The sequence below is a fragment of the Caretta caretta genome, chromosome 4 (genome assembly GCF_965140235.1).
Source record: "Caretta caretta isolate rCarCar2 chromosome 4, rCarCar1.hap1, whole genome shotgun sequence".
Taxonomy (NCBI): Eukaryota; Metazoa; Chordata; order Testudines; family Cheloniidae; genus Caretta; species Caretta caretta.
This window is the reverse complement of record NC_134209.1, coordinates 99681165-99825343: the sequence shown is the minus strand read 5'-3', so window position 1 is coordinate 99825343 and position 144179 is coordinate 99681165. Positions and strand designations below refer to the sequence as shown.

General features: G+C 41.5%; 1 protein-coding gene across 4 annotated transcripts; it reads right to left on the bottom strand.

Moving 5' to 3' along the window:
• Positions 1–60981: 60981 nt before the first annotated feature.
• On the bottom strand, positions 60982–143090 carry LOC125635899 (cyclic nucleotide-binding domain-containing protein 2). 4 transcript variants are annotated; one of them, XM_075127912.1, is made up of 16 exons: positions 142739–143090; positions 139495–139606; positions 138322–138396; positions 131299–131387; positions 124647–124809; positions 123405–123488; positions 107740–107804; positions 81774–81851; positions 81068–81128; positions 77491–77638; positions 75742–75806; positions 74125–74188; positions 73432–73481; positions 67754–67813; positions 66418–66465; positions 60982–61369 (listed from the first exon to the last, which is right to left on the bottom strand). In XM_075127912.1, the coding sequence occupies exons 1-16, from the start codon at positions 142900–142902 to the stop codon at positions 61142–61144; spliced, it is 1554 nt and encodes a 517-aa protein (XP_074984013.1). In that variant the 5' UTR covers positions 142903–143090; the 3' UTR covers positions 60982–61141. The 4 variants fall into 4 exon arrangements, with proteins under 4 accessions (XP_074984013.1, XP_074984014.1, XP_048704203.2 ...); XM_075127913.1 differs by lacking the exon at positions 66418–66465; XM_048848245.2 differs by lacking the exon at positions 73432–73481 and having other exon boundaries at positions 61285–61369.
• Positions 143091–144179: the final 1089 nt, after the last annotated feature.

The window sequence follows — 144179 nt, the reverse complement described above, 5'->3', positions numbered from 1 at the left end:
GGTGAAACAAGACAAATCATAACACTCTTGAATGAACTCATCCAGAAAAAATTATAAAAGAAAAATGCACCATATCACCCATGGGTGAACACCTTTCTCAAAGCGATCACTCCATATCTGACCTCTTCATCCTCAAAGGTAACCTGTACAACACCTTCAGAAGATGAGCCTGGGAGCTTTGTAACTTTGCTAGACACTAAAAATCATGGACTTAATAAAGACACTGGATTTATAGTTTATTACAACAATCTGTAGCCTACTATCCCACCTTTTTTGTCCTTTGACTACAGAGATGTTAAGCTGCCACTTCACCTTGAATGGTGTCTTACAATATGTGCTGACTACTTATGCTAATCAATCTGTTCCAGTAGTTTTCAACAGAGGTCTACCAGGGGGTACATCAACTCATCTAGATATTTGTCTAGCTGTACAAAAGGCTACATAAAAAGCACTAACAAAGTCAGTACAAACTAAAATTTCATACAATGACTTGTTTATACTGCTCAAATACACTGAAATGTAAGTACAATATTTATATTCCAATTGATTCATTTTATAATTATATGGTAAAAATGAGAAAGTAAGCAATGTGCTGAGACACTTTTGTATTTTTATGTCTGATTTTGTAAGTAAGTAGATTTTAAGTGAGGTGAAACTTAGGGGTACACAAGACAAATCACACTCCTGAATGGGTACAGTGGTCTGGAAAGGTTGAGAGCCACTGATCTGTTCCACCTTGTATTTAGCTGTGACACTCAGGTTACGTCTACACTGCGATAAAAAAAACCCTATGGCACCAAGTCTCAGAGCCCAGGTCAATTGATTTGGGTTTGTGGGGCTTGGGCGGAGGGGCTAAAAATTGCAGTGCAGACACTGGGGCTCAGGCTGTAGCTTGGACTTTGAGACCCAGCCCCCCATTGGGTTTCAGACCCTGGGCTCCAGCCAAAACCCAAATGTCTATACTACAGTTTTTAGCACCAAAGCCTGAGCTCCATGAGCCCAAGTCAGCTGACCTGGGCCAGCCATCACCATGCCATGGGACTTTTGTTGTAGTGTAGATGTACCCTCTGTGTACCTTTTCCAGACTTGAAGAAGAGTTCTGTGTAAGCTTCAAAACTTGTCTCTTTCACCAACAGATGTTGGTCCATTAAACTATATTATTTCACCACCTTATCTTGCTTAGAGTATAAGCTTTTGGGGTACGGACCATCTTTTCATTAGATATGTGCACAGTGTCTAGCACAATGGAATCTGAATCCTTGCGGATTCAAGGTGTAACATTGACAGACCCCGGTCGTCGGTGGACGGGCGGGATTGAACCTGGGTCCTCTGTTGCTTAGTGCATGAGCCTCTACTGCATGAGCTAAAAGCCAACTGGCTGTTAGCTAAGGCTGTAGAGCAGACTTATTTAACTCTCTCTCTCTCTGTGTTCTCGGTGCCACTAGATAGGACCGAACACCACACCCAAGAGGTGTGTGGGTTACAAAGGCACCACTACAATACAAATAAATAAATAATATTTCATCAGGAAACTATGACAATATTGTACATAAATAATAAATATTCCCATTCTTCTCTATGTGTCTAAATCCATTCCCTTCCTGCTTAAAAAAAGGAAACAACCAACTCCAACCATCCAAAGATTCCTCACTGCTCTGAAATCATAACAATATATTGGAGCTACTCAACAGTTTATGAGGTCTACTACTGGCTGAACTAAAAACTACAGGCTTAACTCACTGTGGTAGGGGTACTTACGGTTTTGAAGGCGAAGGTCATAAATTCTACTCCCCATGCCACATATGCAATTAGCTGACACTCTGGTGTCTGTGTATGTAGCCAGTTACAATATATGTTCAATTAAAATGACAGCTCAGAACAAACTGTCAGGATGAATGCCGCATGAACCACTATCTTCTTTCTCCTTAGCAAAAATCTGTGTCTGTCTCATAGTATTTAGTTTGGACGTGTGGGTTCCTTTAAAAAAAAAAACAGGTAAAGCAGAAGACTGTGATCAAGTAGTATTTTCTTTAAGAAAGAAAAAAAAAAAGCGTTTATAAAGTCCACATAAGTAGAGCTATCACTACTGTCATTTCAAAAGATAACTTTTCCCACAAGAGCCAGCAAAAACAGGTACCCCCTGTCACAGGTCCAGTCCACATCTTAAGTGATGGCACTGGAGCTATGATTATCATTTGTTGTTCTTATTGTGGTAGTGTTCCAATAAGGACGAGGATGCAATCAGAATGAGCTCCTCGGGATGTTAGGTGCTGTATAAATCCATAGCAGGAAACACTGCCTGCCCTGAAGAGCTTACAGTTTAATTTGAGTTAGGACCAAAATAATTATATTTTTATGGAGATCATCATTTGGGTCTAATAATGTAACTAGTTTTCCTTTAATTGGCCATTCCATTGCTGAGAATGTTATTTTAAAGTGATAGGTTTCAGAGTAGCAGCCGTTTTAGTCTGTATCCGCAAAAAGAAAAGGAGGACTTGTGGCACCTTAGAGACTAACACATTTATTTGAGCATAAGCTTTTGTGAGCTACAGCTCACTTCATCGGATGCATTCAGTGGATGAAGTGAGCTGTAGCTCACGAAAGCTTATGCTCAAATAAATGCGTTAGTCTCTAAGGTGCCACAAGTCCTCCTTTTCATTTTAAAGTGACCGATGCTTTTGTGGAACACACAAAAAACGTGTTCTACACATTTGACTGGTATTGCAGTATCTGTTAAAACTGTGTTTGCCACTATTCCTAGAGGTGTGATTACATTGATTATTCTAGTGTGCAAACAATTATATTTTGACATGAGAAATGCAATGAAAGTCAAAGGTGTTGTTAAAGGAAAGCTGCTATTGTTAATGTCAACGCCTGCTGGAACACAGTGAAGCAAAAATCAGTAGTTGCCAAAAGGAAAAAAGACAAAATCCGTGGGAAAGAAAATTTTATTTTCAGACTTCTAGGGAAGTTTTACAAAAACAACTGAGAGTAGGGGAAAATGAAAAATATAAAATAATTACTTGATAGCTTATTTTTAAATAAAGAAAAACCTCCAGGGCAGAAATAGTACTTTTAAATGACTTTTAGTGCTATATTCTTTTCTACCCAGTAAATAGCATAAATGTTGATATTACCTAGGTAGTTTTAATATATTCTAAATAAAGTGCAAAAGTTTTCATTTTCTTTTCATGAAAGCAAGCATAGATAATGACAACAGTGCATAAATCTCTTATAGAAACTGAGAACTGTCTACACATCAGATACCACACAGGAGCTGAATTATAAAAGAGAAACAATCTTAATAATACATCATTCAGAGGTTTACTTTTTTTTAACCTTAAATTTTCTACACACATGAGTTGTAGTAAAATAATTTGCATTAGAATGCACTCTCAGTCAGTCCACAGTATTGTAGTGTCATACCTCCCAACCTTTTCAGTCAGCTGTACCAGTTTGCCAGGCTATGGGCCTAATTTTCCAATTTGCTGACTTCCATTTAGGGTCCTCAACACCCCCACAGGATCAGGCCCTACTACCTCTACTATACTGGCTAATGGTTGCCACCTCCCATTCAATTAGACCAGATCCTGCACCATTTAAGTCAACGGGTGTTTTTCTTATTAACGTCAATGGGAGAAAGATCAGGGTTTTACTGTGTTCCTAACCACAATAGATCATTGGTATCATAACAGACAAGTTTGGAGCGGCTTAAGCTGCACTGCTGGTTAGGATGTGGAAAACTGAATACTAGGTGGGAAGAAGCAGTATTCAGAGACTCAGCATTAGGGGCGCAAAGCTGCAGGCTTTACTCAGGTAGCTACCAACAGACTTTCCATGGAAGCCATGCTTGAGTAAAGATATCAGATTCAAGGTTAGGGAGGAACTGAGAGTAGCAGTCCCAAATGGTACTATGAGCCATATATCAGTGGCTAAAAACCAGTGGTGGTATAATTGGACTTTTATAAATCTTGTCTCTTTCACTAGAGTGAGAGGGTACCAACTGATTATTTGCTGTAAACCCAATGAGCAGCCATTTTCTTGCTGAAGAACAGTAAAGGTGACATCACTGAGTTGCTGCAGTCAGATAAAACTGAAAAATAAATAACCAGTAAAGAGGAAGAGAAATATTTTATATGTGGATAAAAGATTCAAGAACAGGACAGCCATGAAAATCATGACAGATTCTTTTCTCTGTTTCTCAGATGCAATTAAAAATTTAAGACATGTCAACAAAATTTCATTTTTTATGTCAGGTACAGCATAATAATATCACATCTTATGGGGGAAAAAATCACTCTGACCTTCACCAATACAAATATCCTGCCTAAGTTATTTTCTATTTGCAATGTCTTTTTGATTTAACATTGCTTTCGTCTCACACAAGATGACTGTACAGAAAGTTAAATAATCTGTTTAAGAAAACAGATTTACTTACAATTTCAGTTATAATTAAAGTTGCTAGAGTTTGTTTCTCTTAGTGACTAACAACAACTAAGGAGGACTGCAAAAAAAGACAGGATGAATGAATGATATATTCATATTAGCTAGTAGGATAGATGAAATGCAGGATAGCGCATATTCAGAAATACAGTGTAAATTACTTTGTAAATGAGCTCAGAACTGAAAGGATCTCCCAAAGAAAAGAACTAAATGGCATTGTTTATCATACAACAACGATGTCTGCACAAAGCATAGCAGCAGTTACAAAGCAAACAGAATTATTGGATGCATTACATAAGGGATAGAATATATTATGGGGTCAAATTGTTTCTCTTATGCTTGAAAAGCCACAGGAGGGTATTTTCCCATGAAATTGTCTACAAAGATTCCCTGGCAGAGGGTACTCTAGCAGCATACTATTAGAGGAGGTCAGATTTTGCCTCCCCATGAGAAAGGCCATCTGGCCTGCGCCACACACTGATACCAAGGCCAGGCTTAATTTTAGAATTGCAAACTAGACCTAGGCTTAGTATCTGACTTTTTCAACATATTTTTACAAAGTAGCATGTTGCAGTCTTCACCTCTGTCTGCCCCTTATGCAGTAATTTGCAAAGTGAGCGTAAGATACTACACACTCAGAATGGAAGCATTTTATACCTTCTTTTTACTGAGGTAAATGTCCATACAAAATGCAGAGCAACTTTGAATCAGACCCATATACTTTAAATTATCATGCAACACATTTTTCTTTCTACAGATGATGTGCATGAATGATGTGTACATGAAGTTGATTAAAATGGGGGAGTCATTGCATTGGGACAGTCCCATTCTCTCGGCTGCTGAAGCTTGGCCCAGTGGCACAAAGACTTTTACAGCTGGAGGCTTCTTTAGCTGCAGTGGATAGCCATGACTTCTGGAGTGCCTATCATGCCTTTTGCCTTCCACAATACGTTGCTGCACTGCTTTTCAAGCCATTGGACCAATATATGGTCTCTTCCACCTTGTCTACCAGAACAGTCTTCGTATGCTTGGGAAGGCAATCCCTAAATCACCGTCAGTTTCCACACTTCCGGTTACCCTCACCTACTTTAGCCCACCTGCCGAGGCAGTTTACTGGGATGTAGCTGCTGTCACATACTTTCAGCTACTTGGAGCCACTGGGTGCACAGTGAGGACCAGAGAGGAAAAGAACCACTCAAGGAGTGCAGGAGTTCAAATCACTCAAAGGTACTACCTCTCCCATACACCCCCTTTCTATAGATACCACCAGTGGAATCTAGCCACCTCTCGGGTGAAAGTCATTGTTCTTTTTCTGAGCCATATACATCCAAAAGAATGACCTGAAAATTTCAGTCAGGAAAAGTTCCAACTAATACATACAACAAGAATCTATTTCCAATCACTAAAGGGCTGAAAAATAACACCACACTTTCTAGGGCTATTAGGAAGCAAAGTTTCCTTCAGTTTGAATCACCGTGTAACATTAACACAGAGGTTGAAAACACTATAGAGGTTAAAAGAATAACACTAGGTGACACATGGTCATGTTTTTATGTCCCCTTGGGCGATTTTGCAATAATGTTCAGAAAGTGAATAGCCATTACACTGTCATAAGCTACTGATGGTAGATGCTTTTTTGCTTTGCTTTTGTTGTATTTCTTTTCCACTCCTTGCATATTGTCACTGACAGATCAGCTGCATCTCATTACCTCAAGGATTCAGGATTCATAACAGTACTAAAGAAAGTGAACACCCTGAAATGTTATGACCTTTTCCAAGCAAGAAAAAATGCCACAGAAAAAAAGAAAGGACAAAGAATTGAAGAAAACAAAAAGAAAGCAAAACACAGGATTACAATGATTTAAAATAAGTTTTCTTTTACAATATATGCTAACATAACATTTATATAGACGTTAATAAGCCTACATAAAATTCAATGCATAAATGGCTACCTGAATATGTACAGATGTATACCAGAAAAGTTTACAAGTCAGTTCACAGAAAAATATAAAACACAACCTAATTGTTAACACATACTTGAGAACTTGAATATACCAAGGAAAAGAAATGTGCATCCCATTCCAAGTACTAAAATCCTACAGACTATATACAATGTAGCCAGATAGAAGGAAAAACAGAAACACAGGGGTTTTTTCAATACCTTTAGCACAAAGACTTTTCTAAAGCATATTTTAAAACATTTAGTTAGATCGGCATCAGCCCCGTAAGACATTTTTACAAATACATATTAGTTGCAGTACCACAAGCCTCATTTTCTGCTCTGTTACTGCTGAAATCCACAAAATTAATGAATCTACACTGGCATAAAACTGGTATAACAGAGTGGAAGATCAGTCTTCATTATGTACTGTCTCTGTTTTAGAAGCTTTTAATAATATGTAAAAATATAAAGATTAGAAAGTTTTTCTATTTTCATAGCTCATGTACAGTATGACAACTCCTAAAAGGTAAGGGTTAGGCAGGAAAGGGTTCAGAGCATTGTGGGAACAAGGCTGGTGGACTATTGAACTTGTGACATTGTACAAGTCACTTACCCCTGTCCACACTACAAACTAGCATAGGTACAGGGCCATGCCACAGCCCAAGGCATTTTCATCCCCACACCTCTCAGGCATGCAAGCATTCTTGACCCATATATATTTTGAAACCTGTGTTTCTGGGGTTTAGAAGTGGACAATAGCGGGGAGTCTGGCACAATCACGAGAATGGACCTGTATCCAATCGCCAGTGTAGACATAGCCTGTGACACTCACGTACAATATTACCTAGTCATAGTCAAAAAATCTCCCTCACATTCATCTAATTGGTCACCCAGTGACATTCTTGTCATCTGTGGCAGACGAAACATAAACAAACAAAGCTAGTTCCATTTTCTGGGACAAGTCATTTTCACCTCTCACTAAATAGAGCAAGCTTGCATAGTAAAGAAGAACCAAGTAAATTCTACTTTAAAACTTGATGTCTTTTTGCCATATCTGAGTGGTCTGACTATCAGCACTTGAGGAAGGCCTGTGTGATGGGGCAAGGCCAGATGGCTATAGAAAAGTAGTGGGAGATAGATATATTAGCTCCAGGCTAAACAAATCCCTGGTACCAGGTTAAGTGAAATGGAAGCTGCTCCAGGTCAATTAAGACACCTGGGGCCAATTAAGAACTTTCCAGAAAGCAGGGAGAATCCTAGGTTGATTGGGACACCTGAAGCCAATCAGGGGCTGGCTGAAACTAGTTAAAAGCCTCCCAGTTAGTCAGGTGGGTGTGCATGTCAGGAGTTGTGGGAGGAAGTTGTTCTGTTGGAGAGGCTGAGTAGTACACACCATATCAGGCACAAGGAAGGAGGCCCTGAGGTAAGGGTGAAGTGGAGCTTGAGGAAATGAGGGCTGTGGGGGAAGTAGCCCAGGGAATTGTACATGTCATGTTTCTAAAAGATCAGCTACCATAGCTGATACTATTAGGGTCCCTGGCCTGGAGCCCGGAGTAGAGGCTGAGCCCGGGCTTCCCCTGCCCCCTTTGCCCCCTGATTAATCACTGAGACTGGGAGACAACAGAGACTGTGCAAGGAAGGATAACTTCTCCTCACCTCCCTCACTGGCTTATGATGAAAATGGCTCAGTAGACTGTGACCCTTGTCTCTAGAGAGAGAAGGGTTACATGGAGAGTCACAGTGAGCCTCTGAGACTAGCGAAATCTGCCAGGAAACGCAGGACCCACGGAGGCAAGGACAGAGCTTTGTCACAACTGGTGTCAGGAGTGGGACTTTGTTCACAGCATGGCGGAAGAAAGAGGTTTTAAAAAAAAAAAGTGCACTGGGGTTTTGGATTTTTTTTGTTTTGGTTTGTTTGTTTGCTTTGCACCACAATGGAGGAGGTGGTAAGAGCTCTGGTACAAGCCACAGCAGCCCAGCAGGAGGCCACCCGGGTTCAGGCAATGGCACAACAGGAGTCTATGCGGCTACAGCAGGAAACCAATCAATTATTGATGAGCCAGGCGACCCAAGATCGTGCCCTCTTGAGAGAGGTGGTGGACCAGCTGAAGATCCTCACCATCCAGGCCCGGGAGTCCGACGGGATGTGAACCCTGAGGGCCACGGGTTGTCTGCCAAAGATGACGTCAGCAGATGACGTAGAGGCATATCTCCTCTCATTTGAAAGGACTGCTCAGCATGAGGCGTGGCCCCAGGAGCAGTGGGCCAGCATTCTCACCCCTTTTTTGTGTGGAGAGGCCCAGAAGGCCTACTTTGACTTGCCTGCCACGGATGCCACTGACTACACCCGTCTGAAGGCAGAGATCCTAGCATGATCAGGGGTAATGGCAGCGGTAAGGGCCCAGAGGTTCCATGAGTGGAAATACCAGGAGAACAAACCCTCGAGGTCCCAGCTATTTGACCTCATACACCTCGCGCGGAAGTGGTTACAGCCCGAGGTGTGCAGGCCGGAGGAGATTTTGGAGACCCTGGTCATAGCCCATTACATGAGGGGACTGCCACCAGATCTCCGCAAAAGGGTAGGCCAGAACGATCTGTCCACGTACGACGAGCTGATCACGCTGGTAGAAAGACAGGTGACAGCCAGGGAACTGATCCGACTACTCAAGGCCCCTTTCGAAGCAAGCACCTGACCCCAACCCTGGAAGGTTGGGCAGCCAAACCCCCAGGGAGTCCCAGGTGGAAGAAGGGGAGGGGGGCCCGAAAACCAGCAGGGACCCCAAAAGGAAGGGATTGGCCTGAGTGGGGGGAACCCCAGGACTAAACCCCCTAACCCCCAGGATAGGGGAGTGATGAAAAGCAATCATAGATGTTATGCATGTGGGGAGTGGGGACACATAGCAGCACAGTGTCCCAGCACCGAGGAGCCTATACAATGTAACTTGCGGGATTGGGAGGTCCCATGCTCCCTTATCCACCTCGTGGGGGTCACATTAGCCCCGCATAATTACACCAGGCCAGTGAGGATAAATGGAGCAGAGACTACAGCGCTTGTGGACTCTGGGAGTGCTATCCCCCTCATATTGGTTAAGCTGGTAAAAAGTAGTCAGCTGCTACAAGCCAAACGCGTAGCAGTGACGTGCATGCATGGGGCTGTGAGCCATTACCCCACCATCCCAGTGGAGACAGAGGTTCAGGGAAACCCCACTGAGGTGACCTTGGGCGTAGTTCCTAAACTCCCATATCCTATAGTCATTGGGAGGGACTATCCAGGGTTTGATAATTTACTCCCCCCGGAGAGGCTGGAGGGAGGTGGGGACCCTGAGGACAGCGACTCATCACCAGGGGAATGTCAACCCCCGATGTTCGCTGAGATTTCTCAGGATCTGTTCTCAGCCCCCGGAAAGACCCGGAAGACAAAAAAAGAGAGGAAGGCCGCAAAGGCCTTGGGAACCCGGATCCTGACCCAGGGCCAGAAGACCTCCCTAGTAGGTAGATGGATGCGAGCCCCCAACAAAGAAACTTCCACCACAGAAGGTGAGCCAGAGGCTGCCCCCAGCCATGATGGCGGCGAGCCATTGGAAGAAGCAGAAGCCGGCCCCTGGGAGCTTGGGCAGGTTAGTCCTGGGAGAGAGGCTTTTGTGTGGGTCCAGGCAGCAGACCCCAGATATGATAACGCCAGGAAAGAGGTGGCTGAGATCGATGCGATATCCATGGATGGGAAGGTCCAGGGTCCCAGGCCTTACTTTATAGTAAAGAAAGTTCTCCTGTACCGTGTGGTGCGAATGCAGGAGCAAGAGATACAACAACTTCTGGTGCCACGAAAACATCAAAAAAAAAATCATACATTTGAGATGTAGGAGCGTGCTCCAGGCTGGGACCAATGGGTTTGGAGGGCAGGAGGGGAATCAGGGCTGGGTCACAGGTGGGGAGGTGAGAGCTCTGGTATGGGGCTGGGGATGAGGGATTTGGGGTCAGGAGGGGGCACCAGGCTGGGGCAGGGAGTTAGGGTGCAGGGGGTTAGGGTGCAGGTTGCTGTGAGGGCTCCAGCTGGGGATGCAGACTCTGGGGTAGGGCTAAGGGGTTTGGGGTGTAGGAGAGTGCTCCGGGCTGGGATCGAGGGGTTTGGAGGGTTGGAAGGGGTTCAGGGCTGGGGCAGGGGTGCAGGAGGGGGGCAGGGTGCAGGCTCTGGGTGCTGCTTACCTCAGCCAGCTCCCAGAGGCAGTGGCATGTCCCCCCTCTGGCTCCTACACGGAGATGCGGCCAGGCAGCTCTACACCCTCCTCAGGCACCGCCCTCGCAGCTCCCACTGGCTGTGGTTCCTGGCCAATGGGAGCTGTGAAGCCAGCGCTTGGGGCAGGGGTAGCATGTGGAGTCCTCTGGCTGCCCCTACACCTCGGAGCCAGAGAGGGGACATGCTGCTACTTCAAGGAGCTGCATGGAGCCAGGGCAGGCAGGGAGACTGCGGCAGCCCCGCTGCGCCGCCAACCAGACTTTTGACGGCTCAGTCAGCGGCGCTGACCAGAGCCGCCAGGGTCCCTATTTGGCCAGAAGGTTTGGTCGAAAACCGGACACCTGCCAGCCCTATGACTGAAGCATCATAGCATGAACTACCAAGCCTTCAGTGATCCAGTGACCTCAATGGCAGTAGAACTGGGTCCTAAATGAAACATAAGCATGGAATAATTGTAAATGGACAAGTGTAGAGGTTATGTTGCTTGTTCAGCGTTTTTATTTCTTTACGGTTGCTATGCAATAGTTACTTTTGCATAGTAAAAGGGTTTGTTTTCATTTTAAATGTTATTCTTAATAATGTACTACTTAGATAGTGAAACCATATTAGTCTAAAGACCCCATAACTGAAAATCTCTCTCTCACCACACACATCTGCTCACCCCTCTGAAGGTTTTGGATGTCCTCCAAACCTTCAGGTAAATGGGGTTGTACAATACTATTTTCATAGTAATAATAATTGCAATACGTTACAATATTAACTAATTATCCCTTACATAATCCTGTGAGGAAGGTAGGCAAGTATATATTATCCCCATTTTACAAATGGGGAAAACAGGCCAAAAGGTTAAGTGACTTGCCAAAGGCCACAGAAGGAGCCAATGTCACAACTAGGTTTAGAACTCAGGAAGTCCTGTCTCCTAGTCCTCTGTTGAGAGCATGTCCTTCCCCACGTTCAGATATCGCTGTTTATGCTCTCAGAGATGGTATGTTAAACAAATGTAAGGGTAGCTGTTAAAAAAAATAAAAACACCATATTCTTGAAAGCAAGAAAATCACCAGGATTGTCAGAGAACAGTGTAGTTCGGTGGCAAACAAAAAGGGACATGAAGAGATAAAAGTGTTTTGTTTTCATTGTGGACAGGGTACAATAGCAAATTCAGGAGGCAACATACTAGGTAGGTGGAGCCAGCCACCCTCTCTATTGCTTCCAAATAGATTTCAGTGGCACACAGCAATTGTAGCAAACGTCTCAGAAAATCAAAAGTGGATAATGCCCTCATCTTGTTCTCCCAGGTTGATTGATCACTGTAGTTTGCAATTTCCCCTTTCGGAGGGCATAATTTCATGACAGTGAATCTTACTTTTTATGCCTGTTTTAGGGTTGAAGTGCTACTTTTTTAATGTTAATTTTTAAATTAGATCATATCCTGAGTGTCACTTCTGAAACTTCCACAAAATTGACACACTCCAGTCATTTTGAATTGATTTGCATTCCACTGGGCATGCCCAGAGTCAAACACTCCCAGATTGAAGTACTGCTAAAATTTAAGTACTTCTGTAAATGGAAATTGCTCAGGAAAGTCCCACAATCCTGATCTCTTCCCAGTTGAAGGGCCCTTAGACATTATAAGTGCTTGAACAAGTTTAATTATGCCTGTTATGAATGACTAGAAGTCGTATTCATTGTTATTTCTAATTACATATACTAATGTCAGTGCAAAATGACCATTACAAAGTTACTGTATGTTTATTTGATAACTAATTTTAATTCCCAGCTGTAGGGATATCATTTCCGCAGTATAATTTTGATGACTCTTGTATTTTTTCTTCAAATTTATTTAGTTTCTTAGTTGATAGAAAATTCTGCTTTAGGACAAATTCTCCTTTAGACATACATCTGAGTATACAGGACTTACAAACAGCTGCTCAAGAAACATTCAGATGTATCTGCATGCTTGCAAACTTCTCACAAAGTGATATTAAACTGGGAAAAAATAAACAGAGAAGAATCCATTTGGCTCAGTGATGCAGTTACTTGCCCGTGCATGGCACAATGAAAGCATCAAACAAGTGATCTGAATGAGCTCTCCCCTGACATCTCTGATGAGCTGTGGAAAAGGACTTCAGGAGCTGATCTTGTTTGCATGGGCACACCCACCCTGCCTAGGTGCTCAGCATGATGGGATTGCTTGCCCAAATGATCACTTGTGGCTGGTGTTGGATCCCCAGTCTCCTTATTAATGGGTCAGGAGTAATAAGGGGTTGTTATCCTTGTTGTGTGAATCAAGAGCAGGAGAACTGTACCTGGCATACGCAGGTGGAGGGACTCACCCTCAACTGAATGGCATGCACTAGGCAGGTGGCGTGGGTTCCAAAGCCCAATGAGTGGAGAGAGGGTTTGGGCAGGTATATGTACCTGGTGGTGTAGGCCCTGTTTAAGGGTTCTGGACACCATGTCATCCTTCTTCTCTCCACTGTATAATAGAAGTGCTAATTTAGACTCAATTGAAAGTCTTGTTACACACTGAAGAGCTGAAATCACTGATACTTTTGGGACATTGTGTCTGGTACCAGAGACTGCCCAGTGTACAGTAGCAGTGAGGCTCTTTCACTAACAGCTGAAATCACTGACAGCTGTGTTAAGTGATAGGCCCTGCAGACATCCTGGTGAGGCAGCGCAGCGAGCGAGTGCCCAAGTAGTGGAGCATGTAAGGTGCCTTCTTATCTCTCCCCCTTTTCACCCAGGGTGGGAGGTGAACTCTTTAGATGACTCTCTGAACTCTGGGGTTGTACTGACCAAGGACAGCAACTGGAGTGGGGTGCAGAGAAGGGATGGATACGTTAAAGGGACTTTTAGGGTTGCTGGACTTAAGAATCTGAGGGGAAAAGGACACTACTCAACTTGCTCGGGGGGGAGCGTGTCTTTTGCTCATGGTTTATGTCTATGAACCCTAGTTGCAGTGTTTTACCCAATTAATGCTGGGTTACTCCCCTCCTTTTATTAAAAGTTTTTGCTACACTCAGACTCTGTGCTTGTGAGAGGGGAAGTATTGCCTTTTAGAGGCACCCAGCGGGTGGTGTGTAATTGGCCCAGGTCACGAAGTGGGGGCTTGAGCTGGTTCTGTGTTGTATTGTTGAAAAGGAACCCCTAGATATTGAACCCATCCCTTGTTGTTGTCAGCTCTGACTGCTAGAAGGGTTACACAAGGAAGAAAAGTACTTCCTCCCCCCTCCGCCTCCACAGGTAGATAAGCAAACTATATCCCTGCTAGCTGGTGGCTGCTGAGGTAGTTGTTTGCCACCTTTCTTAAGGAGGCTGCCCAGAGGCAGTGAACTGTGGGCTGAATAGAAAAACAAATAATTACATTATGTCTAGTTATTTCAGTGCCTTCACAGATAGAGTTTGTTACTGTGAGCTTGATGTACCATGTGTGTTGTTGCATTGTTCATCCACAGTAATGTATTTTTGTAGATTGCATCAGTCCATGGAGAAAGTGTAGTGGAATCTCTCTCAGCATTTTCTGGCAGTTTCTCAAAGAAACAATATTAAAGGTGTGACTGCAAATCATCATGATGTGAAGGAACAATAGGAAGAATAAATAGTAAGAGGCCAATACGACTCCTTCAGGAACTCTTTAATGACCTGAAAATCAAAAAGGAATCTTACAAAAAGTGGAAACAAAGCTATGCATGAGTACAAAAAGAGTAGCACAAGGATGAAGGGACAAAATCAGAAAGGCTAAAGCACACAATATCTCCCCCCAGCAAGATACATTAAAGGCAATAAAAAGAGGTTCTTTAAATACATTAGGAGCAAGGGAAACACAAAGTAAAGTGTAGATCCTCTACACCGAGGGAAAGGAGAGCTAATAACAGATGACATCAGGAAGGCGGTGGTGTTTAATGCCTATTTTGCTTCAGTTTTCACTAAAAAGGCTAATGGTAACCAGATATTCAACACAATTGCTATTTATCCTTCTCATAAATTTTATCGTGTTAATTTAATTTATATTGAGTCCAGTTAGTTTAAAGTGGACAATTAAATAATTCAGTCTTGTCTGCAAATTGAGACACATTATCCAGCATATAACTTGGAGATACAGGGAAAGCAGAAATGTATAGAGTAGTGGAAGAGCTAGAAGAGACATCCCATTTTAAAGGGTGAAACTGGACAAGATATTGGCAATGAACTTACAGCTAGGAATGGGTGAGCTTGAGTAGTTTGGATTTGTGTACTGATGTTGACTATGAAGTTCAGTATCTAGATACCTTCACTTCACATCATGAAGCTGCAGACTTGAAGTAAAAGGTTCTTCTGAGTCAGCCATGAAACAAGATAAATCTCTTCTCTGCCTTCCATATATGGGCTTCTAAGATCAGAGGGTGGAATACTTTTTGTATCCTCCCTCATAACTACAGGGGAGGATTCACTAATTGGAGGAGCAGTGTAATCTTTCCTTACCCTGGGATTTGAGGCAACATAGGTGGATGTGACTCATGTCACCACAAACCACAGGAAACAAAAAACAAAAAAATCCCTTGAGCATAGGAAAAGTGATAATGTAAAGGATTTAACAGATTCACAACCAGGACTGCACCCAAACTCCCTCCCAGAGCCTGCACCCTGTCCCACACCCGAACCCCCTGCCCCTGCCTGGGGGAAGTGAGTGATGGTGGGGGAGAGCGAGCAAGCAGAGGGAGGGGGGAAATGGAGTTAGCAGGGGCAGGGCCTCAGAGAGGGGGCGGGGCAAGAGTCTTTGGGTTTGCGCAATTAGACAGTCGGAAACCCTACTGGGCAGGCATGTAAAAGCTCTGACTGTCCCAGAAGAGCTCACCCAACAGCGCAGCTGGCAGCTCGCGGGGCACCAGCCAGCACAGGTGCAGCACCACCCAAATGTCAGGCAGACTGCACTCACAGGGGCACAGCTTGTGTGTGTGTGTGAGGGTTCATTGACCGTTCTGCTCTGGGGCCTGGAATTGCCGTTAGTGGGCCTGTTCACAACCTTCTCCCATTAAAAATATATATATATATATATTTCAGTAAGCAATCAAATGAAAAATTTAGAGACTCAGTGAGATTTTTCCTGTGATGGTGGGAGAAGTGAGTGTTCAGCACCTCACAGGATGAGGCCCAAGAATGGTATTTTAAAAAAATCATTTACTCAAAACAATTGGGACTAAACCTAGTCTTCACTGAGCTTATTATTCACTTAGAACTTCCACTTAAGTGTATTATTAGGCTAAATCCTGACGGGCACCAAGCATCTGAACTTCCCAAATAAGTCACTGGGTCAAATAATGAAGTCTTAACAGATTTATAAAAGCAGTGGGATTTTGCTTAACTAAGGACTACATAAAAGCTAAGTATCAGAGGCTCTGGCTCTAGTACACACACTCTTTTCAACCCTCCAGATACAAGTGAGCATTCACACCATACAAAAAGTCTTGTAGGTTTCTAAGTTTAGAAAAACATTGAGCAGGGCTCTGTGCCAGTTCAGCAAATACTGCACTACGATGGGTGTGCTGCAGTGCTCACATCCCAGTCTCTAACTTTCTTCTAGGCTTCTAACAGCCTGGCTTTTATTTGCCATAAGGGCCTTTTGCACTCCTCTGGCGCTGCAAAGTGGCCTCAAAGTGAGCATAAAGTGAATATGAATGTAATTTAAGGGCCTTTTGCTCTAGTAGCATAAAGTGGCCTCAATCAATGCAAACAAGAATCAAGCCCAAAGTCATACTTGCTTATTTTAGTAACAGCTCTCATTTACACAAGTGTAAATCCAGGTTAAATCTGTTGAATTCAAAATGGAGAACAGAATCTAGCCTTAGATTACTAATTGTGCATGATTCTTCCACTGTTAGCCCGGGTTTTCAGAACCCAAAGCAGTCGTAACTTAACTGTTTCACTCCAGGTGGTGTCAGGAATAAATCAGTGGGAACACAGTGCCTCTGGCTGATGACAGACTGATACAAGTAAGCATGCTCTCAGGGCCAGATTAAGACCTTTAGAGGCCCTAAGCACTGAAAAGATTATGGTGCCCCTCCCATATGTAATTCCAAATAAAAACAATACTATACCGTAAAATAAAATTTTATTTTTCAAAAATGACACAAAAAACTTACATGTATGCTGAAATTATAATAGCTTCTTTTTAGATTTTCTGATTGCAAAATTCTGGATAAGTTCTTTGAAGCTGACTTGACGAAGCATGTGTGCTTTTATACACAATAGGGAAAGTGAATCAAGTCTATCCTGGCACATTGTTGTTCCAAAGGTTTTTTATTCTTTTCAGCTGAGAAAAAGAGCATTCTGCGGAGTAGTTAGTAATCAATGTTAGAAAATACGTAGTGCAATCTCTACATTTGGAAATACAATATTGAAAGACGGAATACAATGTGTGTCATGAAGATCAATGTGACTGAATTTCATTTTTTCTGTTTCATTAAACTTTACGTGCATATAACTGTGGAACTGCCATACTTCTCCACAGAGATTCATGTTCAAGTCAACAGGATACGAGTCAACTAGCTTTTGGGAACCTTGTGAATATTATTCATCAGATAAGTCCATATTGTTTAGAAAAGAAAAATTACTTGATATTTCTTTGTACACTTCACCTCTCCTCTTCATATGAGCTTCAAGTGTATCAGTTATAGCATGGTAAGTAGATACGTGAAATGTGTCTTTAGGATTCAATGCTGTTTTGGTTGCACTGCTATCATTTGCTTGTTTTTTCCTGATTTGCTTGTGGGACTGGGCTTCTTTGTAGTTAGTATCAGGCAAGATATCTTTTGATATGTCTTCAAATCTTTGAAATCATTCCTCAAAGTGTGTAAGAGGTCTGCTAATCATTGACAGAGGTCTGCACATGTTTTCAAATCCAATTTTTTCTTAGAGAGCTTGACTTGTGTGGTAAAAGTGTTGTAAAATTTCATTCCACATGGTCAACATGAATACAAACTCTAGTGCTTGTGTCTTGTTTGCAATGTTTTCTGCCTCTCGTATAGTTTCTCCATTTTGTGATTGGTCTTCAGCTATACTTTCTAATGCATCTTTGCATCCGATGAAGTGAGCTGTAGCTCACGAAAGCTTATGCTCAAATAAATTTGTTAGTGTAAGGTGCCACAAGTACTCCTTTTCTTTTTGCGAATACAGACTAACATGGCTGCTACTCTGAAACCAATCTTTGAGTAGGACTCCAGAATTGCACTTGTTGCCACTGCATGTGCCTCCCAGCAAGTATTAGAAAGAGATTTCAACACACAATCATTGCCCAAATAGGTTTTAAGAACTGCCCATCGGTGTGTTGAGGCAGAGAAAAATGTATAAAGTAACTGGACTGTTGAGAAAAAAAAAAAACAACTTACTGCCACCGGACATCAATCAACAGCACTGCGGATAACAAGACAGAGAGTGTGCAGCACATGGTAAGAATATGGCATATTTGTTCTGTTCTAAAAGCTTCGTCTGCGTTCCTTGATAACGCCCTGACATGTTGGCAGCGTTGTCATAAGATTGACCTCTGCACTTTGAGACATCTATTTTGCAAACTTGGCACAGATAATGCAGTACTTGATTTGCCATTTCTTCACCAGTGTGGCTTTTCAAATTGAGGAATGTTATAAATCATTCAACTGGTTTTCCATCTGTGGGAGGCACATATCTTAGTACAATACTCAACTGATCAATATGTGAAAGATCAAGTGTAGCGTCGACAGATAAACTGAAGTACCCAGCAGTACTTATTTCATCCACAATAGCCGAATGAACTTTGTCACTCATTAGACCAATGAGTTCATCACATATTGTCTTGGATAAGTGTGATGTGTTACCTTTGCCAGCATTCCCATATTTTGAGATATGACCTGCTAAAAATGGGTCAAACTGAGCCACAAGCTCCAACAATCCCAAGAAATTTCCATTCTGCAATGATCCAAATGTGTCATTTGATCCCCGGAAAGGCAGACCACGTTCAGCTAATGTTTGAACAGCTATAACACACTGCAAGACATGTTGCCAGTATTCATGCTCCCCTTTAATTTGTTTTTCCAATTTGTGTGTCAATCCAAAGCCCTGTCTTCGATTTAAATATGTCAACACTGAATCTCTGAGTCGTGCTATTTTCATGTTGTACAATTAAAACAGTATTCTGCCAGTCCCTAAATTCATCTGCAGCAAACCAGCATGTTGAAGGTTTATATGCAAAAAATTTGCAAACAAAACAGTACACAGACCCTGTTGATGGTGAACACAGTAGCTATTCTCGAGTGTATTTCTCACCATTCGCTTTCATGCAGAAAAATATTTTTTGTGGACAATATCTTGTTTCTTTGCCATTGGTAAAAGTCCGATGTGATTTCTCAAAGGGCCCAGTGTGGTGCTGACAGTCATTGGGTCCATGATCTAGCCAAGTAAGCGACATCATCAGTACTGAAATCAACCCACATACCAGGATCTTTTCTCCTATTATTTACAGCAGGAGCAGGTTCAGTCTGACACATCCACACCTTCTAGAACAATGTCTGTTTTACCACCAGGAGTAGGATGTTCAGTTACAGTCTCTGACACATCCACATGTTCTTCTATTGGTGAAACATACACAATTCCAGAAGGGTCAGTCTCTGAAACACCTGCAGGTTTTGGAACAATGTCTGTGCTACTGAGAGAAGATGTTCTTTCTGATGGATTCGCTTTGAAAAAATGATGTCAGCTTTGGAAGATTTTGGAAAATTTCACTAGTTTTTGTTTCTTTTCTTCCGCCAGTTTACATTTCTGTGCTCCACTCAGTTGGTTACGTTTCATCCTGCCCCTTATCTCAGTTATCTGAACTTACATAAAAATAGTGTACATTGTGTTATTTGGTTTTTTTATGTGTGTGTATATATATATATATATATATATGAAAGAAAAAATGAATCAAGTACGTATAACTCAGAAGAATATATCAATAATAAATGTATTGAAATACATGACAGGATCTGATTTCCTCGCATTATTTCAATCTACATTAGTAGGATGCCCTCCTGGTTTAGGTGGGGATAAGTAATAAAAAAAGAACAGAAAAATGGGGGTAGACTGTGTAGTGGAGTGTAAGGAAGTCTAACAAAGTTCCAATTTTTCCCCATGATGACTACTTCGGTGCTTTTCGTGAAACATCAAATATCAATTAAAAAAACAACCTCTTTTTTTGGTGCCCCCTGCTTTGCTGGTGCCCTAAGTCTGCCTATTGGGTAATCCAGCCCTGCATGATGCTCTTATCTAAAACTACCATTTTTTAGATTTAAGCACACAGAGACATAAGCAATAGGTTTAGAACATCCCAAATAATTACCAGGAATCTGAGATATTGAATAATTAGCAGCAGGTTGGTGATGGCTAGTCACTTCCCCTCTGGGGATGAGGGGTCAGGAAAAAGTCTCTCACGACAGCTTCAGAGAACTGCTCCAAAATACACTCTATTATCTAGTCTTTTTATAATTAACTTTTACAAAACACATAGCTCATAGGGACACCCCATTGGATTATCACTTCTCTTGACTTCAATAAGCTACTTAAAACATTCCTAGCAATCTTAGTCATAATAAACTTCTATATCAAAATGTGCCCAAACTCAAGGTCTCCATCCACTTATTTTCTTCCAGTCTCAATTTATTGACTTTCCTCCCTCCTCCCATGCTGATTAGCAGAAACTGCAAGCCTGCAGCTAGCATTTGACTTTGCCTCCAGAAGCCCTACTTGTTCAAATTAACCCTTAACTAGGTGGTATTCTATGAATTCATGGTAGCCGAATGCACACACAACATATGGTTGCAATTTGCTTAATCAAATTCTGGGGTAACACCAGTTACTATCATTGTTCCCTGGGAAGGAAAAAGCTGGAATTACACTGATAATTGAAAGTTCTCTAACCTATTAGAAGCTGGCCTCCAGAATTCTTGGACAGGTGCCAGGTCTTGTACTGTTGCACATGCAACCCTTTACTCTGTCATTTTAATTACACAGCTCTCAGTCAGTGATTGCTGTTATCCAGTGTAGCTGTCTCACACTACAGAGTTTCAAGTATTAGTTACACTGATGACAGCCGTACACTTCTTGCCTAGTCTTTTACCAATAAGACAATTAAAAATACTTGTTTTTGCAAGATCTTTATCTACTGGTAATGACTTAGTAAAGGTGTAGCAGGTAAAATGACTCAGTCACAAAAAGCTTAGGTTTTATGTAACTCAGGTAACACATCTTTCTACCCACATTAATTATGTCTACCAGTGTTCTCCCCTCCCCCCAATACCCTGATAAGTTCTCTGTCTCAGAGAAAACAAGTCACATACATCCAAACTGTCAGGGCTAGGCCATGGGTGGACTGTGTGCAATGGTCAGTTACCAAGTTGAAGTCAAGAGACAAGTAGCAGGATTAGGGAGAAGATGGGTAAGGACACCAGGAAATTAGAGTCAGGCACAGAGCAGCAGGTGGGAGGCAAGTTGCAGAGTTCGTGTCAAGCCAGGTTAGGATACCAGGAAGTCAGGGTCAGGTACCAGGTTACAGACAACAGGAAAGTAGTGGAGTCAGGAATGAACTGGGGTCAGAAGTGGAGTCTAGAGTTCACAGCAAGGCAAGGTCTTGGGCAGAAGTAAACAAACGGTCTACATCATTGTTCAGACAGCTAACCATGCTAACTTCTTGGTTTATATACTTACATGAGCCAACCAATCAGCGGGGGTGGGAGGGGGGGCTGCCACTCAGGCTTCACTGGGTGGTACTTCCTGTAATGTCTAGCATCACAGGCTTCTTCAGGAGAAAGCTGACTTGAGCCTTCAGTAGTGATATAGAAGTGTGGGTAGCCCCACACCCTCGTAGTCCCCGGTTCTAGTCCTGCAGTTTCCTACAACTCACACCACAACAGCTTTCTGTTGTTGCAAACTATTTTCATAAGTAACTTTGAATGGATTTGTGATGGGTTCCTGCCATAAAAACTACTAATTCTTCTATATCGGTTTAAACACATTGGTCCAAATTCATCCCTGGTGTATTGCCACTCACTGCAAAGGTATTATATAAGAGATTAATTTTGCCTACTGAGAACAAGCTTTCTAAAAGAACAGATAACCTTAGAAATAAGTGTGCCCAGTAATCTGAAATACAAGGCTCAGGTTTTCCATCAACTTTATCACTCAGTCAGTATCTTAGATTTCTCATGGGCATTTCTTGATCAAGGGTAGACAAGACAAGGTTTAAGTTTCTTGTTCTACCTCTGAAGGCACATATAGTGATCTAATTATTTGTGCACCACTTAAGTCAGACAAACAAAGAAGCTTTTTTTTTTTTAAAAAAAGGCCACAACAACATAATGCCCCTGGACTCAGCTGATCCCAAAAGTCAAATGTTAGTTTGACATCTCTTCTCCTGGCAGGTCTGAGCTTTTGAACTGCTTTATATAAGAAAACAACTTGAAGCTTTGATGCTTAGCCTGCAGCTGTTACTTTAGTGCAACACTCAAACATTTCTTAAATCTCTTAGCCTGACTTGAGTAGAAAGGTGTGGCATTAAAAGTCTATATACAAGGAGAGGGAACATTACAAAATGTTGTGTTCGCTATTTAAAAGATTAGATCCTGAGGCTTGTGATGTGAAGTAGGGCTCTAAATTGACCTTTACTATCTCAGCATTAAGAGCAAATTTCAGATTAGTGACTAGGATACTTGCATCTGGATACAGGAGTGATGCTGTTATGAGCCAATATCTTAAATATGTGTGATCTCTCTTTGATTTCTATCCCAAAGAACTGCTTTTCTTTTGAGGGTGAGCAAAATCCACATGTAAAATCCTACACTCAACCAAAGAAGGAAGGGGTTAAGAGTCTGGTTTGCAGACAGGACCTACCCTCAGCACCTCCCTCTGGTATTCAGAAATCACCCTGGGCCCAAGAGATTCTCTTTATTCACTACCAACTACCCCTGCATAACAAAACATGGACTTCTGCATGCCCCTCCCTCACACTTGCTGTCTGGGAAGCTATACCCTGTAAAGATTCAGTTCCCAATACCACATCTTCCTTTCCCAGCCAAAGCTTAATAAGAATAACATTTAATCATCATTTATATAACACACAATTCTAAATACTTATAACCAGCCTGTTAACTAAACTTACTAACAGTGTTTGTTTAATCTCTGAAGAGTCTTGCATTGTTACTTGGACTTGTAGGTCTCCTTTGAAATATCAGGGGCCAGTGAGTCCATTTGCTCTGGCAGTGTTATGTCCTGGGGCTCGGTTGTCTTGACCTGCTGTGATTGTTCCCCGAGCCCTCCACAGGCAAAATGGCAAACACAGTGCTGCATGTCTCCCATCCGTCTTGGCACTCGAGAAGGTGCTGCATATTCCTCCTCAGTATATATCTGTTGCAGTGACAACTTCATGAAATTGTGGTGCACCCCCATGCGACACCACTGCTTTTTGCAACCACCAATTTCCACCATAGATGTGCACTGCATACTGTTAATGAAACGGGGGCAGCTCCCAGGATCCCAAATCACATTGCTACTTTTGTTTAGCTGTATCTGTTTCTTTACACTTCTGCAAATCCTCATTTCCTCTGACATCAGCTTCTACCATTATAGGCATTCTAGTTTTCAGTTTAAATAAGACATCTGCAGGGGGCAAACTATGTTTCATAAATGACAGGATAGCATCAAACAGAGTATGGGTCAGAGTCTGACTCCACAATCTTTTTCAGTTGCTGCTTTATCATCATTTTCCACCAACTCATTTGATTGGGAATAATATGGACTAGTGGTTACAAGTCTAAACCCACATTTCAATGCAGTTTCTTAGTTAACATCCTCTGCGTGAGTTAACTAAACACTGTCAAACATGTCAAGTGTGTCAGAATCAGCTTGTCACAGGGTTCACTCACCACTAGCAGTGCCACCTGCTGGCTGTCCTGAGAATTAGCTCCACCAGGCTTGCTCTCTTCCTCCGCTTGTGTCTTCCCCACTCCAGTCTTGCTCTGCAGCCCTGTTCACTCTCAGATCTGCAGTCTCCTCTTCATGGCTTGGCCCTCCAGCCAGGTCACTAAGATCATCCCTGTCCAGAGAATTCAAAGTCCTTCCAGACCCACTGTCTGGCCAGCATCTTCAACACCCTTGCTACTTCCCTAAGGTTTCAGCCCAGGGACCCTATAACAAGCCGACAAGGTCTCTGCATGGTCCTATCCCTTGCTGCTGTTTCACTAGTCTTCCTCCTTCTCATCTGGCTTCCCCGCTCTCTGGGGTTGCTAACCTCCCACATCCCTCCACTCAGGGATAACTACAACCTAATTCCCTGCCTTCTTGCAGCCCTCTTATAGCTCACTGCTCCTGGGCTTTATATAGGCCCCGCCTGTTCCTGCCCAGCTGAGCCTACTTCTAATTAGTGGCATGCTCCCTGGCTCCCCCTCCAGGTGCACTCCAGGTGAAGCTAACTGGCCTGCCTGGCCACCTTAACGCACTTCAACAGCCCATTACACAGCTATTGTCAGAGATAAGACTGCCTTCTGATTATCTTTCTTGTCACTGGCACCCATTGCTTGCAGACACAGTTGTCTTCCCCATCTCCAGAGTGTCTCAGTTGTGGTGTAGCTTACAGCTGGACTGTTCTTCCACTCAGGTTATTTTCTTTGATTTCTACTTATTCCAGGCAATACATGGTGTTCAGGAATCACTTTGGTATTATAAGAGATCCTCTTTATTCAGTAACACAGTTCTAACTGCTTTTACAGCATCTCTTCCCCACACTTCCTGACTGGGAAGCTAAAACTCTTAAGGGTACAGGTCTTAATCCCACATACCCAACAACTCCTGCCCAGGTGTCAAGACTGGAAGGAGGGTCTTCCAGCTGGAGGAAATAAGAAAGAAAGGTACAAGAAATAAAAGGAAGGAAGAAGGATACTGGGGCTGGATGCTTTAGAAGAAGAAGTAGTTCTCTTGTAGGTCTGGAAGGAACTGGGTCCCAGAGGCCTGAGAACTACAGCTTGCCCAGAAGAGCAGCCAATAGAGACACCAAGTTTCCTCTTAGTTCCTCCATACAGCCTTGAATTCCTTTGATTGTCCTGTTCTAGACCATCTTTTTACAAGTTGGGGAAAGAGAAAGCTCTCTCCAGATTATTGGCCTGCTAAAAGTGTTTCTCTGGGTATGGAAGACACATGAGATCTTGACGGATCACGTAAATAATTTTGTGCCCAGATTTATGAAGGAAGTGTCTGAGCTCCCCAAGATAAATACTGAAAAAATCTTAAAGTACATTCCAGACAAAATGGCCTAACATAATGGTAGGGGCTGTGCTCCTCTTGACCTGCTGCTCACAAACAGGGAAGAATTGGTAAGGCAAGTAGTGGGAGGCAACTTGGGCAGCAGTGATCATGAGAGGGTCGAGTTCAGGATCCTGACACAGGGAAGAAAGGAGAGTAGCAGAATAGGGACCCTGGACTTCAGAAAAGCAGACTTTGACTCCTTCAGGGAACTGATGGGCAGGATCCCCTTGGAGGCTAATATGAGGGGGAAGGGAATCCAGGAGAGCTGGCTGTATTTTAAAGAAGTCTTATTGAGGGCGCAGGAACAAACCATCTCCATATGCAGAAAGAATAGCAAATATGGCAGGCGATCAGCTTGGCTTAACAGAGAAATCTTCCATGAGCTTAAACACAAAAAGGAAGCTTACAAGAAGTGGAAACTTGGACAGATGACCAGGGAGGAGTATAAAAATATTGCTCAAGCACGCCAGGGTGTAATCAGAAAGGCCAAAGCACAATTGGAGTTGCAGCTAGCAACTGATGTGAAGGGTAACAAGAAGGGTTTTTACAGGTATGTTAGCAACAAGAAGATGATCAGGGAAAGTGTGGGACCCTTCCTGAATGGGGGAGGCAACCGAGTGACAGATGATGTGGAAAAAGCTGAAGTACCCAATGCTTTTTTTGCCTCCATCTTCACAGACAAGGTCAGCTCCCAGACTGCCGCACTGGGCAGCACAGCATGGGGAGGAGGTGAGCAGCCCTCAGTGGTGAAAGAATAGGTTAAGGACTACATAGAAAAGCTGGATGTGCACAAGTCCATGGGTCCGGATGCAATGCATCCAAGGGTGCTGAGGGAGTTGGCTGATGTGATTGCAGGGCCATTGGCCATTATTTTTGAAAACTCGTGGTGATCGGGGAGGTCCCAGACAATTGGAAAAAAGGCAAATATAGTGCCCATCTTTAAAAAAGGGAAGAAGGAGAATCCGGGGAACTACAGCTTCACCTCAGTCCCTGGAAAAATCATAGAGCAGGTCCTCAAGGAATCCATTTTGAAGCACTTGGAGGAGAGGAAGGTGATCAGGAACAGTCAACATGAGTTCACCAAGGACAAGTCATGCCTGACCAACCTGATTGCCTTCTATGATGAGATAACTGGCTCTGTGGATATGGGGAAAGCAGTGGACATGATATACCTTGACTTTAGCAAAGCTTTTGATACAGTCTCCCACAGTATTGCCAGCAAGTTAAAAAAGTATGGATTGGATGAATGGACTATAAGGTGGATAGAAAGCTGGCTAGATCGTCAGGCTTAACAGGTAGTGATCAATGGCTCGATGTCTAGTTGGCAGCCGGTATCAAGTGGAGTGTCCCAGGGGTCGGTCCTGAGGCCAGTTTTGTTCAACATCTTCATTAATGATCTGGATGATGGGATGGATTGCACCCTCAGCAAGTTCGTGTATGACACTAAGCTGAGGGGAGAGGTAGATATGCTGGAGGGTAGGGATAGGGTCCAGAGTGACTTAGACAAATTAGAGGATTGGGCCAAAAGAAATCTGATGAGGTTCAACAAGGTCACGTGCAGAGTTCTGCACTTAGGACGGAAGAATCCCATGCACTGCTACAGGCTGGGGACCGACTGGCTAAGCGGCAGTTCTGCAGAAAAGGATCTGGGAATTACAGTGAATGAGAAGTTGGATATGAGTCAATAGTGCGGCCTCGTTGCCAAGAAGGCTAATGGCATATGGGCTGCATTAGTAGGAGCATTGCCAGCAGATAGAGGGAAGTGATTATTCCCCTCTATTCGGCACGGGTGAGGCCACATCTTGGGTATTGCGCCCAGTTTTGGGATCCCACTACAGAAAGGATGTTGGAGAGAGTCCAACAGAGAGCAACAAAAATTATTAGGGGGCTGGGGCACATGATTTACGAGGACAGGCTGAGAGAACTGGGTTTATTTAGTCTACAGAAGAGAAGAGTGAGGGGGAATTTGATAGCAGCCTGAAGGGGGGGTTCCAAAGAGGCTGGAGCTCGGCTGTTCTTAGCGGTGGCAGTGACAGAACAAGGAGCAACAGTCTCAAGTTGCAGTGTGGGAGGCTTAGATTGGATATTAGGAAAAACAATTTCACCAGGAGAGTGGTGAAGCACTTGAATGGGTTACCTAAGGAGGTGGTGGAATCTCCATCCTTAGAGGTTTTTAAGGCCTGGCTTGACAAAGCCCTGTCTGGGATGATTTAGTTGGGGTTGCTCTTGCTCTGAGCAGGGGGTTGGACTAGATGACCTGCTGAGGTCTCTTCCAACCCTAGTCTTCTATGATTCTATGGTTCAATAAGACCCTGGAAAATATGCTCTAACTCTTCAGTACCATTGCTCCACCACAGGAACCAGCTTGTTCAGCCCTCCTTTTTGATGTCCAGAATGTTCCTCAGCCATCGACTAGCTTCTTTCCTTTAGCTCCCAAATAATGCCATGGCATGTACCCTAACAATACTCTTCCCAAGTGAAGCTCAACATAGATGTGGAATAGATGTGGCTCACCACAATGTGGAATTCCTCTTCTAGGAAGGAAGTCATATAGCATTTACCAGATGGGCCCATGGCTTGCTGGGATGGGGTGAAATCTCCTCTACCTCCAGTAATGATCAAGAAAGGGTTAAAAAGGCCCAGTTAGTCACATTCACTTCACCTGGAAGCAGACAGGAAGGCTGGCTCCTGTGAAGGGCTGAAGTGCTAGAGATTGTTGGAGCGTAGAGGCCTCAGCAGGACTTACGTTGGGCAGGACAGTGCTCAGAACCAGAGCTGGGGAAATGTAGTGAAACCCCAGGAAAGGGTTGAACAGATAACCCAGAAGATTAAATTGATTCTTTAGGACTACACCTAGACATTTGGTTACCCCTGAAGGTGTTTGAACTAAACACTTCTCAGACAGAGGGCTGAGTGGTATGCAAAGACAGCCACCCTGCAGGGTGCACCAGAGATGAAAGCCTCTGTAATATTGCACTGTGAGACAGGTGGGTGGACTTGCAGTGAGCAGAGGTCATTACACTTGCTCATGAGGATGACTGTGTGTGATGGGATATTCAAATCACACACTGGACCAGGGTCAGAAAGGGTTATTAGTCTTCTCTGCAGAGTGTTGCTGCAGTTGGCGCTGCTGTGCAACATCTGTCATAAGTGTCCGGTCTGAAGGAATGAAATAAGCAGAAGTGGAAGAAGGGAGAAAGCGGATTTCATGGGGCTATTTTCCATGGTAGAAGTAGGAGGTCTCTTGTAGTCCTAGGAAGGATTGGATCCTAGAGCCCTGAGAACTACAGTAGAACTAGAAGAGAGTGAAGGAGCAATAGAGCTTCCTGAGGGGAAGAAGAATAGTCTGTAGCCTTAGTTTATTTCTACAGTAGATGGAATAACTGGCCAAGTTTCCTGCAACAGCTGGGAAAGTCTGAGGACCAGATGTACATGCTGTTTTTCCGGAGATACGTTCACACATTTGAAAGCCCAGTGAATGGGAGAGACTTTCCCTTTCCCCAAGGAAAGCCTGGGAATGGATGAGAGGGATCATACTGATTCTTGTGTGTCTGCAGCTAGCCCCAGTCTATACCCAGCCCCAGGAGCTGACCTTCTGTTGAATACTCAGATTATCATTTTGATAAAATAGGTTTCTCCTTTAAACCTCCCCTGTGGCAAAAACTTTCCTTTTGGCTTCTGCTGTGGCTTTTCTTGTCCTAAATTTCAAACACCACATTTACCATTGGGCTGGAGGGATCAGTGTGCAGCTGCTAACAAATGGTCCATCAAAGTATTATATGGAATCACTGAGGCTGAGGCTATTTGTGGGGTAGTGGAAGAGGATATAAACTAATATCCATATCTAATTTTGGGAGATGGACTGAGACAGTAAAAAGTAGAAGTTATCTGAACTGGATTCAAGCTTTTCTTGCCATTCTCTTCCATGTATCCTACTGCCTCAATAATGAATACAAGGACTTTATAGGGAACACATTGCTTCATCTTCCCCAAAAATTTAAAAGGAGCTCTGGTCACTCACATTCACTCTCTTTTTCTCTTTCTTTCTCTCTTCCTTCCTGGAGATACAAAACCCATTCAGGTGAGGGAGACATTCTACAACTTGACACAGAGATAACCAGCTTTTAGTTTCAGAGCCAGGTTTGATCTTCCCATGTGCGATTGCTCAGGTATCTAAACTATACTGTGAAAGAGAGGTTAAGAACCTACTTACCAGGGCTGTCTATGCTGTCAAGGCAAGTGAATATTTTGCTTATCTTTTATTTCAGGATTTCTTCTCTCCTACTGTAATTTGCCAAGAAGTAGGATCTGAATTATGACAATGTGACCAAGGGCTTGGCCACTGTTAGTGAGGGACAGTGAGTAACTGACACACTCTGGGCCTGATCAACTCTCGATGAATTGCAATTTCGATCCAATAGTAACGTAGCAAGCAAGAGGGTATGCACCACCCGGGGCATTGAGAACTGACTGGCCAAAGGGAAGAAGCCTGGTGCTCTTGTTATTTGTGCCCTTTATAGTTAATAGTCAGCAATATAGCTAAAACATGTGAGTTTTCCCTGTACGTTCTCAGTGTAGTCTTGAGGAAACAGTTCCATAAAGTTCCCCAAGATCATGTGGCTGATGAGGTCTTTTATTGAGAATACTTAGCTCAAGCTTTTGTTTAGCTAGAAAAACTCATTAATTTATAAAATGTGAATTGTGGTAGGGGAAGAGGAGGAAGGAACACTGCTGTGAACTATATTTTGCAAAGATTTGTGAACTCAGATTTATTCCGCAAACCCAACAGAACAGACAGAGGGTTGGAAAATCTTTAGGTGTTGCCCATCTTTAGCCTGCTTATATTAATTACTGAAGGCAATCTCAACTCACGAACAAGCTGAGTTAACTGCTAAGTGATTTAGGACACTGGGATAATTGTACCTTCATATCTAAGAGTTTAAGTAACAATATTTGAGTTCTTATTGGGCTGTGAAAGCCCACTGACTTCAGTGAAGTTGCACTGTCCTTACTAAGAGAATTCAATCATTGGTTTAAATTCACACATGGTTTAAGAGGGTGCATCCTCAATTACTTCTGCTAAGTCACACCCACTTGCATCAGATCTGAATTGAGCTCATTGTCTTTAAGAACAGACAACCCTGTGAACAAGGAGTTGAGAGCTTTGGCATCCTATTAAATGATATCTGTTCATATTGTATTGTCATGTCAGATAGAACCTATCCTGATTGAAGTCCTAGGAACCTAAACCACATGATCAGACGCATGCCAAGGATAGGGAAAACAGCACTTGCTCTGTTTGAAGAGACAGTTAAAATAAACTGGAATTGAACAACACTGATTCTTGCAATTTTATTTTTGTGTTGGCTGAGAACACTGGCAGTTTGTACTAAGAGTTGCAGTATCTTTGTGAATAAATTAGGGTATTTACTATTTATGATCCATCCATGGCCAATGTTATATATACACAGGAGCAACTGTAGGTATATATTTGTACATAAAATAGAGTAGTATAATTTTGTGGACTCACACATCTCTGCTAACAGGTATATTGCTTAGAGATTACTAATAAAAGATCACTATCAGCTCTGCTATTCTGTGGTATCTTAGGTATCTCAGTGATTTCCTGATACTTCAGTGTGGTAGCAGTTGCCAGTTGTTCACTTGTTTTAAATTGGTGGTTCCTGAGTTGTGTGAAGTCATGACAGTAACATCTGTGCTGACAAAATAAGCAGACCTGAACAGAGAAAGCAATTCTGCATTACTAGAATGAGCTTTCCACTACATCTACAAACCCGTTTCTTTCTCTGTTTTCCACTCAAAGTCTCTAAAGAGATTATTAGTGATAAACAGATATGAATTTCCACAGGGTTTCATGTTATTTCCAATAAGCTTTAGTGAAAGCAAAAGTACAGGGGGAAAATGCCTCTCTTTTTTGTCAGGTTTCAGAGTAACAGCCTTGTTAGTCCGTATTCACAAAAAGAAAAGGAGTATTTGTGGCACCTTAGAGACTAACCAATTTATTTGAGCATAAGCTTTCGTGAGCTACAGCATCTGATGAAGTGAGCTGTAGCTCACGAAAGCTTATGCTCAAATAAATTGGTTAGTCTCTAAGGTGCCACAAGTACTCCTTTTCTCTTTTTTGTGTGAAGAGATTTCCAAAATAGCCATAGAAGTACAAACATTTGTATCACTGTCACACTTTGGCTTTTTGTGGAATTTAGTTAGTAATACCCATTGTGGACCTAAATGGAATAATCATTTTAAGCATGGTTTGAATGCCTTTCCTTTATAATATTAATAACCCATTTACATTTTTAACAATTTCAGTTGTTCTGTTTGGCATGGTAGGACACTAAAGAATATCTCAGATTTATAGTCTTGACTCCACAGACTAATATTCATCCCTTTTTTGATACTTTGCTTTCTTGGCACAACTGGTAAATATTTAACAATATACTGGCTACGGGACTATATTGTATGATGCAAATTAATTTCTCTTCACACTGCTTATATGGCTTTTTTGTTGTACTCTGAGGAGATACTACATACACAAATGTACAGTATTAATTTGTCAAAGTTCCTGATGTCTGGCAAGAGCTGGTGGAGCAGATGTACATAAATAACTTGGGAACATCCAAATTGGACAGCTATAACAAAGCAGACCTCATTAGTCTTTAAATAATATTTACTGACCCTCAGTGAAAGGCCTGGAAAACCTACAACAAGTTTTCTCAGTGCCAGAAGCATTACAAGGAAAACACATCAATGATTTGTCCCTATTACACCCAGTCCTACCCAGAGTGGCCTTTTCTGACAGCAAGCGCAGAGATGTATTTCAGACAGCATTAAAAAACCTCAAGCCCCTCTCTTTAATTGATACCATTTGTTTTTAACCCTATGGCTCTTCTGAAATGTGGACTATCAAAATCCACCAGGCTTGTGTTGCATCCAGGACTGTCCAGCCCCATCACTTTCTCTCCATACTACATGCCCTTTTAAGAGATAAAGTTAAAAACCCCAAGTCTGTCCTGTTTGAAGTCTTTACCCTCTCTTAACAAACAAAATAAGTTGAGGTGTCTCTTACACTTCCTTTCCTGGTCTCCCCTGCCTTATTTCCCCTCACATCAATCCCTTTTATGGCCCCTTTCCCTTTCCTTATCTTTCTGTTTAGTGAATCCCCCTCCTAACTAAACCCCACTCAAAGAATTAAAAATAATTGTGGAACTAACATAATATTTCCAAACCATCCACCTATTTGTAAGTTCTTTCCCTTTCCCCTACCCTTTGTCTGTCTTGTCTATTTTAACTGTAAAGTCTTAGGGGCAGAGACGGTCTATTGCTCGATATTAGTAAATGCATACCGCAATGGAGTCTCATTCTCAATATGCCCTTTGGCACTAGCTATAAATAAGGCCCTACCAATTTCACAGCCCTAAAAAACATGTCATGGACCATGAAATTAGCCCTTCCTCATTAAATCTAATCTCCCCCTTGCTGCTTGGAGTACCCCAGCTGGGGGGCTCCAAGCTGCAAGTTGCTGCCGGGCTGGGGAGGGGAGGGGCACGACTTGTTCTTCCCCTGAAAGGCTAGGGGGAAGGGAGATCAGACCCATCTCTGAGTACCTTTTAAGTTGGAACCATCTGAGTTAGACCACCATGAAATTTCAGATATAAACATCTGAAAATGTGAAATTGACCAATTCTAAAACCCTCTGGCTGCGAAATTGATCAAAATGGACCATGAGTTTGGTAGGACCCTACCTATAAATAGATAATAATACAATTGAGAGTAGCAGATTCAATAAGATCTCAAGGAAAATAGTGATTTTTTTCAATCTTCATCCTCCTTATATTGCTAGAACACATGTAAGCCCTGTGACCTAACGCTCTCTGGGTAAGGAGCTGTCTGCTCCCACCTGTCGGTGAACAGGGAGAATGACCACAGAACCGCTTCATCTGCATAAGTTATTTTACCCAGAATGCTAGATGAGCAGAACTTCCACAGGGGAAGGAGCTCTCTTCACCCCATCTATAAGTGAACAGCAGATGAGGAAGAGGGAAGTGATGCTGTAAAGGGATATTTGCCTATCGGACATTCACACTGGCAGGTGGGGAACAAAATTAACCAACTGCCAGAGTTAGAGTGTGTGTGTGGGTGGTGACAACTCCCTGTCATTTGCAGGCTCCGAACTAGAGGCAACTGCAGTCTCTAGGCTTGGGAGCATACATCTACTGCTCCCTTTGTGTGCTTTCATGGCTTCTCCTTGCCTTGGCCTTCAGGGTAGGTCAGGCATACGGGGGAAGCAGGCTGCACTATCCGACAATGTGGTGCAAACTCTAAACTCCCCTTGCACCTTAGAAGGGATTGTTCTTCCCCACATTCCCCTGGGACAGTGTATCTTCATACTACCCCTTACTCAAGACAGTACCTAAGTGACAATCTAGTGCTTACTGTCTAAGCGTTGTTATTTATATAAGAAATAAATGCTAGTGTAGAAATTACTGCAATTTCTAGGCTATTAGGAGAAGATATACAGGACCAGTGGCATTTCTAATCTGCATAGTTCCATGTGGAGGCCCCATGCTTCACATCTGACCAGCAAGCCATAGTATTATCTGTCCATGTGTCTGCCCGAGGGGCTTCTGGGAGAAGGTGGAATATAACTAGCATTGCTGACTCTATCTAGCCAGGGGTACTCTCCCACTAGGTGAATCCCCACCTGTGAAAGCAATACAAAGAACTTTTATCACAGGCCAATTTGGTCTTGAGAGCTGGGGCACTTCCACAGATCCATTATTTTGAAGTTTGTTATAAATACTGTACAGATACATTTCCACATGAGAGAATAAATACACACTTTGCTTTGAAACTTTAACCTACACATTTGTCAGATGCAACATTACACATCTCCACATGGCAGCAGTTAGAACCTGTAGGGCTGGAATCTGCAACCATAGGCTTCGGAGCCACTGAAGTCTGCATCACCACAAGAGGCTGAGGCTGGACTCCTGTGGCAGGATGCTTTGGAGCTGGGCTCAGCAGGAAGTACCACCCAGCAGGACCGGAGTGGCAGCCTCAGACAGGTCCCTGACTGGCCAATAAACCAGTAAGTCATGAAGGGGAGCTGTCAGAGGAACAATCTAACTGCCTGCCGCTGCTGCCGACCTTGCTTGCGAGACACCCTAGATTCTGGTTTCTGACCCTGCCTGCCTCCTGATGCCTGACTCTTGGTTTTCCCTCTGGCCTACCTGGACTCTGACCTCCTGCTACCTGACTCCTAACTCTTGTTCCGACCACTAGGTCTTACCACCCACACCCTGGTTGTGACAGCAGCAGTCTATTTGATTCCCCAAGTCTACAAAAGATTTAGCCACACCTGAGAAGTTTCACACTGTAACAAATTCTTAACTTGAGTTCTTATGGACTCCTTATCCATATTTCATCTCAGAGTTCTCTCTGGATAGGACAAGTAATTAAAATGGAACAGAAATTAGAAAATTTTATTATAAAAATGTACAGGATTTGCCATCTTACAAATACGATCCCACACTGGAGATTGTAAATAACCTATGCTCATTCAGACTTTTTTTTTAATATTGTAGAAATCTTCTAAAATTTTGATGATGAAATGAATTGAGACTTACATGTAGAATAATGTGTAATAAAATCTCCTCCCCCGTGGACTCAGGGAAGACTTGATGTACTGTATGAGAGGGCATTTCAGAGATAGAGCACCTTCTGGACAGCCTGGGATGTTTTATGAGATCTTACCATTTTCCCTCATCTTACTCTTACTGTGATGGACGAGTCTAATAAATCATTCTTACTAAAATATGGGAAGTCGAGTGCTTTTGGTGCTAAATCACTGACATCAGAGCGTGAAAGCAATTCTCATGTTGCAATGACATTGGTCTGACCAACAGGCCAGTGGTGTTCTGTTATTTTCCTTGTTGGGCCTGTCCTGTAGTAAGTGATTTCTCGGTACCTGTCTCACTCTGTCAATCTTCTTCCTCACTTCCTCAGGTGGGTATTGTAGTTTTAAGAATGCTTGATAAAGATCTTGTAGGTGTTTGTCTACATCTGAGGGATTGGAACAAATTCAGTTGTATCTTAGGGCTTGGCTGTAGACAATGGATCGTGTGATGTGTCCTGGATGGAAGCCGGAGGCATGTAGATAAGTATAGTGGTCAGTAGGTTTTCCGTATAGGGTGGTGTTCATGTGACCATCTCTTATTTGCACTGTAGTGTCCAGGAAGTGGATGTCTTGTGTGGACTGGTCCAGGCTGAGGTTGATGGTGGGGTGGAAATTGTTGAAATCCAGGTGGAATTCTTCAAGGGCCTCCTTCCCATGGGTCCATATGAAGAAGATTTCATTAATGTAACGCAAGTAGAGGAGGGGCGCTAGGGGACGAGAGCTGAGGAAGCGTTGTTCTAAGTCAGGCATAAAAATGTTGGCATACTGTGGGGCCATGCATGTACCCATAGCAGAGCTATTGACTTGAAGGTATAAGTTGTCCCCAAATCTGAAATGGTTGTGGGTGAGGACAAAGTCACAAAGCTCAGCCGCCAGGTGTGCCGTGCCCTCATTGGAGATACTGTTCTTGACAGCTTGTAGTCCATCCTCATGTGGAATATTGGTATAAAGAGCTGTCAAGAACACTGTGTGCAGTATTGAGTAAGTCATTTGGTCCTTCCATCTATACTTTTTTGAATTAATCAGATACCAAAACTTAGGTGCAAGCTACATCATTACAGCAATTGTCCTCACTATGTATGTACATTTTTTTTCCCTTGAGTCTTTAGTGACCCAGATAGATACAAAGTTCTGTGCTAGGTACCTCTGCTAATTATTGACCTTCATAGCTCTAAGATTCAATCAGATACAATGTACCAAAAAAGTACACACAGGTACACGGCATAAAACTATAAAGAAATCATAACATCAGCATTTCACTTTTTGTTATGTTTCGTTTTGGGTATTTTCAGGCAATCCCACAGAACGAAGGACATATGGAAAAAGCAAAGGTCGCTGGGTTTCCTGGTTTTTCAGGTTCTGGAAGGCTTCAAGCCAAGTCACCCGCCTATGTGGTGAGGTAATGCAGTCTCTCACACTGTGCCCAAGAGTGCACCGTTATTGTAGAGTTTCCTCACAAATCCTTTCTTTTGGGGAGGGAAGTGAATGCAATGTGGCAGTTGTGGGTACTGATGTAAAGGAGGCTTGCTATCAATCAGAAGTTTCTAATGTTCCCATCTCCTTTGGCGCAACCAAACAATCCTATTCATTCCCTTTAACTTCAGTTTCACTATCAAGGTTCTTTTGCCCTCTGATTTTCTCTTGGTGTTGCAATCTCTGCTGGGGTGTGTAGAAGGGCTCCTGCAATATTGGATTTTCCTTGCATTTGTCACCATAGTTAATGTGCTAAGCACCAGTGAGTGACAGCTAAATAGCCCAATTTCAGTAAGGTCAATGGATATTGAATAACAGCCATTTACCTTTAGATTTGATATCCAAATCTAGTCTTTTAGCTTCTTTAATTTCCCACATGAAATAAAAATATATATTTTGTTAAAAGTGGTCAGTGTAATTTAAATATTTAAAGCTTATTATAAAACTGGCCCTTGAGCAAGCAGAATGAGTGTGGTTCATCTGTATACAAGTATATATACAACTCAATAGAATATATATATATATATATATATATATATATGAAATCTACTGAGTACATGGTTCATCTGTGTAGGCATATTATACATATAGAGTAGAACTTCAGAGTTACGAACTGACCAGTCAACAACACACCTCATTTGGAACCGGAAGTACGCACTCAGACAGCAGCGGAGACCCTCTCCTCCTCCCACACTGCGTTAACTGTAAATTACTAAAAAGAAAAAGAGGGGGGGAGTTTTTAAAAAATTGACAAGGTAAGGAAACTGTTTCTGTACTTGTTTCATTTAAATTAAGATGGGTAAAAGCTGCATTTTTCTTTTGCACAGTAAAGTTTCAAAGCTGTATTAAGTCAATGTTGAGCTGTAAACTTTTGAAAGAACCATAATATTTTGTTCAGAGTAACGAACATTTCAAAGTTACCATTCCAGAGATGCTCATAACTCTGAGGTTCTACTGTATAAGTATGATACAATACTCATGTTACTGTGAGTAACATGAGCTGAATATATTCAATATGTATATTGAATAGATATATACTGTATATACTCAGTCCGTTCTTGGGGTTTGACTTCATTGGCAACATAGAAAATAAAGTTAAGCTTTCTCCCTGAATATGACTGTTCTTAGGGTGTCTCCACAGTGCCTCTGACCATACGCAGCAGATATGTTCCACCCCTCTTCTACAGCTAGTCTGGTGCGGTGCTAAATGGACACACCTGATTAAACCTCAGAGTCACTCAGCAAAATTACATCTATATGTTGGTCAAGCATGTGACATCCGATGAAGTGAGCTGTAGCTCACGAAAGCTTACGTTCAAATAAATTGGTTAGTCCCTAAGGTGCCACAAGTACTCCTTTTCTTTTTGTGAATACAGACTAACATGGCTGCTACTCTGAAACCAGGTTACCTTTGTATACATGTATGTTTATGCAACCCTTCACTTAGCTCTACAGAAATATAGTATAAAGTAGAAGTATCTTATGAAAAAATAAAGTTATTTGGGAAAAAAATTGATCTAGTGTTAAACACCTGGGATGCAGTACACATTTCAGACCATATATCAATTCATGTATAAATCTTAGCTGTCACAGGCTTCAATTTTATGTAATGTGTGGGTGATTTATATCACTGAAATGGAAAATAAAAATCTGTGAACTATTAAAGGCACAGAGAAGTTCCTTCCCCCTCCCCAATAATAGGTCAATTACTCACCACTAATTAATGTATAAATGGGAAATGTCCACGGCTGATAAGTCATCTAATTTCTTTTTGCTTTGAAGTTTTTCAAAGGGTTTATCAAAAGATTTAAATTTTAGTCCCTAATATTAAAATCAGAGAGTGTATGAATGGTGCAATTTAGTATCAATGACCTTTCCTCCTCCACATTAACAGTTATCCTTTCTTTGGACCCCATTTGTGAGTGGTGGCTTTAGTTCTATGACAAAGTACCTAAATAAGAGTTCTGTCCCCCTCTACATTCCTTCACTGGTTTGGATACACACAAGCTATCCCCCAATCTCTAGGAATTAAGTTATTCTACAAATTCTGCCCTTTCAGGGCCTTACAATTTCATAGTTACTGCATAATTATCTGTTCTTTCACATTAGGTAAGTGGTTAGTAAAGTTCTCCCCATCCACCCTCAGAAGCTATTCTTGAGTCCTTAAAGGCCTTCCATCAATATTTCTTTCAGAGACAGGGTTCTAGCTAGCGGCTTCTCCTTTGAACAATTCAGTGGAATTAAATATAAACATTAGGCCTGTGATCTACACCAAGTGGCGATGTCTGTCTCCTTGAATTCTTTACTTACATTATATTATTATTTAGTGAAATAGCAGAGTGAAGGAAAGCAGCTGCATTACAGAGTTCTTGTCAACTTTTTTTTCTTAAATGTATATACCGATAGTGAATGAAGTAGGTTTCAAAGGAGGATTAGAGATGATAGAATTCAATTAGCCTCTAAAGCCTGAGGGGAAGTTGAAATGCAAATATACAAGAAAAATTATAGAAAGATTAAAAGGTTTCTGAAAGCCTCAAAATCAGCAGTTCTGCTAGTTGGATAAGAACCTGTGTGCCTAGGATAAGAAGCCTGATTTAGGCAGGAGCCATGCTCCTGATGCAGGGAGATTGAGCTGGCAGAATTTCCTGCTGAGACTGGAAGCCTGAGCTAAACAAAAACTGTGCTCCCAGGGCAGGAATCTGGGTTAAGCAGAAAGTAAGTTCCTAGGGTAGAGAGCCTAAAGGGGGGTTCTGGAAACAGAGAGGTTCTTGGGGAACCTACCAGGCTAGGGAGCCTGGAAAAAATACTTCAGGACAGGGGAGGACTCAGGAGGGAGAGTCACAGTGGGCAGACAGCCCAGAGGCCCCTGCCTAGTATTTGGGATGGCCCCTTTGAGAGACCTCCATAAATCCCCATGTCAGAGGGAGACTCCACCCAGGCAGCATCAGGAGACTTGAGGTGAGAACAACCAGATGAAGTACCTGGCTGGAAGGGACTACAAAACTCAAGACAGGTGACAGACAGACTGGGACTCACTGAGTCCCTCAGCCAGGAAGCTGAGATAAAACATGTCCTGTATGCCTGTGGGGGACACTGTTAAATAAAGAGAGATCCTCCAGGAAGGTTGCCCTTTAATACCAAAAGCTGGTCTGCACTTGTTCATGTTCCACATGAAGAGAAATCAAGGCAGGACTCACCTGCACTGCCATGCCTGAATGTATGGGGATGTGCTGGTGTATGCTGTCATGTTTGAAATTTCATCCATAGCTACAGTACTCAAAGTAGACTTATCTTATTCCAGTCATGATTCTGTAGGGTTTTCTGAGTAGTGAGACTAATTTTAAAAATTATATCAAGTCTCAAGAGGCATCTTCTACTTCTAGAGCCACATTGTAAAAGAATTAGACTCCTTAAGCCTGTTTCTTCAAGTAGCTCTTTAAAGCGTTCAGTGGAAAAAAATAATTTGGCTTTATTTAGTTCTCTCTTCTTGAGTTGTGCTGTTCTATATAGAGCTACATTAGAGTATCTTGAACGTGACTTTTCTTTTTGGCCTGGCTCTTAAAATGGCTTTGCATAAAAATTGAATCTGTTTCTCAATGCTCTGACTGTGAAACACTTGGAAAAATAAATTTGACATTCTAACCCCAATAGGGCATGTTTCATTATATCAAATGTGACTGTAGAGTAGCTTCTGGTGGCTATACATTGTAAAGAGTCTGTTTCACTTGCCTTATTCATGGGGAAAAGGCATATTATAGATTCATTGTGAAGAAAATTGAATTTCACTCTTCCCTTGGTCTGTCCTTCTTTACATAGGAGTCTGTTTTGCACTATTCTTGTTTCCAGGGTGGCAATTGCTCTTCATTTTAAAGACAGGAGAAAACCAGAAGTTTCATGTATTTCTTAATCAATGAAGTGTCTGTCTGTCTCCAGCTCATAGCCCTGGGGCTACTTGTCGCCTTTGAGGCTCAAAACTAGTCTTGAGGGGCAACTGTGTTTAGAAGAAGACTTTAATGCATTATTGCCAACTCCCAGCATTCAAAATTATGAGCTGGGGCCCCCAGAAGTCATGGTACTGGCTTAAAAGTCCCAGGGTAGAGTGTTGTAATAAGCCATAAATCCAGTGTCTCTATTCAATCCAAAACTTTTAGTGTCTAACAAAGTTGTGACTTTACGCTCCCAGACTTGTCTTTTGAAGGTGTTGTGCAAGTTTCCTTTGAGGATGAGCACCGAGAGATCAGATATAGAGTGATCACTTTGTGAAAAGTGTTCACTCACCGGTGATATGGTGTTTTTATCTTTTAGCATTTTTCTGTGAATTCGAGAGTGTTGCGAGTGTCTGGTTTTCCCCCACATAGTTATTGGAGCATTTAGTGCACTGGATGAGGTACAACACATGTTGATAGGTATGTGTAGGACTCGTGGATCTTGGAAAGGTGTGTTGTGAGGGGTGTTGATTGTTAGGGGAGATTTTGGCAGCCCAGCAAAATGCCTAGGCCATTGCCAGTGCTGGAATATTGATTATTATGCTTATTTCCAAAAGCAGCTGTAAGACCTTTGTAGCAGCCTTAGCATAACTCAGCAGGCCAGGAGGGGAGGAGGAGTGACCACGAGAACTGAGCATGATCCTGTGCCATCCTGTCTTGCTACTTTCAAACCAGTGAAGTATGTGGTTTTGGAAAGACTGGAAATCTGTCTGTATTTGGCTTTTGTTGTGTGTGTGTTGGGGCCCATGAGACCGTGGACTCTGCAAAAACACATCTATATAACTAATAGCTTGAAACTTCTTGCTTAACAAACTGCTTGCTCAGTGGTTATTGGTGATTGACAAGCTATGTGACTTTTTGAACATAAAAAGGGAAAGATCTGAGTGATTTGGATTTGACCTTCAGAATATCTCCTGGAATCTCCAGTGACAGGTGGATAGCTGGCCACTTAAACTTTGTCATTTGACCACCAAAGGCCCCTCCAGACCCTGGATAACTATTGTTTGGGGGTGCTCTAACACTTTTGCATATCTCTGTGTGCTGGAGATCTAATAAAATAGTAATTTTGGAAAAAAGCACTTTAGGTTTATGCCAATCTTAAATCAGTGGAGACATTGCCCATCCATCTGATTGATTTCCTGATACCACCTCGCAAACAGTAAAGTTACCAAGAGCTTTGGGTTGAGAGAACCCCGGATAACATTGAGCAGTGCTGATATGTCTATAGGTTTTGCATCTGTTCTGGCAGGGTGTGGTGCTGCTTGGAGTTGGTGGGTCCTGGTCTGTGGGTATCTTGCTTCTGATGGTGTTTGGGGATTGTTTGAAGGCCAGAAGAGGGGATTCAGAAAAGGATTCCTTTCAGGATGTGGTCCTCATTGAGTTTGGGTTGTAATATTTGGTCATAAACTGTATGGATTCCACTGTGGGGTGGTAGGTGACAACTAGAGGTGCGTGGTCAGAGGGGGTTTTATTTCTGTATTTTCTTGGGGTATTTGGGTGGACCATTCCACGATGCAATCTACCTCTCTGAAGGAATGTCCTTATCTAGTGAAAGCAGGTTTACATGTGTTAAGGTGTATATCCCAGACTTTCTCCTCAGCGTATATTGTCTGGTATCTGAGTGCCTGGCTGTAGAGAAGAGATTTCTCGATGTGGTTGGGGTGGTTACTGGGTCTGTGAAGGTAGGTGAGGTGATCTGTGGGTTTCTTGTATATAGTTGTCTGTAGTGTTCCAGTGCTGAAGCTGATTGTGGTGTCCAGGAAGCTAATGCTAGCATGGGATTGATCTAATGAGAGTTATATTAATGGTGTCAGTGGTTGAAGTTGTGATGGAAATCTGAGGGAGTTTAGGTCATCTGTCCAGAGGATGAAAATTCAGGAAGTTGATGCTAGTGTGAGGATGAAAAAACTCATCCTCTAGGCAGATGACCTAAACTCTCTTTTAGATTTCTACCACAACTTCAACCCCTGCCACCTATCCATTAAACTCTCCCTGGAACCATCCTACTCCCACTAGGCAGGCCACTGGCTTTATACCAGACAGTCCTCTTCTTGGCTGGTTTGTTTCCCCCATCCAGTACTAAGACAAAATTAGATATGGTTTTGTCCAGTATCAGATGGGGGGACACCATTTTGAATAGTAAGCCACTCTGCCCCCACTGGTGTGACAGCATATGCACACTGCATTCGAGATCATACTGGTAAGGACAGGCACTTACGGGAATGGCACTTCTGGGAATGGCATGGGCCACTCCACCAGTGTCACCTTGTATACACAGTGTGTGCAACATCATGGGGGATGCTATTTTATATATATAAAATATAGCACACTGATAAAATTTGCAGATGACACAAAGCTGGGGTGGGGTTGCCAATACTTTGGAGGATAAAGCTAAAAATGCAGAGGGAACTTGAAAAATTGGAGAACTGGACTACAGACAACAAAATGAAATTCACGGAAGACAAATGTAAGAACCTGCACTTAGGAAAGAAAAAACAAATGCACAAATACAGAATGGGGGAAAACTGGCTTGACAGCAGCACTGCTGAGAAGGATCTGGGAGTTGTGGTGAATCATAACCTCTGCATGAGTCAGCAATGCGATGCTGCTGCAGAAAAAGCAAGTCACAGGCGGTGATAGTACCACTCTACTCAGTGCTGGTTAGGCCTCAGTTGGAGGTCCAACTATATATTGGTCCAAATTTGGTCACCAATATATAGAAAGGATGTAGCAAAACTGGAAAGGATGCAGAGGCGAGCAACAAAGATGATCAAAGGGATGGAATGCAAGCCATATGAGCAAAGGTTGAAGGAACTGGGTATGTTTTGTTCGGAAAAGAGGAGATTAGGTGGGATATGATAGTGGCCTTCAGATACAGAAAGGCTGCCGTAAAAAAATGAGGAAAAAAATGTTCTCTCTTGCCACAGAGGGTAGGACAAGAGGCAATGAGTTCAAACTACAGCATAGCAGATTTAGATTAAATTTCAGGAAAAAAATCCTAACTGTAAGAATAGTAGGACAATGGAACAGTCTGCCTCGGGAAGTTGTGGAAGCTCCTTCACTGGAGGTTTTCAAAAGGAGGCTGGATAGCCACCTGTCTTGAATTGTTGAGACACAACAAATCTTGTATCTTGGCAGGGGGTTAGACTAGATGACCCTTGTGGTCCCTTCTGGCCCCCTCCGTTCATGGCTCAAATGTTTGTGATGGGCAAGTCTGCAGCTGGGCTCGCTGGGTAAAAGGTTTGCAGTGCAATAACGTCCTGCAGAGCTGTGAGAGTTTGATTTAAAATATTCCTGATAAGAATAGGGAGGGTTTTAGTGTGAATGGAGCTTCCCCAACTGCAGTGAAGCTATTGAAGGAATTGTTTTTTTGCAAGCCCCTACTCACAAAAGGCAAATAGCTTGAAAGGCAACAACTGCATGAAATGAAAGCCCTAATGGATTACAGAGCCCAGCTCCTGGACAGTTGCATCAACTTCCCTGAAAAAGCACATGACAGAGATTTTCAAGAGCTCTGACTTGTACGAGAAGGAACAGAAAGGGAAACTTTTTTCTTCTTTCCCTACACAACATAGTTACTAACAGACGACCCATGAGGAATGGGAGTGATGGTGAGGGTAAGCGTTGGAGGTGGTGAGGATGGGAACAGGAGTGGGAACATGAGACAGTGTCATTACAGAAAGATTGGGATTCAGAAGAAAGAAGAGGTGGAAGATGGTAGGAGGCAACTGGTGGAGGCAGTGTTAGTTCGTGTTTAATGGTTGTACAACTAAAATTGTTGAGAGAAAAACTCTTAACAAGGAAGCAAATGCCCCACTTTCCAGTTCACAGTTGAGAAAGCTCCTAATATTATAGAGGAACAAACAGCAAGATATGCCCTGGGATTGAATGTGTGGGAGTTGAGAGGAGTTGTGCTGCTGGACAAGGAAAATAGCAGAGTGGAAGTAGGAGAGAGCTGACTTGTAGTGGACATAGTCTCGATAGTCATGGGACTGTCTCCATAGTGTCAGCAGCAAGAGTGAAACAAACAGAAGTTGGGGGTAAGGCAGGGTTGGTGAGATGGTCCTTTCAGGGAGAGAAGTGAAAGAGTCAGGTTTATGAAGAACGTTATCTCCCCTCTGTAACAGGGGTGATAGGAGGTTGAATTCATTGACTGTCAGTCATTCAGCTACTACAGAGATGGGGCCAAAGAAAAGCCAATAAGTAAATTCTGTCCCCTTCTCCCCCTCAAATAAGTCCTCCAGTAATACCAAAGAACATCAGACTTGACACTGCTTGGGGAGTGAACACAGATTTCAGGCTTTGCGTGTAAGACAGTAGCAAAAAAGTGCACAAGTCCAGGCTGATTTTCTCTATTAACATCACAACACAGGCTGAGAGTTAAGTGCCAGAACTCTGTTTCTGCTGGGTCTCTTTAAACCCTGCTTTCAAGGTAATGAGCTCCAGCTAATAAGACTTAACTGACTATTGGATTTCTTCAACATGCACTTCAGGAAAACAGCAAATGCCTCGTGGGGGGGGGGGCACTGTAGAAATAAACAGCTTATTATGCATCAGTCAAAGCTAAACTGCTTTGTTTCAAGGCTTAACTCTGAAGAGACTTGGGACTCCTGTCAAATTCATGGGGAGCATGCAAGGAGCAAGGTTCCATGTCTGTCAGAAACTCATTGTTCAGTGCCATGTTCTGACACTTTTCAAACCAATTACACAGCCTAACTTCTGGAATACATGACATGCTGAAACTGTTAATCCCATTTTCATTGCCTCTGACTACCCTTTGGCTTATTTGTCATGTGTCCTAATCACAAATTAATCATGTGGAAAAGCACAAGACAAAGCAGCCTGGATGAGCTGGAAAATGTTTTAATGGAGCCTCATTTGGTGGCCTCGCTGTTGGCATTCTAGAGAAATGGAAATTTGCTCTCTTCCCCCTGAGATGCTTACACAACTCATCAATCTGGACAACATGAATGCTTGTTATTTTCCTAAGGATTTGTGAGATGTCCTTCAAATATTTTTTTAAACTTTCTTTCTCTTGAACTCCCTTTTAACTTTAGACCCAGTGACCATGAAAGCTTAATTTATACTCAGGCTGGTATCTATTATATCATTACTATCATCAGATGTGTTTGACTACAATGGAAAGCTCTAATGGCACTGAAGTGTTGTATATAAGTTCTTTGGGGATAGACATCTTCTCTGTAAAGTTGCTAGGTGGTGGTCACTTCCATGGCTGTTGGTACTGGCTAACATTGCACCAGCAACTATCCGATGAGATGTTGGACAATTAGTGAGTACATAAAGATCATGGCAAATACCACACGACCGCTCCTCCGTGACCTAGAACACTCCCCTCATTGCTGACTTCTGGTCTCATGACACAGCCCTCTTTGCGGGAGATAAGGATGTTCTCAGAAGATCGTCTGAAGCCTGGTCAGCTGCTAACATACCAATACAAAGAAATCTGCAAGTGCCAGGCTTCTTCTCCAAATGGCATATATGGACAGCTCTTAACTCGTATCTGCACTCAACATGGAAGATGCATATACTTACTCCATAGATGGAAAGTGAGGGAATTACTGAACTGCAACTGTTGTGTGGTGCTCTGGGCTGGATAAGAGACCTTAAGATCCACCTTTAGTCACACCACTGCGTTCACTGTTCCGCTATTGCCATACATAAAAAGAAGGTGGCACTGGTTGCATCTATGGCTCAGCACAAATAAGAAATAAGTAAATGCAGTTTTCTAATTAAAGCAAGATCACAGAAGGGTCCACACATGAGTCCAATGTCTCTACAAGTGTACGCTCAAAGCTCTCAAGGAGCTCCCCAGTGGATCGTGTCATGGTTCACATTTATCCCTGGTAAAAAAACTCCATTGACTTAGTTGGAGTTACACAAGGCATCCATGTAGCACAATGTATTTAAATAATACCGCTTCATAATGTCAATACGATGAACAATAAAGTTAGCTTAGAGTGTAAGTGTTGATGGTTCTCTCATTGTTCTACTTCTTGGTTACTCAAATTAGGAAGCATTTAAATCCATCTGTTGCAAGAGCTCCACCGTGTACAAATACAAATCTGCAAAACCTGCCAAAGTCCTTCAATACACAGTTCAGCCAGAGACAGAGCTACCTCTTCCACTTTCCAGCTCTAAGACGGTCTTCTCAGAAGAAGTGACTGAGAGTTTGGCCTGTTTTCATTTGTTGTAACTTCTTTTCTTGTGTGACTGCCAGTTCCAATCACTTTCCGCTTTCTTCCCATGTGAAATGCTTGTTTCTGGTCCCCCTCCCCCCTCTCCCCTGCACACACTTTTGCTCCATATTCACCAGAAAAGTAATAGTAACGTTTCCCAGCAATGTGCACTTGTTTTGTTGCAAGAACACTCTGCCATTAGTAAGGTATTTTAACAATATCTTTACAGTAATGCAGAGATGCTGGGATGAAATTCACCATTTCTGCTCTTGAATAACCCACAGAAAATTTCTACTAATTTCAGCACAACATTTCTGATCAAAATTCTTGTTAGAGAGCTTATTCCTTCACTCTCCCACTTCCCTGGTTCTTCTCGCATGAACAGAGAGCAACAATACCCGAAGTCCGAAGGTGCAAACAATTCGATGTTTATTGGGGTGAACTTCCAGCAAGCTAAATACAAGTTCCTTTTTCCTTATTTTCGAATCCCAACTTACTTCCTGTTTGCCCCTAATTTATATAGTAATATTCTTAGCTATACATTAACCAATCATTCTACTAAAATTTAACTAACCAATCCTAACATGGATTAGCTAACCAATTATATCCCACCACCTTAATTAGTTTACACCCAGCAAAATTAATTATACAGCAGACAGAAGCAATCACAGAACCAGACAGAGACCATGCCAATAAACAATAGCAAAGTGGGAACTATAATGACAAAACAATACAGAAGTGAGGATTTCACAACTACATCTGTAAAGACATAAGAGTTTCCCAGCTGTGTCTATTGATAAGTGAGTTCTTACCAGACAGAAAACTATCAACCTCAATTTCCTTTTACAGCTTCTAGGCACTTCCCTTTCTCTGGAGGTGATAGGCACTATAAGGACAGGATTAAATTCCTAACAGCCCAATAGCACCTTATTTCAATGTGACTAGTTTGGAATGTGAGGATGTGACCGTTCACTTCCCAGCTTATGGCTGCCTCTGTCGCTTAGCCAAAGGCCTTAGCCTAAGAACAGGGCCTCAGACTGTCACAGTAAGAGAAGGCCCTTACACTGGCAGACAGTGATTTTGATTCTTTCTTTTATACCTCTAACTAGCCAAGTGATAGGAATACACCTAAATTCTTAGAGTATAGGCCTTTACAGACAGGCCTGAATATCTATATCCTAACACTTCTGATTCATCTGAAATGCACCACACACTTCAGTGAGCAAGACTCACCTCAGATTGTGATAGCAATCGAGCTGAGCCCCAGCTTTGGTAGGAATGCTCCACTGAGCTCATGAAGCTGAAACACAGATTGTCGTACAATTCTCTGTGAGGTGACACCTCAGCATGGAAAGTCAGAGCCCAGAAGAAGAATGTTTGAGTGAGTGAAGACAGGGGGGTATAATACCCTTCAGTTACAGGCTTAAAAAGAAGCAAATCAATAGAACAATTGTAAATTGCCTTGCAGCTGGTAAACAGCAAATATGCAGAGATACCCCCTATGTAGTTCACAACTACACAGAACATCAGCTGGGCATATTAGAAATTATACATTTTAAAAAAACCTATACAATAAAACTAAAATTGTGTTACATTGCTTAAGTGCACACATTTTGATGAGGAAAGTTACACAGCCTTCTATCACATTAGGCAAAACTAGTACCAGTAAAAAGGTAATTTCACAAGTTTCTAGTTCTCATGGTTTTCCTTCCATTAAAAATGTCCACTGAACTGAGAAAATAAAAGGATTTTTTACAACCAAGTTCCTAAGTCATGTACAAGGATAATAAACCCTTTATATTGGGCACTCTTATATTGACTTCTACTGGGACAGGTCACAGTAATTTACAAACATTAGTGACCTAAGCCTGACAAAGCTCTTGGAAAGTAGGTAAGTGATGGTTTCCCCATTTTACAGATGAGGAAACAGTCTTAAAGAAGGTGACATACCCAATGCACACAGTAAATTGTAGAGTCATGACTAGGACCTAGAACTCATGACTCTCAATCCTGCTTTTTAGCTGCTAGGCAGTGTCCTGTCAAAAAAGTACAGTATAGTCAGCTTGAATGTTCTAAACAGAGGGACAGGAATACACTCAAGATCCCAAGTTCACCTCATAACATCCAAACACTCTCCTGTCCCTATTTTTGGCACAATGCCTCCAGTGCTCCTTTTTATACTTTAACACTTAGCTACGTGTCCTAAGGGTTATAAGGGTGGCCTCTCACACAAAGTAAAGTAAAAAGCAACTAGCATGTGCTGGCTTTATCTTATTTGCTTCAGACCGTCCACTGGGCAATTACTCATTGAAGAGAATTAGTCTTCACTTATCACTGAGTACATTTTCGCTGGTTCTATTTGCAAATCTCTGGAACTTGTTACTTGTTCAATTTTGGCCCATCCTTCCTCAGATGGTATCTACTAGGAAGTTAACACTTCTTTTGCCAAGGGTTCTGCTTGTGAATGACCACCAGCAAAAGTACATCTATTCCATACACACCCCACAGAGACTATTAATAGCCCTCAACAGGCATATCACACTTCATATCTTTGAAGCAGTGTACAAAGGCTACATAATCACCTCCCAACCTTGTGAGGTGATTAAGTACGATTATACTTTCCTGTACAGATGGGGAAGCTGAGGCAAAGGAGCAAAGAAACTTGCCCACAGGATCATTAGAAGACCCAGGATTAGAACTTGTGTTCTCCAGATTCTTAACCCTATGCTCATGCCGTCATACCATGCTGCCTCCCTAAAGTACTAAATACACTGTTATACTTCCTTGTCTGGGATGGTTGTTTCTTGCAGTGGGGGTACATACACAATGCTACAAGCCCTTAAAAGTACAAGGCATGTGTATAGTCAATCATCTCTTTCTGCTATGTTTTACTGCCCATAAAATCTTTATAATTTAACTTGTGATAATTCATTAATGATTTCATTTATGTATAATTTATTCTTAATTTAATAGCTCTCTAGACAAAATCCATATTAAAACTTTTCATGTATTAAACTTGTATTTTAAAACTGTCATGTGCTAATTTGTTGAGAAGATCTGCTATACTTCATAATGCATGAAATTAGTTTTTAATCCAAATAAACCTACTCTGAGGTCATGATACACATTTAGTTTTATCTTGACTATAGGGCATGCAAGCACACACTTTTAAACAAACCCTGGTCCATATGGACATGTTCTTTTATTTTGTATGTATAATGTCATTAAAATTTGAGATGCAGCATCTTAATCCAATCTCATCCTACTGCAATGATAGATCACTAAAGCACACGAAAAAATCAAGTTGTTTGCCTCTGATTATGGAGAACTTGGGGTTTCTCTGCCATCTCTCACAAAAAATAGCCCTCTCGAGTGGTTTGATGTAATGTATTAACTTTGTTTTACCACAGCTGTCTTCATTTCCAAAAGCAATTATGTATTGTGCTTACACACATCAACAGTTCCTGACCCAAAGAACTCACAATGGACAGTCCTGATCCTGCAAGTTATTCTGCATGGGTGGACCCCTGCGCTTATGCAGAACCCTACTGATGTCAGTGGGGCTCGGCATCAGCAGAGATGTCCAGCTGTACAGAGCAGATAGCAGGATCAGGACCTATGACATCCAAACCCTTAACTCAGAAGGTGTGAGATTCAGAACTTCAAATACTTGATATTGGCCTACTCTTCTTCCAAGAAGCTAAACCAAACTTCCAGATCTGAGCAGCACTGCATTCTGGGAAAGCTGAGATCCAGATTAAAACGTAGTGGCTATGCCTCTAACAATAAGTTTTTACTTTGTAAGCCAGTGAGAAAAATGCAGGCGGTTGCGACCAGGGGTATATTAGGGCAGACTTCTGGATCTTCAGGTTCAGACCCTATGTCTGGAAAAGGCACTGGTGCTTTTAAATGGTGCTAATAAAGATCTAATGCGGTGGGGGGTGTCCACAGAAAATGAAACCATTAAGTCTGGAAGAGTAGCAGGAGGCACAAATGGATGTTGATGTTGTAGGTTGCTGCCTTCCTGCACTTTGCAGTCCTGCCCTGGTGAGGCAGCTGAGAGTGGGCAGGCTGTTGGCACCTGTGGGAGAAGAGGCTTGCCAAAGGCAGAAACAAGCCTCAAGGAGACACAAGGTCACAGAGCCGGTCTAACTCCAATTTCCCTTTGTGTGGGGAGGAGGATTAAAAGTGCAGCAGGCAGCAATATAACCTGCCCTACCAGAAATACTCAGCTTGCCTGCAGGCTAGCTACATCTCTTTCCCCTCAGTTCAAAGGTTCTGGAACTGCGTTTTCCAAATCTATTTCTCATTTTTCTTATTTCTCATTTTTTACAAATAATTTTTAGTTCCCTGTTACAGTGTCTAATTCCTACAATTCAGCATATTCACTGCATTCATTAACATCACATAGAAATTTCCTGCTTACTGCCCCCTTCCCTGTTTAGCAATCCCAGCAGCATTAACATTTTCTCCTGAGTTTCCCCAGTAGAATGGTCAAATATTATATATATCCAAACTCTTCTCTTACCTCCCATCCATGCAAAGTCATTTCATTCAATGAGATGTGCATAGCATCTCAGTTAGGCCAGCCTTTGGTTCATACCATTATGTGTTTGTATATAGTATATATGGATATATATTCTTTTGACATATACAGTGTCTATTAATAATTCTCTAGGTTCAATCCACTGAAATTCGTATACAATAACTGACTAGTGTTGAAATGATACTAAAAGGATCTCTCATTCCCCAACTAAAACCCTCTTCTCTCAAGAAACACTGGAGCATATACAGTAGATGTGTATTTGCAGTATGCCCAGATTGTCAATGCACTCATATTTGTTGGACCTGTAGGAAAAAAGCAAATTCCAAAGTCCAGAGGCCTGCATTTTGACTATCCTTCCCCAAACACCTGGGTTCATAGAGATGTTGAACTTGAGCAGTCCAGTAGATCTCAATTGGCATGGTATTGCACCAAGTGGCTGCTTCCCCAAACCATCATTCATACAAGTAGTTGCCGTCAGTGGGACTACTCACATAAGAAAATGTTTGCAGGATGGAGCCCAAAGAGAGAGGTCTCTTAGCTACTCAGGGGCAGATCTTCAACTGGTGTGAATTGTCATAGCTCTGGAGCAATGGAACTATGACAATTTACACCAGTTGCCAAGCTTCCCTCGTCACCCCAGGTTTAAGTCACAAAGGGTTTTATAGAACAAATCTAACACTTTGGAATGCACCTGGAAACCCACTGGCAGCCAGTGCAGCCACTAGAGTTGCAATATGCCTTCCGTGCACACTGCTGCTGAGTAAGTGGGCAGATGCTGTGATGGTGCCCCCCCCATAAGGCTTTATGGAAATATGCTTATGAATATATATGACATAACTGGAATATGTTCTATGCTACATATGCCATGTAGCATATCTATGTAAAGGTTATGATCTACTGAATCTATTAATCCTATTTGTATGCATGTATCATTTTTGTATTCGAAGTTATGAATATTGGCCGTATACTGGCTTGATTTCCAAATAAGAGCATTTGGTCAGTTCCTGGAGAAAGGAATGCGCAAAGTTAAGTGCCCAATCAAGAAGCACTTAAGGAACAATGCATCTTGGAATGCTCCAATCCAAATAAGAAGTCTTCCTAGAGATATTCAGGATACCATGTGGGCAATGGCTTCTGCCTGTAAAAACTGTGAGTCATGCATGGTCATGTGACTTGCCCAGGTGACTCCAGAACTCCATCTTGGAGCTGGACTTTGCATAGGAGAGAGTCTCCATCCACAAGAGAAAGTCTATTTAAGCCTGTGGGAGACCCCTCCATTTTGTCTTCAGCTGGCTAAAGAGAGAGCCTCTCCACCCCCAAGAAAGAAACTGGAACAAAGGGCAATAACTACAGGGGGTGTGAATGATTGCTGGACCCAGACTAGAAGGAGATCAGTCTGTAAAAGGAAGCTTACTGGAACTGGTGAGGTTTTGTCTGTATTCAGTTTTATTAGACTTGTGGGTTTTATTTTGCTTGGTAATTCACTTTGTTCTGTCTGTTACTACTTGGAAACACTTAAATCCTACTTTCTGTATTTAATAAAATCAATTTTTACTTATTAATTAAACCAGAGTATGTATTAATACTGGGGGGGGGGGGCAAACAACTGTGCATATCTCTCTATCAGTGTTATAGAGGGCGAACAATTTATGAGTTTACCCTGTATATGTTCCAGGAACATAAAGGAACACTTCTGTAAGCTGCTTTCAATCAAGCCTGTGGCTTTGGGGCATGTGGATCAGACCCTGGGTCTGTGTTGGAGCAGACTAGCGTGTCTGGCTCAACAAGACAGGGTGCTGGAGTCCTAAGCTAGCAGGGAAAGCAGGGGCAGAAGTAGTCTTGGCACATCAGGTGATAGTCACGAGGGGGTTTCTGTGATCCAACCTGTCACAGATGCATTTTGCACATGCTAAGGTTTGTACTGGTCAAGGGTAGGTGCAAATTAAAAATGGTGCAATAATCCAGTCTGGAATGACAAGGGCAGGGAAGATTTACATTGCACTTGCAAAGCACAGATGAAGAAGGCACTCTTGCTTCTGTACCTATTTAGAAATTCAGAAGCAGTTATGGGTACAATAGGGCTCCTTTAGTGTATATATGAATATATCTATATATACCGTGGACAGATGTATAGATATATGGTATATAATTAACACCTAGATTTTTTTAACCAATCTGGAATGATAAAATATGGTAATTAATGTCAGAAACAAGATCTGTGCTATTCCCCCGTAAGAGAGCTCACAGCATCACTGACATCAAACAGCAGCTGCAACTAGCCAGCATGGCAGCTGACTGACCTCACACTTCCTGCTGGGAAGAGAAACAATCATCTTCCCCAATATTTTGTGCAAGGATCTGCTGCTTGCCCAGGGAGCTATCACAACCTGTTAGCGAAAGGAGGGGTTGGACTGGACAGCTACACTTAGGCAGGAGACACAGTTGGCTTGCAGAGTCTCACAATCTTCAACACATATCACTAAGTCACTAGTGGCTCCCTTTGTATACTCCACTTATCACATCCATGACAACTGCAAACAAAAAAGGGCTCAACACTGACCCCTGATGCAGGACAACATTTACCAGAAATTCTTTCCTGTAGCCCCATTAGTTTTGACTATGGTAGCCTTTCCATCACACATATCCTTCAGGCACTCCTCTCCATCACAAACTTCACCAAACTAGCTCTCTTGGTATACCATAATCATACGCCTTTTTCAGGTCCTCACAGCCCATATTCAGTTGCCATTTCTCTTCTCTGAACTTCTCCCATGAAGATTCATAGTGGAAATATGACATAAACTGTGCTCCTTCCTAGCAGGAATCCATACTGACCCCTCCAAATTTCAACCATTCCATGAAGACAATTTTCAATAATTTTCTCCCATACTTTCATATGATGTCATAGTATGTGACATCAGCTAAATCGGGCAATAATTAGCACAAAGTGTAATATCTTCTTTGTGTTTGAAAATGGGCACCACAAAGCTTTTCCACCATTCATTTGGCATTTTCCTTTTCTAAGAATGTCATTGAACAAACTTGTAAGATATCTGATGCCTCCCTTCCCAATACCTTCACCACAGCCATGGCTAGTTCATCTGTCCCAGATGCTTCCTCCTTTTTCATTTTCCTAAGTACCTCTGCCAGCTCTTCCTCATGTATGCAATCTCTCATGCCCTGGTTTGGCTTACATGTGCTTACTTCCTCCCTGGGATTCTCCTCATTCATCATTCTTTCAAAATAATCACTTCAAACTTTGTTGACTGATTCACCATTCATTTGCAATATACCATATTAATTTCTAATGTAAGCAAGCGATTATTCATCATTTCTCATATTGTTAAAAAGAAATCAATTTGGACTTGTGTCTTTGTGATGCGGTTTACAGACCCCATGCTAAACCAGAGCAAGGAAAAGAGCAGTACTGGGCTATGGAGGCTCCACTCAGGAGCTGCAGGGCATGCTCCAAGTGGAGGGGTAGTCTAAAAGGGCACTGGTAGCCCAAGGGAAGGAGCTATAGCCTCACTTCCTGGTGCAGTCTAACTCCAGGAGCTGTGAGAAAAAAGGGAAGAAGGAGAATCCGGGGAAATACAGACCGGTCAGCCTCACTTCAGTCTCCAGAAAAAATCATGGAGCAAGCCCTCAAGGAATCCATTTTGAAGCACTTGGAGGAAAGGAAGGTGATCAGGAACAGTCAACATGGATTCACCAAGGGCAAGTCATGCCTGACCAACCTGATTGCCTCCTATGGTGAGATAACTGGCTCTGTGGATATGAGGAAAGTGGTGGATGTGATATACCTTGACTTTAGGAAAGCTTTTGATATTTCTCTTTCAGGTTATTTCAGTTACAGGGTCAATTGGGATTGTGTGTCTTGGGACTGTTTGAGCCTTTGTTCCCTGGATTATCCTTGACCAGCCTTAGTCAGCCTTGTGATCACCCTCCCCCGGTGTGATTAACGAGGGGGTAGGGCTGACCTAGGAGAAAATGCCTTAAAAGCCAGGGGCTAAGCAACCAAGGGGAACTAGAGAGGGAGTTTGTGGGAGGGAGATGTAATAGAATTACTACATTTAGGAAGGCCGCATCGCCAGTGCCAACACTCCTCCTGTCTCCTCCACCTGCACCTGTATCCAGACAGAGAACCGAAGCATGGGTGCCTCTACCCAGATCCTGGTGTGGATTTGCAGAGACTGTGACCTGCATTTCCCACTAACAGAAAACCAGGCTGGGGGAACCGTCCCGTGCAAAAGGTGCCTGCTGGTGAATCTCTCAGGAAGCAGGTGGGAGAATTACAGGAGGATGTGGCTAGGCTGAGGAGCATCCATGCCCACAAGGAATTCCTTGAGAGTATTCACAGGGAGACATCCAAGGCTGAGGAAGCTATCCAGCTAGAGAGGACTGCTGTTACACAACCAGGGGAGGAGGATATGGCTCTGGTACAGGGAGGACACTGACTGCTGGTTACTTCTGGCAGCAGGCAGTGCTTCAACCCTACTCCCACCCTACCCACCATGGTGATTCAAAACCATTATGCTGCCCTGGCAACAAGCAAGGAGGAATCACCCTCAAAGGTGAAGGAGAAGAAGCCATGTACTGCCAAGGCTGGGAGGATCACAGCCACTACTCCCAGGAGGAAACGTAGGGTAGTGGTGGTTTGTGACTCTCTTCTGAGGGGGACGGAGGCACCCATGTGTCGCCCTGACATGACATCCCGGGAGGTATGCTGCCTGCCAGGGGCCTGTATCCAAGACGTTACAGAGGGATTATCAAGGATCAAATTTGCGGGTAGCATTATTCTGCTCCATCACTGTAACAGGGGACTCACCTCTAGATCACCTCCAAGCAGCAGGGTATGGTACTAGAGTTATTTTCTTGCCCCTGGTCCCCCTACAGGCTATTAGTCAATCTTGGAGAGTCAAACCACTGAAGACCCTGCCTGCCAAATCACAAAGTCCAAATGAACCCCTTCCAGAGTATTGAGTCCAATCAATAGACAATCTATTTGCCCTCATTAGGGTCTTCAGCCCTGGCTCTAGGCCCTTTAAACACAGCCCTTTGTTCAGGCAGCTCCCAACTAAGCCCTGTCCCCTCATTTATGCCCAATTTATGCCACTTTACTTGTGGCCAGTAGGGGAACCCAGGCCCAACCACCACCCCAGGTTCCAACCTAGGGACCCTAAAATATCAGCCACATACTTGATTCAGTTCATTGCTACTATTTCCCTGGGTCTCTTCCTGCCTTTAGCTTCACCCTTATCTCAGAGTTAAGGTTCTCAGGTCCTCTTCTCCCCTATAAACCCAGATATGCAAAATGCAGCCAGAAAAAAAACATTAGCTATCCCTCAAGCATCTTTGGCCAGAGACAAGCATCCTCCCTCATCCCTCTGTTTCCACCCAGCAACTGAACTGTTAATGCCCTGCAGCCCCTTTTATCTGAGCCTGCTGGGCTCTGATTGGCTGTCATTTGCCCTGTTAGCCTTTTGACAGCCAGGTCTCTCTAGTTTCCAAGATGGTTGCTCCAGGGAGGCCTCTTTATGGAGGCCTGGAGGACCCACTTTTTGCAACTCTTTCCCTCCCATTTTACTGCTCCTGGGGTGGGGAGTAGTAGGGCTGTGGGGCCTCCCGTAGGGAGCTGCAAAGACCAGGTACACCCTGCTACAATCACCTTTTCATAAATAGATTTTCAAAATTTCTAGCACAGAACTCCACAAGGGATCAAGTGACACAGGGGGAACAATGATTTAGCAGAGCTTCTCAGGTGTTAAGCTAATAACAAAGGTTCTGATTTTGAGCCCTTTTTGTAACTTTAAGACAAAGAAAAAAATTCTCATTGACAATGTGAACATTTTCTGAGAATGTTGAATAAACTATATCACACTTATTGGGATTAAACATGTTTTAAATGACTTCATTTAGGGATAAAAGTAGGTATCAATGTGTTCAAGGTAGAGCTCCATTATTAACTTAATTTCATCGCTTTTAAGGTTTGTTTTTTAAACATGATAGATACCTACTTGTCAGCTAGCAACCTTAAGTGCTTTTCTTGAAACTAAATGTTTTGATTTTGCAACATGTTTCTGAGGATATCCCCATTGAAATTCTTATTTAAGTTCTCCATTCTGTTAGGATAACTTAAGTAAAGTGTGGGGAACAAATTCAGCCCTAATTTAAAGTGGGTACCTAATACCAGGGCTAAATTTGTCCCTTCTTAATAAGATGCTTTTCCCTTTTAAAATCAGGACAGTTGCTCTTCCTGAAGACCTGCTGTTTCTGAAGGGATGGCATTTACTCCACCTCCGTTGATTTCTTCTACTTCTGTCTCTTCCCTCCTTTTGAGTTCACTTCTGAGCAAGCATCATGCTGTCAGGAGCACTGAGGGAAGGTGCACAACAATGACTGTTGCTACACCCTCCAACAGGGTAGAATCATAGAATCATAGAATATCAGGGTTGGAAGGGACCTCAGGAGGTCATCTAGTCCAACCCCCTGCTCAAAAGCAGGACCAATCCCCAAATAAATCATCCCAGCCAGGGCTTTGTCAAGCCTGACCTTAAAAACTTCTAAGGAAGGAGATTCCACCACCTCCCTAGGCAACACATTCCAGTGTTTCACCACCCTCCTAGTGAAAAAGTTTTTCCTAATATCCAACCTAAACCTCCCCCACTGCAACTTGAGACCATTACTCCTTGTCCTGTCCTCTTCCACCACTGAGAATAGTCTAGAACCATCCTCTCTGGAACCACCTCTCAGGTAGTTGAAAGCAGCTATCAAATCCCCCCTCCTTCTTCTCTTCTGCAGACTAAACAATCCCAGTTCCCTCTGCCTCTCCTCATAAGTCATGTGTTCCAGACCCCTAATCATTTTTGTTGCCCTTCGCTGGACTCTTTCCAATTTATCCAAATCCTTCTTGTAGCGTGGGGCCCAAAACTGGACACAGTACTCCAGATGAGGCCTCACCAATGTCGAATAGAGGGGGACGATCACATCCCTCGATCTGCTCGCTATGCCCCTACTTATACATCCCAAAATGCCATTGGCCTTCTTGGCAACAAGGGCACACTGCTGACTCATATCCAGCTTCTCGTCCACTGTCACCCCTAGGTCCTTTTCCGCAGAACTGCTGCCTAGCCATTCGGTCCCTAGTCTGTAGCTGTGCAATGGGTTCTTCCGTCCTAAGTGCAGGACCCTGCACTTATCCTTATTGAACCACATCAGATTTCTTTTGGCCCAATCCTCCAATTTGTCTAGGTCCCTCTGTATCCTATCCCTACCTGCCACCGTATCTACCACTCCTCCTAGTTTAGTATCATCCGCAAATTTGCTGAGAGTGCAATCCACACCATCCTCCAGATCATTTATGAAGATATTGAACAAAACCGGCCCCAGGACCGACCCCTGGGGCACTCCACTTGACACCGGCTGCCAACTAGACATGGGGCCATTGATCACTACCCGTTGAGCCCGACAATCTAGCCAACTTTCTACCCACCTTATAGTGCATTCATCCAGCCCGTACTTCTTTAACTTGCTGACAAGAATACTGTGGGAGACCGTGTCAAAAGCTTTGCTAAAGTCAAGATACAATACATCCATTGCTTTCCCTTCATCCACAGAACCAGTAATCTCATCATAGAAGGCGATTAGATTAGTCAGGCATGACCTTCCCTTGGTGAATCCATGCTGACTGTTCCTGATCACTTTCCTCTCACGTAAGTGCTTCAGGATTGATTCTTTGAGGACCTGCTCCATGATTTTTACGGGGACTGAAGTGAGGCTGACTGGCCTGTAGTTCCCAGGATCCTCCTTCTTCCCTTTTTTAAAGACTGGCCTTTTAGCCTTTTTAGCCTTTTTCCAGTCATCCGGAACTTCCCCGTTCGCCACGAGTTTTCAAAGATAATGGCCAATGGCTCTGCAATCACAGCCGCCAGTTCCTTTAGCACTCTCGGATGCAACTCGTCTGGCCCCATGGACTTGTGCACGTCCAGCTTTTCTAAATAGTCCCTAACCACCTCTTTCTCCACAAAGGGCTGGCCATCTATTCCCCATGTTGTGAAGCCCAGCGCAGCAGTCTGGGAGCTGACCTTGTTAGTGAAGACAGAGGCAAAAAAAGCATTGAGTACATTCGCTTTTTCCACATCCTCCGTCACTAGGTTGCCTCCCTCATTCATTAAGGGGCCCACACTTTCCTTGGCTTTCTTCTTGTTGCCAACATACCTGAAGAAACCCTTCTTGTTACTCTTAACATCTCTCGCTAGCTGCAGCTCCAGGTGCGATTTGGCCCTCCTGATTTCATTCCTACATGCCCGAGAAATAGTTTTATACTCTTCCCTGGTCATATGTCCAACCTTCCACTTCTTGTAAGCTTCTTTTTTATGCTTAAGATCCTCTAGGATTTCACCGTTAAGCCAAGCTGGTCGCCTGCCATATTTACTATTCTTTTGACACATTGGGATGGTTTGTCCCTGTAACCTCAACAGGGATTCCTTGAAATACAGCCAGCTCTCCTGGACTCCTTTCCCCTTCATGTTAGTCCCCCAGGGGATCCTACCCATCCGTTCCCTGAGGGAGTCGAAGTCTGCTTTCCTGAAGTCCAAGGTCCGTATCCTGCTGCTTACCTTTCTTCCCTGTGTCAGGATCCTGAACTCGACCAACTCATGGTCACTGCCTCCCAGATTCCCATCCACTTTTGCTTCCCCTACTAATTCTTCCCGGTTTGTGAGCAGCAGGTCAAGAAAGGCTCCCCCCCTAGTTGGCTCCTCTAGCATTTGCACCAGGAAATTGTCCCCTATGCTTTCCAAAAACTTCCTGGATTGTCTATGCACCGCTGTATTGCTCTCCCAGCAGATATCAGGAAAATTAAAGTCACCCATGAGAACCAGGGCATGCGATCTAGTAGCTTCCGCGAGCTGCCGGAAGAAAGCCTCATCCACCTCATCCCCCTGGTCCGGTGGTCTATAGCAGACTCCTGCCACTACATCACTCTTGTTGCTCACACTTCTAAACTTAATCCAGAGACACTCAGGTTTTTCTGCAGTTTCGTACCGGAGCTCTGAGCAGTCATACTGCTCCCTTACAGTGTCTGGCTAGCTCTATTGACTGAGATGGAAGGGAAGCCACCCCATAGTTTCTATTTCTACATCTGACCACTGAGCCAGGTGCAATTGTGATCCTTTGCTCTCCTGTCACACAAGGTGAGGACAAGCTCTTTACAGCCTTCTCTTGCCCTTCTGCACGCTGTCACAGGGCTAGACACAGAGATTATTAACTCTAGCAGGGCCATTCCTTTTTGCAGTTGCCATAGACTGGATCTTTCCTGTGCACAAGAAATGCTATAGAAAGAGCAGAAGACAGGCCTGTAAAGGCCTTGCAGAGATAAAATTTAATCCCCACAAGGCTGAATATACAGAAAGCTGCATCTTAAGATACTGGAAGCCCTGCATACTGTATATAACACTTGATATGTTCAAAGCACTATATAAATATTCAGTAATTTATCCTCAGAACATTTCTGTGAAGTAGATTGTTATGCCCATTTTATAAATAGTGAAAGTGAGGCAAGGACGTGAAATGATTTGCTTAAGACCCTGCAGTGAATTAATAGCAAGCTCAAACTCAGACTTTAACTCCCAACCCTGTAGTCGGAATCATTCCTTCCTATGACAATAGAAAGAAGAAATATAAAGTATACCTATACAATGCAGAACTCCTTGTTTTATTCTAACATTAATATCAGCCTCAGCTCTACCTCTTCTATTGTTCCATCCATTTCCCCATAATGGTAAACTGGCACCACACGGTATTTGATTGTCTGCTCCCCTGACTTTTGTTTACAAGAGGCTTATCAAAGTTTTTATAATGGCATCCATCTAACATGAGTTTTTACAGTGTAGAAGAAAACTAAAATCTCCATTACAATGTGCTGGCTGGTTTGTTTGCACTGTGGCCACAGCAATGATACTCAGATACTGACTATAGCCAAACCAATAAGAATTGTGGCACACCTGGAGTGGTAGAGGAAGAGCTAGGAACTTCAACATACTATTTAAAAGAGAAGTGTAGGACAAAAACAGGTGATTTTTAGGCTCTGATCTTCGAGGGCAGCAACTCCCATTGGAATCTTTGTTGGCTCTTAGGATCAGGCCTATTGATCAGAAATACTTGCAGTTTTATACAAGGGAACAAACTTTATTTAAAAGGCATATAACATGTCTGCATTATCCTGTGTGTATATAGTCATGGACAGTACATATTTTCCCATTAGCACATGCTTGAGTATCATCATTATCTCATTCACTAAAAGAAGAAGTATCTGGCCATAAGGCACCACCATAGACACCTTAAAAAGAAAAGCGAGCTGAAGTTGGCATAGCTTGTCTCTCAAGCTGTTGTCCAATAAGGTTGGCCTTGTAAGTATTCCAAGCTTGATGCCTAGTATAGTTCTCCATAATCATGCTCTCTGAGGGGTAACTTTTCACCAGCTCGAGAGCCATCTTTCTCGACTTGACAGGTGCTTTGTCTAGAAAAAGTTTTTTGGGAATAAAAATGCACTCTGCTCCTTCACTGATCTGTGGGAAAGAAAAAACAAACAAAACCCCAGAATAACTGTATTGGACTAGGCAGTGCTAAAACTTCATACTGTTGTCTCTTCCTATATCTTCACTGTAAATTATTAATTACAAATAGGTTTATAAATGCATCTTAATTTATTACAGTGTGTTCTGTATTTATGTTATGTATCACATTAAGAATTCTTTCAAAATCAGTTCAGAAAGTTGATAGACAACATATAAGAGTTGCCCAGCCATTATGTTTTTTTTCTGTAGCTCACAGATGGAAAAGACCAAAAACACTATTATCCAAAATAAAATGGTTTCCTCCTTTAAAAAAGGTTAGGTTTATTTTTTATCTTAAGGATAATGAAATCTGAGTTCACATTTATGAATGTTGTGATCGCTTAAACTAGGATTAAATGGAATTATCATACTGCTCTGGATAGAGAGTGATGCTGATTCGGTAAGAGAAATTGCTTGGATTTAAAATGATAGCAGGGAAGTAAATACATTCTCTTTAGCTTTTAAGGAAATTTGTCAGTTTTCAGGCCAAACCAGATTTGCTAATCCAAGTTCATATAGGACTTATAGTGGACACTGGCTGCAACCTTAAATAGAAAGGATATCCCTCCAAAACAAATGTCATACTTAGCATGTGTGTAACACTGTTTTTTTAAAGCTCTCGTAGCAGGGTGGCCTGCCCCTATCAGGGTGAGATTTTTAACTAATCAGATGCAGCTGAGATAAAACTGGACGTGGTTTTGTATAATATCAGATGCCATTCTGAAGAGCGCATTGCTCTCTCCCAGTTACTGTGACCTCTCATGCATCGTGCATCTGAGGTCATGCCGGTTGGGGCAGGGCAGTGCGCTATAAAATAACACCCTGTTCGACATGCTCTTAAAAATGGTCCAAGTCCAAATGTCTACACCACAATTAAACAACCCCTTGGCCTAAGCCAAGTCAGCTGGCATGGGCCAACTGCGACTGTGCAATTGAAGTGTAGACATACCCTTACAGCTCTCTATTCAGTTTTAACTAAGGGCTCATCTACACTGTGCCTCGGTGTGGAATATGGGAGCTTTGGAGTAAATTGCAAAGTGCATTAAAGTGTTGCATTGTAACTGCCCTGAGTGGACAGTGCTAGCGCAAATGAAGAGGTTCCTAGTTCTTGGTAACGTACTCTTTGAAATGGGACTATGAACGAGGCACCTCTTTGTTCATGCCAGCAATGTACACAACAGATAGTTACACCCACACTCTGATGCTCTCTATAATTTACACACACCACTCCACAGTCTGCGCTACAGTATAAGATGAGCGAGAACAGATGAATTCAAAAGCAGAGAAGGGGAGCACAAGCAAACAATGAAACAATACTGGTCAGCATGGTAAGCCAGTCACATAACTTCTATCTTGACACTTTTTTTTATATATTCTTAATGGAAAATGTCACTTTCTGTACTTTTCATTTTTATCTAATGTTAATCTCATAACACTACTGCCCTCACAAGCAAACATTCCTTATTTAATTTATTATCCATTTATTAATATTAAAAGCACTTGTTAACATTTTTATCTCTACCATCTCTCTCTAAACCTATCTTGTATATCTATTTATATATGTTAATGAAATTAAGAAATCTGATATTATTTTATAATGGACTAGAATCTCTATTTTCCCACAAAGTGAATGCTTCTGAGTAGCCTTTCAGTATGACTATAACCAGAACCTACTGGTTGGTTTTTCAGAGGTGTTCCTAGTAAAGTCATTGGGAGTTGTATGTGCTCAACATCTTTGAAAATCTGGCCATATAGTCTATGTATGATTTAATGGCAGCATCCATAAAACCTTGAGAAAGAGTCCCATATTTACTAGATTCATGAAAAGTTGAGCTCTTCAAAACATTGTCTTTGCTTCATTATTAATTAGCAAACAAATACCCCAAGTACTCATTTTCTTAACAACATACTGATAAATACAACAATCACAAGTAAACTTCCAACTGTGGCATACTAAAAGAAATTTGCTCATAACATAAAAACTCTACCAGTTCCAGACACTAAGAATCTTAATACAGTTGTGTGTGTTTATAGAAATGTACTGGAGAAACCAACAAAAAAAATTACTGGGACAAAAATGATGGTTTTAGAAGACAGCAAGCAAGTCTCCTTGATCTGCTGGGACAAGTCAAGCCCTGATTCTACAGCATGAATCATTAGTTGTCTCTGCATTGATGCACATGTACAACAGTACAATGCTCTGAAGAGAGCAGAAATGTCAATGCTTGCCAAGTAGGATGCAAACTGAGCAGTTAAAATCATCCCTACCTCTCCTACTCCTAGTCCCTACTTCAGTACTCAATCTGTTTTCTTTATAGTTGTTCTTTCCCAACTCATAAGAGCTTGAAGAAATGACATTTCTTTTTGTTTACAGCTCTGTATGAGTTTATTGAGCAGCTCTTAGGCCAATGAGGAGAGAAGTATCTGTGGTTCTTTCTTCAGTACACTGCTCATTATTACCAAACAAGTTTGTCTGCTAATGATGAGCAGTGCACTGAAGAAAGAACCTGACCAGGCTTGACATACTTACTACACCTAACAAACTGTTGTCATGATATATACCGAACGGGTGGCATGATATAATTCATTGGAAAACTAATAACTCACTGATCATTAATATTTTTGCATGTAGGTATGGAGTATGTACAAAGAGTTATGGATATGTGCTAGAATTATATTCTTAAAATGTGTTTGGCAAGCACTGCTTAAGCCCAGTCTGTCCTAGACAAAGGAATGAGTATTTTGTGTCTGACCTGCCTGATTGTCAGGCAGAGACAATGAAGGCACATTTACTTAGAAGGTAAACAAAGCCATCAATCTAGCGAGTGGAGGAGAGAGCCTCTGGTGTATAAAGACAGGGAGTCTGAACCACTACGTGAGGAATTATGAATATTCAATGATACTATGCTTTAAAGTCTGTGACCTAACACAGGGAGAAACAGGTTTCCCCCAGACAGGTGGAAAGGCAGCTATTTACCTGTCCCCATTGAAATTAAGCAAAGTGTGACCAAAAACAATGGAAAACTCCATTTACATACAAATCAGCAGGGGGATGGGAAATCCACAGGAAGGAAAGGACAGCATGAGGTAATCCTAAGTCTGGGGACAAAACAGTGAGTTTGTGAAGATATAAGGAAAGAGAAGGAGCCATCTTGACATCCATCACTAGACAGACACAAGGGGCTGGAGCTCTTGCGAGCCTAGAAAGATGGGCCCTTCAGCCAAGGGGGTTGAAGTCTCTGGGACTGAAAGACTGATGGGGAAACTACCTTGAACAAAGATTGCTGAAGTTAAGTCTTAGTAACTAGAAATCACTTTCCACATTTATTTGCTTGTAACCAATTCTGACTTTATCCCTTATACTTGAACTCACTTAAAATCCACTCTCTTTCCATTAGTAAACTTGTTTTACTTTTAATCTAAACTAACCCAGTGTTTGTGTTTGAATTGAAGTGATTATTAACTCCAGTTAAAGCAACACATTGCTGTTTTTGTCTCTTTAAAAGAGCAATGGACCTTACTACTTCTCTAAACATTCCTGGGACTGGACATTTCAGGGTAGACAGTTATGAGGAAATCTGGGACTGGAGGTGTATTGGGGTCACTAGGCTAGTAGTAACCAAGACTGGTGGACTCCAGAGTGTGGCTGTTGTGTAACAAACAGGCTGCTAGAGTCAGAGCTGCTGAACTAGGGCTGCTTAACACACAGATACTCAGTGCATGCTTATCTGTCCAGACAGGAAGCAAGCACAGCAGAGCATTTTAAAGCACTCAGAGTTACAGGACCAAGTGGTGAAACAACCTTTCACTGGTCTGAGTTGCACCCCAAAATGTGACACCTGGTCAATGATGATCAAACTACAGGAAACTGCACACAGATGTTAGGAGGCTTTGATAGTATTTTAGCTGTAATGCAATCTCTGTGAACTCAAGAGATGCAAAGTGCAGCTTGTTTTTGAAAACCACTGAATAGCTGAGACAATTGCTTTTTGGAATAACACCCACTTGTTGAGCTAGTATAATAGGCCCCATCTAAACAGCTATGACAACTGTGTTGTGACTACCATGTTTAAATGTGGTTTAAACTCTATTATAATCTAAGCAGGTCAGACTAGTTTCACCAGACAGTGTAGATGTGGCTAAAGTTATGGTTTAACCATTTAACAATCATGCTTTATCCCAGGTAGAGACCTAGGATAGAGCGTATTCTTTTTGAAGTTCTTTGGTCTCATCCAGATGTGTTTGCCAAAATATACTGAAATCCAGTTGGGCCAAGATCAAGTTTATATCCTTCTTGAGTATGGCTTGTGTAGAGAGGGCTTTTTTCTCTTTCTTTTCCCCGTGTCTTTTATTAAGTGGGATATAATGGTGTACAAACTGCAAACTATATTCAGGAATATGTTGGAGAACAAGAGCTGTCACAGGTAACCACAAGCCATAGCTTTGTCTATTTCAGTGACCATTGGTGCAGGTAATGGAGGGGATGAGGACTATTGTCATCAATTTCCTCTTTCCCAACCATTGGACCAGTCACAGCTTTCTTCTTCACATCTGCATGATCACAAAGAGGGAGAGAGCCCAGTGGTGATGCCTACAGAGCACATAAGCAATTCAAGATGACTTCCTCAAGATTTTCTTCTTCTTTTAATTTTTAGGCTCATTTTTCTTATTAAAAGAAACAGGAACATTCAGACTAAGAACAAGTCCTACTGGAGGAATGGTAATTACCACACAGGCTTTACTGTGACAGGCTCACAATTACTGGAAATGCCTATTTTTTACATATATTTTGGAACTGAATATGGTCTCAGCCCAAACTGCAGCAATTTAAGTACAGACTTACATTTGTCTAAATATAATTTTTTTAATTTCAGTGCAGAATGGCAGCTGCCTCCATTTAAATAATACGTCCAGTTGGTTAAAATCTCAAAAAAAACCCCAAAACAAAAAAAAACCCAAAATCCCCAACATTTTACTACCCTCCCTTCCAATCTTCTTACCAAGCTGAACTGAAGGCGACAAAACTTGTCCATTGTTTCTCCCAAACCCTACAATGATAAAGAACTTTTTAAAAAGTTAGCATGATTTAATATAGGGCCAAACTATATGAATTTTTTCTAAGTGGAAACCATTGCAATTTAGTACAGCACAAGAAAAGTATAAGCCAAATGATGTAAAAGTATAAGCCATCCTCTCTGATGGAATGTCTACTCCAGTGTAGTGCAATATTTCAATTTTTAAAAGTTGTTTTCTTCTCCTTGGTAATCCATGAGAGCTGGATAAGTGACCCTCCTCCCCCTTGCTTTCAGAGGAAGGATACAGTCACAGCAATATTTCAGTGTAGGAAATATAGACTGTAATTCAGGAAAGCACTTATGCATGCACTTTACTTTTAAAAAGTGCTTTAAGCCCATTGACTTTAATGGGAATTCTCATTTACTTAAAGTTAAGCATATGCTTAAGTGCTCTGCTGAATCTGGGCCTATGTATGTTATCGGCATATATCACAAAAAAAACATATAGTGTAAGTGATGTATGGACTGATTTGAAAGTGACCATTACAATAATTTTTAAATTTCCTGCTTGTTTGTTTTTTTGGTGGGGTGGGATAGGACAAACTGCTAAACACCAACTTAAAGTAATTTTCACATGGCTTTAGATGTTATGTGGAGGAGAAACTTGTACCCAGGGACTAGCCAATATGGTCTCTGCCCTCCCTGTAGCTCAAGCACTACACAAAGGTTGTTGTCGGTGTTAGTGTCTTAAAAGTATGCAAGGAGGAGCTATGTAGTGTTCAAAACATGACCATTTATTTCTGCCACTGTTGCCTCATTGCTGCACTCTGTGATATGAAAAGTTCTCAGGACAACCATAGCTTAATCGAAGCTTTTGCTTATGCCATTCACGGCAGATGCTGTTTCTCCATAGAGATGTGTCTTACCACCTATTCTCTATCACTGTAGTTTTCACAGTAGTATGGATAGAAATTAAGAGTGAAGAATATGTCACACTTAATTACCTCTTTGCCTGGAATGTGTATAGAGTTGAACTTTTAAAAATATATTTTAAACATTTATTTATTTAGCTTAAGAGTTCTGAAAATATTTTGCTAAAGCACCCAGCGACTTTTGGTATGGATTGCCCAAATTCTAAATCTATTATTATTGGTATAAAAGCTAAGAGTAAAGGAGGGAATGTCCTGGAATCAGGACTCCTGGGTTCCGTTCCCAGTTCTGTCAATGACTCACTGTGTCACACTGGGAAGGTTACAGCTATTTTTTAAATACACAAACCTACACACACAACTTCACAACAGATTTAATCACAGAAACTCACAAAAATGCCACCTTGTTCCAGAGCCCTTATCTTCAGGAACTGAGGAGCTGATGAAGCCACCTGCAGAGAGAAGACCACCATGAAACACTTATGACCATTAACTGGAAAGAGGTAAAGCCAGAGGTAAAATAGGAGCATGCTTGACAAAACATCTGAGATCTCTTTACACCATTAAAGATATTGTATATTGTCAGTATTATTTAGATGCTGCAATCCAAATGCATTGCTATGTTAGTTACACCAGAATATTAAATCTAGGGTTACTGATATGTATGTCTGTATTTTAAATATGTCATGTTTTGAAACAGAGTGGGCCAGATTCCCTGCAAGTGTAAATGGACATAGCTCTGTTAGCTGCATTAGAGCCGTGCTGATTTACACCAGCCAAGGAGGGTCCTGTCTATAGAGTGAATATGGTACAAACGATTTCCTTTATAGTACAAGGTAATCACCAGAGAAACTGATTTCTGTCCGAGAATCTAACAACCACTACAGACAATTTCACAGTCACACCAGTATATAAATGTAGTCTTTACAAATCCACACATCAATGTTACTTTTACAAGGAGAAACCATCAATAGTATGTATTAAATCATTTGGAAAATGACAGCTAGTATTCTTTCAGTTCAAAAGATGTATTCTTAAAACTAAACCATTAGGCATGTGACTTTCAAAGCAATAGGAGTAGCAATGTCAAGTTCTGAAGTATTCTATTAAGTTACAGCAAACTATTCTTCTGGCACAGATTTATAAAATGTTTTTTTAAAATATATCAATTACAAAACTAGCAAAATTTAATTATAGGATATTCTAGTAATTAGGGTAAGGAAAGGAATCTAGAAAGAGGAAACATTGTTTTGTAGTACTTTTGTAAGTCTTGGGCCCCATTTCTGCAAAGACTTTAAGCACACGGGTAGCCCTATTGAAGTCAATGAGGCTGCTCACTTATACAAAATTAAGCACATGCCTAAATATTTGGAACTGTGCTCTAATGGTGTCAAGAAACAACTGTACTGTGATCAGGTCACTCAGGAAGGCTGTGCTTGTAATGCAGATGGGCTTACAGTAGAAATCGTGTTAGAAGTTTAGTATCGGGTAATAAAAAAGGGGAAGAAAATGATAAAAGCAAAAATGGGATAGCAATTTGCCAATAGTAGTTATTTAAATATGAGGTGAAGGGAAGTTAATAAGCAAAGATTTAGATTTGACTAAATTGGTGCAACAAATCCTAAAGGAGGAAAATATCATTACAATATAATTAGAGATTGAGAAGGAAAATTGTGTACGTTTGTTTTAATCATCATAAGTAATGGGAAGGAAATGTCTTGGGAATGAAAGATTACCAAGAAACATATTCACAAAAAGAAAAGGAGTACTTGTGGCACCTTAGAGACTAACCAATTTATTTGAGCATGAGCTTTCGTGAGCTACAGCTCACTTCATCGGATGCATACCGTGGAAACTGCAGAAAACATTATATACACACAGAGACCATGAAACAATACCTCCTCCCACCCCACTGTCCTGCTGGTAATAGCTTATCTAAAGTGACCATCAAGTTGGGCCATTTCCAGCACAAATCCAGGTTTTCTCACCCTCCGTCCCCCCACACACAAACTCACTCTCCTGCTGGTAATAGCCCATCCAAAGTGACCACTCTCTTCACAATGTGTATGATAATCAAGGTGGGCCATTTCCTGCATAAATCCAGGTTCTCTCACTCCCTCACCCCCCTCCAAAAACCACACACACAAACTCACTCTCCTGCTGGTAATAGCTTATCCAAAGTGACCACTCTCCCTACAATGTTCATGATAATCAAGGTGGGCCATTTCCAGCACAAATCCAGGTTTTCTCACCCCCCCACCCCCATACACACACAAACTCACTCTCCTGCTGGTAATAGCTTATCTAAAGTGATCATCAAGTTGGGCCATTTCCAGCACAAATCCAGGTTCTCTCACCCTCCGCCCCCCCACAAACAACTGGAAAAGAAGCCCTTGAGGAATTCCACCATGATTTCAACAATTTGCATCCCACCATCAACCTCAGCCTGGTCCAGTCCACAGAAGAGATCCACTTCCTGGACACTACAGTGCTAATAAACAATGGTCACATAAACACCACCCTATACCGGAAACCTACTGACCGCTATTGCTACCTACATGCCTCCAGCTTTCACCCTGACCACACCACACGATCCATCGTCTACAGTCAAGCTCTGCGATACAACCGCATTTGCTCCAACCCCTCAGACAGAGACAAACACCTACAAGATCTCTGTCAAGCTTTCTTACAACTACAATACCCACCTGCGGAAGTGAAGAAACAGATTGATAGAGCCAGAAGAGTTCCCAGAAGTCACCTACTACAAGACAGGCCTAACAAAGAAAATAACAGAACGCCACTAGCCGTCACCTTCAGCCCCCAACTAAAACCCCTCCAACGCATTATTAAGGAACTACAACCTATCCTGAAGGATGACCCAACACTCTCACAAATCTTGGGAGACAGGCCAGTCCTTGCCTACAGACAGCCCCCCAACCTGAAGCAAATACTCACCAACAACCACATACCACACAACAGAACCACTAACCCAGGAACCTATCCTTGCAACAAAGCCCGTTGCCAACTGTGCCCACATATCTATTCAGGGGACACCATCACAGGGCCTAATAACATCAGCCACACTATCAGAGGCTCGTTCACCTGCACATCCACCAATGTGATATATGCCATCATGTGCCAGCAATGCACCTCTGCCATTTACATTGGTCAAACTGGACAGTCTCTACGTAAAAGAATAAATGGACACAAATCAGATGTCAAGAATTATAACATTCATAAACCAGTCGGAGAACACTTCAATCTCTCTGGTCACACAATCACAGACATGAAGGTCGCTATCTTACAACAAAAAAACTTCAAATCCAGACTCCAGCGAGAAACTGCTGAATTGGCATTCATTTGCAAATTGAATTCTATTAATTTAGGCTTAAATAGAGACTGGGAGTGGCTAAGTCATTATGCAAGGTAGCCTATTTCCCCTTGTTTTTTCCTACCCCCCCCCCCAGACGTTCTGGTTAAACTTGGATTTAAACTTGGAGAGTGGTCAGTTTGGATGAGCTATTGCCAGCAGGAGAGTGAGTTTGTGTGTGTGTGTTCCCGGGGGCGGGGGGGGGGGGTGAGAAAGCCTGGATTTGTGCTGGAAATGGCCCACCTTGATTATCATGCACATTGTAGGGAGAGTGGTCACTTTGGATAAGCTATTACCAGCAGGAGAGCAAGTTTGTGTGTGTGGTTTTTGGAGGGGGGTGAGAGAACCTGGATTTGTGCAGGAAATGGCCCACCTTGATTATCATACACATTGTGAAGAGAGTGGTCACTTTGGATGGGCTATTACCAGCAGGAGAGTGAGGTTGTTTGTGGGGGGGCGGAGGGTGAGAAAACCTGGATTTGTGCTGGAAATGGCCCAACTTGATGATCACTTTAGATAAGCTATTACCAGCAGGACAGTGGGGTGGGAGGAGGTATTGTTTCATGGTCTCTGTGTGTATATAATGTCTTCTGCAGTTTCCACGGTATGCATCCGATGAAGTGAGCTGTAGCTCACGAAAGCTCATGCTCAAATAAATTGGTTAGTCTCTAAGGTGCCACAAGTACTCCTTTTCTTTTTGCGAATACAGACTAACGCGGCTGTTACTCTGAAACCTGTCAAGAAACATATTGATTGTTCTTGTGGGAGAAGATTACAGTGCAATAACTGACCAGACCTACAGCTATATGACTAACATTGGCATCACTTTTTAAACCTAGTCTGGGAACAAGATAATAAACTGGACTAACTGAATGATCAGTATTAATGTTTGCCGGGGTGCAGTATTAAAAGAAGAAAAAATGAAACCATTAAAATACTTTATGAATGTAGGGACTGTAAGGAATAGGTTGTGTTATAGAATATATCCTGTAGGATATTAAGAATTTAGGTCCAATTCAGTAAAACTCTTAAGCATTTGCTTGAAATTAAGTGCTTGAAATTAATCACATTAACTCTATCACTACTGAACAATGCACTTAAGTATGTTGCTAAAATTAAGCAGGCGCTTATGGGAATTGCTGAATCAGGGCCCCTGGGATTAACAAATAATTTGTCTTGTAAATAAAATTATTTTGACATTGTGATGTGTACTAATTTTTCCCCTCCCTTATTCTGTTGGTGATACCCTATGAGGTAAAATCACAGGAAAAGCAATATGAAATATGCTATGTTCTTTCCATCATTCCCAAAAGTTTGTCCCATACAGGAGATAATTCAGAAAAATGTCACAGCAACGGCAACTATAGGCTTGCACAATTATGTCATTGTTGGAAACAGACCTTTCTCCTCTCTCCAAGAATGCTATGTCTGGGAATGAGAACGTTCAAAGTAGTGAATAGTTGTAATACCAGGTTGGAGTGAGCATGGTAAAATCCCTGGTTGCTCCAATCCAAACCTAGCTATATCCTAAGCCCATTGATTTGAAATCAATGGAATGACTCCCATTGAGTTCAATGAGCTTTGGAACTGACTCTGTGGGCTCAATCCTGTGAGGTGCTGAGCACTCTAGTCCCAATCCAGCAAAAAACTTAAACATCAAAGGGGCCAATACGTGCTTAAGATTAAGCATATGCTTAAGCGCTTTGCTGAATTGGAACAGAGTGCTCAGCCCCTGAAGAACTTACTTAGCCATAAATTAATCAAAATCTTTTTCAGGTATGTATACATCACATATAGGGTTTGGTAGTAAACTATGCTTATTGCAGGTACAGCGTTCACAGGGTGGGATTTAAAAGATGCCTTGTAATGATTCCCTGTACTGGCTTGTGCACCATTGCCTATGAATAGTTGTTAAAAGATCTGTTAAAAATTCGGGCTCAAAGTACGACAAACATTAGTCATAAATTGAAATACAGATGCTTACAGGATGATGGTAATAAAGTTAAATATTTGAATTTAACTTGCAATGTGCATAATGGATCAAGATATTATGCTTATATGTGATTAATCCAGTGATTAAGGTATGACTTGCGTGAGAATATCCACATGAATAAAGTTAGGTATAGTCTTAAATCTTTGCAGGATTGGGCCCCATAGGGTTTGACTGGCACTTACTAAGGTCCTGTATTATAGGTGCCTAGTTTCAATATTGATAACAAAATTATCTTCTCAGTATAGAACCGAATTAGATCCCAATCCCACAAAGACTTTTGCACATGTTTAACCTTACATACTTTGTGAGTAGCCCCATTGAAGCCACTGATAGTGCGTAAAATTAAGTACATGCAAAAGTCTTTGCAGGATCAGGGTCTTCAATAGGATTACTACTTTTTGATAATACTTTAGTTATTCTATCAAATTTAATGATCATTTCTTGATAAATTTGCACATGCCAAGTTAAATAAAGATGTTGATCTTTCTTACCATCATATAGGCATCTTTAGTTCTACTTTTATTTCTTTTAAAGGTTTTCTTAACCAAAATGTAAATTTCTTATAAATTTTTAACAGAGAATTGAAGTAAATTTATAAGAAAGTTTTGTATGGTTCATTTATTTTAATTTTATGTTGCAAACGTATTCTCACTTTCTCATTTAATGTTAAAAAACAGATTCAAGAGAAAAATGCAATATTTTAATGCCTTTTGTTTCCTGCCACCTCTCTTCGTCTCAGCATCTTTTTCACCTAGTCCTAAAAAAAAACAAAACAAAAAAAACCTCACAATCATGACTTTTAAATTCCCTTGTTTTCATAGATTCTGTGGGTGAATAATTTGTGAATTAGAGATTTTTCAGAATAATTGTTTTAAATTGCACAGAGTAGAAAACTAGCTATCGCTATTTTTGTGCAGAGAAATATTTTAAAATACAGAAAGGTACATCTACAAAAGGTAGGTGACAGCTCCACTTGCAGAAGAGAAAATTATAATATGCAGGGATAGAATTAGGATTTTTACTTTCACTATTTCCACAGTTCCACACTTTTGACTTAGATTTGCTAAATTAGTATTTAAAATTAGTAATTTATAAAATTCTACTTATTTTTTTATCAGTTTGTCTGCAACTATGTGGTAGCTATAAGGAAAAGAAGTTCCAATTTGGAACGTCTCAATATGCTTTTCAGCACTGTATGTTGCTTTCTGACTAGAGTGACCAGACAGCAAGTGTGAAAAATTAGGACGGCGGTGGGGGGTAATAAGTGCCCATATAAGACAAAGCCCCAAATATTGAGACTGTCTCTATAAAATCGGGACATCGGTCATCCTATTTCTGATACACTTGTCACTTCAGACCATGCTTACCTTCTATTAGATTTGCATGCAATGCCTCATTACCTTTCTGTTCCAGATCACCAAAGGCTCTTCTATCCCTGAGCGAATAACATAGTACCGCAACTGTCTATTAAATCAATCAAGGAAGATGTTAAAGGAACCTGTATTTTAAGCAACTTGTTCATTTGTTTTAGGAAAGTATCCGTCTTCTTAATTAACTTTGCCACTATATTTAATTAACTAGGGTTTAATGACAGTTGGTAAGCGATACATTAATTAACTTAGGAAATGATTCATTTTCTCTGCCTTTTTATAATATTCTTGTAATAAAATCAAGTGTGGCATGAGTAATCCAGTTAAAGGCACACTGTCATTTCATGCTATGTAATATTACAATCTGAACACCATGATAAAAACAGTATATTAAATCAGAAATGAGTGAATTATGCTATATAATCATGAGTAAGGTATAGGAAAAGAAGAATATTTTCTTTTCACAAATTCTGTACTTGCTCAGTTCTGCACAGCAGACATCTTACTGTTAAAGTATTTTTGCATACTCAGTGTTCTCAAAATGCATGCTTACCACCTTACAATATGTTTAAGATATTATTTGATTATGATTATTTGTTAGTAATTATTCACAGCCTGCCTTTCATTTATGTGCACACCGTTGGTGCTATCCAAATAAACAAAAAAGAAACAAGCACACTATTAATGGGACCAGACCAGCCCTGCTCCCATTATCTTCAGTTCTACCAGCTTAGGCACAAAGGCCCAGATTCATAAAAGTATTTAGGAGCCTAACTCCTCACTAGAGGTGTTTACGTCCAAAATGTAGGCACCAGTCAGACCCTCAAAACCCCTTCCTGGCTGCTACCTAGTCCTGTAGGTACCTAAAATTCCCTAGCACCTAAATTCTCTCTATTAAAATTTCTGCCACTCAGCATGTGCACAATGCCTATCTCATGCTTAAGGCCCAGCATGATCTTCAGACCAGGTAAAGATAGCTGGGGCAATGCTTATCTCGCCTGTGGGGTCCAATCCCGTGGGTTTGCTGAGAGCACGCCTATGGGATCAGGCACCACCCAAAAATCCAGCTGGATGAAGCGATGTCTCCCTCATCATTTTTAGCTCACTGCTTAGAGCACTTACCCAGGATATGGGAGACCCAAGTTCACTTTCCCCCTCTGCCTGATAGAGAGGATTTGAACAGGGATTTCCCACCTCTGAGAAGGGTGCCCCAAACAGTTGTCTTTGGGATATTCTGATGTAGTCTCTCTCCATCTCTCCTGTTGTCCCTGTTCCACTTTGGATAAGTACTTAAATAGTCATTGAAGCAGGGGGATTAAACCCTAGGTCTCTCCCTCTCAGGTGAGTGCCTGAACCTCCAGGATATAGAATCATTCTCATTCTCTCTCTCAATGACTATGTAAGTGGGGCAAGTAGAAAAGTTCTGTCAGCAGGTATCTATATTCAAGGGCTTTCACGATCCTCTTTACTGGCTGTTGCATCTTGAACTCAAGGGATAAACTATAACAGAAGATCCCCTTCACTGGTACATGAAGAGTTTAAAAACTTCTGCAAATCTGCACCATAGGAAGGGGATGATGCCACCCTCCTAAGAAATGACCCAGAAAAGGAAGATTCTAAACTAAGAGGTAGAAATGGTTGTCCTACTTGAGGTCTTTGTCTTCTGGGCATCTGGGTAAGAGGTGTTCTCTGAGCAGCTGAATACAGAGATCCTAAAATCAAATCAAATATGACTTTTGTAACAGCGATTTGAGATATTAACATAACAGATATTATAATAAAGCCTTGAAACTACATCATTATAAAAGTCAGGGTGACTTAATTTGATTTTGTTTTGTTAATTTAATTCCCAATCTAGAGAGAGAATTTGACAACTCACACTGTAATTTGTAGGACTTAATTTGATGTTGTTTGCTGGCCTCAATATAATTTTGTTTTAATGAAAAATGGAGATTTTTAACAAATAAAAACAAGAAGAAAATAAAAGTAAGTCAAGTCACTTACATTAGTGTTACCATGGAAATTATAGCAGTAAGCTTTGACATCACTTTCTTTCCTTCCATGAGGGGATTTGCTAATTTAAGACAGCATATGCAAAGGATGCCCTCACTTCCAGTTACATGATCCTAGGAGATCTAGCTTGTTCATTAAGAACTTGGAGTTTTAATTAACATTTTAAGTATGGCCACCAGTTTTCACTTTAGAATTCTATAGTCCCTCCCAGCTCCATTGCACCACTAAGGTAACAACGAACTCTTTTCTTAGATTTAAAAGATGCTCCTTAGTGGATAGCCCACAAATGCTTGATACTGTGACGCTACACGTATTTCCCCTCCCAACTCCCTGTGGGTGCTTCAAACCCAACAACCAAGATGTATGTGTAACTACTAAACATGAGCTCCCCAAATGTTACCACAACAGACAGTGTGGAATAGAACAATATATTCCGAATGTTTAGACTTTTTCCAGACTACATTGTGTGTTATTGTATCATAGAATCATAGAATATCAGGGTTGGAAGGGACCCCAGAAGGTCATCTAGTCCAACCCCCTGCTCGAAGCAGGACCAATTCCCAGTTAAATCATCCCAGCCAGGGCTTTGTTAAGCCTGACCTTAAAAACCTCTAAGGAAGGAGATTCTACCACCTCCCTAGGTAATGCATTCCAGTGTTTCACCACCCTCTTAGTGAAAAAGTTTTTCCTAATATCCAATCTAAACCTCCCCCACTGCAACTTGAGACCATTACTCCTCGTTCTGTCATCTGCTACCATTGAGAACAGTCTAGAGCCATCCTCTTGGGAACCCCTTTTCAGGTAGTTGAAAGCAGCTATCAAATCCCCCCTCATTCTTCTCTTCTGCAGGCTAAACAATCCCAGCTCCCTCAGCCTCTCCTCATAACTCATGTGTTCCAGACCCCTAATCATTTTTGTTGCCCTTCGATGGACTCTCTCCAATTTATCCACATCCTTCTTGAAGTGTGGGGCCCAAAACTGGACACAGTACTCCAGATGAGGCCTCACCAATGTCGAATAGAGGGGAACGATCACGTCCCTCGATCTGCTCGCTATGCCCCTACTTATACATCCCAAAATGCCATTGGCCTTCTTGGCAACAAGGGCACACTGCTGACTCATATCCAGCTTCTCGTCCACTGTCACCCTTAGGTAATTGTAATTGCCATGTGTGGAATTTTCAAAAGCACCTACGTGTCTTAGAAACAAAAGTCAGTAAGACTTGTAGTCCTAAACAGCTTAGGCTCATCTGAAAATCCCACCCCTTATTCATAGCATTTACATAGAGAAAGAGATTACAATATTCAGAAATGCTGGTTATCTATCCTCCAAATAAGGGTTAAAGTATTTTAAACTGTTACCTACCATGACAAAGACACTTACTTTCCCAAAGTCTTCTAGTCAAATCCTTCTTTTCTTTTAAGGACAATATTGTGTTAAAATTATTACAAAGAGAAGAAAAATTCTGCATTTCATTGGAGTGTGCATATATTCTCTCTTGATCCAGTTGTGTCACTATCAGACATCGACCCTGGAAATGTATGGAGATTATGATTAGATGGAAATAATATTTAGAGATGTTTTTGTTATTCTACATTGCCTAAAATGTTACCATTACTCTTTTCCGTGTCTGACCTACAATTTTATTTTGACAATGTGCAAAATAAAATGTGCAGATTAAACCATCATACTGATACTAGTTGACTTATTTAATATGATGTTCTGTGATAGAAGCTTTTGTAGAAGCAAATTCATCTTCCAAGAATAAAGGGATACATTTTCAAAATATTGCACAAGGTTTCCACTGTATGTTTCTCACTTAAGTTTAAATGTTACAGTAATAGTGGGGGTTGTTATGCAATATCTATCTGAACAATTGCAAAATTTACTTCCCCTGAATTACTCAGGTAGCCTGTCTGATTTCTTCACAAGTGAGTTTTGCTTGCAAGGAATATAAGTTTTATCAGACTTGCTAAAGTAACTCCAAACAAGAATGTGTTCTAAAAAAGTTCACACTGTAAAGGTAATTAAAATGCATTGTCTGTTCTACTAAGCACTAAAACTTATTTTTGACTGTTCAAATTAAACATAAGGCAGCTTTTTCAAAATAACTTTCAGCTGTCTGAAACTGTGCTAATAAAGGCCCCAATTCAGAAGAGCATTTAAACATAGTAATAAGTCAGCTATGGGATAACCATGAATGTATACCTGTGCCCCTAGACACACAACCTATTCAAATACTGATCCCCAGTAAAAAATGTTCACATCGGTGAAATACAGCACTTTGGAAAAAAAATTCACTGGATGCAAAGGGTAAATGTGTAAATCACATTACTGTTAATACCAGCTGCATTTGCAAATCTCCATAATTTGATATAAGAACGCATCTCCTTAATATTTCCTAGCAAAGTAATTTAATTATATAACTATTGGGGCAAGAACAACAGTCCATACAAGTTTTATTTTTAAAAAGGTTTTTGCCAGCATTTAAAACACAATTACTTTTGCCATTATTTATAAAAACATCAGTCCTAAAATTAGTTTCTCTTAATTTTGGTTACATAGTTCTTGCAGTTTATATCAGGCTTTCTAAACCATCTGTGGGTCCTACCTTGCTTCCCCAAACCCAGGGGGAAAATTTAACTGCTTTCCAAGTCAGGAAAATTATTTATATACATATATATTCCATGGTGTATATCAAACCACACCAATAAATTTTAAATAAAAAGTCTTGATGTACAAGTTCTTACTTTCCACTAGGAATACACATGACATGACATTATAAAATTGGATATGAATTCCCCAGCCATAATTAGGATCAGATTTATAGTTTTCACATAACTCAAAGCTCTGTTTCAAGTCCTGATCAGCTTTTGTATGGGTTTCCTCTCTAAACTTCCAGTTTAGCAATGAACCATGGAAAAGGTGATGCAATTAGCATACTAAGGATTAATTAGGCAGCAGTCAGGCAGCAGCACGAAAAACAGTTTGCAGCACATGAGCGTTTTTTAGACTGCATTAATACTGCCTCATTTATGAATGAATCAAAATATGTAGAAAAACAAGCCTTTAGAGGGAAAAAACACAGAGCCAGATTGCAATCCTTGATGCTCTGCACACAGGAGACCCTCCCTGCAAGGACTTCTCCTTGCCTAGCTGATAGGGGCAGGAATGCGGTTTCCGTGATACCATTCCCACCCATTTGTCCCATGCAGATTCCCCTTCACTGGACTCTGCGGTCTTCAGAGAGGAAGAGATGGGTGGTCGGTAGGGATGCAACCTGCCCAAAACTTAGAAGGCTATTTTAGCCTTTCCACTGAGTTCCTTCTGCACTATGGAGGCCTCCTTTAAAGAGAGTTCCAGTGGCAGAAGCTGTCAGACAGAAGGAAGGAAAAAAACACAGTGCGCTGGAGGGTGTTCACAGGGTCTCCACATGGGCAGAGCAGAGAAGGATTATGGCTTTGAGGGGCCCTGGGCCTGAGCAAGTGGGGGACCCTCTCCACCCCTTCTGCTTGCATTTCCCCTCCCCACGTTCCTGCCAGGGAAATGGGGTCAGGGTACAGGGGCTTGCCCCTCTCTGCCTGGTGCTCCTGCCGGGGACCCCATAGGAATGCTGGGCGGGTGGGCAGAGTGGGTTGGGGCACGGGGGTGCCCATTTTTATAGGGGCCCCCAATTGCCCAGGGCTTCTGGGGGCACAAACACCGTCAGCCCAGTAGCTAATCCGCCACTGGGGCAGACTGTCCTCCAGTGGATCTTGGGGAATGCACATACTATATTCTGGGGCATGTGGGGTCGGGGAGTTAACCTCTTTACCCCAGTGCAACAGTGTGAGGGAAACTCCACAATACGAACTTCACATACTATTCTGGCCTCCTTCCTCTCCACCACTGGTGTGTTTCCCCACAAGATGGGCAATTTGGCCTTTAATTCTTAAAGGTTTATTGTTATCATTTATAAACTAAATAATACTTAGAATGTGTATGGTGCTTTGTATTTTCAAAGCACTGTACAGACATTAGCTAATCCTCACAACACCCTTGTAAGACAGCTAAGTATTATTATCCCCATTGTGCTAAAGCTGAGACAGAAAGGCTAAGTGACATGCACAAAGCCATGAAGTGAGTCAGTGACAGAGTCTGGAGCTAAACTCTGGACTTTTTGTCTCCCAAGCCTATGCTCATTCTGCCAGACCACACTGCCTTAGAATTCTGGGTTTGAAGAAAGGACTGATCTGCTAATAACATATATAGAAATACATATGTTAAATAGTGTTTCATAAACATGCAATCCTTTTAGGACAAGCCATTATAAACTGTACTCTGTGAAACCATATCCAAGATTTGAAACCTGAGAATATCATTTTCATGGTCTAGATATTTTTACAAGACTTTAACTGCTTGATTCATACGTGAATATTCTGGGCCAAGTTTTCAGCTTCTGTTTTGTGAGGCACAAAACCAATACAGGCTAAAAATGTAGCCCAATATGACTTGAGGTAGATTTCTTCATAGCTATAATGACTGAAAAATCTCTCAGACATGTAATGGATTAATAACATCTTTCAAAACACTGTCATGGAAAAACAGGATCCCCATGCTACCTCAGAATAGAATGAATTTACAGTATGTTCCTGATCCTGAGGTCCTTTCTCAAGCAAAGCTTCCCATTGTAGTCAAAGAGCTGAAAGTGAAAGGAAAGTCATTGAGAAGCTATTGTCTGAATGAGGAATGCAGGGTCAGACCCACAATGTAAACTAAAAAATGCAAGTAGCTCCCTATAGGCTGTATTCAAAGATTACATCCCCGCATGAGGCTAGCACCAGTTTTCACATGCATCATGCTCACAAAGTTTTCTTATATTCAGTTTTATTCCTTACTCTGACCTCCAGTTATCTGAGCTTTTACACCAGGAATTATAGGATGTCATTTCTGCCATATGATGTGTCTTTAACACACTTACCGATTTTACAACTACTAAGAAGTAAGAGTTTAAACTTTCTGGAACAACAGTTGTTCCTGTCCTGAAGACAATAGAAAAACGGAATAGATGTCAGTGCGTTTACAAACTCCTTCACAGATATTCTGAAACAAAAGGGTCAGTGATGCCACTATCCAAAACTTTCTTATAGCAATTCAGTACCATGTAAGTGGACAGTGCTGGAGCTCTGGAAACAAGCCAAAAGCTTCAGTGGCTTAACATAGAATGTTTACAAAAATACCTTAGTTTTGTTTTTGGTTTTTTTTGCGAAAAATACCTTAGTTTCCCTTGAGGTAAAACTTAATGCTCATGAGTAGAAAAATACTGCTGTTCCCCTTTTTGCAACAGTGTTAGAAGTTATGTGTTATATGTTCTAGTTATGTAGGAAACTGCAGTTTTTAGGAGCAGATTCTCCATTCACTTAGCTCAAGAGTAGCTCATATTCCTAGTTACACCAATGTAAATCCAGAGTATTACTATATCAATCTTATTATTAATGTTTATACTGATGAAGTATGAAGTCCACACAAATACAATCTAATGTCTACAAATATAGATCAAAACAAACACTTCTCGAGTTATTAAAATAGGGCTACATTTGCACCTGCCTATAAAATAGCCTAACTAATTTTACAGGAAAAGTATTATCTATTCTTATTAAATTTTGTTGCATTTCCCTAACAACCACCTGTAAAATCTCTGTAGGGAGCAGTGAACAAGAAAGTCTATTTTTTCTGCTGGCCATGAAGAGAATAATGTGAGTTTCCTGTAGAGAAAGGAAAAGAGATATTAGAATTGTTAATAAACTCCTGCTCTACTTCTGAAACCCTCAGATGAAATTCTACTTTCTCCTGAATTAGAAATAAATTACTGTATTTTATTGAGACCTCTAGGCACTAGTGTAATAAAACAGTAAGTAATAATACTGAAAACTGTACTTTGTTGAACAAAAAACATTTAAAAATCTGCACAATAGCTTCTTTCAGTGCATTCATTTACTCAGCCCATCCAGTTAAACATACCAATATGTATTTTGAGGTTTTTCTTTTAACAGGTGAGGAAGGGAGAAAGAGGTTATTTGTACTGTTTGATTTTTAATTACTAGGGAGGCAATCACACACTAGAGATATAATGAGGTCCATATAAGTACCTAGAGAGAAAGACATTGCCTGCAGGCACCACCCCCGCAGCTCCCATTGGTCACAGTTCCTGGCCAATGGGAGCTGCGAAGCCAGCACTCTGGGCAGAGGCAGCACACAGAGCTGCCTGGCCACGCCTCCGCAGGGAGCTGAGAGGGGGGATGTCGCTGTTTCCAGGGAGCCCCCCTCACCCTGTTCTGTGCCCCAACCCCACACTCGGGTGCTGGGAGTAAAGGGGAGGCGCGGAACCAGGTAGGAAGCCTGCCAGCCCCACCAAACCCCCTCACACCAGCAACAGCAGGGGTCCTGGGCCACACGCTGCCTCCCATGCCCCCTCAGCACCAGCGGGAGTCCCGGGCCGCCCCCTTCCCGCTCCAGCACCAGCAGAGATCCCGGGCCACGTGCTGCTACCTGCCCCCTCCCCAGCACCTGGGACACCTTCCCCCTCCACCCACAGCCCCCCGGGCAGCCCTCCCTCCAAGTTTTAGTCATGGGTATTTTTAGTAAAAGTCATAGGTCACGGGTAGTGAATTTTTGTTTACAGCCTGTGACCTGTCCATGACTTTTACTAAAAATACCCATGACTAAAACGTAGTCTTACTAATGATTTCCAAAGACAGCAACAAAATATCAGGGCATATTTCAGTGGCTCATCAAAATGCAAAAGAGGGAGAGAGAGTTACAACTGCAGTATCATACTCACAAATCTACAATATACAGCAGGACAGTGGGGTGGGAGGAGGTATTGTTTCATATTCTCTGTGTGTATATAAAGTCTGCTGCAGTTTCCACGGTATACATCTGATGAAGTGAGCTGTAGCTCACGAAAGCTCATGCTCAAATAAATTGGTTAGTCTCTAAGGTGCCACAAGTACTCCTTTTCTTTTTACAATATACAAGGTTTGCTAGGAAGAAGTACTTTACAGCTGAATCACTAAGATCACGTGAGATACTTTTAAGGACTAGAGGCAGAGGCCTAAATTCTGATTTATACTAGTGCCTTTTTACACACAGCTTAAATTAGTACAGCCAGAGCGATAAAAGGGGCCTTACCGTAAATAAGAATCAGACCCAGAGTGTTTTCCCCACTATGGAAGTCACTCACTCAGCCCACAGGTACTCATCTTAAATGTGCTGCACAAGGCAAATAATTTTCATCAAGCATTTGTTCAACTATGGATCAACTAGAAGGAACTTTCTTCCCATGATGCAGGCTGTATGTTTTGGGAAACTGAATTTAATTAGTTAGTTTTAAATATATCATATGGTCAGTAGCCAGACTGATTGGTGCACAGAATTAAATACATGAAACAAGGTAACCTTTAACGGGAACTTTTAAATTCTATCCCAAGGTATCTTTCACTGTATAAACAATATCTATTTTTTCAATTTTACCAATTTTATTATACTTAGCATTTATAAATGTGTCAGAACAAAATACTATCAGTTTTCCATGTGACTGATGGATTTGTAGCCAGGCTGCAGTGCCTGGAAATTATACGTTCATAGGATAAATTGAAAGAGATCTGCAGAGGAAGGATCAATGTTCTCATAAGGCGCCTGATTCAATTTTTTAAAATGTCCAGAAGCCATTAAAAATTTAATTTTTCAGGGCTTCTGTCCTGAGAAACCCAGACATATTTTTGTTTTAAATTAAATTGGACACCGGGAAAGGAAGAAAATCTCCCTAAAAAAACTAGGCTATTATGGAATAATGAAGGAAATTATCTGATAAATGATTTATGAATTCTAACATCATTATACATCTGCTGCTTAACTAAATAAAATTGCATTATAATGCATAGAGATGACAGTTCAATCTGATAATCATCCTGGTGTCATTCTTCATAAATGATTTCATACTCAACACATGTTCTACAATATGTTCAACAAGCATGTTCTACAATAAAGGAACACAATGGCACCCAATACATTAAACAGACTGTGGCAGGGCAGAAGTAAACTCTGTGAACACCCTGCTAAAAAGGGCTGGCCGCACCCTGCTTCCTGGCAGGGTGGCCAGGTACCGGGGGCCCAGGCACTCAGCAGGGTGCCCAGCTGCAGGCCCTAAAGAGGGCTGGCCCAGAGGAATAGGCTGAGCCAAGTGGAGACAGCTGTATATAAGCCCTGAGAAAAGTTCAGTCAGGACTAGCCTGGTAGGGGACAGGAGGGCTGCATTTCTGCCTCTGTACCAACTGAAGGAAGGCTCAAAGGCCAGCAGACCCTGAGAAGGGTGTGTAGGGGGATAGCAGTTGGAGGAATTAGGAGCACTGTGAGGGAGGGGAAGTCTGAGCAGACCCTGTGACACAGACATATCCCTGAATTTCCTCAAGGGCTCACTGATAATAGTAACTGTCATTATTTGTATTAACCCAGTACCTAGGAGCCCCAGTTATTCACCTGGACCCCATTTTGCTAGGCATTGTACGAACACAGAACAAAAAGACAGCGCCTGCCCCTGAAGAACTTAACTTGTAAGTATAAGACAAGACAAGGGACAACCAATCGATACAGATAGATAGTGTGCGTATGTATTGAAATACTGTAGGATGAGCATAAAAAGTTCAGTGATGTTTAAAAAGAATCTCCACCCCACACAGCATGAGGCAATCTTCAAAAGGGGAACAAGACCATACAATGGAGAGTTTATAATACTCTTTGGTGACACTTGTTAATACTGATGCTTTGACTAGACAGAGTTTTCAAGGAGGGGTTAAGAAATGGTGCTTACTTGTTTTATTTCAGATTATATTCGTTGTATTGCTGTTAGACTAATAATTTAGGCTCAGATTGTGACTAGCCTTTGTACGTGAGGGGGATGGGAAAGAAGCCTGTAAGAAGCCTTTTTACACCCCTGACACGACGACATCTCACAATTTCATTCCCTGCATGGTCCACAAGGGGGTGAGAAGGCCTTTGGGGATAAACACTGCACACATTGGTGGGAGTTTGCAGCTCTTTGTACTTAGGACTGAGCCCTGAGATAGAAACAGCACAAAGAAACAGCAAAATATCTATAAAAATGAACAGAAAAATAGGCAGGGATTTAAAATAGTAGATAGGAAAATCAAATAAGAAGCGACACACACTGTAGCAATCAGAAAGCACGGATCAAACTAAAAAGACCAAAAAAAATATGGACAGACTAGGCTAGACAGAATAAAAGGAAAATCGGAAAATGAAAAACAGAACTCTTTTCTTTGGAAGAAGTTTTGGTGACATTAATGTGACACACTGAAAATAACTTGAGATCTTTCACTATATGTAAAAAATCTGGAAACTGTGCAGATTATTATAAAATATTCAATATATTTTAAAAAACTCTCTGGTATGAAATTTGTCACCTCCCACCCCAAAATATAATTAATATGAAAATATCAGTGGGTTAATATACTTTTGGAAATCTACAATTGATATGATAAAAATATATGTAATAAATCAATATTTTTGTGAAGAGGCCAAATGATAATGAATCATGTGCTTTTGGGGCAGACTCGAAGCCCAACTTGAAATCAGTAGAAAACCTCCCATAGACTTCAATAAGCATGTCACAGTGATTGTTAGCATGCAGACTTTAGGAGGATTTATGGTATGCTCAAGTAATCAGTTTCTTTTCCAATAAACTGTGATGGTTGCCCTTGATTGGAGATTAGAATATGGCTATTATTGTGCTTGTACATGATAAATGAAAGATTTTAAGTATTCCTTGATGTGACATATAAAGGCTTTGTGGCATTTGAAGTGAAAAATAGGCTTCTTTAAATGTACTAACTATGAATTTCCATGGATAGATTGTACCATCCAAACAAGGTTTAAAAGTAAATTAAACATTTCAAAAGTTGTTAAAGCTGCACTTATATGATAAACATATTTTTCAATGCATTTACATATCAGATATGGCAAATATTATGTTTAACAAGTAAAAAACTGTAAAAGACTGTAAACTATTACTTAATAGTGGAAGGACTGTAAAGACCTTAACAGAAGCTTGTATATGAACCTAAATTAACAAGCAAATTTAGAGAAATAAACACTGAAATAAATATAAGATAACACTTTTTTTGTGAAATGCATTAGACTCTTGTTTCTGTGACCATTTACCATGTTCTTTTGAACAGTCATTTACAGATAAAGCTCATTTTTTGTTTTAAAAATAAATATGTAAAACAAACACTGTCTCTTCTCATATAACTCCATCAAATAGGCTCGTTTAAAAAAAGTCGGGGGGAAAAACTGCACAAAATTTCACATGCACACACAAACTATGAGGAAAGGTTCCACAAATGCAGATTAAAGACTCAAATTCTATCATTATCTCACTCTGTTATGAGTAAGTATTCTTGCTGAGGACATGGTTAATTCACAGGCAATCCAAAAGACTACTAAAAGAAACACCTATGGTGTGAGTAATGCTGATACCCAGTGGTATACAATGAAAAATGTGTAGGATAACAAAAGAAGAGGAAGTAAGTGATGGTTTGTCAAGAGAAAGGAAGAGGGGATCTGAAAAAAGAGAGTGAAAAACACAGCTAACAATTTGACTATAACATGTTTGTTGAGTAATTATACAAATGTTTTCCCGTTATGATTGATTGTCCCAACAGAACCACATATGAGAGAGGCAACAATGGATCAAATGGAGTCCCTGAAGACAAGATTTACACCAACAGTAAATTTAGCTCAGTCAGATTAATTCAGAATGAGATTTCAGCTTTAACTCTGCACTTAAAGTATATGAAAAAAATCCATTTTACAGAAATTCAAGGATCAGGTGGAGAGAGTATGGATATTTACCTGAATACGGACATTGTCTCAGGACATAAATGGGATAAAATGCTCAATTATTGTGAACTTTTTCACCTGTAATCCACAAGTGCTTGTCAAATTTGGAGCCAAGGAGGAATAACCCCCCAGACCTCTGAAGAACTGAGCAGAGACTATTCCTTAGGTGCTCAGATAAGATGATGGATGGCTATATAAAACACTTAAGGGTATATCTTCATTGCAGAGTTAGCCTGGGCTCTAGCCTAGGTGTCACCCCAACCTCCTTTCCATACACTTCTAACCCAAGCTTGAGAGTGCTTTAACCCTGAGCTACAGGCATGGCTGAGGGTATAGGCTTGAGCTCAGGTTTCGCTCCGGTTCTGGCTGGCAACCTATCTACAATGCCATGTAAATGAAAGCTAATCAAGCCTGGGTTCTGTTAGTCTTCCAGTCCTATTCCACAATTCCACCTGGGCTGTACATTCTTGTCTATGTCCTTTCTTCTGCACTGAACTTACTTTTACTGGATCAGCATTTTAACCCCATGTTTGCCAGCTCATTTTCTGAAGCATTTCCACAGCATTTGAACAGATGCCATCCAAGAAATCCTCCTTTCTGTGCTGCCCATTAGCCAGAGGCTGATACCAGCCTTCTGGTAAAGCTGTGGAGTGATATCAGTAAAACTCAAATTGGGGAAGTGTCCCCAAAATCATAATTTTATATTCAGTTGACAGGAAAGAAAGAGGCAGAGAAGCCAGTCAGGTACATTACAAATCGCTTTACAGTTTCCAGTCTGCATTCCCTAATGGTGTTCTCATTGAAAGTTATTGCTGCCAAACACTGTTCGCTTTCGCCTTCAGAACTGTCTGTGCTAATAAATAGTAAGTCCAGTTGGAAGTTATTTACATAAAGTATTGTTCTAATGTCATTACCATGGACAGCAGTTCCCGCTTTGGGCATGGGGAGGGGGACGAGAGCCTCTTTTGAATGAATTCATAGAGCAGTCCAGTTTTATGCACCACTAAGAACCACGGGATATCCCACCAGAAATCCATTCAAGCACACAGGCCAGTACAGCACCACTGTGGACTCTTTTCATGCTTTGTGTGTATATAAAAAGATCTTCTACACTTTCCACAGTATGCATCCGATGAAGTGAGCTGTAGCTCACGAAAGCTTATGCTCAAATAAATTGGTTAGTCTCTAAGGTGCCACAAGTACTCCTTTTCTTTTTGCGAATACAGACTAACACGGCTGTTACTCTGAAAACTGTGGACTCTGTAATACAGGTCTGGCACAGGTAGCACTTTGCAATGGGGATGCTCCTCCCCTGCTGGGCTAGTCCTAGCTAACTTTGCAGAGAAGACATACACCCATTTGAGTCTATCTCAGGGTATTTTACATGATTGGATTCTTATTAATAAGGGGAGGGAGGTGGCAGGCAGCGGGGGTCCTCATTGTCTTTGTTTCTCCAAGGAAACATCTTTAAGAGTGAGTAGTATGAGTCCCTCTACGAGACAACAAGAAGGAAAAAATACAGTCAATCACTATCATTTAAAGATCCAATCAATCCACTTCTTTCTTAGTAGTAATACAGTCAAGTATTAATATAATCTCAAGTCCATTTAATACAAATTATTTTTCCATGTAGCAAATAATTTAGCAGATGCATCTACTTCAGATCTGTCTATCACAATGAATTCCCTGGGTATCCATCACAATAATACCTGAGCACCAATTTATGTTAAATGATTGATGATCAATTGACATTAAGTGATTTTCTGTTTAATGTCAATAAAAAAATCATTAATTCCCTGATCTAAACAGAACTTCATGTCAATAATTTTACATGATGCCAGAAATATGCGAAAGATGATCTGCCAGTAGGAGGATTTTATTTTTTCCTTTATGACAGATTTCAGAGTAGCAGCCGTGTTAGTCTGTATCTGCAAAAAGAAAAGGAATACTTGTGGTACCTTAGAGACTAACAAATTTATTTGAGCATAAGCTTTCGTGGGCTACAGCTCACTTCATCGGGTGCATAGAATGGAACATATTGATTATCACTACAAAAGTTTTTTTCTCCTGCTGATAATAGCTCATCTTAATTAATTAGCCTTTTACTCCACCTTTTCATATTCTCTGTATGTATGTACATCTATATCTATATCTTCCTACTATATGTTTCATTCTAAGCATCCGATGAAGTGGGCTGTAGCCCATGGAAGCTTATGCTCAAATAAATTTGTTAGTCTCTAAGGTACCACAAGTACTCCTATTCTATTTTTTCCTTTGTCTCCCAGGGGGGAAAAAAATTGGAAAATTCCACTTAATGGAAAATATACTGTTGGCAAACTGTTATGGATAATAAGGTCTGATTGTGCAACCATGGGAGCTGAGAACAAGCCAAAGCATAGAGTTTGGGAAAATTCAATGACAGACCCACAAAAATATGCATCCTTGAGGTCTATGGAGTAAAGAAAATCCTTCAGGAACCAGAAAAGCAGAATGGAATGGAATGGAGGATTTCCAGCTGGAAATAAATCCTGCAAATTCAATTTCTGAAGTGGTTTAAGTCCAGCATGAGTCAAAATCTTTCCAACTTGTTTGGGACCAAAACAGGCTAGGACCAACAAATCTCCAGCCTTGCTCCTCCAAAGAGATTATCACAATAGACTTTAGGAAGCCCCATGCTGGAATTTCCCATGAGGACTTGCCTATGAGACAGTTCCAGGGCTTGTCTAGGAAAAAAATGTATAAGCCAGGCTGTCTCTCTAAATATAAAAGGAATACAACAAGGGACAGATTCTAGGTGTTTCCTTATATAACCTCCTCTCGAGCCTAGGTATCTGAACAAACCCCTGGCAAACTGTAAGCAAACTAGTAGGGGCTATCCTTCAAAAGGTGTTTGGGGAGACTAAGAGGAAATTGATCATATCTGTGAAGCTTTTAATGAATCTTATAATGTTCCCCAGGCTCAAAAGAGCCTTTGCAAAAAGATGAAAAAGTGCTGTGACAGGAGAAGGTTGTGGGTCTGAGTCAGAAGGACCTACGATGCTGAAGAAGAAGAAATGTGAGAGAGAACTCTTTGCCTACCTTCTCTACGTCTTCTCCAAATAGCGCTTCTCTGAAGGAGAAAGCTGCTATAACAAGGCAGTAGCCCTTTAAGAGCCAAGCTGAGTCTGGTGCAGCTGCTCTGTTCATCAAGGTCCCTTTAAGACAAGGTGTTCCATGGCTGAAAGCCCCAGTGGAGGGCATGTGATGTGACAGAGAGCAGGAGACAGAACAGGTGCCACAACCCCAGTTCTGGATATATCTTCTTCCTTGCTGAAGTCCGGTAAATATATTTGGAGCCTATTCTAATGGAAATTGTCAGCGTCTCTGTTAAAAAAAGCAAGGCTGCTGGATTTGCCTAAGAAGCTCTCTCTTCACATTGACAATATGGTTAAGATTATTGAAAAGATTGCAGCAAGACAATCCCATAGCATCTAGATAGTTCAGATTTCCTAGAACCTTGCCATTCTGAATACCAGCACTGAGCTGGATGCACTGGTTGACAACCTCCTACTGGCCATTAATGAAGATCAGCTGTCCATACTGATATTACTAGATTTATCCACTGCACTTGATACTACTGATCATAAAGTGTTGTTGACCCATCCGCAGACCTCCAGGAGGAGTGCATGGCATTGCCCTTAAATGGCTTCTGTCTTTTCTCTCAGATTTTGAAGAATGTCACATTGGGCTGTTGCTATTCTTCCTCTCATGTGGAGTTCTACAGGGTCCCATCATGTCCCCCCTCCTATTAAAAATGTATGTGGGGCTAGTAGAAGGGATAGTGATAACATGTCATTGTGATGCCTTCAGTACACACACAAGACCTATCTGTTTCTTTCTCTTCTGAGCCAGATGTTACAGTTGTGTACCTTTACCCAGTGCCTGGATGAACATGAGTATGGGTGAGAGTGAGTAGACTAAGGCTCACGGAGTGGTCTTATCCTAAATTTACTGACGTCAATAGGAGTCTTTCCATTGATTTTTAACATGCTTTGGAGAAGATCTTTAATTTATATTATACAGAGGGAATATTGGTGGGTTGGGAAATAAGGTGAGGATTATGTCTGTTTGAGGCTACTTGTATTTACAACTTGAGAGCCTGGTTAGATTCCCAGTTGTTGAATAGGCAGGACAACTTTCTTTTATTTGCATCAGGCTAGAAAACAGCAACCTTTTCTTTTGGATGTGGACTTCACTACGATTCATGTCCTCATTGCATAAGATTAGACTACTGCAGTGTGCTCTATTTGTGGCTACATCTTAAATCTACCAGATGCTGAATACGGTGCATAATGCAGCAGCACACAATTTGCTGTGTATAATTAGATACAATTGCTGTCCTCAATTTATATCCACTCATATCAGCAGGTAGTCTGGTGGCAATATGCAAAACCCCAGAAGATTTAAGAATGTTATTGCCTTGTGAGATCACATGCCTCTGCTAGGAATATACATAAATTTGTCCCATTTTTCTAATGATTGTGGATGGTGGTCCCTTACTTACATGATAATTTCCTTCAGAGGAACTCCTTATGCTCAGCCCCTCACAAAATGAAACACAGCTGTGTATTTTCTCTGGCTGAATTATTTCATTAGCTATTGCATAACACCATCTGGTGGTCATTTTTCTAGCTGTAATATAGAATTATATTTGTCTTAAATAATTTGATAAGCCAAAATTAGAGCTTTATTTGTTGAGAGGTGTGTGATCTAGTAGTTTGATCACAGGCTTTCCCAGGTTCTAATCTGAACAGACACTAAATTGCCACTATAGCACTAGGCAAGCCATTTAACTTCTCTGCCTCAATTTCCCCACCTTTAAAAAGGGAATACTACTACTTGTCTCCCTCTCATACTGTTGTTGAGAAGATTAGACGGTAGGTTACATTCTACTCTCAGTCTCATTAGTGTTAATTCAAAGTAACTCCATTGATTTAAAATAACAGGATTTGGACCAATGTCAGTAAAGGCCACAAAGAGTGCTCTTTGAATGTTAGGTTTCAGAGTAACAGCCGTGTTAGTCTGTATTTGCAAAAAGAAAAGGAGTCCTTGTGGCACCTTAGAGACTAACCAATTTATTTGAGCATAAGCTTTCGTGAGCTACAGTATGCATCCGATGAAGTGAGCTGTAGCTCACGAAAGCTTATGCTCAAATAAATTGGTTAGTCTCTAAGGTGCCACAAGTACTCCTTTTCTCTTTGAATGTTAATTACTTTTACTGAAGGCATAATAGTTATTTTTAGAAACATTCAACAGGTAAGTTACATCCCATGATGAGCTCAGAGCCTCAGGCAAATAGGGAAAAAAAGCTCCCCACCAACAGGTGTTAGTGTTACTTGAATAATATACTGTAAGTCACAACCATGTAATGCTCAGCTCAGCAACCATAACAGATGTCGTGGAAGTATTTCTACTCATCAGTGATGGAATGCCACAGCTTGGGAGTGCATACCTATTCAGTAGAAACCCTGTCATGCAACATACATTTGTTTCTCATCATGAAATATGTGGCAGGAGGGACTGGTCTTTAGCACGCCCTGTGGGCAGCCCTGCTTTGTAACACTCCTTATGTGTGGCCCATGCTGTAAGTGGGGCGTCAGTCTCTCAACAGTTAAACAACAAAATAAACTCAGGATTTGACTCTCTGTGCCTTTAAGTAAAGAAACAAAAACCTTAAGTATAAGCCCTTTGTTGCAATGCTTGAAGGCAAGGCCCTCAGTTGGACCTCAGTTTCTTGGCTAGAACTGAGAACCTCCTCCTTTGTTCCAGGTTCTCGCCAGCTCAACCACTGACGTGAGAGCAAGCAAGCAAGCCAGCCTTATTAACTGGCTTTCTGACTCTTGATTGGTTAGTATGTCCTCCAGGCCTTTCTAGGCCTCTGGAGGAATCTCTTGTTGGGAGCCCAGTTTGAGTGGATTTTCCTTAAGTGGGGATGTCAGGGCATGGATGCCTCCAGCAGGGGGATAAAGGCGGCCTGATAGACCATGTCACAGAGTAGAACAAGAAACCAGTTGCCAAGTCAGTGGCTTTTTATTTTAGAAAAAACAAACAAACAAAAACCACTTGCCATAGTTTTAGATTCTTCATTCATAGCTCCAAGGAAAAGTGCCTCCAATTCATGTTCTCATTTAAGCTTTTAAAAAGCCATTATAGTTAGACAGGCTGCTGGAATGACTATGCATGAAAAGGCTTGTAGCTAATTAACCATGTTTATTTGTTCCTGAGTAAAAGTAAGGAAAAGCAAGATCCACTGGAGATGAAAGTATAGCAAAGCATTCTATAGCAGTACTCCCTTGGGTTTGAACGCCAGCTGACAATGAAACAGATTCTGGCTCTGAGAGCACCATAAGCCATGCAAACCCTCCAGCCATCTGGTTTTTTGTTTGGCAGTGGCTGTTTTTTGCAGTTAATTTCATAATGTTGGGGTGGGGATGGGCGGGGTGGAGAACAGGGAGGTTTCGGTACTACTACTGGTGCAAAATTAAAGACTCAAAAAGTGTAAGCAATTTATCGTCACTCTCACTTGTTGCATTACAGAGCTCTGTAGACAAGACATTTGACCTCACTGCAAACCATTAGCAGCACCGACTACATGCGTGTAAGCACCCTGTAGGTCAGCTTCAGGATTAGAAATGGGTCAGTAATAGCAGCAACTTGATACAAACGTTCTGTCTCTCCTCAACTCTCTCTTCATTTACAATACACAAAAAGAAAAATATTCCAAGACAGCAACTATAGCACTTCTACTGCAAATGGCAGGAGCACAACACTGAGCTAAATGGACATTGTTTATTTTATTGTATCTTTTGAAAGAAAAAAATATTAAACTGCCCAAATATTTTGCAAAAAAATTAAAACAACTAAGTATTAATTATCTAAACAATTCTAGTATTATAAACCATTGCAAAAAAAAAGCAAGCGCTGCCATGTTACAGTTCTTATAAAAGAGGGAAAATATTTAAGAAAAACCTCAAATATGGCAGAAAAATCCACTTGATGAGTTTTCGCGTCACATTTCTAAAAATAACCCTAACAATGCTTCATATTTTACCTCAGCAAACCTTTATTATATACCTAATCAGAGATACATTATGTACCTTAAGTCTTGAAGCAAAAATAACCTAGAAATATGATAATAACTATTAAATGCCACAGAGACACTTAGTTTACTGTCTTAGGACAGTCATGGTTCAATTCATAGTCTTGCTGGAGTTCAGAAAACTGATATTTTGGCAAGCATGAAAAGAAGTCGGCCATACTGTATAGGGAAGGATGTTCCAGAAAAGGAACTTTATTATGACAATTGCCAAGAAATAAAGTCACTGGATAAGTGTATAGATACATTCTGATGCGTTCAGAGATTTCATAATTCTTTTGTACCAACGACAGCACTATATGAATAAGGCCCTGGGGAGACCCTGGTTGGCGAGGAACTGAGCCCAGGATCCACCCCACACCATTATCCCCCTGCTGGGGCAGGGCCCCCTCACACACATGCACATGTTCCAACCAGTGGTGGCACTGGCTACTATGCTGAGTACGGTGTGGGGAGATGGATCCCAGGCCCCGCTCCATACCAGCCAGTGCTGCAATGCCTCCCCTTAGCAGGGCCAGGGCTTCTAATCACTGCATTGTTAGCACATCTGGGTAAGGAAATTGTATGGCGGGCCATGAATGCTCATGCAATTGGGTTAGGGATGTAGGAGGAGGTGTGGGCTCTGGCTGGGGATGCGGGGGTTCAGGTGTGGGAGGGATGAAGGCTCTAGCTGGAGGTGCGGGCTCTGGGGTGGGGCTGGCGATGAGGATTTGGAGCATATGAGGGTGCTCCAGGCTGGGACCAAGGGGTTCAGAGGGTGGGAGGGAGATAAGGGCTGGGGCAGAAGATTGGGGTATGGTGGGGTGAGAGCTGTGGCTGGGGGTGCAGGCTCTGGGGTGGGGGCAGAAATGAGGAGTTCAGGGTGAGGGAGGGGGCTCCAGGCTGGGGCAAGGGGTTGGGATATAGGGGTGGAGGGTGCTCCGGGCTAGGATCGATGGGTTCCAGGGCAGGAGGGGGGATCAGGGCTAGGGCAGGGGGTTGGAGCAGGGGAGAGGCTCAGGGACGCAGTTCCTGGCCCATGGGAGCTGCAGGGGCAGCGCTTGTGGTGGGGGCAGTGCGCGGAGCCCCCTTACTGCCCCTAAACGTAGGAGTCAGAGGGGGGACATGCTGCTGCTTCTTGGAGCCACGCAGAGCTGTGGCATGAATGCGCAGAGTGGCCCCCAACCCTGCTCCCCAGCTGGAGCACGGGAGCAGGGCAAGCCCCAGACCCCACTCCCCAGCAGGAGCTCGAGGGCCATATTAAAATCAATTGGTGGGCTGGATGTGGCCCACAGGCCATAGTTTGCTCATCCCTGAGCTATAGCCTAGTTAGGGAGGTGGAAGTGGGGATACCTGCCTCTGCCTCCCTGCTATTGCGGGTGGAAATCACATTGTTGGGCTAATTTTAAAATTTCCATGCAATCCCTGAAATTGCATTTTTCCCTTTTGCACAGAAGAGGTTACTTACCCTGTCCAGAAACAAACATCTCGAAGAGTTTTAGTCCCTATGGGTGCTCCACTTCAGATGTGTATGCACTGAGGAGCAATGGCATTGGAGGATAGACATAGAGGAGATTCCTCAACCATTAAATGAGGAAGATTTCTCCTAGAGATTGATGGCTTAGACCCCCTATCGAACAGACCTTCCAGCACTTTCTGTTGATGGCAGTGGCAAAGAGGTCTATTTCTGGAAAAAACCCAGATGAGGGAATATTTGTGTAACCCTTCTGCCCGTCAGAGTTGGCAGCAACAAGGGCCGGGTTCAATATCTAGGGGATCCATTCCAATAACACAATGCAAACTGGCTCGAGCCCCCACCCAGTGACCTGGGACAAATATATACCACCCCCGCTGGGCGCCTCCAAGAGGCAATACTTCCCCTCTCGCAAGCACATAGTCTGAGTGTAGCAAAAAGCCTTTTAATAACAGAGAGAAACAATGTGGCATTATGTTGGGGAAACACCACCCACAGGATTCATAACACAACCCATGAGCAAAAACCCACCCCAAGCAAATTTGGGGCATGCCCTTTCCGTTTGGTTCTTGAGTCCAGCAACCCCAAATCACCCAAGTCCCAAAAGTCCAATGACCCAAAAGTCTCTGTCCCTGGTCAGGGCAGCCCCAGAATTCGAAAGTTTATCTGCAGAGCTTTACCTCCCAACCTGGGTGGAGATGGGGGGGGGGGGGGCGGGAAAGAGAGGTAAGGGGCACCTTATATGATCTGAAGCTGACCGCCCCACAGCTCCATAGGCCTTCGCTCCGCTCCACCAGCCGCCCCACGAACTGCTTTGCTTGGCTCCGCTCTGCAGCCCACAAGCAGCTCCCGCCATCCCACGAACTGCTCCGCTCTGCGTCCCACAAGCAGCTTCCACCGTCCTATGAACTGCTCCACCAGCCTGTCCACAAGGCGCTCCAGCCATCCCAGAAACTGCTCCACAATATATCTTCAGGCTTCCCCACTACTTAACACAACACTCAGTGATTTCAGCTCTTAGGTGAATTCAGCTTGTAGTAGGGGAGCCTCAGTGCTGGTACACCATTAGCCCAAAGTGAATTCAGCAGCCTGTAACTAGACTCCTAATGGAATCAAAATTAGCTCCGATATTCCACAGTGGAGAGAGGAGGAAGTGCAATTAGCATGTAAGGCCCTCACCAAGGGGCCCATGCCACCGAGTATTAATACTTGTCCACAGCCTCTCTCAACTCACACAGTTTTGGAACCCATGACCCTTGCCTAGCGAGTGCTACATAGTTGATGGTGAGTCCCTCCATCATAACAAAAGGCCCAGTACAGTTCCAAGCACAGTTCCCATAATCAAGGTAATAACAATTTACTCTTCCTGCCCCAATAACAGAGACACTGGGGATCCCACAGCAGCCAAAGTGACCATTTGGGCAGCTATGGCCTCATTCTAGGCGGGGTGGGTGTGCCTATGCAAATGAGATCGGCACCTGAAGTTCTTTTCCACAACTTGCCGCACCTCACCACCAGATGTCAGGGTGGAGCTCATTCTGACACTGTTTACATCTGCTTGAGGGTGTTGATCTCCCTCTCGCCCTCGCAGAAGTTTCTGCTCAAACCATCAGCAAGACGACCCAGTAAGCCTGAAGTGCAGATGAAGATTTGCTGAGCTATGCACCAGTTCCATAGTTTTATTGCTTCTGCACAAAGTGAAGGGGATCTTGCTCCTCGACTATTTGTATAGTACGTGGTGGCTGTGTTGTCTGTCATGATGTTTCTGGACTGGCCCTTGATCATGGGAAGGAATGTGTGCAGACATATCTGATTGCTCTGAGCTCCAGGAGGTTAATATGAAGAATGGACTTTTGGGCAGTTCATTTGCCTTGAACGGTGCGCATTCAAAATTGAGCTCCCCCTCATGAGAGATGCATCCAATGCCCTAGTCAGAGAGTGGGGAGGTGGAGCGAAGGGGACTCCAGCACAGATCTTCTCCAAGTCATTCCACCAACTGAGCAACATCAAAATCTGATGAGGGATTGACACTAATTTGCAGACTGTGTGTGTTAAGAGTGTAAACAGTTCTCAACCATTCTTGGAAGCAACATAGGAGCAATCTGGCTTGAAGTGTGACAAAATTGCAGGTTGCCATGTGACCTAGGAGCCACAGACAAGGGTGTTTCTGTGCACTCATTTGAGCCTTTGAAATCTCATTCTTCAGTGTCATAAATCTGTCAGTAGGTAAAGTGACTGTTGTGGCATCCGAGATGGCTTCTACAAACACTATTGATTGGACTGGTGTCAAAGTGGACTTTTCTCTGTTGACTTCAAGTCCTAATTTGTCAAATAAGGTCATAGCTTTCCTTACTGCGGAATTAACTTCATTGCTTGATCAGCCAATTGTCGATACATGGGAAGATGATTATTCCTAATGGATGTAGTTAAGAAGCTCCTACCACCAGAACCTTCATAAGGATGCTGGGGGCAGTAGAGAGTCCAAAGAGCATTCTATATTTCAAGTACTCCCTGTCCGACCATGAAGTATAGAAACAGGGCCAGATTAAGACCTTTAGAGGCCCTAAGCACTGAAAAGATTATGGTGCCCCCCCATATGTAATTCAAAATAAAAATACTATACCGTAAAACAAAATTTTATTTTTCTAAATGACACAAAACTTACATGTATGCTGAAATTAAAATAGCTTCTTTCTAGATTTTCTGATTGCAAAATTCTGGATACGTTCATCGAAGCTGACTCGATGAAGTATGTCTGCTTCCATACACGACAGGGAAAGTGAATCAAGTCTGTCCTGACACACTGCTGTTCTCTGAGTGTTTTTTATTCTTTTCAGCTGAGAAAGAGAGTTCTGCAGAGCAGTTAGTAATCATCAATGTTAGAAAAATACATAATGCGATCTCTACATTTGGAAATACACACTGTATTCCATCTTTCAATATTGTGCCATGAAGATCAATGTGACTGAATTTCATTTTTCCTGTTTCATTAAATTTTGCGCACATACAACAGTGGAACTGCCATACTTCTCCACAGAGATTCACGTTCACGTCAACAGGGTATGAGTCAACTAGTTTTTGGGAACCTTGTGAATATTGTGTGTCAGATAAGTCCATATCATTTAGAAAAGAAAATCTACTTGATACTTCTTTGTACACTTCATCTCTCCTCTCCATAAAGAGCTTCAAGTGTATCAATTATAGCGTAGTAAATATATACATGAAATGTGTCTCTAGGATTCAATGCTGTTTCTGTTGCACTGCTATCGTTTCACTTGCGGGACTGGGCTTCTTTGTAGTTAGTATCAGGCAAGATATCTTTTGATATGTCTTCAAATCTTTTGAAATCAAGTATGTAAGAGGTCTGCTAATGATTGACAGAGGTCTGCACATGTTTTCAAATCCAATTGTTTTTCTTGGAGAGCTTGACTTGTGTGGTAAAAAAGTGTTGTAAAATATAATTCCACATGGTCAACATGAATACAAACTCTAGTTCTTGTGTCTTGTTTGCAATGTTTTCTGCCTCTTGTGTAGTTTCTCCCTTTTGTGATTGGTCTTCAGCTATACTTTCTAACGCATCTACAATCTTTGAGTAGGACTCCAGAATTGCACTTGTTGGCACTGCATGTGCCTCTCAGCAAGTATTAGAAAGAGATTTCAACACATGATCATTGCCCAAATATGTTTTAAGAACTGCCCATCGGTGTGTTAAGGCCGAGAAAAATGTATAAAGTAACTGGACTGTTGAGAAAAAAAAACTTACTGCCACCGGACATCAACCAACAGCACTGCGGATAACAAGACAGAGAGTGTGCAGCACATGGCATGAATATGGCATATTTTTTCTGTTCTAAAAGCTTCGTCTGCGTTCCTCGATAACGCCCTGACATGTTGGCAGCGTTGTCATAAGATTGACCTCTGCACTTTGAGACATCTATTTTGCAAACTTGGCACAGATAATGCAGTACTTGATTTGCCATTTCTTCACCAGTGTGACTTTTCAAATTGAGGAATGTTATAAATCATTCAACTGGTTTTCCATCTGTGGGAGGCACATATCTTAGTACAATACTCAACTGATCAATATGTGAAAGATCAGGTGTAGAGTTGACAGATTAACTGAAATACCCAGCAGTACTTATTTCATCCACAATAGCCGAATGAACTTTGTCACTCATCAGACCAATGAGTTCATCACATATTGTCTTGGATAATTGTGATGTGTTACCTTTGCCAGCATTCCCATATTTTGAGATATGACCTGCTAAAAATGGGTCAAACTGAGCCACAAGCTCCAACAATCCCAAGAAATTTCCATTCTGCAATGATCCAAATGTGTCATTTGATTCCCAGAAAGGCAGACCACGTTCAGCTAATGTTTGAACAGCTATAATACACTGCAAGACATGTTGCCAGTATTCATGCTCCCCTTTAATTTGTTTTTCCAATTTTTGTGTCAATCCAAAGCCCTGTCTTCAATTTAAATATGTCAACATTGAATCTCTGTGAGTCGTGCTATTTTCATGTCGTTCAATTAAAACAGTATTCTGCCAGTCCCTAAATCCATCTGCAGCAAACCGGGATGTTGAAGGTTTATATGCAAAAAGTTTGCAAACAAAACAGTACACAGACCCTGTTGATGGTGAACACAGTAGCTATTCTCGAGTGTATTTCTCACCATTCACTTTCATGTAGAAAAATATTTTTTGTGGACAATATCTTGTTTCTTTGCCATTGGTAAAAGTCCGATGTGATTTCTCAAATGGCCCAGTGTGGTGCTGACAGTCATTGGGTCCACGATCTAGCCAGTAAGCAACATCATCGGTACTGAAATCAACCCACATACCAGGATCTTTTCTCCTATTATTGACAGCATGAGCAGGTTCAGTCTCTGACACATCCACACCTTCTAGAACAATGTCTGTTTTACCACCAGGAGTAGGATGATGAGTTACAGTCTCTGACACATCTACATGTTCTGGAATGGTGTTTGTTTCACCAATAGAAGAAGGATCAGTCTCTGAAACACCTACAGGTTTTGGAACGATGTCTGTGCTACTGAGAGAAGATGTTGCTTCTGATGTTTTCGCTTTGAAAAATGATGTCAGCTTTGGAAGATTTTGGAAAATTTCACTAGTTTGTTTCTTTCCTTCCGCCACTTTACATTTCTGTGCTCCACTCAGTTGGTTACTTTTCATCCTGCCCCTTATCTCAGTTATCTGAACTTAAAAAAAACCAACGATTTTTTTGTATATATAAGAAGAAAATGAATCAAGTACGTATAACTCAGAAGAATATATCAATAATAAAACAAATGTATTGCAATACATGACAGGATCTGATTTCCTCGCATTATTTCAATCTATGTTAGTAGGACGCCCCCCTGGTTTAGGTGGGGATAAGTAATAAAAAGAGAACAAAAAATGGGGGAAGAGTGTGTAGTGGAGTGTAAGGAAGTCTAACAAAGTTCCGATTTTTCCCATGATGACTACTTAGGTGCTTTTTTTGAAATATTAAATATCAATTTTTTTCAAATAAAAATCTCTTTTTTTTGTGCCCCCTGCTTTGCTGGTGCCCTAAGCACGTGCTTAGTCTGCCTATTGGGTAATCCATCCCTGCATAGAAACCTCTTGCGAGATGGATAAATCCTATAGGTAGGGGGCTGCAAACAACTCCCCTCAACCAAGGCACCAACATTTACTTTACAATCAAGTATTCTGTAGTTGCTGTGGTTATATTTTGCAATCAGAGCTTGGTAACTGATTATTCTAAGTTGCACTAATGAAGATGAGTGAATCCTGCAACCAAATAGGCTCAGGTGTCTTTGGTCTTTATTGTGTGGGGTGGCTTTAGAATGGTGTTACCTATTATGACACTAAGCACCCCTGTATTCCCACCCCACACACTACTGTAAAAACCTTTGTACAAAATATCCCTTGTGAGGTATCATTTGAAAACTAATAACTCAGCTGTAGCTCACAAAAGCTTATGCTCAAATAAATTTGTTAGTCTCTAAGGTGCCACAAGTACTCCTTTTCTTTTCACTGATCATTAATATTCTTGTATGGTGTATGTATGTCATGGATATTCAAAGTTATGGATAGATGCTATAAATATGACTAAAGTGTATGTAAACCAGACTTGCCAGCAGGAGCTGGTAAACAGGTCTGCACTAGACAAAGGAATGTGTTTTCCCCACCTGGGAGTTACATCCAAAGTATTTTGAAAGACAGTGGGAATTTATTTACATATTGGGTAAACAAACCCATCCAGCTAACAAAGGGTGGAGGCAAACCTTACACTAACAAGTGGGGGAAAGGACAGCATGGTGTCCACACCGAACAGGATAGAGAAGCTTGGTCTGGGTTTTACTTTTCAAAGAATACATTGGAAAGGTTTACTGGTCTATAAAGACAGGAAGGACTGAACCTCAAGTGCTAAGCAACTGAAGGTATACTACATTACTGTATTATAAAAGTGTATAGAGATATCTTTCTGAAAACTAATGACACACTGGTGATTAATATCATTGTGAAATGTATGTATTAATACTACATAAGGAATTATGGATCCTCATTGATACTAGGCTGTAGTCTGCCCAGGCAGGAGGGAATGTCACAGCTCTCTAATTGCCTTCCATGTAAGTTAAGAATGGTAGAATCAGAAACAACGGAAGCCCCATTTACATAGAAATCATACAGAGAGATGGGAAGCCCACAAGAAGGGAAGAACAGCATGAGGTCATCCTGCCTCTTGAAACAAGGTCATTGAACTTTGGCATCCATCATTAGACAGACAAAAGGACAGAGCTGAGAAAGATGGGTCCTTCAACCAAGGAGGGGTAGAAGTCTGTGGAACTGAATATAGGTAAGAAACCTGTGTAGGTAAAGGTCTTTCACCTAGAAAGACAAGGGAAGCCAGTACTTTGTACTTTTGTGCAAGGTACTGACTGAGGGAAAGTCAGTCCTGGCTGGGAAAAGAATGCCTGGTGAGAGAAACCATCTTGAACAAAGCCTGTATCTTGCTAGATTAAGTTTTAGATTTTTAGAAGCATGTTTTCACTTTTATTTGCTTTTAATCCTTTCTAACTTTATTCCTGTTACTTACCATCATTTAAACTATGTCCTATTGTTAATAAATTTGTTTTATTTTTACTATAAACCAACTCAGTGTGGTGCTTAAATGAAAGGATGTATTTAACCTAGTTAAGTTAATAAGCTGTGATGTGCTTTTCTGTCTTTACAAGAACAAACCACCCTAATTATTTCTCTGAACTGTCCAGGATAGGGCTGGACATTACAGAGCACATGGTTTGGGGAAAATTTGGGACTGGGAGCGAGCTGGGGTCACTCTACAAGTAATAACCAAGGTTGGTGGAAGCCAGAGTATACCTGGAGTGTTGCTGGCTGTCTGTTGGGATCAGAGTCTGCTGGACCAGGGCTGCAGCTATATGCAGATACCTGCATGCTTCTTGGCAGGCTATAGGCATCCCAGGCAGGGAATTAAAGTAGAAAGGCATTGTGAGGCAACCAGGGGTACACAGTAAGAGGTGACACAATCCCTTACTGGTCTGGATTGCACACTGAACCCTGTCACACCTATTAAGTTTGTTCACAGCATCAACCATGAAGGAATTGGGTGCTGGGTGTATGAACAAAAATTCTGCACTTTTGGCAGGAACATAATACTTTTTATCTACCCTTTTACAACTTGGAAGCCTGGTGACCAGGGTTGCTGGATTGTTTTGGCAGGTTCAAGTAAAGCCTCATTTATGTGCTTACCTGACCAGAGGTGGCAGCATGGAGAATGTTCAAGAGTTTATGCTGAGTCTCATGGACCTCCTCCAGGGGGATTTGGAGGGAGTCAGTGGTCCTCTTCATAAGCTCCTGGAACTGCTTAAAATCATCCACATATGAGGGGGAGGGAGGGATCACCACCTCATTGGGTGAAGAGGAGGAGATGTCTGTGATGTAGCGTCCTCAGCAGCCCTTTTCTCCTGCTCCTCTAAAGATTCCTCCTGTGACAGAGATGTGGAGGGACATGAAGAGCAGATAATTGCTGCCTCTGGCACTCCCCAGGGTGTAGCAGAGTGCTCTGGAAAACTGTTGCCGATAAGCAGCCCACAGGTCCCCCCAATATGGCAACTGAGGGAGGCCATAAGGAAAAGGAGGTACCCAAGATGCGTCCCTCTTTATTCCTCCTGGTATGACTAGAGTCTGCCTGTGTTTTGGAGTTTCTCTCTCAGAAAAGATCTCAGCAGAGGTAACTCTAGGTTGGTGATCACATGAGCCTCAAATGGAAATCGTCAGAGAAGTTATGCTCCTCATAGCCCATGGGAGGGACAGTCAGAGGTGGTTTTTAGGCAAGTTGTCTGTCCTTTCTAGGGGTACTGGGGAGCAAGGCTGTACCGGAGAATGATGTGATAATGGTGACAGATGAAGCTCCAATACAAAGTGTCTTTTGCACCCATAGCAGAGAGGACTCAGATTCATCAAAAACAAACAAGTCCCTGGATAATCTAAACTCCCGTGGTACCAGGTGAATCTGTGCAGCAACCTGGAGAGGCCTGGCAGTGAGAACTAGTGATATTGATGGTGACTTTGGCTCCAATGGCACCGGTCAATCAGTTTGTGATTTCAACTTGGGTATGGTAGATAACATGGAAGAAGCAGAGGCTGCAGCCAGTACCAGCTTCTTCAACACAGAGTCCTTAGAGATCCTAGCACCACGATCCTAGCTGGCTGGTACCAGGGCTGGCTTCAGTGTCAAGCGATGCTGAGTACAATGGGACTTAGAAGTACCTGAAGCCTTAGATGAGGAGGGACCCTCAGTACCAGGAGAGCTTTGAGCCTCAGCAGTACCCTTTTTGGGATGTGAGCTCTCTGGAGCCGCAGGTCTCTGTGGTAACCTAGGCACCTCTCTGATGGTATCTGGAGCTCCTCTTTCTGGAAGTCTTGGTACTATCTCCCATGGTTCTCTCCTGCAAAGATCTAATGGGTGAGCTGGCTGCAGAGGTATTGTGTTCACTGGAAAACAGCTGTATAGGGGGGTATCAGGGCCTGGGTCAGAGGCAGGTCAAAGGGAGTGTACCATAATGAGAAGCCCAAGCCCTGTTCTTTCTAGACCCACTCATAAACCCTGAGCAAAATTTTACACTTAGATGGGACATAGGTATCCCTTAAGCAGTGGATAAAGTGAGAGTGACTGCACTAACTGGGATAGGATCCCAGCAAGTAAGGCAAGGTACAAATCCAGGTATTTAGGCATAACCCAAGATAGCCTCCTTCAAAGGAAGGAGAAAAATCGGGGGAGTCTCCCAAAGAAGTCCCCCCTCAAAAAAACCTGCTAATATGGATAAAAAAAACCTAGAGAGAGCTAAAAGGTAAAACCTAAAACCAACAATAGTTAAACAAGAACAGCTATTCCCTAAGGTAAACTAGCTAAGAAGAAGGCACTGCAAAACACTCCGTCTCAGGCCAAGGCTGTTGAAAATGAACTGATGGCAGTTTGTCCCACATGGCTCTGTATATCCTTGGTACAGGGCACAAGGATAGCTAGTGTGCATGTGTAGACTGAATGGGCATTGTTACCAAACGTTTCCAATCAAAGGCACATGGAGTATATGCGCACCCAAAATGGAGCACCTATTAGGGACATTACTTGAAGAAGAACAATACAAGGAGAGGGGGAGAACAAATACAAAAAGCATAATTTAATCTGGAAAAATTTGGAAAATAAAACAGCAATGTCCTAAAACAAACATTTTGGAAAGACTTGTCACATACCACTGCCTACAAAATGAGCATCTGACAGGTAAATTAGCTCATATTACCAAAAATACATTCAAAGCAATAAACCAGAGGTTCTCAAACTGTGGTCCACGGACCACTGCTCCATTCAGGTGTTCCGTGGATAGTTCCCTCTAAGATGCACACCTGGGCGGCCGCACATCAGAAAATGAAGGGCCACCCACCTAATTAGTGGAGCCGCGCATGGGTAGCTCCACTAATTAGGTGCCTGGACCCTGGAGAAGATGCGCGTGTAAGGTGAGGTGGTGGCCTTGGGGGGGAATAGAGGGTAGGTGGGAGGGGGAAGTGGGGTGAGAAGAGGGGATGGGGAGGAATTTGGGACATGCAGGGCTCCGGCAGCCAGAGAAAGAGGTGACTTTCCCCAGCTCCAGGGCTCCGGCTGCCAAGAGAGACAGTGCTCCTTCCCAGCCCCAGCTCGAAGGCTGCTGCAGTAGGGGAGAAAGGGAGAGACCCCCCCAGCTCCTTCCCAGCCCCAGCTCGGGGGCTGCCACAGTGGGGGAGAGAGGGCACATCCATCGCGTTAGAAAGGTAAAACAACTGATATTAAAATATGAGTTGTGTGCTTTTATTTATAGAACAAAAAATGTTTATTTTTATTAAGTTTTTTTTATACAGTACTTTTATCCAAAGTGCTTTATAATAATTAGCTAACGGGACAAACAACATTTGGAAAGCTAATTAAGTGGTCCGCTGAGACACTCAGCAATTTTCAAGTGGTCTGTGAAAAAAAAGTTTGGGAACCACTGCAATAGACAAAGCCAAAAGATAATGTTTATTCTGGAAAGAAATTAAAAACAAATGTTTTCAAACAATGGAGGGGTTGAATAAAGCCTTCCAGAATTTCAGTTTGGAGCCAGCATTTTATATTCAGTCAAATGAGTTGAAACTGCTCTGTGTTGCCAAACCAGCATTTGTCATACAACTTCTTAAAGCGTACAATACTAATAGCTTGCCTCTATACAAGCAAGACTATATTGCAGGTTCTAGCAGGGGCCTAGTAATGACAATATGAAAAGAAGGCAGACAAATGATGTTGCTAATGCATAGTCCCTCATGCAATTAGCCAAAGTAAATGGTGATTCAAAACAGTAGTTTAAGTTACACACATGGTTGGAAGTGTGTCAGTAAGCAGGCATGGGTAGGAGCAACTGATATTCAAATATGGCCAATTTTGCACACTCAGTGAATACCCGATTAGTGCAGGATAAATTGCTTTATCATTTAAGCCCATTAAGGCCAGGTCTACATAGAAAATTGCATCTGTCAAACTAAAGATGTGATATTAAGGTGATTTAGTTAACCTAATGAAAAAGCATGTCTGAACATTCTTAATTCAATTTACAACTTGCTTATATTGGTTTAGCCTGCGTTGACAAATTTACAGGCACAAGCTAAACCAAATAATCAGCTAAACTACACAGGGGTTTGTACAAATTTAACTAAATCAATTATAATCCAACTTAATTAAACTGATGCAACTTGTGTTTTTGAAGCTAACACTTCTTTCCTGATCCACATGTACCTCAGTTTAAATCATCCATGAATCTGGTTCTATGTCTCATGGAATAGGCATCAATTGCATGCCTTTCTTGACTTCTTTCCATTTATACTGGCATAATTGACCTCAAACTCTGACCTAGAAAGTGCAAATAAAATAGATAAATGATAAAAGGAACAAAAGGGAGTAGAATGAGTATAGCAAGAAATAGGTATAACAGGAAAAGCAGCTAACAGGAAGATGCAAGATAAAATAGTCCATTTTTACATACCCCTTCTAGCTGATTTTCCCTCTAGATCCCTCTTTGTGCTTCTGATGTGTAAAATACATTCATTTTACATATCCACTGAATACCAAATTGGTGCAGGTTACATTATATCATCACTAAGTTACAGCCATTTTCCAGCCCACTTACACTCTACATGTAACTTGAGTCACCAATCAATTTATCCCAGACTCTTCCGTGGGATATCCAGACACTTCCATGGGAGTGGTGCCAGCTTACCCCAGAGATAAATTTATCTCAATATATGGATGGATGATGGATCCATAAGAAAATCTATCAGCACCCTCCTGTCTGTCATTTAAGGCCTGGTCCAAAGCCCACGAGAGTCAGCGGAAAGACTCAAATTAACTCCAATGCACTTTAGATCAGACTCAATTCATATAAATGCCAACAGGGGGGAAAAAAAAGAAAAGAAAAGAAAAGAAAAGCTAAAATACATGAGTATTTTATGAAACTCTCATGACAAAGTCAAATTGAGTCAGATACAACTGAATTCCAGACATCCCCACTACTTTATCTCCAATATCCAACATTTAGGGAAAGAAATTTTACCTTAGAAAGTTACACGTTGCGCGGTATTGTTCATGTAGTAAATCTGCAAGAATACAATCAAAATCCTACAATAAAAGAGAGAGAAATGTGCATCTGAACACAAGCTACAATTGGAAACAAAGTATCAGTATCCATTAAACTAGATACAAACTGATGACAAGTTTTGGAAAGTCTTAATTAACAAATAATTTTCTTGTTTGAAGATCTTGATTTTGCAGAAGGTTATGTCTATACAAGGGGAGTGCTTTACCAGTATAGGAACACCAGTATACTTCACCAGCAAAGCCTCCTATTGTGGACATAGCTCTACAGGCAAAGCTGTATTTTGCACCAATATAATAGAACCATCCCACACACATGCAACACACACTGTGTACCAGTAAAAGCACAATTTGGCCTAAATGCATCAATACTACAGACTTCTGCCAGCACAGCTATGTCAGTCTGGGATCACCTTTCGGCATCCCTGACCAACACCGCTGTGCCGACTGATGTCTGTAGTGTACACCTAGCTGTAGGGCAAGAATTTTAAAAATACAGTTATGAGCTGTGTGAAACCTTGTTATAGGTTGAGTTAAGATCTTGTTCATAGTGACATGTGAATATGATCCTCATTTAAGATAGTTTTCAGAATAGCAGCCACGTGGTCGCCATGCTCTAATAAATTTGTTAGTCTCTGAGGTGCCACAAGTCCTCCTTTTCTATTTAAGATAGTTGTAAGATACAGTTAAGGGGCTATACCTAAAACAAAGCCTAATAGAGTCCGCCAGAAACTAGCTCCAGGTGGGCGGAGGGTCTAACTGGTTATTTCGACTAGGTGGGTGGGTGTATGGGAGATCACACAAAAACTTAGGTGAGGACAGACAAAAACAGAGACAGAGGTACAGGCAAAAAGTGAGAAAGCCAAACAGCAGCCTGTAAGCATAGTATGTCCCTGGAAAAAGTGAGGAGGAGAGTTTTTCAGCCTGTTGGCTAAAGGGATTTGGGGCTCTATCCAAAAAAAAGACTCCTTTTGTTCTTGGTTCCTTCTGTGTTCAGAAACACAGGAGTTTGTACTTTTTTGGTAAACAAACAAAACTGCATTCCAGAAATACCTATCACTAATTTCTACTCCCAACTAGAACATCCCCAAGGCCCCAAAATATACTAGCCACTTGGGTTGAAAAAAGGGCAACAGTGTTTAGGCACCTAAAGATGCAGTTAAAAAGAACAAGAAGTCTGGTGGCACCCTAAAGACTAACAGGAGTCCTAACGGGATTTTCAAAATCACCTATCTGCATTTTTAGGCACCTAAATACCTTAAAAAATCTGGCCGAGGCACATGGTTAACATCCCAACTTCAACAGTACTATTCAGAGTGGACAAAAATAATCATATGCCTAAATCTTAGCACGATCAATCTAAAAAGCCAGAGCACACACCATAAGGATAAGATAAGACATACGCTTTTTTATGCTGTACCTACATTGCCAGTTTTCAGTATGCTGAAGACTTTTTTTTATTGACAATGCATAATTGCATCATGAATGGTGACAAAAGGAAGCTGAAGATTTAGGCAACTCAGTAAGAGACTGCTGGGACTTTTAGCATCTGGGGGGAAATGAAAGGCAATATGGGATTGTGGGATAATTACATTAGATGTATATTTCTGTTTAAATCACTGGAAGTGAAACACAATATGAGAGAGACTAGGTAGATAGAGATAATATCTTGTATTGGACCAACTTCTGTTGGTAGAAGGTACAATCTTTCGAGCTACACAGAGAAGCAGAGCTCTGTGTAGCTTGAAAGCTTGCACCTTTCACCAACAGAAGTTGGTCCAACAAAAGAATTACCACACCCATCTTGTCTCTTTCATATCCTGGGACCATCTCAGTTGCAACACTCATTGCTACAAACAGACAGACAAAACTGACATTTAAGTATAATTATTTTGTTCCAGAATTCAACCATTGAGATGAATGGGGCAGTTCACACCTCTTAGGCTTTTATTGTAGACTGTCTTCAGATTCACAAATACAGTATTGATTCAGTTTACACACTTCACATTTTCAAGGTGCTAGAAAGTTTTTGAAAACAAATGAAAACTTAGGGGATTTTTAACCACAAGTCTGCTGAAAAAGGTAGCCAACACATGTGTTCTGCAGCTGCATAATACATAGGGTCATACATAAGTGAAGATATATATTTGACCTTTCTGTGCATCTCATGGTGCATTTTGCATTATATGCCCATTTAGATTAAACACTCCTCAGGAAGAATTGTCTCTTGTTCAGCAGTCAGTGCTTAACAATAACAAACAATATAAATAATACAGCAAAGGAAATCTCAGTAAAACCTCTTAGAACCACATTTGTTAAGTGTACATATTTTTTTTAAATCCTATGGAATGCAAAGAGTCAATTACCTGTGGTAGAATGAAAAAATGCATTATTGTAACATACAGTTCTTATATGATGCTTTACATTTTCAAATGCTGTATAAACATTAAGATCCCCAGACTCCCCTAAATCCAAGGGTCTGGAAATGACATGAGTCTGCACTCAAACTTTTCTCTTCATTCTTCTACTGGAGCCATGGGAGGTTGCACTTCTGCAGAAACGACAAAGGGAGTGGTCCACACATCTAATGAGATCTTGAGAGAGCCTCCAGAGGACTCTGTCATCTCCTTAGATGCCCTGGCTCTTGGTTACCTGTAACCCACTGACAGCATGAATCCGATGTTGCTGTTTGACAGAGCCCAAAGTATGACTCCTTACCTCTCTTTCAGGTGTTGAGAGGATTAGAATGTGGATGGGGAACCTACTGAAGATAATGCTGATTGAATCAGCATTACTTGTGCTAGTTTGCCCATCCATGTGTTTGAAGGTGGCACAATGCAGTTGTGCATGACAACCACCTCCAAAACTTGCTCCCTCCTATTTCATCCCCCACCCACAGAGCCTACATTCTGCTAAATGGCTTACATGGGGTTGTGAGAAAGAGAGCATGTTACGGAGCTAACAGCCCCACTATTGCACCCGGTCAAATTCACCTTTGCTTACATAGAGGGACAGGAGCATTGGATCTTAACTAATTCATCCTCCAACCTTAATGAAGTAGGGAAGTATTATTTCCATTTTACAGATGATGAAATGGGCACAGAGAGGTTAAGTGATTTGTCTAAGAAACAGGAAATCAGCGTTAGGGCCATGGTTAGAATTTGGCTCCCTGCCCCTTGCTTGGTCCACAAGAAAAAAGCTGCTTCTCATTACCGCTTCATTCATAACAGCAATCCTGTGCAAGCTTTTATCTTTAACATACAGTTACACTGAGCCCTGACTAGCATAACACAAGGGAAACCCACAAATAGTTAGATTGACAACATTTCCCTTAATATCCTTTGTATCAAATACATTTAAATGAGAAATATGGTCTATGCAAAGAATAAAGGTTCATCTACATACAAAGGGGATCCCAAACAACTAAAATGGTTTTAATTAACAAATTTATTTATGTCAGTTCAAGTGTGTGTGTGGACACACTTATTCTGGAATAAGATCACCATTTTCAATTTACATTATGTCATTTTTGTAAATTTTATTCTGGAATATGGCTGTCCACACACAGACTTGCACCAACATTACTGAAGGTTTCAGAGTAGCAGCCGTGTTAGTCTGTATCCGCAAAAAGAAAAGGAGGACTTGTGGCACCTTAGAGACTAACAAATTTATTTGAGCATAAGCTCTCGTGAGCTACAGCTCACTTCATCGGATGCATTTCTGCATCCGATGAAGTGAGCTGTAGCTCACGAGAGCTTATGCTCAAATAAATTTGTTAGTCTCTAAGGTGCCACAAGTCCTCCTTTTCTTATAACTGAAGGTGTGAATTAAAACATGATTTGGTTCCAAATTGTGCATATACTAGCCCTCCATGCTAGGAATGCCTAAACTCAAAATCTGACTCTGACTCTAGTTTTCTCTATAACCTTGGGCAAGTCATTTCATCTTTGTCTCAGCTTCTCCATCTGTACAATGGAGATAATAATTACCTGCCAAAAGGGTATTGTGAAAATTACTTAGTTTATGTAAAATGCATTGAAAATGAAAAATGCTACATTAGTACAAAATATTGGCATTATATTTAGGACAGATGCATGAGTCTGTATATTCAGACTCCATAATCCAACAAGGCCACAAAATGCAGCATTATGTCACATTGTAAGTTGTGGCCAACCATCCATTTGGCTTGTTCTTCCATTCACTAATTCACTCCTGTCATAAATATAAAGGGAAGGCTAACCACGTTTAAATCCCTCCTGGCCAGAGGAAAATACACTTTCACCTGTAAAGGGTTAAGAAGCTAAAGAGAACCTCGCTGGCACCTGACCAAAATGACCAATGAGGAGAAAAGATACTTTTAAAGCTGGAGGGAGGGGGGGAACAAAGGGTTCTCTCTGTCTGTGTTGCTTTTGCCGGGACCAGAGCAGGAATGCAGGTCAGAACCCCTGTAAAAAATCAGTGAGCAATCTAGTTAGATATGCGTTAGATTCTGTTTTGTTTAAATGGCTGATAAAATAAGTTGTGCTGAATGGAATGTATATTACTGTTTTTGTGTCTTTTTGTAACTTCAGGTTTTGCATAGAGGGATTCTCTACGTTTTGAATCTGATTACCCTGTAAGGTATTTAGCATCCTGATTTTACAGAGGGGATTCTTTTACTTTTTCTTCAATTAAAATTCTTCTTTTAAGAACCTGATTGCTTTTTCATTGTTCTTAAGATCCAAGGGTTTGGGTCTGTGTTCACCTATGCAAATTGGTGAGGATTTTTATCAAGCCTTCCCCAGGAAAGGGGGTGTAGGGCTTGGGGGGATTTTGCGGGGAAAGACGTTTCCAAGTGGGCTCTTTCCCAGTTATATTTTGTTAGACGCTTGGTGGTGGCAGCAATAAAGTCCAGGGACAAAAAGGTAAAATAGTTTGTACCTTGGGGAAGTTTTAACCTAAGCTGGTAAAAATAAGCTTAGAGGGGTTTTTCATGCAGGTCCTCTCATCTGTACCCTAGAGTTCAGAGTGGGGAAGGAACCTTGACAGCTCCTTTTTCAAAAACAACCACCAGTCCTAGAGGTGAAAATACTATACACTGTAATTAAACAAAACCCAAAAATAAATCTTTGACTTAAGTCAAAGTGGAAACTAAATTTTTACTTCTGCCAACCTCAGTCTGTGTGCCAGGTACTAAGGCATGCCTTTGGTAAGACAGAATTCTTTACTTTTAAAATGTGCCACAAATTCTCTTAGAGAAAGCATAAATAATTCAAGTTAATGCCTGGAAACTGGCACCAGCTACCAGCATGATGACTCAACCTCTTAGAGCGCCATTCATTATATTCAGCTACAAAAGCTAGAAGTTATAAAATATGTATGAATAAATTCTATTAAGTATTAACACACTACTTCCTTAAATGTTCATTCTGACCCAGGTGGTACTGATAGAGACTCTCTCCCCTCAGGCATTTTTTACTTAAAATAACCAAGATTATTGTGCTGCCTCTGGAGATTAAACAAATTACTGTCTTAAAAAAGTATTATAGGACTCTCCCACTTTCCAAGGCATGAAATATAGTTAATGCGAAGTTTGCGCTATGGCATCAATTGTTACACGGATTAAGAAGTGCTGGACTTGACTGTATAGATCATCTTCATCTTTCTCCTTTAATTTTAAACATTTTGAACCAGAGTCTTCAGTCTGCTAAATTCAGTCTTATGCAGACCAAACTGAACTAAATGTGGCAAGGGATCTGCACTGAAGAATTCCCCTTTAAAGGAGGAATCTTCATAGGCACAAAAAGCTGGCAGAGGCAGCTCTGTGACTTGACTCTATTTTAGGATTTTAGCAGTATCCGAGTACTTTCCACCTAAAATCAATAGTAATTGCAAAAACTCTAGTCAACTCCATAGTGTGTCTGGCACTTCTCCTTTTTCAGGATAAAAACTCTGCTTGGGGTAGGGATTTTGCTTTGATTTTTTTAGATTTCATTAATTTATATCTTGTTTTAGGTTGACTTCTTAGAGGAAAAAATATCCAGAAATTAATCCTTTCATGTAACTGGTCTGTATAGGTTACATAATAGGCCAAGACTAAGTTTTGAAAATCTGTGCCATACTTAATCACTGCTACCAAGGTTTAAAAGGACTCAGGTTTTTTTTGTTTTGAAAACAAATACATTTTGAAAACTCTCTCAAACATGCTGTCAGTTTATACATTGCAATTATTGTCCCAAACCTTCAGACCACTTCTCACCTCAGATGTCTCATAACAAATCTTTTATTAGCCCTGATCCTATTGGTTATAGCTTTTTTCCTCTGATGACAGCTGACATTTGTCTTTGTCTCTCCTATGACAGAATTGCCACAAAGATGGGTATTTAATGCAATACAAGTATTATCCCTTTGTTAATACATCTATGACTCAGAGGTTGTCAGTATATTTTAAATAATATGAGTCTTGGTCATGTGTATAACAGGGGTTCAAAAAAGAATGAGATAAGTTCATGGATGATAGGTCCATCGATGGCTATTAGCCAGGATGGACAGGGATGGTGTCCCTAGCCTCTGTTTGCCAGAAGCTGGGAATGAGCGACAGGGGATGGATTACCTGGTAATTACATGTTCTGTTCACTCCCTCTGGGGAACCTAGCATTGACCACTGTCGGAAGACAGGATACTGGGCTCGATGGACCATTGGTCTGACCCAGTATGGCTGTTCTTATGTACACTGTATACCAGGGATCAGCACCTTGTGGCATGTTGCCCATCAGGGAAATCCGCTGGCGGGCTGAGACGGTTTGTTTACTGTAGCATCCACAGGTTTGGCCAATCATAGCTCCCACTGACTGCGGTTCACCATTCAAGGCCAATGGGGGCTGTGGGAAGCAGCAGCCAGCACATCCCTCAGCCCACGCCACTTCCCGCAGCCCCCATTGGCCTGGAACAGCGAACCACAGCCAGTGAGAGCTGTGACAGTCCAAACGTGCGGACGCTGCAGGTAAACAAACCATCCTGGCCCGCCAGCGGATTTTCCTGATGGGCCCCATGCCACAGGTTGCTGATCCCTGCTGTATACCATGTGTTATTCTCTATACTTAAAAAAAAAGATTCTCCAAAAAAACAAATAAAAGGCCCAAGCCTGAGAGTCACTGAGTGAACCTGCCTGCAAGTGCTGAGCACTCTCAATCCCCATCAAAAGTAATGAGTTAAAGGTGCTGAATATCTCAGTGAGGGTATTCAATGCCTCATAGGATCAGGCCCAAAATGAGGTGCAGGAGGGAAATTTCTCTTCTGCAAGCACTCCCACTTTTATAAAACCATACAAACAACTCTTCTTACAGCTAATAACATAATTAAAGTCATATGCCTATATTGTGCACAACCATTCATTCTTTTGGTAACCACAGCAAAAGCCTTGCATCCCACTTAATGTTAAGTAATTTTAATAAAATTATGTTTACCATAACTCAGTCTTTGGATCCAAGTACCTTACCACAACACTTCCAGCAAAGAAGGGAACTATTTAAAGTGTGGTTACAGTCAGAAAAGTGGCTTTATAACAATGACACCTTCTTATCTTATAGTACTGGTCCCATTATATAATCATGCAACACCTGATTATTGGCAAAAATAATTTTTTTTTATTGTTTACTACTCTTAGCTGAGACATGTACCTCAAAATAGCACCCTATAATCCCCATGTTCATCATTCATATATGGTTGTGATATTTCATAGAAAGCATGCCATGTAAGATATCGTATGAAAGGTCACAATCTGCTGAAACCTGTTGTTCTGTACAAATATGTATATCATCATTAGTGTGTGTGAAGTTATGAGATTTTGCTGTATGGTTGTTACTGAAATATGTTATAAGTTTGCTAGTGACATACAATGAAGGCAAACAACTCCCAGGAGAGTGCTCAACGACCATTAATCAGCAGGAGAGTTGTAATCAAGGGATTTGCAATTCAATGAGAACTGCCCAAGCACCACACAACAGGGACTACTGAACTCCATGATTCAGTTGCACAAGATCACACCAGGGGGATTGTTCAACCCTGTGACTAAGCAAAGCTTACCAAGACATGCCTGGGCTAGTGTTTTCTAGGCATACGGACTAAGGCTATAATAAAGGGGACAGTGGCATCATGCTTTTTCCTTTCTCCTCCCCTACCTAGGCTAGAAGCAACAAGAATTCTGGGAAAACAGAAAACTTCAATTGAGGAGACTGGTCCAGGCTAAGGGAGAAGCCTGTGTATTAAGAACTATAATATCCAGTGGGCTGAGAAAATTGCTTGATCTAAATACTGTCTAGTGTAATAAGTGTGACAAAGCTCTGTCCTTGCCTCTGTGGGTCCCGCATTTCCTGGCAGATTTCGCTTGCCTCAGAGGCTCACTGTGACCCTGCACGTAACCCTTCTTTCTCTAGAGACAAGGGTCACAGTCTACTGAGCCATTTTCATCATAAGCCAGCGAGGGAGGTGAGGAGAAGTTATCCTTCCTTGCACAGTCTCTGTTGTCTCTCAGTCTCAGTGATTAATCAGGGGGCAAAGGTCGGGAGTGGGGGGAGCCTGGGCCCACCCTCTACTCCGGGCTCCAGCCCAGGGACCCTAATAGTATCAGCTATGGTAGCTGACCTTTTAGAAACATGACATGTACAATTCCCTGGGCTACTTCCCCCACAGCAGCCCTCACTTCCTCAAGCTCCACTTCACCCTTACCTCAGGGCCTCCTTCCTTGTGCCTGATATGGTGTGTACTACTCAGCCTCTCCAACAGCACAACTTCCTCCCACAGCTCCTGACATGCACACCCACCTGACTAACTGGGAGGCTTTTACTAGTTTCAGCCAGCCCCTGATTGGCTTCAGGTGTCCCAATCAACATAGCATTCTCCCTGCCTTCTGGAAAGTTCTTAATTGGCCCCAGGTGTCTTAATTGACCTGGAGCAGCTTCCATTTCACTTAACCTGGTACCAAGGATTTGTTTAGCCTGGAGCTAATATATCTCCCACTACTTTTCTATAGCCATCTGGCCTTGTCCTGTCACATAAGACATAAGATTTAGATTGTGCGCGTATCTTTTTTCTTTTAATGTCTATCTCTGACCTTTTATGCCTACCACTTATAATCACTTAAAATCTATCTTTCTGTAGTTAATAAATCTGTTTTACATTTTACCTAAAAGGGTGTATTTTCCTTGAAGTGCTTGGGAAATCTCAGCTCAGGTTACAAAAAAAGGCTAGTGTATGTTCTCTCCACACTGGGGGAGGGGTGGACTGGGTAATAAACTTACACCTGTCAGGCTTTTGACCAGGGTAAGATGGTACAGCTCTGGGGTGTAAGGCTGGGGAGCTGCATGGTCTCCATGCAGCTAGTCCCTTCTTGTCCGTCTTCCTGGGCCTAGCTGTCCCATCCACCAAATGGCTCATCTACGTAGCAAGGTGTCTTAGGACATGTCTACATTGCAATTAAAAACCCATGTCAGCTGACTCAGGCTCCCGGAGCTCAGGGTAAGGGGCTGTTTAATTGTACTTTAGACATTCAGGCTCAGGCTGGAGCCCGGGCTCTGGGACACCTCAGGCTCTTGGCTGGAATCAAGGCTTCCCTTGTCAAGCAAGTAGCAGAGCTCTGCTCTCCTTCCTGGACATTTTTGGCAAGTAGTGGTGGGGTGGGGTCAGCTGGGCTCACAAGTTCTCTTCAACCCCTTGATGCCAGTGTGGGGCCTATCCGGCCCATCACAGGTGACCTATGTGAAATGAGTTGGTGAACACAGTCCATTTATTAGTCGACAATATCAACAATCACAAAGTTATAACTACACTAATTGGCATCTTTGTTGGCTGTCTCAATTAGGGATGCAATTAATTTTTGCCTCATTTCAAATCCTTTTAAACGTTGAAATTCAGACTGTTTAAAGAATTACTGGGCTCATGTTTCATTTGGAACACTAAACTGAAATGACAGTTTTGATAAATGTAAATACCACAAAATCATATACATTAGCTACACAGGAGTTACAGCTAAAATACAGGATGAAATCCTCTGAATTTATTTCTAGTCATGGAAATCTAAGCAAAATGTTCAAGTACACTATACAGTGTAAAATCCCTCTTTCACACAGGAACAGATGCAACTGCACTATAAATTAAGGGTAATATTTTCTAAAGCACCTGCATGATTAAGAAGCATAAGTCCCACTTTCACGTTCCACTTAGGCACTTGAGGCCAGATTTTCAAAGGTATATAGGTACCTAAAGATGCAAAATAACAATACCATAACTCTTTACAAAGTGCTTTGCATCATTAGATTGCACAGCACTTTACAAAGGAGATCAGTAGGATTAACCCTATTTTACAGATGGGGAAACTGAGTCAGGCAGAGGTGAATTGACTCTGCCATGGTCACACAGCAGGTGAGTGTCAGACCTGGGAATAAAACCCAACCCTTGAGAGTCCCAAGCCAGTGCTCTAGCCACTGTTCCACACAGTGGTACCTAAACTGCATAGTAGCCAGGAAAAAATACATAATATTGACATAAATAGTTCTATGATTCTGCTATCATTCAAATAACAGAATTGTCTGATATATTATCTATGGGCTGTAGTACATTACTTAACTACAGTGGAGCTATTTTTCATACACACTTTGGGACAGATCCAACTTCCATTAAAGTTAGGGGGAAAAGGGTCCCATCTATTTCAATAGGGTGGGGGGCTTCAGGACAGTCATCTACAACATATTATTACTACTAAAAATCACATATATTGCAGTGTCAAATTACATTAAACGTAAAACAGAACAAAATGAAAACAAGACAAAACAAGAAAAAAATACCCACTTCCTCACCCCCGTCCACACTCCATATTTATTTAACTAGATTCTGACATGTTCATCTGACCCATTTTCAACAAACATGACTGTGTTGCATACTACAGCATTTCCTCCAGCCTAATGGTACATCAGCTATGTTTGCTGCATCCTCTTGCTTTTGTATTTCACTTGCCTTCTAGGCAACTGAAACAGCAACAATTGTACACAAATCAATCTGAGGTGGTATATGGGAAAAAAAGGGTGGCTACATATGAGAAGCTAGTCATATCTTTATGTTGACAAAATGAACAACAGAGGCAAGACTTGAAGCCAGTTCTAACCAAAGTTGGAATACTATTTATAGCTGTCTGGACTGAGTTACTGGCTGAGAAATCTTTGGATGATCAGACATACTTGAACTTCTCCACATGGAGTTAGTGCCATATGACCCATATTGACAAGAGAATTCTTAGCAGTCTGGAGGTTGGCCCACAGCACTGATCACCACACTCTGGTGGAATATTTGGAGTGGGAAAGTCCAGCATCAATGCAATTGTTTTTAGATTTACAGTATACAATAAGGCCTGTTGACTACATGATCACCATTGCTAAAGTACTGGAGAAGTCTATGGTTTTTGTTTCCGCTCTACTGTTTATTTGCAGTTCCAGAGGTGATAAAATGAAAGCATTTAAGAAGAGCCTCCCTCACTTTGCCTCTCTAAGTCCCAAGAGCTGACAAGGCTTTTAAAGTATCTTTTTATTTCTTTATTCCATTATTCAATTCCCCTAGGTAGACTGATTCTTATGGAGTTTAATCTTCAACCTCTTGCAATATAAAACAAACAGAGAATCAGAAGCACTGCTGAGTCAAAGATATTAATAATACATAAAAAAGGTAGATGGGCAGCTCTATATTTCTGTATGTGACTGGCAGACACACTGTTTTGAAAGGAACCTGCAAAGTCAAAATATGCATAAATGACTTCACATAAGGTGAAGAGAGAGAGAAACATTCTTTTTAAATGGCTAGACTATTGTTGACGGACATGAATTTATAGACATATTAGTCATAGTGCAAAAGTGATAAACACATTATTATAAAATCCCAGATGGCATTTCCCTGGCAAAAAAAATACGCTGTACCCAGGCCATTCCACCTCTGACTTTAGTACAAAGCACTCTCATCTTTTGTTAAATTAGGTTCTTTAATAAACTTTATTACATCATCATATTACCATATTTTCAGTGATCACACTGTAGCCTCTATAAACTCTGAAATAGCATTTCTTGTGAGGCTGGTACAAATGAAGACACCAGTTAATGTGTTTCCATTACAAAAAATGGTGTATAAACTCCTCTTGTAACTTTAAAACTATGTCTCCATGGTGAGGAATTGCAGAGTAGCTTGAAAAAGAGCTCAGTGGCTTGGGAGAAATGATCATCATCCCAACTGGAGTATGCAGCACACAAGTTTCTTCAACCCCAAGATGGGAATAATGGGCTATTTCAGAAGTTTTTTTAAGTGTAGGGTGGAGATCCAGAGAGATAGGGAAATGAACTGTCTACCCTCAGTGTAAGGTGTTCTCAGTGGCATCATGTACGCCTCACTATTTTCAGAGTGGGGAAGAGGAATCTCTGGGCCACGGAGACTTTCTAACTAACATTTAGCCAGACAACCCAGAAACAACTCACCCTTTCTACCTTAAGGACATGGGAGGGAGGATCATTTGCATTCATTCCCATTACCCCAATTGCTATTTACAATGATCAGTCTGGGTGGACATTTTTACTCCTGTGAATGGAGCAGTCTCAAATGGCTGGGAAATGCCTGAACTAGTACAGTGGTTAGGGTGACCAGATGTCCCGATTTTATAGGGACAGTCCCGATATTTGGGGCTTTTTCTTACATAGGTGCTAATTACCCCCCACCCCCATCCTGATTTTTCACACTTACTATCTGGTCACCCAACAGAAGCATATAACTTCTCCTGGGAGATGGGTACTTCCCCCTTTGAACCAGTATCAGTCCAGCTCCTTGACAGCTTGGGGCTAAGTAATTTGGGCTAAATAAGTATGATATCCCCAAAAAACAAATTCAAAGCAAGGAAATGCCAAGTTGTAGGAAATGCCATTCCTTAATGCTCACACAGTGTATTTCAACTGACAGTGACAGACATGCAATTTCACAAGGAGCTCCCTTCTGCCTCCAAACAGGCAAGTTACATATTAATTTCCTTCACAGAGTAACAAAAAACTCTGTAATTACAACCTCAGTGACATAAGCAAATATTCACTGCTAACATATGTACGCAGGTAAAGTATGCAGTTTGTGTTATGTGTTTGTGAGGAGGTCATAATTTGTGTGCTTATCCTTGTGTGGCTGTGCAATGAAACCTATTTTAGTAGACCATGGGGAGAGAGCAACACTTATTTGAACATCCTGTCTCTCATGCTCCAGAGACACAGGACTTGCCTGACCTCACTCCAGATGAGCAAAGGTAACACACCTTCTTGAAAACTTTAAGAGCAGTTTAACCCAGCAAGTACAAAACAGATATATGGAAAACTGGGGTTTGTATGAAACTCTAAAGAGAGACTGTGGATACAGATTAGACACTGCAAATTAAAGCTGCAGCACCCCCTAGCTTGAAGTGGATTTCATTATAGACAGGGTTTACGGATTGGTTCAATGGCTCCCAGCACCCCCATTATACAAATTGTTCCAGCAGGCTGGTGATGACTGTCTTCCAGAACAACAAAATATCCATTTTCAAAAGCAGCCCTATCATACTGAAGCACATTTCTAAAAAGAGAATGAAACTAGTGGCAGTGGAAAACAACAATTGTTCTGCTTCGAAGTGAACAAACAACAGCAGTGGATAAAATGCTAATTCCCTTCATGAATAAAATGAAAAGTGCTAGCAAAAGAAATACTGTTGTATTGACATAAACAAATGGTATAAAAGCTAACATTGGGGAAAGGAGGAAGCCTTCCAGATGCAAAAATATGAACAATTTTTTTTTCATATAGGAAACTAAATCATTGGGCCTGTAAAATGCTGCTAAAACTAATTGAAAATCTTCACTGATGAGCATGTAACAACACTGTTTGGGGCACTACATATACATAACATACATAACCTACTGTTTGAATGTTTCCATTAGCACACAGTTATCATTCTTTGTAAAAAAAGGTCATTGGATTAATAGAGCTCTCTCTTTCCTTTTCTATTTTACAAATAATACAATGAATATGATATTCAAAAAGAGAAAACCACATCCAGGGCATGATTTTATTTATGGTGTATTTTTGCAGTATCGCAATACTATTTTATTACATTAACCATTCTCACAATTGTTGCAGGTAATCAGATTCCTAGGGCTTCTGTTGAGTTTTTAAAAAATAAAAATGATCACATTAAACTAATAAGATCTTAGAGTGCTAAAACAGTCAGGATATTTCCTCTAACATTTTCAAATTGAAATGCATCACACTTGCATAGCTCTACTATTATTAGGAGCAGGAGAATATCAGCCTGATTTATCTTGGCAAATATCAAGTATGGATTTTTACATAATAAGTATTGACAAAGGTGTCTGGAAAAAAAAAAATCTAACCTTTTTACACACATCCAGAACCATTATTTGCTTCCATTAGAGTAAACCACCACATCATGGTCTTTCTTTTCTCTCTGCTCTTTTTCCAGGCCATACTGGTAACCACACCAACACCCAAAAGCACTTTTGGGCTAGAGTCTAATGCCACAAAGCTTCCTACAGATAATTTATAATGTTCCAGAACAGCCAATGAGTTCCCCTATTCCCCCACCCTCAGCAGAGGCAAATCAAGGCTGTTACTCAAAGTTCCCTAGAGAGGGACTAAGCAATAAACTCTACAACCTGGCACATCAAGATAGATAAACTATTGTCATCATTACATCAGGAATTCATGGCCTAAACAGCTTTAGAAAGCCACGAAGAGACTTCTAGCATTATGCGATCACCCTGCGAATTAAGACTTACTGCCTCATGAGAGGTTTCAGAGCAACAGCCGTGTTAGTCTGTATTTGCAAAAAGAAAAGGAGTACTTGTGGCACCTTAGATGAAGTGAGCTGTAGCTCACGAAAGCTTATGCTCAAATAAATTGGTTAATCTCTAAGGTGCCACAAGTACTCCTTTTCTTTTTGCCTCATGAGATTTACCTTGTCAATATTTTTAAAATAAAAAGAGACCCAGAACCAGCAATAAAAATTGTTCTTTATTTATAATTCATCTCCCAAAAACACTGAAAAACTTAAGTTTCGGCCCTAGAGACTTATATGCCAAATTGTGATATAGCTGCCAATACAAATGTGATCAGATGGTTTTTCTCCTGTAACATTAGCAGTTCATGCACCACTACATCGTATTGTAGATATGAGTCTCAGAGGGGTTCTAACTGAAAATATAAAGAAACCACTGTAACAAGCCACACTATATATTTCCTAAAAAATAATACTTTGTAGCAGCTTACCTCAGGTGCCTTTTTTCTTCATCACAATACTTTGGCTCCTGGAACGCTGTATCTGCATTATTTTTAACATCTAACGGTATCATTTTAAACTACCCTAATACTGTTGATTATACATTCAGAGTTCATCCTTGTAAAGAATTTGCACAACAATTTACTAATGAAATTAAATATCAGAACATTAATTGTTCAGAGATTAATTTTTAAATGGCCATTTTTGTCTTCAAAGATGTGAAATGTATTAAAAAGTATTTTAGGAGAGAATAAATTCAATTAAAGAAACCACTTATTTTGCCATTCATTTTTTTTCCCAAGTACCTCTTTGTTTATCACTAGAAGTTCCACATCGGATTTACATATAATGGAAGTAGATCGGTTTGTATTAGTCAGAAGACAAATTTCCTGCAAAACAAAAACAAGAAGCATAATTCTTCTTTCAGCTGTACAGTTTTATTATAAAAGTAAACACTTAAGATTGCATAGAGGATTGTACAACTTTTAATTAAAGGTATAAAGATAAATTAATAATAGTACACTGGGTAAGCACCCAGTCCTACAAGGAACTAAGTTCTATCTACTTCCATTGACTGTAGTATATTGCTTTATCCTAACTGCCCCTTGCAATTAATATCAAACGCACTCTGCTCAAGGACACATTTTAAAAAGCTTGAAAATTCTAAAGTAAATGTTGGGAAAATAAAATTATTGCAGATAAAGAAATCAGAGGGCTTTCTAAATGTAAACTACCTTCTAAATGGGCATCTAATTTCAAAGGGCCAAATGCTGCCTTCTGTGGAAGATGCACACTTGTACTTTGGGGCAAAATCCAGCCTAATATTTTTAGGGTGCAAAACTAAAGAGAGTTACCACCATTTTGTATTGTATGAGGAACAAACACCTTTAAAATGAAAATAGATTTAATCACACAGGTTCATTTTCCTTTAATCCCGTTAGGCAGGAAGTATGAGACAAGAATTCTCTCATAGCACCATGTTGCATTGCTACTAGACAATCTATTGGGCCCATCAAATTAATTTTTTATTAACAAATGTCTAAGGGCCTGATTGACCCTTACTGAAGGAAGAGGCTAAAGAGAAGGAAGGTAATCTATATAAGATTTCTTCCAAACATTCCTACAGGCTGTCACTGGAGACCAGAAACAGCATGTCTCCCTTCCCTCTGCCCCATAGAAACAAACAAAACATGAAAGCCTGGATCAATTAGAATGTACTGTGGTGTGCAGTCACAGAAAGATCATAGGACCTGGAGCCAAGTTCTCTCTTCTGCCCACCTCCTCGTCCATGCCCCACATCTGCTCCAACTTGCCCCTTTTTCCTGCACAGATCACAGGATTCATGGAACACTTCACCTTAGGAGGAATTTTTACCACATTATTTTTAATTTCGTAAATGTTATTAAAAACTTAACAAAAGAGACTAAGGTAATTAGGTATCCAGGTTCTACTGACTTTCCTTTTGTGTCTTTGGAAATATCCCCTTTAAACATTTTAAAGCATATTTTCATTCAAATAATATTAAAATTTTAAATGAAAATATTTACCCCTACGAAGTCTCCTTCTTCAGCTTCACATAATATTTCAGAGGTGAAAGTTTGGTCTTTGAAATTTGCATCACCCCCTATGACTTTTAGTTTTCCAGATAGTATTAAGTAACATTCACTTAGAACATGTCCTTGCCTTATAACTATGGTTCCAGCTTCACACCTAGAAAGAGAATTAAAATCCCAAAAGGTAAAAGTTATGTAATGTTGACAATAAACAATGACTACAATATGCAAATGTAAACAGAAAGATACAGACATCAGAACGTATCCTAGTAGACTGGATGAAAATTATACCATAATTAACATGACACACTGAAAAAAGTATAACCGCTAATAACAGACTAACTTGATATTATGTCAGGAGGAGAACAAAGCTGTAGAACCACAGCTGGTACATACACTTAATCTGCACCTGCTATTACCATGACTGCATAAATATCATGAGTGTGCAAGTACTGAAATGCAAATTTGAGTGCACTTTTCCTGCAACTGCATTCCTAAGTGCATCAGTCATGCATGTAAATTAAACACAGAAATGGTATATACTTTTGCACATAAACTGTGCACACAGCATTCTAAAAGTCTAAGCCTTTGATGCCAACATACTTATCAGCAAGGATCCCTGCTAAACCTTAGAGGAATTCTATCAGAATAGTTACAACACATGATTTAGCCTGTGTTGAGACCCATCCAATTTAAAGTTTTCCCCTTCAGAAATCTCACCATGTATTTATTTTGTAAAAAGGATCCTTCTAGTATTAGATATACAGCTTATTGGTACATTAATTTTAAATATTACATGTTTTCCATGATATGTGAAATGTAACATCAACCATTAATTAATGGTTGATTTGTTTAAGTTTCAGGATACAATAAGGCTCAATCTGCAAAACAGAGAGTGGAATTCCTAAAAGATGACACAGTTACAACATAAGGTGGTGTTCTTGCACACCCATGGTAGTTACCTGTCACTATAAAATGCTTAAATCTCTGTGCATGAAAAGTGCTATTTAAGTGCCAAGTACCAAACAGTAATGACTATAATATATTACATACATGAAGGAAATCAGAAGGTCCTTCTCCTGAACCACAGAATCCACTAAATAATTATCAGGACAGCTACTCTTTACCGTCAACTACCTAACTTTTCAGACTACTATCACCAAAGCTCAGACTCTAATGCAGTGGTTCCCAACCTATTTACCATTGTGGGCCGCTTCCAATACTACCTGTATGGCCCCAAGAATGTCACATGGGCTGCAGCTATGTGCTGATTGGGCTGCAGGTGGAGAACCACTGCCTAATGTATTCAGCTGTGAAGAGCTTCCATCCTAGTTCACTGGACAAAAACATAACTAAACCCAGAATCTGAGCTGATGTCACCAATAACAAAATAACACAGTGGAACAAAGCTACTCGCCAGCCTACTTTGTCAAAACAACTGCTTCACTAACAGAGACCTGAAAGCAGTCAGGGAGTCAGGAAAACTGAATTCTATTCCCAGCTGTAGCAGACTTTTTCTATGTGAAATGAGGTGAATCACTTCACCTGTTTTTGCCCTAATTTTCTCATCTGTCCAATGGAGACATTAGTTACCCACTACATAGACTTGTGGTGAGGCTAAATGCATGATGCTAAGGCAACTTTACACCATCCCCACCATGTAAAGTGGCCTTAAAGTGGGTGTACTGTTTAAGGCCCATTTACATTGGCACAGCAGCATAAAATAGCCTTAGTGAAATGAGAATAAGGCCCATTAATGTTAATAAGGCACTTTGGGATGTTAGGTTGGAAAGTGCTATATAAGCACAATATATCACTTATTATGATGCAATGGTAGGTATGCCATAGGTAAGGCTGCCTTACAAAGCTCAATTTTAACAGAAGCTTTACATTATTTTGTAAAAATCTCATTGAAATGGCAAAAAAAAAAAAACACATAGAATATAAACTGAGTTCTATCTGGATTTTTTCATGGTGGTTTGATGAAAAATGAATTGACACAGAACAAATAAGAGCAGTTCCAAATCACCTCTTCTGGTGATTTTTTTGGTCATTGATTGTCTCACTTTCTTTGTACCCCCTTTGCACTTTAAGACACTCTGGGTCTTGTCCTTTGGCATCATTGTGGCTTCTTGTGTGCTGAATCATGGAGTATGTTATACATGGGTAGTGTTTATCTATAGAGTGTTATATACCTTTTTAGTCATAATGGAAAATATGTGCACTGAGGCAAACCCACCAATATTTAATTTGACAACAAATCTGCTGCAGGCAAATGAGAGAGAAAGACACACCCCAAATACACTTGAAGCCTAAGGAAAAGTTTCTTGAGCTGGCAAAGAGGAGACCAGGTGTTCAAAACCCACCTCTTCTAAGTGTTGTTTAAATTCCCATGCATTTTACTACCCTGATTATTGATTACAATCCCAAACCTCAGTCTAAAAGACAGTTAAGGAAGAGCTAAACACTCGCCCACATTTTTAAAATAAATTAGCAAAGAGTTTATACAAGATCACTATAGGCCCCAAACTCTAACATGAGAAACCACAATCTTATCCAGTACATGACACTGCATTTTAAAGGGAGTAAATCCAACTATCCTATCTCTAACCACTGTAAACCCACACTCCCTTCCAAGAGCTAGGTATAGAATCCAAGATTCCTAATAAACTAATATTTTACTTCTGACAAGTAAATAATTAAGAAAACATGTTTCAAGACCTCTCCAGGGGTTCATCTAGAGTTATGCCTACAGCTCAAATAGTAAGAGCCTACATTAGGGATCTGAAGATCAAGAGATTCAGATCAGCAATAGGATTTATGTGGGGTGAGGGAATGTTTATGAGAGTTTCACAAATTGAAAAAAAACACTTTGAAACAGATTTTGCACTTTAACTATGATATCTTAAATTATGGCGTTAATCACCAGAACACACATTTCACATTTCAGTCATTTGCTAAACATTTTACTTTTGGAACCCACTAGTCAGTGTGTGTATATGTCCCGCTATGCCCAATTCATAATGGATGTAAATCTGTGACAGCTCTCTACTTGTGAGCCTCAGTCCTTAGCACACTATAAAAATTTATGCTTTTAGCTCTGGGGTTTATCATTTCAATCCCTGATGTTGGCCAAGATGTCAGCTATCAGATCTGCAGGTGTCCCTTGTTGGTATATTTAAAGGTTGAAAGTAGGACTGTTGATTAATCACAATTAACTCACGCGATTAACTCAAAAAAATTAATCGCAATTTAAAAAACTTATTGTGATTAATCGCACTATTAAACAATAGAATACCAATTGAAATTTATTAAATATTTTTGAATGTTTTTCTACATTTTCAAATATATTGATTTCAATTATAACACAGAATACAACTTGACAGTGCTCACTTTATATTACTTTTGATTACAAGTATTTGCATGGTAAAAATGATAAAAGGAACAGTATTTTTCGATTCACCTCATATAAGTACTCTAGTGCAATCTCTTTATTATGAAAGTGCAACTTACAAATATAGGGTTTTTTTGGTTACATAACTGCACTCAAAAACAAAACATAAAACTTTAGAGCCTACAAGTCCACTCAGTCCTACTTCTTGTTCAGCTGATTGCTACGAGAAACAAGTTTGTTTACATTTACTGGAGATAATGCTGCCCACTTCTTAATTACAATGTCACCTGAAAGTGAGAACAGGGGTTCGCATGGCACCGCTGTAGCTGGCATCGCAAGATATTTACATGCCAGATGCGCTAAGGATTTATATGCCTTTTCATGCTTTGGCCATCGTTCCAGAGGTCATGTTTCTATGCTGATAATGCTCGTTAAACAAATAATGTGTTAATTAAATTTGTGAAGCTTCAGAGGGGTAGCCGTGTTAGTCTGGATTTGTAAAAGCGGCAAAGAGTCCTGCGGCACCTTATAGACTAACAGACATATTGGAGCATTAGCTTTCATGGGTGAATACCCACTTCGTCGAATGCATGTGACAACGAAAGCTCATGCTCCAATATGTCTGTTAGTCTATAAGGTGCCACAGGACTCTTTGCTGCACTTAAATTTGTGACTCCTTGGGGGAGAATTGTATGTCTCCTGTTCTGTTTTACCTGCATTCTGCCATATATTTCATGTTATAGCAGTCTCGGATGATGACCCAACACATGTTGTTCATTTTAAGAACACTTTCACTGCAGATTTGACAAAACTCAAAGAAGGCACCAATGTGAGATTTCTAAGGATAAATACAGCAGTTGACCCAAGGTTTAAGAATCTGAAGTGGTATTCTATTATTGTTTAATAGTGTGATTAATTATGATTTTTTTCATCACGCGATTAATCGCAATTAATTTTTTTAATCACTTGAGAGCCCCAAAATAAATGCTATTCTATTATTGTTTAACATCATGATTAATTTTTTTAATCACGCAATTAATCGTGATTACTTTTTTTAATTGCTTGACAGCCCTAGTTGAAAGGTTTGCTTCATAGTGGCAGGAAAGAGGGAGAGCAATAGGCAGATCTACTGGTGTAACATGTTGTTGCTACAGGCTATAGCAAAGCTATTTCTATGCCAACTTTATTAAATTTGGATCTGTAATGCAAAACCTCAACCCTCTTTTATATTGATTTTATCAACAGGAGTTCATCTGGATGTCACACATTCCATGCAAGTGGGAAGTTATTGAGCTTTATCACTGCTGAGATCACTGTTAAGGCTCTGAGGTAGAGTGCAAATTTGATGAAGCTGTTGTGTATCTGTTGGAGATGGAAGTAAAAGCCTTATGGAGTGCTGGAAATGTGTTAATCAACAGAGTTGTAGGCCACAGGAAGGTGGAAAGAAATGCACAAGTCACAATGCTTAGCTTATTTCCACTTTTTTAAGATTGTGGGTGGGTGGGGTATGCTCTGCCACAGCCTTAACTGTCACTAAATGTAGAGGTTGTTTGCTAATTATGCATATTCCTTTTGAACAAAACATCATGCTCCCACAACGTTTCTGATACAGGACAGCATGTAAGAAGACCATATTTATAATCTGAAAATGTACTTGCTGAAGTTGCATGGGTAGAGGGATTTGTTCTCAAATTTTAATGCTGCTCAAACAAAAGAGTAGATTTCATAGCCAGGATTAATATTGTCTCGGGGGTGGGGCAAGCATAAAAGAGGTTTTAAGATATCTCTGAGTCCATGTTTCACTGTTCCATGGTATATTTCACACCAAAAGGTCCAGTTTCTGCACTGCAAGAACTTGCCTTTCCCAAAAGCCAGCTATATCCACACATCAGTGTGATGTCGAGTTCATTACAGGATACAAGAGGGCCAAGACATTGAAAGGTAAGGTGGTTTTCTGGGGGGTCAGGCAGGTGGGAGCCAGGACTTACTGCAGGAAGTGGTTAAATTGCTTGGATCCTGGAGAGATCTTTTAATTTAAATAGTTATGTCTTTATTTTTGTATTTTCTTGGGAGAAGCCTTTTGTATTAGCACACTGATGATCTTGCATTCCAACTGGATTTTTAAATCTCAGGTATGGAAGCTTTCCATTTCAGGACTGCGGTCCAAATCACCAAATACCAGAGAAGTATTATATAGCTCTGGGTGACGGGGTGCACTCACCTTGCGCTGGACGGGGAAGGGTTAACCCTACATTGTGGGTTGAGGAAGACATGCCCACGTTACTCTACTGGGAATGCTCCAGGTGCACTGGTATAAAAGGGAGCAGTTCACCTCAGTTGGGGTGGACTGCTGTGGAAGAAGGATGCATGCCAGCCACTCCAACCAGGGCCCAGAGGAAGCCCGGGACTGTAGGAGCTGGGGATGCCGCAGCCCAGGCAGACTCCAAGGCAACCCCAAAGGCCACGCTGGGTATGGAGATGCCGGAGAAAGGGCAGACCGGAGAACCTAAAGGTAACAGGGATGCCCAGACCACAGCAGCAGGGACGACGGCAGGAAGCAGCCCAGGGGAATCAGACAGCGGACAGGTGAGTGAGCCAAAGCCTTGAGTCAGTGTGTTTTTGTCGGAGCCTTTCCCCGCTGACTCAGTGGCCCACGCTATAGCCACTAACAGGGCCTTGGGCTGGGGTCCGGTGGAGAGGGAGGGCCTGGACCCCTCTGCTGAGGGTGCAACCCCTCCCCCTGTGCCCGCTAGACCTTACTGCTCCACTCACAATGGCGAATTTATTGACCCTGGCCGCTAGGCCTTATTGTTCTGCAAAAAGGGATGAAGTTATTGACTTGGGCCACTAGGCGCCTTACTGCCCTGCAAAAAGGGGCGGATTGACTGACATTAGCCACTAGGCCTTACTGCCCAGTTGACAATGGTGAATTTATGTACTCTGGCCACTAGGCTGCACCACCCTGCTGATAAGGATGAGTGTCTGGACTCGGGTTGGGAGGGACATAGAAGTAAGGTACATATGCCCCCCCCCCCCAACATTCCCTAAGAGAAGCGGGCACACTCGCCCTGCACAGGACGGGGTTTCCCCCAGCCCTGTCACACTCTGCTTGTCAATATTTTATTTTAATGGGGTGAGTGTTTCTGAAGTATGATTAATATTTAATTCAAAGAGTTACAGTTTTGTTGAAAAATGTATATGTTCTGACCTCGGTTTCTGAAGGAAACAGTAGCATTCTTGTCTCTTACTTACTCTTGGTAGACGACAGCATGGCAAAGTTGGAGCTGTGTTTTATGAGGTAAACACTGAAATGTTCTGTTCTTCTTCAGACACGTTTGTATCTTGGGAAAAAAAAGACAGCACACTTCAATTTAATAACAGGCTCAGATAACACACCAGAGAAATTGTAAACTACACTGTGGTCAAGTTGAGCCCCTGCGTGTGTGCCCAGGCAGAGGAAGAGGGTGGAAGAATCTTCCATTTCCTTGGCCCTCATGTAGGACCCAGGCACAACAGCAGTGCTTGAGCTCGGCAAGACTAGTATGCTGTTGGCTTCCATGGCCCTGCCCCATTTTCCACACCTGCCAGTATATAGGAGAGTGGATGATTTTCTCTCCTTACGGGTTGTAGGGTAGCCATGCTTTCCTTGCCCTCAAAACAGCACCAAGAAGCACTGGGCCTACTTCAGGTACTATGCCTCCCAAGGCTTCCACTAGAATGGCTGGCCTCCATCCCAGCTCCAGTTCAGGGTTTTGAGAGCCAAATTCTATACTCATTGGGGGCTCCAAGCACCATTACACTCAGTGGGAGACAGGAGCTGTGTGCATATATATTCAGGACCAAATTTGTGACTGAGAGGATACTGCTAACAAAGTCTTCTCAACCCCTTTAAAGTAGGGATCTTGTTCATAAGGAACAAAGGAAAATAGTACTTTTTTTTTTGCATCATGCTTCTTCCAAATGCATTGGGCTATCTCTATATTTTAAGATTTTCTCAGAACATGATGGATTCTGTGTTGTGAATGTCATGATTTAGTAATCACATTATTGTATTACTATTACCATTTCCTTTCCTCACCCTGTCTGTCTCAGAATGTGACTCTAATCTCGAGCTTGCCTAATAGACATGGGGCCAAGTTCTGCCCCTAGTTACTCTGTATTTACACCACTAGTACCTCCACAAAAGTCAGAGTTGCTTTGCATTTACATTGCTGTAGCTGAGAGCAGAGTTTGGCCCCATGATGTTACTCCAGACATAATTAAAGGGTGCCACATGCACATATCTTAGTACAGAATTTGGCACTAAGAACGTTTGTTGCATGTCAGAATCTCACTTTCAGCAGCACAACCAGATAATTTGTCTGAATTAAAAGTTATACAGATGAAAAATATTCTAACAAATTCGCTACTTTTGGTTTTTTTTGTTTTTTACACTCTGATATCCACCAACTTATATTATGATAGATGGAATTTCTAGGATAGGACCATGCAATATACAAATTTGAAAGTTTCTAGTTAGGTCAAGTCTGGAAGAGAACCATGTAAGGGTAGATTACCAATGGATCCCTGTGACAGGGATCAGAATTCAAAAGTTCCAGTACTCAAGCAGTTATAGTAGCTGGTAGTGAATCAGAGAGACGCAGAAAAGCAGCTGTAGATGGACACTTCACAGCTGGATTTTGCTGGTTAGCAGCATACTGGTAGGAGACCAAATTTAGGCACGGGGAGAAGGTAAAGTGAGCTGATACCTCTCATATCAGGAGGGCTAAAGGAGGCAACAAGCCTCTCGACTGATTGCTGCTAGCCACACACCTGATGCTGCTGCAGCAGGATAATGCAAGTAAGAGAGGCACTATGGACATTGTCTCTCCTCTCAGTCTTTCAAGTCATGTCATAGCATGGGGAAGGAGGATAAGGGAACAGGTTCATCTGCTCACCACACTGCCATTCTGCCTTGTGACAGTTTTTGAAGTACCCCATTAGTTGTGAATTTCACTCCATCGGTACCTTAAGGACAGGACCGGCTCTAGGCACCAGCAAAGCAAGCACGTGCTTGAGGCGGCACAATTCCAGGGGCATCATTCCGGCCACCCTTTTTTTTGCTTGGGCAGTTGCGCTCTCGGAGCTTGGGGTGGCAAATTTTTTGTTTGGGACAGCAAAAAACCTAGAGCTGGCCCTGCTTCAGGAGAAGACAGACTGCCAGCTTGATACTGGTTTGATAGAAAAGAGTCAGCTCTGACTGGGTCCTTGAAGTGGGAAATTGAGCAAGGACACAGTCTGTCCAGGATGGGACTTGGCAGCACAGGACTGGGCTGCCTGTGTAGGAGGAAGAGCCTGGTGGGGTTGTTGCCATCATGGGAAAGCAGAACTGAGGGACAGACAAGCTGTCAGTGTAGGCAGATGGATGAAAGGGTCTGTCTGAGAAGATTCAAAAAATGAGGAGGAGGAAATTTTGGTGGATCCAGGAGCTTGAATCCATCCCTAAGGCCAAGTCTCATTCTAAAGCATCCCTAAGGCCAAGCTACTGCTAAAATTCCACACAATCAACTGGAAGACACTACAGATCCATGGTCAATGAGTTAATGGAGTTTAAATCATTAGCAGATTTATCAAATTTAGAAAAATGATTTATTTTTATTATACTATGGGTAACAAGTGACTGGCAATGACTCAGATCTGAATTGTGTTATGTGAAAGGACTCCTAGCTTCTCAGTCACCTCCACACAACTCACATGATGCAGTCTTTCAAAAGGGGAACAACTTTTGTCAATATTGGTCAGATGCTTTAGAATGATCCTTGTGTTTACATAAAAGCTTTTTATACTGGAAAAATTAAACAAAAATCTGACCTCTAAAAGGTCATAGTTAACAAAATGAAATGTAAGTTTCTTTGTCCATTAGTACTTGAGAGATGATTACCCAATTTACTTAGGGATATTAAAATTTAAAGTGCATAAAAATATGACCCTTCCCTTGTCCCCACCCAGTTTCTAAGGGGGGAGAAAAAGCTATAATCCTATACTTGGTCTCTGAAGTATGATCAAAGTCTAAACAACTACATTTTCAGAAAAGAATTTGGTCTAATGTGGACATTCAGCACCATAGTATCTAAACAGTTTTCACAGATCTTTAACTCATTACTTTACCCTATATATTTGGTATATATGTAAAGATCCACTGCAAGATTTCAAAATTATTCATAATGAAGTCATACTCTTCTCTCTTTATTGTTCATTGAGATATGTGGGTAAAGAGAAACACACTTTGTTCTTTATTTACCCTGGATAGTTCTGTGACTCGCAAGATCACACAACATCAGTATAAATAGGAATATGGAATACTCCCTAAGGAGCAAATTCTACCCCCTTATTCATGGCAGTGAAGAGTTCCCCTGTAGCAGAACTGATGTGGTTCCATGTCCCAGTGAGCAAGAAGCACTTTGGGGACGAGTGAAAGGGAATGGACACCACACAGGGCAGTTGCCTCACTCCCCCAACAATGTAGCACAGCACTTTAATTAGATCTGGTAAAATCTGATGGGCAGTGTTTTCACACAGTGATAACTATGGTGTGGTATCTAAATCCATATTATTAGACACCTAGCTTTAGGCATCCTAGTTTGAAAATGCAGGCCTGATGCTTTTTGGAGTTTGCATTAGTGTGGTAAGTGTTAAGTATTTTTAACAGATAAGTCAACAAGTTAAACAGATGAGCTGACAATTTGTGTCAACTGATTGCATCCAAGAAGTCTGCAGTTTTGATGAGTCAAAGGAGCCTCTAGCTGCTATGATGTCAGAGAACACCTTTTACACATGGATTACTTTTACATGCTTGCTAAACTGACTGCCAAATTTATCTCCTACATTAAACTTCTTCGTATGAATCCCTCTTCCAGGGCTGTCACCCAGGGCATTACTTTAAAACCATTCCCCTTTCACCTTTGCTGTTTGACCTAGCCCTAGAACCTTTAGCTACTGCTAACTATACAAGTCAATATATACATGGCATCAGGATAGGCCAAATGGAGCACAAGATCATGCTTTATGCGGATGATGCTTTTGTTCTTGTATCTAAACTTGAAGATTTTGTTCCTAGCCTATTAAATCTAATTAATGCATTTGGAAACCTCTAGGGATGTAAAAACAATTGGAAAAAACTGGAAATTCTGGGTATAAGTAAACAAGCTCATAGGGGAATCTATGATAATTGGAATATTAAGCGCAACCCAAACGGATTAAATATTTAGGGAAAATCATCCCCAATGAGATGGAGAATCTGGTCAAAATTAATTTAGAGTCCATTTTAGCTCAGGTAGTGAGAGATTGGGGCATATGGAGATCCCATGCTCTTAGCCTTTGGGGCAAAATTAATGTCATCAAAATGAATATGAAACAATACCTCCTCCCACCCCACTGTCCTGCTGGTAATAGCTTATCTAAAGTGATCATCAGGTGGGCCATTTCCAGCACAAATCCAGGTTTTCTCACCCTCCACCCCCCCACACAAATTCACGCTCCTGATGGCCCACCTGATGATCACTTTAGATAAGCTATTACCAGCAGGACAGTGGGGTGGGAGGAGGTATTGTTTCATATTCTCTGTGTATATATAAAGTCTGCTGCAGTTTCCACGGTATGCATCCGATGAAGTGAGCTGTAGCTCACGAAAGCTCATGCTCAAATAAATTGGTTAGTCTCTAAGGTGCCACAAGTACTCCTTTTCTTTTTATCAAAATGAATGTGTCCTTCCCTGAACATGGTGTATCCCAAAAGGTCTCCCAGTTTCTATTCCAGTGGGTGGGAGGACAAGACTGGCTTCGTTTAAACTGCAACTCTCAATCACATTGGGAGGCTTTTCCAACTTGCAGCATTATCATACGGACTTATCTGCAGGCAGGCAGCCCTGTCACTCCAGAACATAACAGAAAAGATCACTCCCTGGGCTGCTGGTGGAACAGGAGTTGATCCATCACCTTCCATTGGCAGGAATTTTAGGTTCAGCCTACTAACATTTTGATGAAAAGGACCTAGGGGTGACAGTGGACGAGAAGCTGGATATGAGTCAGCAGTGTGCCCTTGTTGCCAAGAAGGCCAATGGCATTTTGGGATGTATAAGTAGGGGCATAGCGAGCAGATCGAGGGACGTGATCGTTCCCCTCTATTCGACATTGGTGAGGCCTCATCTGGAGTACTGTGTCCAGTTTTGGGCCCCACACTTCAAGAAGGATGTGGATAAATTGGAGAGAGTCCAGCGAAGGGCAACAAAAATGATTAGGGGTCTGGAACATATGAGTTATGAGGAGAGGCTGAGGGAGCTGGGATTGTTTAGCCTGCAGAAGAGAAGAATGAGGGGGGATTTGATAGCTGTTTTCAGCTACCTGAAAGGGGGTTCCAAAGAGGATGGCTCTAGACTGTTCTCAATGGTATCAGATGACAGAACGAGGAGTAATTGTCTCAAGTTACAGTGGGGGAGGTTTAGATTGGATATTAGGAAAAACTTTTTCACTAAGAGGGTGGTGAAACACTGGAATGCGTTACCTAGGGAGGTGGTAGAATCTCCTTCCTTAGAGGTTTTTAAGGTCAGGCTTGACAAAGCCCTGGCTGGGATGATTTAACTGGGAATTGGTCCTGCTTTGAGCAGGGGGTTGGACTAGATGACCTTCTGGGGTCCCTTCCAACCCTTATATTCTATGATTCTATGATTGTAAAATGTCCCCCACAATATTGACTACCAGACAAACATGGCTAAAAAATGTAAATTCCACCCCTTCTCATTCATTGATGCTATACTTTGGGGCAATCCAGTGCTGAAAATGATCAAGAAAATATTAATGCAGAGAGAGTGGATGGATAAGGGGATAGCTTGGGTCTCTTAATTGTGGATCAGTTTCTCCCATTCCAAGCACTCCAGAACCAATACAACCTACCTGATGTAGCTGCCTGGCATTACCAGCCGCTTAAGCATCTCTTGAAGGACATATTTGGTCCTGATGCGCTGGGAGCATCAGAAACTCCTGAATAGGTGTTGATATGGAGAGAGCTCCAGAGGTTCACCCAATCATCTGTAGCCTGTTATGACTTCCTGGTCCAAAAGACACTCCCTAACTTAGATTGCCTGTGCCAGGCCTGGAACAAAGATTGGCATACATACTTGAACCCTAGCCCATGGAAAAGTGCCTTGCAAAAAATTAGAAACCTCTTCTACTGATCCATGATTAAGGCTGATCCAGCAGAAAACATTATTTCATTCATTCTGGTCCTCACATAGGTTTGAGTGCCTGGGCCTTACCAAAATGGAGTGCTGCTTGAGACGGGGGGCTCCCGAACCCACCCTGGCTCACATGTTTTGGGACTGTCCCAGGATACAGTCCTTTTGGCTAGAAGTAGGCAGGAGGATTAATATGATCATGGATACTTCCTTAAAAATGACTTCCCAGAGCTGTGATCCATCCCATCACCTTGGAAATTCTGAAACTCACAGAAAGCTTGGGTCTCTAGAGCAGTGCTTGTAGCCAAAGAGCTCAGATTGAAGAACAGACTGCCTCTAGGGATAGAAGACTGGCACAGAGGCTTGGATGACCTGGCAGCAAAAGCGTGCATAAATTTTTGGAGAAGTGGACTTGAAAAGATTTGATCTGACATTTTAGAAATCTTTGATTCCTAGCGGATGGAAAATGAGATGTCGCTCTCCTTTCTCCTCCACTCCTTTCTTTTTCCTCCCTTTATTTTTTGTTCTTTTTTTTGCTTTTTTCTTCCCTCCCCTTATTTGATACCAATCACCCAACCTACTTTATTACTTTTGAAGTATGAAGTGGATTCGAGTATCTGAATTTACCTTCATAAGCTTAATAGTATAGAATTTTTGCATAATCAAGTATACCCATATAGGTCAAGTTTCTCCAGGGCCACCCACATACACTGCTAATGTTAGTGTGTCTACATTGGAGGCCTGTGATCTGCTATCCCTTAACACCACAGTAGAAATAGTTGGGTGGAGTTCCCTCAAAATCTGGAAACTGAGATCAGACAGAATAGTCTTCAAATACTCAAGTCTGAACAGATGGGAGTAGTAATCAGTTTCAGGTGAAGCAGTCTAAACATTCAGCGCAATTACTAATTTTGCATGCTGTATTAGTACAGTTTTTTTCTTTCTAAATTATGTTTGCATAAGTTAAATGGTTATCTACAAAAATAAAATGACATAAGAAAATCATCACTGTGCCCTAGTATCATTGGATTAATTATTTATCAAATAAAGTGCTTTATTTTCCTTACCTCCCTGAGATCTTGCTGGCTTCTCTCTTTAGGGCAAATATACAACAGACGCTTCAGCTTTTCAAAATCTCCCCTCTAAAACAAAAGTAAAAATGTAAACATTAGTATATGTATTCCTGTTTACTGTATTCTACTTGTCCCTATGGACACTGAATGTATTTTAAATAGAATAAAGGTTTCTACAGTAGTCATGGGTATCTGTTTGAGTGGTGTGTTTATTTTGGTTTTATTTTTGTTCCACAAATGCAGGCTAACATTTCCAAGACACGCATTCATTAATTAACATAATTCATATATACTGTAAAACTCTTATAAGGAAATCATTTTATTTGAATGCACTGAAATATGCAAACAATTCTAGCAATAACTAGATTGTTCTGTGAAGGATTTGGCTGGGAGTTTCAACCTACTTCATTGTGACTTTGTTACAAGTATGTTCCACTCTGACCCCACTGAATGACTTGGGGCGGGGAGGGGGGGGAGGGGGAAGTGTTTGAACATGTTGACAACATTCTTCTTTTCCCCATCTTTTTGAGGTAATCATAATCTATTTTAAAATACTTATGATAAATATTATATTTTCAGGTTTCAGAGTAGCAGCCGTGTTAGTCTGTATCCGCAAAAAGAAAAAGGAGGACTTGTGGCACCTTAGAGACTAACAAATTTATTTGAGCATAAGCTTTCGTGAGCTACAGCTCACTTCATCGGAATGCTCATGAAAGCTTATGCTCAAATAAATTTGTTAGTCTCTAAGGTGCCAGAAGTCCTCCTTTTCTTTTTATATTTTCAGTTATCTTAAATGAGAAGTTTTAGTATACTCAGATACATTTTAAGATTATACAGGAACAAATATCTAATTTTTGTTAGACAAAAGATACACAGGAAAAAAGCTTAACAATCCCTCATTAGAACTAGATTAATAATTGCATAAAACCTGATCCTTGCATACCCAGATGTCCTGCAGAAATTAATAGGAATTTTTGCCACAAAAATGCATAGGCACCAAACCTGCAATTTGATCTGCACAGGCAGGTCCTTACACCTGTGCAGAATCCAGTGAAGTCAATGAGGCTCTTCATGGACACACAGGTCCATGGGCATATCTAAATGCAGGATTGGGACCACAGGTACCAATTATGGCAGAGTTATAGCACAAATATCAAAAATACCAACAAGCTTAGTTGTAGAATAATTGTTGATGTTGAATAAGAGATCACTTCCAAGACGTGTCTGCCTCTTCATGTGAAATATTGCCCACTGTATTACTGGACTCTTTCCAACATATCTAGACAGAAAGCAGAGTATTCAAAAAGTTTCTTAAATAAATTAAGAAAATCATTCTAAGCCCTTGATCATTTACGAATCTGCTTAAGTTTAAACATTCTGTTATTTTGATTGGACTATTCATTTGGTTAAAAGGTTAAGCAGCTTGCTAGGGCCCTAAAAGATCAAGGAAGAAAGAGCCCATGTTTGACATTACATGTACATTCCTAGAACAGTTATAGACACTCTACAATACCTACATGTATAATTTATGCCAACATGAATTTTCTGTGAATTTTTCTAAAATGTTTTTGCTTTTGGCTGGTGTGGTGAGAGCTCCCCATTAGGGTGACCAGATAGGAAGAGTGAAAAATTGGGGGGCAGTAATTGACACCTATATTAAAAAAAAGCCCCAAATATCGGAACTGTCCCTATAAAATCGGGACATCCAGTCACCCTACTCTCCAACCAGTTGCAATATACTTGAATACCTTCAAAGAACATTTCACCATATATGCTGGGTTGTTAGTCTAGCCAGAGCACTGAAATAATTTATTTGTTTTTTAATTATCATTACTTGGCTGTCATCCATTTGGAATATATTGCAAAAACTGAGTGAAGGGCTGCATTGGCCCAGGTTAGGGGCATTCTTAAGGAGGTCAAAACTGACACATTTGGGGACAAGTATTTCATGATGGACTTGAGCATCATTATAAGTGATGTGTTTTAGTTTGGAAGATGATCTCTTGTTGTCTGAGGTTTTGCAAAAGCTATAAACTGCTATGCTGGAATGAAAAACAGATATGGCCTGTCTAGCCAATTATCCTTAGGAACAGGCAAATATAAAAGGTGACAAATTTAAACACTTCTGGATCTCTAGAGGAAAACCAGTAGAAAAATTAGATCTATATGCTTGAAGCTATACATGGATGCCAGATTCATCAGGCTACCACATCAAGCATTCACATTGTTTCAATGTTTTGTCTTTACACTGTGACCTAGTAATAAAAAAATATATTGTCCATTCATTGTAATATACAATTGACATATTGGTAAAATCACTTTACACAGATACTGAGAGAGTAGGAAAAGGAAGGTGACCTGCATCAGTGATTTCCCTCTGAAATCACATTTAAATACCAACAAATTAACACAAGACAGTGCACAAGCATGTTTAACAAAGTTTTTTTATGACCAGGCCACCTGACCTTCAGAATGTATTGCTTTGATGGAAATATTGTTCTCACTGTCTCAACTTCTGCAGTGCTATGTTTCCCCCAACCAATGTAATCAAAGCAAGCCTATGGATATATATACACAAAGCAAGCCTATGGATATATATGCCCAAAAGGCATTCCCAGACTCTATGCATATATGAGCAAATGGCCCAAGTGTACAGCCTTTCCAGCTCCACATTCTCTAATGACTTGAAGAGCAGGAACCAAGGAAAAACATATTCATGGGCAAAGTCATAGTTATTGCTAAACATCAACAGGCAGCACTAGTGAAGGATTAGACTAATTCCACTCTACATGACCAGATCGAGATTTTAAACCAGATGGACGGGCGCTGTCCACAATATTATTTACATCTTAGTATTTTGAATTTAAAATAAGTTATTTGGTCTCACATTCCCAGATTAGTGATAGAAATGACATTTTAGCTTATATTAAAACTCAACCTATAAAATTAAGTGAGAGTCGGATGCACCCAAGAGAATGAAAGTTAGAAACCCTGGCACAATCATCCAAACTAGAACAAACAGAATGCAGAGAAATGTCCCTTGACCACCCTAGGCAGCAACAGTAAAACAACATTTTAATTTTCTTGAGCAAAAAGGCTCACAGCTCCAATAACCAAATTTGAAGTTTTGGCTGCCACTGAGCAAATAATCATTATTATTTTTATTTATGTGTATTACCATAGTGCCTGGGGTCCTTAATAAAAGGACCAGGACTCCATTGTGCTAGGCACTGTACAAACAAAGAACAAAAAGACACTCCCTGCCCTAAAGAGCTTACAGCCTAAATTTAAGACAAGCAGCAACAAACTGATGCAGACAAAGAAGAGGGAGTACAAGGAAACAACGAGACAATATTGGTCAGCATGACAGGCAGTGATCTCAGCTTGCTAGCTGCCTATTAAGTGTTTTGTATGCAGTGTTGTTGTGTGAAGTTGGCCCCAGGATATTAAAGAGACAAGGTTGGTGAGATAATATCTTTTATGGGGCCAACTTTTGGTGGTGAAAGAGACAAGGTGTCAAGCTTACATAAAACTTTTCTTTGGGTCTTCTTTAGACCTGAAGAGCTCTGTGTAAGCTCAAAAGCCTGTCTCTTGTGCTGTGTCAGGGTTAGGTGCAACCTCGCCGCTGAGTCCATATCCCAGGGAGGAGCTGCACGGTGATCCCCCAAGTCCCACCTCTGTGCAGCCAGTGGCCTGTGCGCCCCAATGCCAAGGTGGAGCTTCCACATTTATTTGACAAATAAAATTTGCAGAATTTTAAAATATTGTGTGCAGAATTTTTAATTTTTTTTGGCACAGAAATGCCCTCAAGAGTATCTATAGCAGTAAGTTTTAAAAGACACGGCCAAGTAGTTTAGTCCTGAGTCTGAGGTCCTGGATATGGTCACAGTGGAGAATCTCTTCCTAAATCTCAGTATCTTGGTGAATGTCTCAGCAGCAGAGTGCTGCGATTTTTAGGGGAAACTGATTTTAAAATTGGTGGTGGGGCAGAACCTGACAACAGCGGCAATGATTTTTGTTATGCTGACAGACACGATCAGATCACCCCAGCGACTCTAGCTACGGCTATTACTAATTAAACGCCAGCAACGTCTGCCTGCGTACAGTGGCTGCTAATGACTGAGACAGGCGGGGCCGCTCCTGGCCGCCTCCTGCCCTCGCCCTGCAGCCCCTTTCCCGCTCTGGGGCCAGTCCTGCGCCCACTGACGTCAACGGCCAACACCCCTTTGCGCTTCGCGGGGCAGGGCTGAGCCTACATTGGGGAGCTGCCGCCGCCGCCCCTCGCTCCGGCCGCCGGGGGGAGTTGGCTGAGCTGCTCTGGGGCGAGCGGGGCCCGCTCTGTGGTGGCCGGGTCGGGCCGATGGGACCGGGAGCGCCTGCGAGCCCTGTCCCCGCCGCCCGGCCCACGCACCTTTTCCGCCACAAGCTGAGTCCGCAGAGATGCGCCAGGGCTCGGGCCGTCCTGCGGAAGCGCCGCCGCGGCTCGCCCGCTCCTTGGGGGCGCCAGGCACCGCTGAGCCCAGCCGCCCCGCGCCGCTCACGGGCAGCGCCTCCCTGGCCCGGCCCGGAGGCCATGAGCGCCGCTGCCGTGCCGGGGTCTGGGCGGGCTCGGGGCCGCGGTCACGGCGCGCTCAGGGTCCGGGCAGTAGCTGCCTCTCACGGTGCCCGGCCACGCTGTGGCTGCCCCCGTCCCGTCCGGGCTGGGTTCGCTGCGGGCGTCGGGTTAGCACCTGGGAAACGCTCTGCCCGCCTCTTAATTCATCACAAGCACCTCGGCCGCGCCACACAGCGGCTGTGCTAGGGAGCCACTCCCAGCAGCCCGCAGGCTTGCCCCTCGCCTTCCCCGCCCCTCCCTGGCACTTTAATATCCCGCTCTTACACCCGGGAAACTGAGGCACAGAGCAGGTACCTACCCAAGCTCCCAGCGACTCAGCGCAGAGCCGGGAACGGAACCCAGCCAGCCTGGCTTGTTGCCCTCAGTCTCAGCCCCTGTGCTGCCCCAGCTGTCATGGTTTGGTTTGGATCATGTAGTCATATAAGCCATGCTGGGCCTGACCATGGGGGCCCACTGCACAGATCAGTTTGCAGGATTAAGACAAACTGCCAAAGTGAAGAGGTGTTTAGGTTTACAGGAGGACATATAATCAAGGCCTAATTAGAAGCTGTCATCCTTATGCAGAGGTAGCTCCCTTTGGCAAGTGCAGGGGAAGGAGTCCTATAAACTTCAACAGGAGTTGGATTGGAGTCAAATATTAGAGAGTTTGATTCTTATTTGTATAACACCATAAACATGCATGGCTCTACACAAAGCTCAGGGAATCTACTTCTATCTATCCATCCAGATTCTCCACACTGCCTTGCACCTTATGTTGTCATCTACAGATATGCACAGTCGGTGTAAAACACTGTCATTTTGATCTGATTGCGTTTTATATTCACTTTGCACAGAGATGTAAATAATTTCACAAAGTACAAAATAGTGGAGAATCAGGCCCCATATCTTTCACCCAGCTTTGCGATGATGATTGAAAGAAAAACAGTTGATGCTATTTTACTCACCTTTAGAAAGAAAAGGAAGAGAAAACACACATACAGGAAAATACTAACTTTACACTTAAGAGCATTTCTCATCTGAGGATTTAAATGCATTTTATAAACATTAATCAAGCCTCATGCTTCTTTTGTGATGTATGTAGTATCTGTAAGAGATGTACAACTTTGGAGGCATGGAAATCTTCAAAGACTACTATACTGTATGATATGTGGAGCACTATGGCCACACAAAATATCCTTTGTATCAATAAGTATTTATGTATCTATGTATTCTGTTTTACTGGATGCATTTCCTGTGG

Excerpts from the sequence above, each read along its gene's own strand:
- LOC125635899 (XM_075127912.1), bottom strand. The coding sequence starts at position 142,902 with ATGGCCTCCGGGCCGGGCCAGGGAGGCGCTGCCCGTGAGCGGCGCGGG. Across the intron at positions 131,388-138,321 it reads GCCAGCAAGATCTCAGGGAG|ATACAAACGTGTCTGAAGAA; the intron begins GTAAGGAAAATA and ends TTTTTTCCCAAG. Across the intron at positions 81,129-81,773 it reads TCCCTACAGAGATTTTACAG|GACAGGAACAACTGTTGTTC; the intron begins GTGGTTGTTAGG and ends TATTGTCTTCAG.